This window comes from Bufo gargarizans, chromosome 2 (genome assembly GCF_014858855.1).
Source record: "Bufo gargarizans isolate SCDJY-AF-19 chromosome 2, ASM1485885v1, whole genome shotgun sequence".
In the NCBI taxonomy this organism is placed as follows: domain Eukaryota; kingdom Metazoa; phylum Chordata; class Amphibia; order Anura; family Bufonidae; genus Bufo; species Bufo gargarizans.
The window spans coordinates 273,329,122-273,450,172 of NC_058081.1; the positions used below are offsets into that span (position 1 = coordinate 273,329,122).

The following is a 121,051-nucleotide window of genomic DNA, read 5'->3' on the forward strand; positions in this document are numbered from 1 at the left end:
ACACTACACTAAATTTTGTAATGGTTGTGGTTTCCAAATTACGGTCACTATTTGGGGTTTTCTTTTTTATTTCACTTCAGAGCCTCAGCAGTTGTCAACCAGTGCTGTATAAATCACTAAATTAGGCCTCAAATGCCCATGGTCCTCTTTCTCTTCTGAACCATACAGTGTGCCTAAACAGCAGTTTACATAGGGGTTATTGTCATACTTGGGGAAAAATTCAGGGTGCTTTTTTTATATTACCACTTGTGAAAATGAAACTTTTGTGGCTGCAGCTACATATAATTGAAATATAACGCAATTTTTTATTTCATGTTCCAATCTGAAAAAATTCTATGAAACACCTGTGTGGTCAAGCCAATCACTTTACCTCTAGGTTAATTGCTTAAAGTGGTTATCCACCCCTATAATGACCCCACTAATGCCCGGCTCCTCGGCAACCACGTCGCTCCTTAAGCCCGCACAGCCACTGCTGCATCTCTGCTAGGGAGGCTTGTCCCCACCGCAGCCTGCTATTGGCTGCCTCCCAACCCCCAAATCCTACTACACCCCCTTTGGTTCTGTATGTTTTGGTCCACGCTACGGGAAGATGCAGCTTTCGCCGTGCAGGTGTCAGGAGCGACGCGGGGGGCGAGGTAAGTGTAACCTGTATGAGGGGACCAGGCATTAGTGGGGTCATTATAGGGGTTGGATAACCGCTTTAAAGGGTTTAGTTTCTAAAATGCTGTAACCTTTGAGGTTTTACACCGTACTGGTACCTCAGGTGTACTACAAATATGACATGGCCCTCACAACCATTCCAAAGAAATCTGCCCTCCAAAAGGCAAATGTTTACAACATATAGGGTGTTGCCATATTTATGATAAATGCTTAACAAATTGTGGGGTGCTTTTTCTCTTGTTACCTCTTGTGAAAATGCATTTGGGGTTAAAAAAATTGGGGAAAAAGCAACATTTGGTTGAAGAAACAAAATTTTTCATTTTCACAGCCAACTGTCTCTAAATTCTGTGAAACGTCTGTTCCTTGATGGGTGTAGTTTCCAAAATATTGTAGTACAGATGTAGCAGAGTTTACACGTATTTTATGAGATGTGTTATCTAAACTAAATGCGTTAAGCAAACACCTTCAATTGCTTTTCAATGGATTTTGTTTCAAGATAACGCGATGAGTTAAGAGTTTGTGTGTTAACCCTGCTACATCTGTATTTACTGTAGGCGTACTTCAGGGTCTCTTCAAGAAAGGGTTGTTGAGACATTTCTGCAGTGTCCTGAAAGCCGACTATAAAATGTTAATTCTGTTTAGTGTAATTAATGCATTTTCTATAATCATGTTACAAACTCACCTGTCCAGGCTCCAGCGGCGCGATCTCCAGCTTTGGGGCGCTGGCGCAGGGAGAGACGTGCTAAGCCACGCCCCACTAGTGACACTACAGCATCCTTAGCAGCAGGATGCAATGCTGTGTTTCTCCTCATGGCGGGCGTGTGCTGGAGATGATTAGCAGTGGGCTGATTGCTTGGCTGCTTTATTCCTGTGTGCTAGTGTTCTGACTAATGGAGTGTTGAGTCATGACCTACCGGGTTCTGATCCTAGAACTCTGTGCTCTATTTAAACCCTTTCATTGGCATACACCAGTGCCAGTGATACTCTCTGATTTGTTCCTGCTCTTATTGGCTTGCTCGCTCCTCGGACCTCAGCTTGTCTTCTGACCACTCTCTGTCTCTCGTTTGGTACTACATAGTCTTTGTTTCTTACCCATTTATGTACGACCTGGTTTTTGTGTTGTTTTGTCTCTTGGTGTTTGTGGTCTTGCTACCTAGGACTTGTACTGCAATTAAGTAGGGAAAACGGGCTGGTCAGGGCTCACTGTCCATGTCTGTCCCTACCTACAGGCGTTTCAACTCGGAAAGACTGTATGGAAAAAGATAGATACCTAGTTATGTAGTTAGGGGGAGCTAAGTGTAAGTGGCTAATCAGTCTGGAGTTTGCTCTCAGAAGTTCACTCTACTAGAACTAGTTCCCTGCCCTGTGCATCACAAAGCAGCAAATCCGCCAGCCCTTGAGGGAACAGAGTTGCTGAAGGCAGCAGAGTGTTTTGCCAGAGAAGGTGACACCCTACACTGAGGTTACAGACATCTCATCGTGTGGTGGGAGCAAGCTACAGGTCTCCCAACATAGCCAAAGAGCAGAAAGGTGCCCCTGTTCAGAGAATGTTTCCACTGTGGATACGTTAGAGCTGTTACATAGCCAAAGTGAGACAGGTCAGTTGCATCCAATGGTCTGTTTGTGTAAAGGATTGTAAAGATTACAAGAAAGGCACTCAGCTCTTCATCTTTCATACACATTGGCAATATATATATATATATATATATATATATATATATACACACAATATAAGAATTGCCTATACCAACTGTGGAAACTGCATTTGATGTACAGTGCCTGTGTGACTTATCCACTGACTGCTGCATTAGAGTACAGTGAAGTTGTTGCACCTAACCTGGTGTCCTCATTGCATCCTGCATCACTGCTACTACACTGCAAAGTGTTGGCATCACAACAACTGGGATTCTGCTTCACCTCAAAACTAACAACACCAAGAGCACTTCAACCGTCATCAGGCAGGAGGACCCAAAGGAAAGAAGAGGTGCGCCCTTCCCATCACTGCACAGCAGCCCAGCCAGCTATAGAACCGTGAGTACAACTACTACACCCATCTGGCCACAACAATCAAAACATTGTTCCTTTGATTCCCTATCAGAATGTCCACCCAATGTGTCCAGTGTTGGTAAGGAGAAGCTGCTTAAAGTGCGCTGATCCTGGCCTGGACAATAGACCTAGGAGTACTGAAAGATGTGGGTAGTCAGATTCCTCCTTTTATCTTTCAGAGCTCTTCTGGAAAATGAAAGGTGAAATCTGATTGGTTGCTATGGGTAACTAAGCCAGTTTTCCTCTATACCAGTTTTGATAAATCTACCCCTATAAATTCTGTGATGTAACAGTCTAAGTCAGTTTTTATTTGTGGGACAACCCCTTTAATAGTTGGAAACTGTAGCATATATTGTGAGGTCATGTTGAGGAATAGTATAATTTTAAAAGGCATTCATGTTTATGTACCATTGCTTATGAAAAGCAAGCAGTAGAGTTGTGGATGACTGTGATAGGTTACATCAAAGATATAATAATGTAAAGTTAACGGAAAAGCGCTAAGCTAAGTTGGTGACACTTTGAGGGAAGTGCATAGCGTAGAAATGATGCAGAATTGCTATATACAGCTCAAGAAAGACTGACCAGCTAATGATGTGTTTCCTGTTGCCTTAGTGAGTTCACCATTAAATGGCATAGCCATCTCTGAACAACATTTTTATATACAGACATAATCTACAGTATATAAAAAGGCTGTTTTTCCTATATTGATCTGAGGCTCCATTCCGAGTTATGATACTTTTCTTGACATGCAAATTAGGCTTTTGGTGCAATGAGGGCATCATCATTGCTCATGTTGCACCCAAGCTCCATTCCTTTTTGTGGCCTGTCCCTCTCTGGCTGCTTTGCCACTGGCCCTGTCAATCAAAGCATCGAGGGAAGTGCTAGCCACAGAAATGAGTGGAGCATGGGTGACTCCCTCATTGCAAGGTTTAATTTGTTTATTAAGAAAAAGTATCAAAATTTGGGAACACAGCCTCGTATCCACATAAAAAGAAAAAAAATTAACACCAGTAAAAAACCCTATAGTGTGCCTACTCTTGCCCTTCCTGAGAGCAAAACTGAAAAGGGCAATCCCACTGTTATCTTAGCTTTCCCTCTATTGCCATGATACCACTGGGGTCCAAGAAGGCAGGGGGTCGTCGGCTAAGAAATGTATCACAATTGTTCCACCAGTCGTGTCCCGACAGTGATATATACGTACTGTATTTTAGTCGGTCACTGGTGCATAGGTATGTAATATTCATAGGGAGAAATATATACATAGTCCAGCATAAAATCCTCATGTCTATAGACAGCTGTAGGGGGTTCATTTTTTCCCTTTTTAAGAATACCAATAAAGGTTAAGTTTTATGGGGAAATTTTAGTTTCTACTGTGACGCCACTAATTCTTTACCTCTGACATCCTGACTTTACTCACAGTTGATTGGTCAGATCTGTAGATTCGTATCCACATAAGAAAAACAGTATTAATCAGATGAACTATAGCTATGTGTCTATGCAACCAGTTGGATCGGAAGGTCGTTTGGATCAGGTGGTCGTTAGTGATATATTCCCTTTAAGTACTGTTGGGCTATGATCACATTACTGCTTTTTACATTATTTCTGCTGTTCTGCTCGTTCGTGGAAGCAGGACAATGAAAATAACAGAAGCACTGTTTGTCAATTGCGGCACTATTTTGTCCTGCATTTTTAATGGCATCTGCGACTGAGACCACTGTATTTCTGTGTTTTATTACATTTTGAAGCACATGTTGTAAATAAGTTGTTCAATTTATCTTTTTCATGCAAGTTTTTTATATTTTGGAGTTATCTAACATGTAACGTAAAGAACAGTATTTTGCTGTACAAGGTGCTGCAATATCCTCAGTAACATAAATCCTATTAAAGTTTTTTTCATCATCATCATTATTAATATTAAAACTCTATATTAATGTCCCAATGAGCAAATATACATGTCAAATATTGGGGTAAGAATTAAGAATCGCAAGTTGAGCAAACACGCCGATGGGAAATTTATAGTGCTGTTACACGCTATTGGAACAAATGAGGTTCTAAAATAAGCCCTTGTATAATAAACCTACGGAATTATTCTATGTACTTTGGAATTTTGGTAAATTACCTGCTAAGGGTCCATTCACACATCCTGTTTTTTTTCATCCTGAAAAACGGTCCGTTTTTTGCGGATCCGTTGTTCCTGAAAATGTTTCCGTATGTCATCCGTTTTTTGCGGATCCGCAAAAAACGGAAACATGTATACATTTCAATAATCAAATAAAGTTGTTTGGATTTCTTTGAAAAAAAAAAAAAAAAAAAAAAAAATTGTTATGTGTTTCCAGGAACGGAATCCGCAAAAAACGGATGACATACGGAATGACATCCGAATGTCATCCGTTTTTTGCGGATCCATTGACTTTGTATTGTACCAGGATCCGATTTTTCAGGACAAGAATAGGACATGTTTTATATTTAAACGGACATGCGGAACGGAACAACGGAAACGGACAGCACACATTGTGCTGTCCGATTTTTTCCAGGACCCATTGAAAATGAATGGGTCCAGATCTGGTCCTGATCTGTTCCTGAAAAAACTGAACAGATCAGGAAAGAAAAAACGGACGTGTGAATGGACCCTAAATCTAATTTATGAATTTCAGTTGTGGAATCTGATGCACACAAAAAGGCATTTTAAGAAAGTCTAATGCTGTTTCAATGTCAGCGTACCATCAGCCTCATAGCTTTGGTGAAACCTACCTTACAGAAGAAATACAAAGATGAGTACTTACTGTAGTTACTGAGTTTTTATGAGCTTAAAATATGAGAGGGGTTCATTCTCAACTCCTAAAACTAAATTCTAGTGTGTTAGATACAAGTATCTTGAAGCAGCACTGAGAATACAAGTGTCTTACCGCATTTACCCTTCACTGTATCTTTCACTGCCTTTACTGGTGTCTACTCCATGTACAATATATCTACCATAGAAGATGTAGCAGAATCTATAATGAATCTTAAGCTTTACTTGTCAGAGAACCATATACATCTTGAAAGTTACCAAATATGTGTTTACATTGTAGGGATGTTGAACCCAATGATTCATGTCTCACCTTACCTTCTATTTCTGTAACACCTATTATCTTATGTTCTTGACCTTAAAGGTGCCTTCCTTTTTACCCAAGTTCATCTTGGAAGTCATTTATTTTTCTTTGTTGGCTGTGCTTTTTGGTTGACTTTTGTCAAGTAAGACATTGCCAGTAAACCCTTTGAAGTTATTTGATTTTGAAATAACATTTCCCACAACATATTGGGAGATATCTTTTTTGGGGTCAATCTACTAACAGATCTAGATGTTGAGTCTTATGTATAATTTTCTGCATCCCATGTCTTAGTCTTATGTTAATGAGAGTACTTTGCATTAATTTCTGACCATGATGAATATCGAGGAGTATGGCGGATATGCGTAGCACAAGAAAATGATCTCAAAGTCCTAGCAATGTTACCAACGATCTTGAATTTAATTAGTCTGTACTTGGCTCTGCAGTCACATTTGCAGCATAAGAGGAGAGCACTATAATTGCTATTCGGTATCACAAGTTGTTTCTCAATTTTTCTGTGACTTTGACATTTGCAGGAATGTGAACAGTGAAACACAGCTTAGAATACATTTTCAGCTTTCAAAGGAGGAGGACACATGGATCATATTAATATAGTATTTTTATACACTTTTGTTTGACTGGATACTGTTTAGGTTTCAGGTTGCTGAGAGGTAACTTCAGAGTTTAATTGTCAATCAGAGGTGTTCTTTGTAGCCCTCCCTTCTCTTACCCCTCTAGTCTTTTGACATCATTCCATCCATCAGTGTTATGCACCCACCCATTCTGCAGGCAACGTCCATCAGCTCCAGAACGGTACTTCCACTGCTCAGGAGAGATGAAATAAGCTTACCTCTCGTTCTCTTCTCCACTAACCATTTAATTCAGAGACGGAGCTGAAGTCATTTGAGAATGTTCCAAGTCATTTTTTTTTTTTAAATTTCATATCACAGTAGCTGACCAGAGCCTGACAAAGAACTGTAGGCTTTCGGTACAATAGAAGGCTTATTTCACATATTTAATGGTGAAGTAGTAACCTTTTTAACCTTTTATTCTTCTCATCTCTCATGGGATTTTCTATGCTGATATTGATATGCAGTGAGGGATTTTTAATATGAGCACCTTGTTCGTGGACATCTGGTTTGTTGCTCCTGTCATCCTGCTGTTTGTGACACCTGAAGCAACTACTTCATGGTGGTAAGTCCTGAGTTCTCTTGTTACCTGAATCTTTCCAAAATATAGTGTTATGATAAAAAATTATATTCTATGGCTTATAACCTATAACATTTGAAAAATAAATTATATTGTACTATTTTGGAAAGTGTGACCCATTCATTAGTCCAGGTTGTCTGGGAACACATTGGTTAACTTTGTTTCATGGCAGCTGTATGTCTAATTTCTACCTTATGGTAATCCTTTTCATCTTTCGGTTAGGTGGTGGTAGTGGGGGGATTCTTGTAATATACTTGCAAGCTCTATAGCATATCATGATTTTAACCATTTTGTTAAATATTTTTGTACAGCTACATTACACATTACTTGTCCCTTTAAGCATGTACTTTGGCGTGTATACAACCCAAGCAGTATCATTTATCTGGCTCAGTAAAGTAGAATCTAGAAGATGCAGCAGAGCTCAGCATTTTAATGATGGTTTTGTGTAAGACAGATAGTGCTATAGTCATCTCTTACAGCTGACCGAATGTAGTGCCATCTAATGTCTGTACTTATGTTTTCCAATGCTAATGAAATAAACACTTCACAACTGGTTTTACAATCATGCTGTGGCTGATCAGCAGATATTATCCTAGGTACAGTATACCTAGATTGCTCCATATACTGAAAGGGTCAAACTGGTTTTAACAGTCACACATTACCAGAAAATTATGATTCATTTCCTAATTTGTTACCCAGCATGAACTGTTACCATTTTCCACTGCATAAACCTAATAGGCACACTCCCTCCCATTGAATGATTATAGATTATATATATATATATATATATATATACACACACACACACACACACACACACCATACAGGTCATTACATTTCCTTTCCCTTTCTACTAATTACCTACGAATGGGGTATATGGAATATTTTACTAGACATAGTTAATAAAAACTCTGGGTACTTTAACTATGTTTAGTCTGGATGCATATAAAATAATGAGACAGATAACAAAACATAAGATATGTAGGACCCCACCACTTTTAGATGAACTTGTAAGGGAATGTATTTGACTTTTAAGGTGCCTTTTCAAACTTTCTTAGCTAATAGGGAACATCTGGGCACAGATGATGTAATCTCCTATTTAAGATTTGTCTATAATAATATGCTTCTACAGTGGATACTGCATACAGATTTTTTTTATGTATTTAATTTTTTCGCTTACTTTTTCAGTTTTATTTCTTTGCCGTCTACCTTGAGTTTCTTTGCTGTCATTGGGAGTAACATCATATAATATCCCAGCCAATGAATTGCTAGTGACCTTACATGACTCTGTGTTTTTCAAGCCATGTTATTTGTACATAAAACTTAATTTTGTTGTGTATATATCGGTACATATTTTTAACTAAGGCACCATGTTTTTTTTTTTTCAAGAAAAATGCAAGTGCAATTAATAATTAAGAACAAATAATAAGAATGTTGGCCTTCTTCAGGCCTGGTGTTCATTTCTGAAGATGTCAATGCTGACAGAAGCTTGGACAGTGCACATAAGCTCAGGAACATAGCCTATACATAATACTGGCTGCCATAAACAGTGCGTATTATGCGAAATGTTCCTGCAAGGCAACTACAGGACCTTACAAATTCAACACTGGCTGACCTCCAGGTTAATGATTGAACTTGAAGGGGATGCCCAGTTTTTGGGGGGGGTTTTATAGCTGAAAAATAGGACTACTCTTGTCCATAGGCTTTATCTGGCAATTACCACTCGGCTACATTAACTTGATGAATTCATATTTTTAATTTAATTATGGTTAAGTTTATAGCATTTCCTCATGGGTCAGAACAGGTATTGCTCATGCTTTAAAATGTGCCTTGCCCATTATTAGAAAATGCTAGGATTACTGCTGTTTAGGAAAAGTGCATGTCGAGAAAAGCAAAGTTGTGATATTTTCCATGATACAATCTTTGTGTTAGCGCCATTCCTGACAAGTGCTGTGGACATGCATCTTATTGGAGGAAAGGCTTCACATTAATGTCTAGCTATATTCTTGTAGAGGCACTATCTTTACAATCCTACTTTAAAAGGAAACCGTTGTGGTCACTTGCAGTTGTCATATATAAAGTATTGGGACAATCATAAATGATATGATGTGCCTTCAGAGAACTGTACATACTGTAGTTTACTGGAAAATATAAAGTTGCAGTAGTTTAGAAGTAACTAAATTCATTAAATGCTGATTTATAAAATGCTACATACACACAACCAGCTCACTGATCTGTCCTGTACTATATAATTAACTTTATGTAGGAATATATTTTGTGGCTGTTGGTGGAAAATCAGACCGTTCAGTAGTCACTTGAATATCTGCTGACTTCTATAATAATCCTGTTTTCCATACACACAATCATAATGGTATCAAGTATATCCTTCAGTCATCCTACATTAGCATTGAAAGGTGCCTACGTTGGCCATAATTCGGTGGAAAAACTGGTATTTATGTTGTGGTTAAAAATGATATTGGACACCAGATTAGCAGGACACCTGTAGCAAATATCTGGAATCTGGTAGCAATACAGGGCCTATTTAGGTGCTTTATTTTTGTCCTACTTTTGAGAAATCGACTAGAGGAAATTCTACTAGAAACAACGATCATACAACACAACTCTCAATGTTGTAAATGCCGAGTGCGTATTCAGCGGGGCGACAACTTCCCTATCCATAACTACCTCTTGGGATTTTTAATACAATGAACAATTGCAACGTTTTGTGTTAATGCCCTTCATCAGGCATTAGAACAGGAGTTTTATTCCAACCTTTTCAAATATGGCCCTAAACTTGCCGGTATGGATGCTACAGCTTTACAAACACATTTTGTCAGATTGAAAGTACTTCTGTGAATCTGCTGAGGTTGAGAAGCAAAATTATCTTAACTTTATGAAAATATTTTTTACCCTTTCATCGTGAATCCTTGTTAATTGTGCATACATTCAATAAATGTAATTGTGCCACAGGTTACAGGCTACAACCCTAAAGATAAAAACTTGCTGATGTGCATAGTGCTTCAAATATGTAGCTTTATTCTGTGACCATTTCAGTGTGTTTGGTAACCAAGATGTCCATGCATGTGGGCAGACAGATTTGGCAGGCTGTATATGTCTTTATCCTATATGTTTGCACATTACCTTCTACAGCTGCTGCTGTATTTACTCTTTAGGGGTACGGACACACGTGGCAAGATAAATGCTGCAGGTCTGCTTTGGATTTCATCCTTTGCATTAGAGCAGTGTTTCCCAACCAGTGTGCCTCCAGCTGTTGCAAAACTACACCTCCTAGCATGCCCACACAGCCAAATGCTGTCCGGGCATGCTGGGAGTTGTAGTTTTGCAACAGCTGGAGGCACGCTGGTTGGGAAACACTGCATTAGAGGATGAAATCCACATTATGAGTTGACATGCTGTGGATTTGACCACATGTCAAGTTATGTGTGAACTTGATTGCGGACATTTTTGCAGCATGTGGTTGATTTTATTTATTTTTTTTAATCTCATTTAGTTTGCTGCTATAACTGCTGTGGATTTACCTCACGCAGCTTTGCTGCGGAATACCTGCAGCGTTTACTGTATCCTTAGAGTGGTATTAGTGGACTGATCTTCCGGCAGCACGAGCACCAATGGAAGACAACACAAGCACATCCCGAATTGCACATAGATATGTGCTGCTGATAATCTGGCATCTTTATTACTGATGAATATGCCGATCAGCTGATGAATGAGCGTTTGCTCATTCATCTGCAGAGCTGAGCGGCTGCTTAGTTATACGGGCCAGTTAGCAGGAATGATAATGTCTTCCTGATAACTGGCCCAAAATTATGCAGTGTAAGGGTCCATTCACACGTCTTTAATGTGTTTTGCGGCTCTGCAAAACACAGACACGGCAATGTGCGTTCTGCATTTTGCGGACTGCACATTGCTGGCACTAATAGAATAAGCCTATTCTTGTCCGCAAGGCAATGCGGACAAGAATAGGACATGTTCTATTTTGTTTCATGAGTTTGTAGCTTTCTTGAAATAGTTAAAAGAAATTGTGAAAGTTGGATTGTGACTGCTGCAGGGAACTGTGAGAGAGTTAAAAATGGCGCATCCTGCCATTGCCATTCATTGAGTAATTTAATGAATGGCTCAGGCAGGATGAGCAGCAGCGCCGGCCCTATGTCTCAGCAAGGAAGGAGAGCTGCAATTCTCTTAGGAGAAAGGACCTTTGAGGACATCATCACCATGTGACCAGTAACATATTGATATTACTGGTCACATGGCTATGAGGTAATCAAAGGTCCTTTCTCTTTATCAGGAGTGTTGCTGCAGGAGAAGTTTGCCATAATTGTGGAGCTTTTTTTGTGAAGATTACATCAAGAAAAGGTGACAGGGGCTGTTATGCTATTATACTGTAGGCTACTGTATAGTGGGGTGCTGTACTGCTGTATACTGTGGGGTGCTGTATACTGCGGGGTACTGTATACTGTGGGGTGCTGTGTACTGTATACTGTGGGGTGCTGTATATTGTGGAGTGCGATACTGCTCTGCTGTATACTGTGGGGTGCTGTATACTGAATACTGTGGGGTACTGTATACTGTAGAGTTCTGTATACTGTGGGATGCTTAACTGCTGCTCTACTGTATACTGTGGAGTGCTGTATACTGTGGGGTGCTGTATATTGTGGGATGCTATACTGCTCTAGCATATACCGTGGGGTGCTGTATACTGTGGGGTGCTATACTGCATACTATAGGGTGCTATACTGCATACTGTGGGGTGCTATACTGTATGCTATAAGATGCTATACCGCATACAGTGGGGTGTTATATTATGTATTGCATACTGTGGGGTACTATATACTGTGGGGTGCTATACTATATATTGCATACTGTGGGGTGCTGTATACTATTGGGTGCTATACTGCACACTGTGGTGTGCTGTATACTATAAGGTGCTATACTGGGCGATGTTATATACTGTATACTGTGGGGTATTACACTGTATACTGTGGAGTGTTGTACGCTATACACTGAGGGGCTGGGGGTGTTGTATGATAGACGTCAGTTCAACAAATCTGACCTAGATAAATGAAGGGTATTAGGTTCTCCAAATTTGCATTTATCCTATAATCTGTAATAATAATTCCACTCTATTGCATTAAAAGTCCTCTGACCACTAAACACCGGCGAGCTATCGTAGTGTATTATTCTGTGTTCACTCCTGCACCACTCGTCACCTCTATTGCTTCCTTTTCATTGATTAATCGCATTGATTATATGGTTTAGGGTCAGCACTGACAATAGCCTTCCTCTAAAATAGCTTCATACGCTGATCCCTGGCATACTCAGGGGTAATGGGCAATGACACTGTAAACGTGGCATAGTTTTCTTTAATGTTTACCAGAAAAAATAAATCTGCGCCTATCTCACTTGTATGCTCGCCACCGACCGCCTCTCACCTTCCAGGCGGGAAAACCTCCCATCTTCCTTGTAGTCTCTTGCTCCAGTGCTCCTGAGCAAGAAAACGATTGTGCTGTGCAGCCTGTGCCTTCTAGTGAAGTGAGCACCTCACCAGTGTTGTGTGTCTGCAGATACACTGCCGCCGAGCTGAGCCTGCAAAAAGTACTGTGGTGTGTGGCAGTTAGAAGTGGTGTAGTCACAGTGGCACTGTGGTGTGTGGCAGTTAGGAGTGGTGCAGACAGTCACAGTGGCACTGTGGTATGTGGCAGTTAGGAGTGTTGCAGACAGTCACAGTGGCACTGTGGTGTGTGGCAGTTAGGAGTGGTGCAGACAGTCACAGTGGCACTTTGGTGTGTGGCGGTTAGGAGTGGTGCAGACAGTCACAGTGGCACTGTGGCAGAACAGTGAGCAGGCAAGTGGCAGAAGACTAGACAGACTAGAGAGGTATTTTTTCATTTAAGGGCCTTGCTGCCTTGAATTTGCAATGGGGGGTAGGGGTGTTGAGGAGTCACAAGGCTGCTGCCAGCCAGTGCCAGGGCAGAAATTTACAAGGAGCCCAAATATGGATGGGAAAGGACCAGGCTTATTAACCTGTAGGATACCAGTGCCGTACCTGTACAGCGCTGCAGGAAGTGACTTGAGTCCCAGCACTGTACAGGTATGGCGGGCTGATCGGGCAGATGCAGGAGCTGTGCCCGTCTGATCAGCGGCACGGGTCTGGCTGTCACTGTCAGCTGTCAAAATATAACATGATTTGCCTGTAAAAAAAAATATATATAACAGCTGTGCAAAAACAGCCATTTTTCTTCACCTTCCCTCACAAAATGTGTAATACCAAGCTTACATTGTATTTTCATGGTGACAGATTCCCTTTAAATTCTTATTTACCAGCAATTTTCTCTTTACGAGCGATAAAAAATGTTATTTCAAACAAAATAAATATTTCAGTATATTTAAATGTAAAAATAAAGTTTCTTATGGTTTCGGCGGACGGAAGGGGGGTGCCAGAGAAAATACCCGCCCTGGGTGCCAAATACTCTAGGCACGCCACTGTATCTATACAGGGTCGGATTGGGGTTCCTTTGTATCACTAGAGGAAATTATTCTCTGGTGCTAACTCCCATATCATCAATAAAGGCTTTGAGTCAAAGAAATGCATTCTATTAACAATATATTGTCTCCAAAGACAGCGCCAAATGTTTTTTTTTTTTCTCCTGGGCCAGTCCGACACTGTTTTGCAGTTGATCATATGGCAAATGTGCTTTATGGAACTCAAAATGATTAGGGGAATTACTAAGACTATACCATGGCTACCATTTCAGTGAAATTTTTTTTTTTTAATAATTTGTGGTGTCTTGAGTGATTATAGATACTTGTGTTGGGATCTGAGCGTATGCAGTTGCCAATGACAATGTCTGGTCTCCACAGGTAAAACTCCAAACTTTGCTTTATTCAGCCCAATGACACAGTTCAGTAGTTGATTGTGGACACTAAAGCCTGAGATCTAACTGTAACAGCTGTTGCTGACCGCCGATGTTCCCCCTACTTACCGCCACGGTCCCGGGCTCCATGTTCACTGGTGATCAGCTGCCGGTTTTTCTACAATTCTCCGACGCAGTCCTGGGCTCTATCCTTGCAGGCATCATTTAAGGGCTGGCGTGTGTCACTTCCTGGGATCTATTGGTTTAGCACGTGACTGAGCTGACCAATCCTAGCCCTTTTGCACCTATGTAAGTGGTCCAGCCCACTTCACAGGTGCCTGAGCATCAAAGGTCCTTGTGTCCTGCAAAGGTTGCTGTTGTCTGTGCTGGTGTTCCTGTATACCTGACCTGTTCTTGTGTTTCTGGACTCTATCTGTTTTGATCCTTACCTGCACTGTCTCGACTCTCCTGTTGACCCGGATTACCAGACCTGTACCTGTGCCGCCTGCCCTGACCCATTGCTTGTTTGACCTCGCCTCTGCCTCATTATTTGGTCTCAAGTCTATGAGGTAGGGTATTAACAGTGAAAGTGGTTGCAAAATGATAAGTTGCAGGTAGTACAATGACTATCTTGATTGCAGGTATTTCAGTTCATATTTTTTTCTTCAGCCACTTAAGGGACATAAGAAGAGGACACTAGAGAGATTTTATATTATTACTGGGGGCACAACAGAGATATTTTTAATACTGGGGCACTATATTGGGTATTACTGGGAGCAAAATAGAGGGTATTATTATTAATATTGGGGCACAAAAGGGGGATTTTTTACTGTGGCACTATACGGGTATTATTATTGATGGGGACATTATAGGTAGCTTTATTACCACTGAGCGCCCTGTAGGGAGATTTATTACTACTAAGGGCACTTTAGGGTGCTTTATGAGTATGGGAGGGGGCTTTATTTCCAGGGGAGCATATTAATACTGGGGCTAGTATAGGGGCACTATTACTACTTGCGGCACTACAGGGGGTCTTACCAACGGGGGCACAATTTTTTCTGCAGTATAGTATTTGATGGCATTGGGAAGAACAGGAGGCACAGTATTGGGATAGCTGCAGGATGACACTGTTGGGGCACCAGGATGGTGAGTTTGTGATAAGTTGAGGTGAATGATGGAAAAGTAAGGAATCTAAAATGTCTGTGTAGCAAAGTGCAGAGACGAGATGTGGCTGAAAGAAGGTGGCTTGGACAAACTGGAGAAGATGCCAGTGGATGTAATAGGTATTTAATGTTGTATTCTGAATGCTTAGTACTGCTGAAAAATGAGGTAGGGCTGGCTTAGTACTGTGGCCTGCATCTCATCCCCTCCAGCATATCTATTAGAGACAACAGGGAGGGCAGAACGTGTCAGCTGATGCTGACAACCACCGTGGGGAAGCTTCTGGGCAGCTATTTTCTGCTTCTGGGACAGTATTTTGTACTGCACTGTAGTATATCGTTCTGCTGTAGCACTGTTTTGCACTACACTATAGTATTGCTGACCCTGCCTACTTGTGTTGGTCATGTCTACTTGAGTTGATCCCCATGTATGTCAGTTTGGACCTATCTACCACACAGGGCCACTTTTAGTTTTTTTTCCAGGACCATTTTAAAGGGGTTGTCCAAGATAATTAATCTCAGACTAGTCCTATAATTGTCCAAGATCATGGTATAGTCACCATACTCACCCCTTTCTCCATCAACATTTTCTGAGGCGTTGGTCCTACTGCCGCTGCTTGTTTACAAACTACAATGGGGATGTGCTGGTATATGGTATGTGGCTGCTTTAGCCAATCACCATTTGATCACTGAGAAGCCAATAAAGACAATAGAAAAGCAGGCGGCACTACTAGACCACTCCTTTGTGGTTACTCAGTCCTACAAACCCCGTAACACTGTGAACGTGGTGCACTGCCTTGAATAGTAGTAGTGATACTCGATGAACAAATTGCAGAAATACAGGCGGCATCACTAATGAAGAAGAATCTTCTTTTTCAACTACATCAATAAAGGTAAAATAAAGAAATAAAGAAGATTCTTCTCTAGTGGTGAGTGCCGCCTGTATTTCTGCAATTTGTTCATTAGATTGCTGAGGATAGTAATTGGCTGCAGAAGTCACATGACACATAATGGCACATCCACTTCCTTGCTGCAGTTTGTAAGAAGCAGCAGCAGGACCAGCCAGCACTGCAAAGAACCGCACTGGCAAAAAGCTTGAGTATGCCACAGTTATTTACATTATTGCAATTGTAGGGCTTGTCTGAGACCCTTTCAGTTTCCAATTTGTCCCTGGACCTCACTATTGCTCAAAGTCTGTGCCAAAATTTGCAAGAAAAAAAAAAAATTCAATATGGGATCAAATTTGTCTTCTGAAGCCAATAAAACGTTAAAATATAAGCACAAACTGATTGCCGCCAAACCAGAGATTTGTGCAAACATAAAGTTTTTGCAATTTAAAATCACTTTTGTCAAACTTGCCTCTCCGCTGAGCCTTACCAACAACTGAGAGTTCCGTTACAATTTGAGAAGCACTGCTTCAAGTCCTGTGATTTGTGAGGTTTAGCGTCCATGGATAAGAGTTGTTTTTACTGTTTTGTATTTCCCAAAGGTATTTAATCAGATTGAGAGCTGGGGAATTTGGAGGCCAAGTCAATATCATGAACTCTGTCATGTTCCTCAAACCATTTGTAACCTGTATTTGTGGTGTGGTAGGGTGCAGTAGGTACTGTGGAAGGGCTATAATGATTATCAGTAATTGAAAAATGTTGCACATGTGCATAACTAAAGTTGCACTTCTCTCTGTAGTCACATTGGACTTCTAACTCCCTTTTCTGGTTGGAGTCCTAACTCCTTCCCTGTTGTGGGAGCAGATTTCTCTCTGTGAAGCATGAACTGATATTGCATCTTACACTCAACTCCTGTGTGGGCCTGGCTGGCCTTTTCTAGGCTCCTGGATGTCTCTTTCATAATTCTCCTAGCATCCCACCATCATTCGTCTATGACACATTCTATGACAATATGTTGTAGGGATAGACAGACAGATCTCCTTAAGTAAAAAAAGAAAATCTACTAAGCAGTAGTGGCTGCCACTCCTACCTACAGTGGTAAATGGGCAGCAAAGAGGGCTATCTAAAGTCTAATGAGATCTTTGCAGCTATTGCTTTTGCTGCCAGCTGCAGCAATGCATACAATAGCAGACAATTGTTTGATAAGCATTTTATAATATGTAAGGGTATGTGGTTTTTTTAAAGAAAAAAAAGTTATTTGTTCCCCCATTTTTACCAGTGAACGCCACAAAAACCTTACTAATTGAACATACTAATATTGACACTACTCTGTATGAAGTCACCACCCCAAATCTACACCCCCTTTTATTTGTATATGCCTGCCCAGTGCTTTCTGTTGAAAAATAAAATAAACCTACTACCACCACTGCCTGCCAGAGAAGGACAGGGGTGTGATGAGCAGTATGGAGGAATGTTATTGCAAAAGATAATTTTTAGCTTTGCATGGTTCCCTGATGTAGAATCAAAATTACCATCATGGTGTTGCTATGCATCTTTTTCTAAAAATGATGTGGGAGGCCAGTGTTCCTCAACCCCAGTCCTCAAAGTCGGTCATGATTTGAGACTATCCCACTGAATGAATACCTGTGGTAAGCCCTGATGCATTGACAATAACTATATCAACTGCTCAATACTAAGAAAATCCTGAAAACATGAACAGCAGGTGGGCCCTGAGGACTGGAGTAATAGAGGAATACTATGGTAGGCCACACTGAGCAACAGCGTGTGATGTATATCTGTTTTACACACTTTGCAGGAAACACAGTTATAGTCTCCTAAAAGGAATGCACAATATTTGCATCCCATACAGAAAATTAGAAATAAGGTAAGGATAAATGTCCTCACACATACCATACTAAACATATACTGTAGATATTGTAGGAGGGTTCAAGGGATGATCGTGGATGATAGATATGTGTCACCGAGGTTCCTGGCCTCTGTGAAGTAAGAGCCGGTTTGATGTGTTAGCAGCAGTTGCTGTTTGACACGTTGCTATATAGTATGGCTGTAATAGCTGATCCGGGATGGCTCTTACTGGGAGTAGTCAAAGTGCTGGGTGAGTGACAACTCCCCACGTTCCAGGCCAGGTCTTGGTTTTCGGCTATAAAACTCAGGCAGCATGGTCAGGTGGTGTGGATTACTCCTCTGTGACAGTGGAGCTTTGTCAGTCTCTGTTTTGGGACCTGGGAGTGTGGGCCTGGATTAAGGCCTGCTACCTTGTTGGTGTGAAAGCAGGTGGATTCTGCTTTGTCCAAGGACTTCTTTTTGCTGCATATTGTGAATGAACACCAATATCACAAGGTGACTGTTTTCCTTGAAACTCACTTTTTGTTTTGTAATTTACTTAATGTGTGAATAAACACTGAACTGTTTAATTCAAAGACTTTGTTGTTGCCTCTATACTGCGTCCGCTAACCTACCTATCAGAGCGAATCCTGTGAGGTACAAGCCAATTTTCCCCACTTAAGGAGGAAAAAATTCCTTCCCGACTCCATTCAGGCAATCGGATAACTCCCTCGGTCAACGACCCCCCTCTAGTAGCTATAGCCTGTAATATTATTACACTCCAGAAATACATCCAGGCTCCTCATGAATTATTTTATTGTACTCACCATCATCACCTCCTCAGGCAGAGAGTTCCATAGTCTCACTGCTCTTACCGTAAAGAATCCTCTTCTATGTTTGTGTACAAACCTTCTTTCCTCCAGACGCAGAGGATGTCTCCTCGTCACAGTCACAGTCCTGGGGATAAATAGATGATAGGAGAGATCTCTGTACTGTCCCCTGATATATTTATACATAGTAGTTAGATATCCCCTCAGTCGTCTTTTTTTTCTAAAGTTAATAACCAGTGGCGTCTCTAGCTTTCAAATTTTGGGGGGGCACACTGGGGGCCAGGACAAAAGTAGGGGGGCGCAGCTATAACATGATACATTTACACAAGTACGCTTAGAAATGCTGCGATACTTTACCCAATACCTAAAACCGCAACAGGGAAGAAAAGTCCTGCTGTCTGTGGTTTAAAAATAAAATAAAAAATCACTCAGATTTCAACATGTCCTAGCTGCCTGTGGATGATACTTTTATAGGGAGGGGGTTCTGTGGATGACACTGCTATGGGGGGGATCTGTGGATGACACATACCGTATATAGCATCTTATGCTATATGTGTCATCCACAAATCCACCCCATGACAGTGTCATCCCCATTTCCCCCTCCATAGCAGTGTCATCCCCATTTCCCCCTCCATAACAGTGTTATCCACAGATCTCCCTCCCCGCTGCTCACAGGAGTGTACATTTGACATTTCTAAACTGAAATCCATATCCTGCAGTAACTTTAACTTTAAATCAGGATTAAGCGGCCGCTCATCTCTACTAGTACCTTAACCTTACACCACTGGGCTAGCTTCGGTAACAGGGCCAGGCTACAGCCTACAGGCACTGCCTGTTAGTTGTTACCGAGCGAGTGCTGATTTCTGCAGGTCAGAGCATACGGATTACAGTTTAGAAGAAATGTACACTCCTGTGAGCGGTCCAGACCAGTGGCGGATCTAGAGCCTGGTCTCGGGAGGGGCACTTCCAGATTATTTTCTGTCCGCCGCCACAGAACAAGGGTGCTTATAGAACAGACTACACAGTGTAGAAGTATACTGTACATTGTGTGGCACAGTGTAGAGGTATACTGTACATTGTGTGGCACAGTGTAGCGGTATACTGTACATTGTGTGGCACAGTGTAGAAGTATACTGTACATTGTACAAACGAAAAAACACAAAATGCAATCGCACACTGCAACCAGCACTCTGCCCTGCCTTTTATGCTGGATGTTGAATAAGGCATTGGTGTATATTTTGGCCAAAGCGTAATAAGCCACTCACCACGTCAAGGTCGCCTTCATGAGTGGTCCCTAACACTAGTTCCTACCTGTTATGGGCCATGACAGCCACACAAAGTCCAGGGAGCGCAGGTACAGCATGCACGCCAAGCACAATCTGCTTTTAACCCCGTCCGGTGCCATTACAGCTTTAATTGGATCCAGGGATGAAAGTACCAACATGCATGCTGAGCCCACTATATACTTCTCCTGGAGCCTAATGGCTACTGGTAGGTGCCATATAAGCAGACTCAGTTTTATACTGACTTTAAAACCAGCCTCCAGGGCATACTAGCTGGTCAGGTGTGCATGACTGCTTGGAGATCGCCACGCCTCCAATATATACTACAAAGAAAAAATATGGGGGATTCAGCCCGCACAACCTCTAGCAGGTGCCGATTGCTATGGCGAAATACAGATACAAACGAAAAAACACAAAATGCAATCGCAGTGCTGATTTCTGCAGGTCAGAGCATACGGATTACAGTTTAGAAGAAATGTACACTCCTGTGAGCGGTCCAGACCAGTGGCGGATCTAGAGCCTGGTCTCGGGAGGGGCACTTCCAGATTATTTTCTGTCCGCCGCCACAGAACAAGGGTGCTTATAGAACAGACTACACAGTGTAGAGGTATACTGTATATTGTGTGGCACAGTGTAGAGGTATACTGTACATTGTGTGGCACAGTGTAGAGGCATACTGAACATTGTGTGGCACAGTGTAGAGGTATACTGTACATTGGGTGGCACAGTGTAGAGGTATACTGTACATTGGGTGGCACAGTGTAGAGGTATACTATATATTGTGGGGCACAGTGTAAGCTATATGTGTATAACATAAACATATTTCACATGAAAACTTACAATTATTTGGCTTGGCCCTTGGGGATCTCGGACACCACTTTAACACTTTGGCCGGGGGCTCGGTGGAGCTGATGTTGTGTTTCATCCTAATGAGAAAGATTTCATAATAAGGATTTGGAGAAGGGGCAGAGGGGTCACAGAGCAGAGAGAGGCTGGTGCTGCTACTAGGGGGTCATACCATGGGGGAGTAATAAAGCCCAGTATAATGCCCCCCCAGTAGAAATAATTCTCCTTATAATGTGACAGTGCAAAAAATACCCCCTTGTAATGCCCCTAGTTAAGCTAAATGTCCCCCATAATGTGCCAGTATAAAATACCCCTATATAGTGCCCCCAGTAAATGCCCCCATAGTGCTCCTCTCCCCCCTTCCTCCTAGTGCCCCCTTAATGTACCAGTATAAAATGCCCCATATATCGTGCCCCAGTAGATGCCCTCAGTGTCCCCCATAATTTGCAAGTATAAAATACCCCTTCTTAGTGCCCCCCATAGATGACTCCATAGTACTCCTCTCCCCCCTTTCCCATAGTACCCGCCATGTGTCCCAGTATAAAATGCTACTGTACAGAACCCCCCATATAAATTACCCCTTTGTGGCCTCAGTAGATGGCCCTATAGTGCCCACCAATAATGTACCAGTAATAAATGCCCTCAATAACATGCCAGTAATAAGTGCCCCATCACGTGCCAGTAATAAGCCCCCATCACGTGCCAGTAACAAGCCCCCATCACGTGCCAGTAACAAGCCCCCCATCACGTGCCAGTAATAAGCCCCCCATCACGTGCCAGTAATAAGCCCCCATCACGTGCCAGTAATAAGCCCTCCATCACGTGCCAGTAATAAGCCCCCCATCACGTGCCAGTAATAAGCCTCCCCATCATGTGCCAGTAATAAGCCCCCCATCACGTGCCAGTAATAAGCCCCCCATCACGTGCCAGTAATAAGCCCCCCATCACGTGCCAGTAATAAGCCCCCCATCACGTGCCAGTAATAAGCCCCCCATCACGTGCCAGTAATAAGCCCCCCATCACGTGCCAGTAATAAGCCCCCCATCACGTGCCAGTAATAAGCCCCCCATCACGTGCCAGTAATAAGCCCCCCATCACGTGCCAGTAATAAGCCCCCCATCACGTGCCAGTAATAAGCCCCCCCATCACGTGCCAGTAATAAGCCCCCATCACGTGCCAGTAATAAGCCCCCCCATCACGTGCCAGTAATAAGCCCCCCCATCACGTGCCAGTAATAAGCCCCCATCACGTGCCAGTAATAAGCCCCCCCATCACGTGCCAGTAATAAGCCCCCCCATCACGTGCCAGTAATAAGCCCCCCATCACGTGCCAGTAATAAGCCCCCCATCACGTGCCAGTAATAAGCCCCCCATCACGTGCCAGTAATAAGCCCCCCCATCACGTGCCAGTAATAAGCCCCCCCATCACGTGCCAGTAATAAGCCCCCCATCACGTGCCAGTAATAAGCCCCCCATCACGTGCCAGTAATAAGCCCCCCATCACGTGCCAGTAATAAGCCCCCCATCACGTGCCAGTAATAAGCCCCCCCATCACGTGCCAGTAATAAGCCCCCCCATCAGGTGCCAGTAATAAGCCCCCATCATGTGCCAGTAATAAGCCCCCCATCATGTGCCAGTAATAAGCCCCCCATCATGTGCCAGTAATAATCCCCCCTATCATGTGCCAGTAATAAGCCCCCCTATCATGTGCCAGTAATAAGCCCCCCTATCATGTGCCAGTAATAAGCCCCCCTATCATGTGCCAGTAATAAGCCCCCCTATCATGTGCCAGTAATAAGCCCCCCTATCATGTGCCAGTAATAAGCCCCCCTATCATGTGCCAGTAATAAGCCCCCCTATCATGTGCCAGTAATAAGCCCCCCATCATGTGCCAGTAATAAGCCCCCCATCATGTGCCAGTAATAAGCCCCCCATCATGTGCCAGTAATAAGCCCCCCATCATGTGCCAGTAATAAGCCCCCCATCATGTGCCAGTAATAAGCCCCCCCCATCATGTGCCAGTAATAAGCCCCCCCATCATGTAACCGTAATAAGACCCCCAATGTGCCAGTAACAAGAGCCCCCCCTAATGTGCCTGTAAAACTATTGTAATAAAAATAAATAAACACTTATACTTACCCCCATGTCAGCGATGTGATGCAGGCCTCTTCCGGCCTGTGTCCCGTGCTGTATGGCTCAGGCGGCGCGATGACATCATCGCACCGCCTGCGCCAGCCTAGTGCCTGCAGCCTATCAGAGGAAGGGGAAGGGACACGCCTCTCCCTCCCCTGCACCGCCGCAGAACAGGCAGATGACTATGGAGATGAGCGCAATGGAAGCACTCATCTCCCTGTGCCCGACTGCGGCAGCTCACTTGGGGGGGCATTTTAGTTGGGGGGCACAGCGTGATGTAGGGGGGGCTGTGGCCCCCTCTGGCCCCCCCCCCCCCCCCGGCGACGCCACTGTTAATAACCCCAATGTTGATAATCTTTCTGGGTACTGTAGTTGCCCCATTCCAGTTATTACTTTAGTTGCCCTACTCTGGACCCTCTCCAGCTCTGCTATGTCTGACTAGTGGTTTGTAAAGTGGTAGGACTATGTTCTCATCTATGCTCCTTTTGATGCAACCCATTATCTTATTGGCCTTGGACAGTATACTGTCCTTTTCAGTGTTAATTACTTTACATAGCTTAGTGTCACCTGCAAAAATTTATATTTTACTGTGCAAGCCTTCTACTAGATCATTAATAAATATATTGAAGAGAATAGGGCCCAATACTGACCCCTGAGGTACTCTAGTGACAGTGACCCAATCTGAATGTGTACGGTTAATAACCACCCTCTGTTTTCTATCATTGAGACAGTTACTTACCCACATACAGACATTTTCTCCCAGCCCGAGCATTCTCATTTTATATACTAACCTTTTATGTGGTACAGTGTGAAATGCTTTGGAGAAGTCCAGATATACGACATCCATTGATTCACCACTGTCAAGTCTAGAACTTACCTCCTCATAGAAACTGATTAAATTAGTTTGACATGACCGATCCCTCATGATGCCATGCTGATATGATGTTATTTGCTTGTTTTCATTGAGATAGCATCTCTTAGAAAATCTTCAAACTGTTTACCCACAACAGATGTTAAACTTACCAGCCTATAGTTTCCAGGGTCTGTTTTTGCACCCTTTTTGAATATTGGCACCACATTTGCTATGCGCCAATCCTGTGGAACACTCCCTGTCAGTATAGAGTCTGTAAATATCAAAAATAAGAGTCTGGCTATGACATTACTTAATTATCTTAGGATACGGGGGTGTATGCCATCTGGTCCTGGCAATTTGTCTATTTTAATGTTTTTAAGTCGCAGTTGTACTTCTTCCTGGGTCAGACAGGGCACTTTTAATGGGAATTTACTTTTACATTCTGCATTTCATCTGACTCAGTGAATACAGTGGAGAAACAAAATATTTAATAGCTTTGCTTTCTCCTCATCGCTCTCTGCAACTTCCCCCTGCTCTGTAGAGGGCCGACACCTTCAAATTTATACTTTTTACCATTTATATAATTGAAGAACATTTTAGGCTTAGTTTTGCTCTCTTTGGCAATTAATCTCTCGGTCTATAGTTTTGCGTCTTTTATTTGTTTTTTACATATTCAATTTTTTTCCTTATAGTTTTTCAGTGCTTCCTCGCTATCCTCCTGTTTTAGTGATTTAAATGCTTTCTTTTTGTCATTTATTGCTATCTTTACAGTTCTATTTATCCACATTGGTTTCTTCTTGTTCCTTAACCCTTTATTCCTATAAGATATGTACCTCTCACAATTAGATTTTAGAATGCTTTTTAAAAAAAATCCCATTTTGTGGCAGTATATATTTTTATTTTTTTAGGACTTTATCCCAGTTAGTTACGCCTATGGCCTCTCTTATTTGGCTAAATTTTGCTTTTTTGAAGTTTGGAATTTTTGTTCCTCCTTGTAGAAACGCTCGTTTGAAGGATAATTGGAAGGTTATTACTTTATGTTCACTATTTCCCAGGTGTCCCCCAACCTGCACATCTGTTGTTCTGTCAGGTCTATTGGTTAATACTAAGTCCAGTATGGCCATCCCTCTAGTCAGGTTCTGAACCAGTTGGGAAAGGTAATTGTCTTTGGTTATTGCCAAGAACCTGTTTCCTTTATGAGATGTACAGCTTTCAATTTCCCAGTCTATATTTGGGTAGTTGAAGTCCCCCATAATAACCACCTCATTATGATTTGCCACCTCGTCTATCTCGTTTAGTAGTAAATTTTCTGTGGTTTATAATAAACTCATATTAGTAATTTATTATTATTTTTGACTCCATGCATTTCTACCCGCAGTGACTCCACATGTTCATGTCCCTCACTTATATCTTCTCGGACTGTGGGCTTTAGACATGACTTTACATAAAGGCAGACCCCACCCCCTCTCTGGTTTTGACAAACCTTTCTAAACAGATTGTAACCTTGTACATTAAATGCCCAGTCATAGTAATCATGTATTCCCATAGTCCTCCTCACACATCACAAATTCCAGTTCCCCAGTTTTATTAGTCAGGCTTCTGGCCTCCGGTCTCTATAACGTAATTACCCTCCCCCAGTCCCTAGTTTAAACACTCCTCCAACCTTCTAGCCATCTTTCTCCCCAACACAGCTCCCCCTTCCCCATTGAGGTGCAGCCCATCCCTATGATAGAGCCTCTAGCTGACAGAGAAGTCCCAGCTCAGTTCTCCATGAACCCAAACCCCTCCTTACTACACCAGTTCTTGAGCCACTTGTTAACCTCCCTAATCTCCCGCTGCCTTTCTTGTGTGGCTCGTGGTACAGGTAGTATTTCGGAAAACACTACCTTTGAGGTCCTTGCCCTAAGCTTTTGACCTTAATCCGTAAAATAATTTTAAGGACTCTACACCTTCCTCTAACTTTTTCATTGGTTCCGATATGGACCATGACTGCCGGATCTTCTCCAGCCCCTCCCAGTAATCTGTTAACCCGATCCGCGATGTGTCGAACTCTAGCACCAGGAAGACAACACACTGTTCGGCAATCACTGTCTTTGTGACAGATTGCCCTTTCTGTCTCCCACTACTAGCACCTGTCTGGCCTGCCCTGCTCTCCTGGTCCCCTGCTTACTGGAGCTGACATTCCCCTGACTGGCAGAGGAAGTGTCCGGCTGCAACAGTGCTGTCGCTGAACCGACATCCCCCTCATCTGCCAACTGTGCACACTTGTTGGGGTGTGACAGATCAGGGCTAGCCTCCTTGGCACTGTTCCCTCCACCCCACTTTCAGACTGTTACCCAGCTAGCTACCTCACTTTCCTCAGCCTCCTCGCTTTCCCCCTCCCCCTCATCTACCCCATAGAGTGCTTGGTCAGTGAGCAGCAAACTCTTCCAAATTAACGCCTGTGTTGATCATAATAACATCATAGGTAGCAATAAAATCGTAGATCGGGAATTCGGTTAGGATCTACCCATTGTTTTTATACATTTTCAAGGTGCTCAGTCATATCTAAACAAAATATTTATATTTTTTATAGATGGGCCCAGATTTACTATACAGATAGTGTAAGTTTAGACTGGCTGTCTAGTCTGGGGGCAAAATGGTGCATCTTAGAACCTGCCCCTTTTTCCCGCAAAGCTGTACACTTTTTCGCTAAGACGGGCACCCTTACCATGCATGTCGGTGTCGAAACCCTAGGTGCGCCAATTTAAGCCACTTTTTAGACAGATTTTTGACACATTAGTCAATCTGGGCCATGATGTTTTTCATGTTGATAAGCAGTAATCTGAGAGACTCTAGAAGTTCCGCATTTGTGGTCTCTATGAATTCCATATAAAATATATGAATTTCCGTTATTACCTCTGTTTGAAGCTTGAAAAACCAAACCATTGCATTGTGGCATTGGAGAACCTCCATTATAAATATAATTGCACAGTTTTGGATCTCTTTAAGTTGAGTGCTGTCCTCCCTCTATGAATCTGTATTTGGACATTATTTGAAACTGTCACAACTGTCTATTAATCCAAAAATACTGCGTGAAATGTTTCCACTATGTTACTGTTTATGTTAAAATATTACTGCAAAAACAAACTTTTCACACCAACCTGAGCCTCACAATAGACTGACGCTTTCTGATGCTTTAGATCACTATTAGAGCTCTTTCACACAAGAGTGTCTCTTGTGGGGATTATGCTCCGTGTGAGAGAGGGATTGTGTGGTCTGGACTACAGAAGCATACGCCATTATCATGATTGATAATGCTGTGTGCCTCTACCTGACCTTTCTGTAACAGAATAATACTGATATAAAGCTGTCAGTATGTTTCCGGTACCGAAAGGTCAGGCAGAGGCACACAGCATTATCAATCATGAAAATACCATGCGCTTCTGTAGTCCAGACCACACACAATTCCTCTCTCACACGGCGCATGATTCCTGCAAGGGACACGCTTGTGTGAAAGAGCCCTTAAGGAGTCATCTCATTATAGTCATAGGAAGGATTACGATGAATGGTAGCCCTCCTATCAGAAAGTTAGAGACAAACAACACAGGGTCACAAGCACTTTGCCACCCAAAACTGGAGTGAGTGGTGTTAAAATGCATAAAGTTGCAACACATAGGGGGAGATTTATCAATCAGATTTTTCAAAAGAGCTATGAAAGGTGGAATCTGATTGGTTGCTATGGGCAACTAAGCCAGTTCTACTTTACAACAGTTTGATAAATCTCCCCCATAGTCTTTAACATACTGTCAACATTTTTAACCAGTCCCCTCATTACAATTGTGACTTCTAAGCCAAAGCAACACTGCAATTTATGGCGTGTCATGTGTTGCTTCATCCAATGATTTGTAGGTCACAGTGAGACCTTATTTTGAGAGCAAGTATATCATACATACAAGGTTTTCCAAAACGTCATGCTCTACGTCTGTATTTTATTTGTATGTGCGATGAAACTTGCAGAATTATTAGCTACCCCCCAAAAAAACTAAAGTTTACACAATCATATAAAATGAATAGATACAATTTAATGATGTTCAATAATTTCAGGAGAAAGGACTTTTTAAATGTAGTTTTTGACGTAAGTTAACACATTAGTCAGAATTTGTACGATGTGTACCACTTTTGGAAAATATAAGTGGTCCTGCAAAAATAGGAAAGGAAGATTTGCTTGTTACGTATGTTAATATTGTGATCAAGACATGGAAAATTATATGTTCTGTTAAAATACCAAAAAAGGTTTGACACGAATGCCATGAAAATATGCTAGATCGAAAAGAAAAACTTACTATCAGCATCTACAAAGCAAAGTGGTGTGGCTGTTTTCAGCATGCACAAGAAAGTTCGTATCTCTGGTAACTTTCCGGCATAAGTGCACCCTCCGGGTCCCATTATGATCTATAGGCAATGCCGAATCCGCCAAATTCCAGAAGGCGGTTTTATGCCGGAACAGCCTGCCGGATCAGGTTACCGGAGATGTGAACTTAGCCAAAGAGATTCTTGAACAGTACACCAAGAAAAGTCTTGAAACTTCTGAACAAAATAAATAAGCAAGAATAAAGTTTATCATTACAACCATAAATGCAATGTGCATTTAAGATTTATGATTAGGGACATTTTTAAAGTCAGTTTTGCAGGAGTCTGAATTGCCATAATTTGGGCTAAATGTATCAAATATTGTACAATGTTTGATCAATTTAGTGGATCTTTAAGTCTATGACAGTATGTCTTGAGATGTTACTTCACTTTCTACACCACTCCTTTACTGGAGTAACATAGGGGAACATTTATTAAGACTGGCTTTTTAAAAAAGCCCAAAGTTGGTGGTGGATCCGCCAGAGTTATGAAGAGGCCCATCCAGTGCCACTTCTAAATATCAGACAGGTTCCTTGCTGTCTTACTTTTAGACCTTTTTTCTACACCTAAAACAGGCGTAGAAAATGGTAAATGAGACAGTGCTGGCCCGTCCCACGTCCACAATTTTAGACATGGCGTAAGTGGGGAGAAGTCGCATTTTGCAGAGCAACTAACTGTTGCGCCGCAATCTGCGTGTGAAATATGTCTAATTTAGGCGTATTTCAGTTTGATAAATGACCCTCATAGTAACTAAGTTTGACTCTGGTGTTCCAAAAACTCCTGTGAAATCCGAATTTAAGGCTATTTGATTCTGGGGTGAATTTCTCAAAATGCTGTCGACAATTTTAATAGCAGAAGACAGGAAAGATGAAGAAGTAGGATCACATGACTTCAGGTGGTATGTGCGTATATACACACACACAAACAGCAGCATTTGACACCAAGAACTGATTATTATTTTTTTATATCAAAATCTTACAGTGCAGTTTGTTTTTAAAGTGACAGTTTGTTACCACCTACAGCCATGCATTTACCCATAGCCATATAGGTCACTGTAAGATTTCTAATGCTGACTTGGCGTTAAAGACCATAAAATGAGTCCTAGAATGACTCCAGAATGTCATCCAAAGCTTTTCAGGGTACTTTTCAGCACTTTTGATTCAGGTCAGATTTATTCAGACCTGAATTTAATCATTTGACAGAATTGAATTTAAATCTAACTTGAAGGGGTTCTGCAGTTTGTTTAAACTGATGATCTATCCTCTGGACAGATCATAAGCATCTGACCAGCGGGGGTCCGACACCCGGGACCCCCGCCAATCAGCTGTTTGAGAAGGCCGTGGCCTTCTCACTGTTTACCGCCGGCCCAGTGACGTCACGACTAGTAACAACTTGCCTGGGTGCAGCTAAGCTCTGTTCACTTGAATGGAGCTTAGCCCCACCCAGGCCATTGATACTAGTCATGATGTCGACACAACCAAATGAAGAAATACCACAACTAGACCGCACCTCCGAAGATAAAAAATAATTTATTGAAACACACTAATTAAAAACATCAATTCATGGAATAATCCCCTAGTGGGTAAGATCATATGCGTAATGCATCCGGTATCACCACCAAGCAATAAATGTATGAAATGATCAAAGATATGACATGCAAATGCACAAAATACATCTAGTAGTATACTTATCAGAAAGACAGTGGTGGCACATGAGAAATAAGAACCCACACCGGGGGGGGAGACTCACGCGTATCGCTAGTGCATGTACTAGCTTCTTCAGAGGTCCATGTGAATGTGCATTTGCGTTTCGACATTTATATATCCTATTAAATCAATCACTTATCAATTACAGCTGTGGTCAAATACATAAAGCATCAGAAGAAGGGAGGGGATCGGGAGGGCGTACGTGGTTAATATCTGGATTCTCCCTGGTGCATGGTCTAAGTGCGACTGATGGCGCCGGTGGAAGCCGGCGTGTTGGAAAAACAAACGCGTATGCGCAAGATGGCGCCCGGGCGGAAGTTGACGCCACGATGCGTTCCAGAGGGTGGAAACACATCACGGCCCCACAAATGCCGCAGAGCGCCAATCCGCACAAGTGCATCCCTGAATAGATCGCCGAAACCCAGCAAAATAATATTAGTTCCGATATGAAGACAAGATATAGAGACAATACAAATCAAAATCCCATAGTTCCGCTATATTAACAAAATATGTAAATAATACTCAATATCGTGCCAAAACATGATTTAATACTCAGATAGTGACAACAGATATAAAATTAATAATCTAGACATTTGGGGCAAATCCATAGTCCTTTATAGAGTAGAAGATTACATAAGTAAAATGTGCAATTCATAAAAATAAAAAAATACAATACATGATTGAATACATAAATAAAAATAAAAAAAGGGGATGAAGCACTAACAGAAATTCACTATCATGATTACATCAATAAGACAAATCGTGAATTTATTCCCACCATTTTTATTATTGTCCCTTACTATTATCACTTTTGAGGCTTTTTATTGTGTGTCTATTTCTCATTCCTTCCTTAATACACCGTTCCTATTGTCTTATTACCTAGTTATTAGTCTGTTTATCATTATTAATAATTTTTAGTCATCTTATAATTTTTGAATTAATAAAAGGTACAAATATTGAATCCAGCACCAAGCATGACTATGACAGAAATTGAAAAAAGTTGCCACAAACCATATAATTTGTGAATTAATAGAAGGTACAAATATTCAATCCAGCACCAAGCTTTTTTGCAAAAAGTTGCAACGAACCAAGGGGATGACGGACCATGCACCAGGGAGTAAAGAGGGCCAGAAAGCAAGCATAGGATGGAAAGAGCAAGTCAGTACATATAGAAGGATCATATAAATAATATACAATGTATAAAAGAGACAAACATTACATCATCATAATATATAACAATGCATATTCATGGGACATCAAATGTACAAAGGAAGGTATAACAAACCATAAAATTGTGTATATATACAGTATAATATATACAGTATATGTAAATAAAAAATGTATAAATTGCTTAGTGCCATCCTGTGCAAAAAGTGAAAAGGTCCAATCAGACGTGTAGGTCCTCCAGCCATGTGTCACCAGGCTTTCAAACCTTACAGGGGCACAATAGAACATAAACTGTATTCCTGGAGCGACAGTTGACATAGTGTTTTAGTTCAATTCTACGATTGTCCCAATGGATAAAGTTGTCCGAGTTCAACATAAATTGACAGATATTACAATGGCCACAGGGATATGTGCCTTTCAAAATGCCACTACTCCCCGTGGTCCCTCCTGGGCGTTGGAAATTACTGCGCACTAATGTATCTTTTAAATTAGGGGCCCTCCGCGCTATGATCCTTGGTTCATTGTCGACATAGGCAAGTTTGCATCTGATGCAAGTAGGAACCAGTGGGTATTTAAGATTCTATAGAGGTCTGACCACTGGTTATTGTATGTAGTGATCACTCGTATTTTGTTATCCCGTGATTTTATCCTTGGTTTGAACAAGTCCTCACGGTTGGATTCCTTGGCTCTTTCAAAAGCCTAGGATATGACCTTTTTGGGGTACCCCCTCTCCTTTAGTCGTGATAACTTGAAATCAGCCAAATTAGTACAATTGCGTCGTAAACGCAGGAACTGGCCCCTATGTATACCTTTCTTCAAATGAGTCGGGTGGAAGCTTGCATAATAAAGTAGGTTATTGGTTGCAGTACTTTTTCGGAAAAGGGATGTCACAATTTGAGAGTCCTTCAACCCAATTCGGAGATCCAAAAAAATCAACCTCCAATTCAGAGATTTTATGTGTCAGGAATATATTAAGCGGGTTCTCATTAAGATGGCCAATAAATTGCTCACAGTACTCCCTTGATCCCAAAAGGGTGTGGTGGGCTGGATCGCCAGTGGCAGAGTTGGACAAAAAGGACTTAGCAGCAGCTATCCCATTGCTATGGGAGATGTTGGAATATAGTGACTCGACATCACATGTAACCATCAAGGTACCTGATGGCAGAACAATGTCCTTTAATTCCTCCAAAAATTGAAGTTCCTGCTTAGTGATAATCCTCATGTCAAAGGCCCTTTTTAGAAGCTGATCCAGTTTTTTCTTAAACGTAATGGTGGGATCTTTATCCGCTTCCTTGATTACAAAGGATTTATTTTGTTGTAGTTGTCGAATAATGTTGAACTCTGTCGCAGTCATATTTCTACCCCTAATGGTGTTTGTTAATTTCCAGACCTCTTGTAGGACTGCTGTGCCACTCTCATTTTCTCTCATGACTGCTGTGCCACTCTCATTTTCACTAGTCATGATGTCACTAGGCCTGCGGTAAACAGTGAGAAGGCCACGGCACTGCTGGAGCACCATTGCCTTCTCAAACAGCTGATCGGCGGGGGTCCCGGGTGTCGGACCTCTGCCGATCAGATGCTGATGATCTATTCAGAGGATAGATCATCAGTTTAAACAAACTGCAGAACCCCTTTAAAGAAATTTAGTCATCAGTCACAGTTTATATCAGCTAGTGCATGAGTTCCATTTTGATAAACAAGAGAGACAAAAAACACAGTCCCTATGTGCCTTATGAATAATACAGTTGTATGGTGCGTATTGTGCTTACCGGATGCTGTTGTGCGGAGTCACAACAGCTGTATATGCCTTAGCTGGTATCTATCCCATTGACCGGAGCTTAATTCTAATCGCAAGAATGTTACATATGTTGTATGTGTTTTTATGCCTACTCCCATCACGGACCCGGATTCATGACACACATAAGAACTGTGCCGCGAAATGCCTAAATATTGCCAAAGATATGAATTTTACCTTCGGACGGGCAGATGGGTCCCACACCTCACAGGATTGACGCACGCACGCTCGTGCAGGGAACGGGAGCTGATGTGAGCGCCTTCAGTGCTGCACAGAGTGGCTGTGTGCGCTGCGATACTGTGAGTCGGGACACCCTGCGGCGCTGGGACCTCACAGGATTGCCTGGCTCATGCAGGGAGCGTGAATTGACATGAGCTGCTTCGGTGCTACACAGAGTAACTGTGCGCAGTGATGCTGCTGGGAGGCCAGCGCTGTGGAGGAGAAATTAGTTTTAATAGATGGGTAGAGATAGGAGATGAAGCGCTCATTGCAGCGCCCCTGAAGCTTGGAATAAAACAAAATACCATGTATTCCTCGGTGTGCAACACTAAGCACATATGTTTCTCTCACCTCCCAATCAGTATAATAGAGGGTAATTGACGGGTTATGGTAATGAGGTCCACAGACAAGGAACCCCATTATGCTAAACACGCCCGCTCCTGCCTCTGAACCTCCCCCAGATTACCCGCCAAAACTGTCTTTTAAATTGTCTAGCAAAGAGCAAACTTGTATTCTGAAAATTGTCCTGACGAAGGGGGCGTTCCGCCCTTGAAACGTGTTGACTTGAATTCAATAAAAGAATATTATTAATCCCGAGGACTTATCCATATGACAGCAGCACCGAACAAGTGTTCTCACACTTTTTATGATTTTCTCTGCTGATGAGTACCATTTTGAACATAACGTTGCATACACAGAGCAGCAGTGCTGTTTAAATAAATGTGATTTTGTGAACTTGCAATTGAGCAGTAGCCTGAATCACAGGCACCCCACTACATGCAGTGACTACACATCGACTTTGTAGTAGAAGGGGATGTTTCTTTGGTTTTAAGAATTGGTAATAAAGAATTCAAGTTTTAATAATATATTGGTGTGAAGCAATTTGTCTTTGGGAATTTGTATATAGTGTATTGCCCTGCCCTGCCTAACTAATAAGTGATATTTTTGTACATTTAGCTAGGGAACCTGAGAAACAAGGTGCCCTCATGTATAGTTGCAACTTGCATTGGTATTGTAGATTAGAATAGGATGAAAACTGAAGGAACTTGTTGGCTGCCTGTTCTCATCACACCTGCTAAGATTATTTTTTTCCTGGGAGACAGAAAAAAAAGATGCCAACAAGCATGTGACAAGCCTGATCCAGTTTGCAAAAAGGTTGGATCATCCCACTGTATTCCCAGGGCCGGCGCCACCTATAAGGCGACCTAGGCCACTCTGCGGTTTTAAAAAAAAAAAGCAATGGTTAAGTGGCGGCCGGGCCAGTACTGCCGCAAGTTTATTTTTATTTTTTTAAGTACGGCGGTGGGCCCTCCCCCGCACCGGGCGACAGCCGCACTGCCCGGGCTGGCACCCCTTCTGTCAGTCCCCCTCTCTTCAGGCTGCGCCCAGGCGGTGCACAATCATAGATGCGCCAGCCCGGGCAGTGCGGCAGCCGTGCGGTGCGGGGGAGGGCCCGCCGCTGCACTAAAAAAAAAAAAAACTTGCGGCAGGACCGGCCCGGCCGCCACTTAACCAACGCTTTTTTTTAAACCGCACGGCGACCTAGGGACAAGGAGGGGGGGGGGGGAATGAGAGTGACAAGGGAGGGGGTGGAATCAGAGTGACAAAGGAGGGGGGGGGGATGAGAGTGACAAGGGAGGGGGGGGAATGAGTGACAAGGGGGGAATGAGAGTGACGAGGGAGGGGGGGAATGAGAGTGACAAGGGAGGGGGGGAAATGAGTGACAAGGGAGGGGGGGGATGAGTGACAAGGGGGTAATGAGAATGACAAGGGGGGGGAATAAGAGCGGGAGGGGAGACGAGAGTGACAAGGGAGGGATCGAAAAGGCGTATGCCCCCCAAAATAGTACCAATCAAACAGTCACCTCATCCCGCAAAACATGAGACCCTAACTAAGACAATCGGTTAAAAAATATAAAAACTATGACTCTCAGACTATGGAGACACTAAAACATCATTTTTTTGTTTAAAAAATGCCATTATTGTGTAAAACTTAAATAAAAAGGAAAAAGAATACATATTAGATATATATGTAAAGAATAAATCAAGGCAACTGGACGTACTGTAGATTTCTTGAAAATGTTTCACTCGTTCTTGCAACGAGCTTTCTCAATTCTGAGTGATTGTACAAAAATTCTGGGAATTCCCAGAATTTTTGTACAATCACTCAGAATTGAGAAAGCTCGTTGCAAGAACGAGTGAAACGTTTTCAAGAAATCTACAGTACGTCCAGTTGCCTTGATTTATTCTTCACAGATATATACCATGACCTGGATAAATGAAAACCTTCACAGACATATTAGGTATTGCCACATCCATAACGATCTGCAAAAACTGTGCTAAAACAAACCCATAAAGTGTAATAATGAATAATCAAAAAATCATATGTATCCAAAAGTGTCAACTTTTAAAAATGAGCCCCTGCAAAAGACTATCGGCAGAAAAATATAAAACTATGGCGTTCAGAAAATGGAGACACAAAAATATAAAAAAATTCAAAAATGCTTTATTATTTAAAACTGAAACAAAGAAAGAAAGTAGATATATTTGATATCATTGTGTCTGTAACAACCTTCTCTATAAAAAATACCACATGATCTACACCGTCAGATGAATGTTGTAAAAAATAAAAAGAGTGCCAAAACAGCCCTACCTTGCCTGAATTTTTTTTTTTTTTTTTTTTATATAGAGCAATTAAAAATCATATGTACCCCCAAAATAGTACCAATAAAACTGGCACCTTATCCCCTAGTTTCCAAAATGGGGTCACTTTTTGGGAGTTTATACTGTAAGGGTGCATCTGGGGGCTTTAGATGGGACATGGCATCTAAAAACCAGTTTAGGAAAATCTGCCTTCCAAAATCCATATAGCGCTCCTTTTCTTCTGCGCTTTGCCTTGTTTCCTTACATCAGTTTACAACCATGTGGTGTTTTTCTGTAAACCTCAGAATCAGGGTAATAAATATTAAGTTTTGTTTAGCTGTTAACCCTTGATGTGTTAAAGAAGAAAATGGATTAAAATGGAAAATCTTCCTTTAACCTGTTGGGGACACATGACGTACCGGTACGTCATGATGCCCTGATACTTAAGGACACATGATGTACCGGTACGTCATGTGTATTTGCGATCAGGGGTGATCGGAACAGAGTGCCTGCTGAAATAATTCAGCAGGCACTCTGTCACAGTGCCGAGGGGGTCCTGTGACCCCCCCCCCCCTTCCCGTATCGGCAAACGCTGCAAACCGCAGGTCAATTCAGACCTGCGGTTTTCTGCGTTTCCGGGTGGTTCGAGCGGTGACTGCAGTGGCCATCGGGTCCCCGTGCTGCTGTAATGGGAACCCGATGGCATGGAAGGCAGTCCGATGCCTTCCTTAGGTATCGGGTCTGCCTTCCGGTGAAGAGCCTGTGAGATTCAGCCCCCTGGATCTCACAGTCAGGAAGCTGTATGAGTAATACACACTATATTACTCATACAGTCAATGCATTCCAATACAGAAGTATTGGAATGCATTGTAAAGAGGATCAGACCCCAAAAGTTGATGTCCCAAAATCGGACAAAAAAGAAAGTGAAAAAAAGTAGAAAAAATTACGTTTTCCCCCCAAAAAAATAAAGTTTCAAGTAAAAAAACAAACTTCATTTTCCCCAAATAAAGTTAAAAAAATTGGTAAAAAATAGGGAGAAAAAAAAGGTATACGTATTAGGTAACGCCGTATCCGTATCGATCGACTCTATAAACATATCACATGACCTAACCCCTCAGATGAACACCTTAAAAAATAAAAACTGAGCTAAATAAACAATTTATTTGTCACCTTACATCACTAAAAGCACAACAGCAAGCGATCACTAAAATAGTACCAATCTGTCACCTCATCCCGCAAAATATGAGCCCCTACCTAAGACAATCGCCCAAAAATTTAAAAAAAAAACAATGGCTCAGAAAATGGAGACACTAAAACATCATTTTTTTTGTTTTAAGTAAATTAAAAAAAAGTATACATATTAGGTATCGCTGCATCCGTAATAACCTGCTCTATAAAAACCTCATCATATGACCTAACCCCTCAGGTGAATACCGTAAAATAAAGGTGTAAAAAAAAAACATATTTTGTCACCTTACATCACAAAAAGTGTAATAGCAAGCGATCAAAAAGTCATACGCACCCCAAAATAGTGCCAATCAAACCGTCATCTCCACCCGCAAAAATCATACCCTACCCAAGATAATCGCCCAAAAACTAGGGCTCTCAGACTATGGAGACACTAAAACATGATATTTTTTTGTTTCAAAAATGAAATCATTGTGTAAAACTTACATAAATAAATAAAAAAAAGTATACATATTAGGTATCGCCGCATCCCTAATAACCTGCTCTATAAAAATATCACATGAACTAACCAGTCAGGTGAATACCGTAAAAAAAAAACAAAAAAAAACAGCCATTTTTTTTGTCACCTTACATAACAAAAAGTGTAATAGCAAGCGATCAAAAAGGCATACGCACCCCAAAATAGTACCAATCAAACCGTCTTCTCATCCCGAAAAAAATGAGCTTTCAGAATGTGGAGACACAAAAGAATCATTCAAAAATTAAAAAATGATGCTTTGTTATGTCAAACTGAAACAACCAAAAAAGTAGTTAAATTTGGTATTGTCGCATCCGTGACAACCTGCTCTATAAAAATACAACATGATCTAACCTGTCAGATGAATGTTGTAAATAACAAACAAAAAAAAACGGTGCCAAAACAGCTATTTCTTGTTACCTTGCCTCACAAAAAGTGTAATATAGATCAACCAAAAATCATATGTACCCTAAAATAGTACCAACAAAACTGCCACCCTATCCCATAAAATGGGGTCACTTTTTTGGAGTTTCTACTCTAGGGGTGCATCAGGGGGGCTTCAAATGAGACATGGTGTCAAAATCTGCCTTCCAAAAACCATATGGCATCCCTTTCGTTCTACAGCAGTTTACGACCACATATGGGGTGTTTCTGTAAACTACAGAATCAGGGCCATAAATATTGAGTTTTGTTTGGCTGTTAACCCTTGCTTTGTAACTGGAAAAAAATTATTAAACTAGAAAATCTGCCTAAAAAGTGAAATTTTGAAATGTTATCTCTATTTTCGATTAATTCTTGTGGAACACCTAAAGGGTTAACAAAGTTTGGAAAATCAGTTTTGAATACCTTGAGGGGTGTAGTTTTTAAAATGGGGTCATTTTTGGGTGGTTTCTATTATGTAAGCCTCACAAAGTAACTTCAGACCTTAACTGGTCCTGAATAAGTGGGTTCCAGAAATTTTCAGAAATTTTTTTTTTTTTAGATTTGCTTCTAAACTTCTTAGCCTTGTAACATCCCCAAAAAATAAAATAACATTCCCAAAATGATCCAAACTTGAAGTAGACATATGGGGAATGTAAAATAATAACTATTTTTGGAGGTATTACTATGTATTATAGAAGTAGAGAAATTGAAACTTGGAAATTTGCAAATTTTCCCAAATTTTTGGCAAATTTGGTATTTTTTTATAAATTAAAAATAATTTTTTTACTCCATTTTACCATTGTCAAAGTATAATGTGTGTCGAAAAAACAGTCTCAGAATGGCCTGGATAAGTAAAAGCGTTTTAAAGTTATTTACACATAAAGTGACACTGGTCAGATTAGCAAAAAAAAGGCCTGGTCCTTAAGCTGAAAATGAGCCCGGTCCTTAAGGGGTTAATTCTTGTGGAACACCTAAAGAGTTAACAAAGTTTGTAAAATCTGTTTTGAGTAACTCGAGGGGTGTCGTTTCTACAATGGGGTCATTTATGGGGGTTTCCACTATGTAAGACCCACAAAGTAACTTCAGAACTGAACTGGTCCTTAAAAAAGTTGACTTAATATATATATATATGACTGTAAATTTTATGAAAAATTTCTAAAATTGCTTCAAAAATTCTAAACCTTCTAGCGTCCTAAAAAAATTAAATGATGCCCACATAAAGTAGATATATGGGGAATGTTAATAATGAATATTTTATGAGGCATCGCTATCTGTCTTAAAAGCAGAGAGATTCAAATTTAGAAAACGGTGAATGTTTTCAAATTTTCATTAACTTTTGGATTTTTTATAAATAAAAGCAAAACATATTGACTCAAATTTACCATTAACATGAAGTACAATGTGTCACGAGAAAGCAATTTTTAAATGGCTTGGATAAGTAAAAGTGTTCCAAAGTTATTACCACATAAAGTGACACGTCAGATTTTCAAAATAGGCCTGATCAGAAAGGGGGTAAAAGGCCCAGTCTGGAAGTGGTTAATACACCACAAAAATGTCTATAAAACAATGTAAGTTCACCGCTGAACGGCTAATAAGACATACTTTTTTTTCTTATTTATACACCACAAAAATGCGTATCAAGAAATGCACGTTCACCTCAAAACGGCTAAAAAGACGTACAGTACTTATTTTTCTTAATATTACACCACAAAAATGTGTATAAAGAAATGCATGTTCACTGCAAAACGGCTAATAAGACGTAGGTTTTTCTCTTAATACACCACTAAAATGTCTATAAAACAATGTACTTTCACTGCAAAACGTCTAGTAAGACGTACTTTTTTTCTTATTAATACACCAGAAAAATATCTGTAAAACAATGTACGTTCACCGCTGAACGGCTAATTTTCTCCTCCTTTTAATACACACAAAAATGGCTGTAAATTCACTGCAGAATGGCTAATAAGACGTACGTATAGGTCCTGTTAGTACACCCCGTAAATGGTTGTATCACACAGCACTTGCACCCCAATAACAAGCAAAGTTTGCTGCAATTACTGAGCGATCATATAGTGCAAACCTAAAAACAGCAGTATAAGGCCTCATGCACACGACCGTTGTTTTATTCCGTGTCCGTTGTTGCTTTTTTCGTGATTTTCTGCTGACCCATTGACTTCTGCACCGTTTGTCATCCGCGTCCGTGATCCGCGGTTCCAGTCCATCAAAAAAATATAACCTGTCCTATTATTTTTGCGGAAAACTGTTCGCAGACCCATTCAAGTCAATGAGACCGCTAAAAAACACAGAGGCACACAAGCTCATCCGTGTCCGTTTTTTTCCCATCATTTGCATGGCAAACTTGACTTTTTTTTGCTTTCCTTTATGTCTGGTGATCCTCCAAAAATAAAGGAAGACACACGGAAACGGATCACGGAGCAACAGAACCCCATTTTGCGAAATAGAACACAACAACGGTCGTGTGCATGAGGCCTTAGGCCTCATTCACACATACGTGGATTTTCACTGACCACGGTCCGTGAAAACCGGTCCTGCTGAGTCCACGAGTGCACGGCGTCATTGGTTGCTATGACGCCGTGCGCTTCGTGTCGCCACTGTACAGTAATATACTCGTATAGATCACACAAGTGTATTACTGTACAGTGGCGGCAGCACAAAGCGCACAGCGTCATTGGTTGCTATCACGCCGTGCACTCAGCAGGATGGGTTTTCACGGACTGTGGTCCATAAAAATCAACGTATGTGTGAATGAGGCCTAACAGCAATTTCGGTCCCCAATTAGTGCCGCGAAGTGTAATAGAATCGCTCCTATTACTCAGGCTGTACACTCCCCTATTGTACCCTGTTCTCCTTTTATAGTGTAGATAATGCCTCCCTATCCTTTCCCTACACCTTGAATGATCTTTCCCTGAACTTGTAAATAGATTTTTCAGCACAATAAAGTCTTTCCTAACACTGTCCTTAGCGCCTGTCACAACGTCTCTCCCTGCACTAAGTACACTGGAAAATGGCTATTTATAGGGGTGTGACATCACAGGGGCTGGCTGCTGATTGGCTGCATGCATGGCATTGTGGGTGTTCCCTCGTTCCCAGAGTTCTTTGCTCTATATCCTAATATGTGCAGCAGCCATTTTAGGAAAAAATGCGATTCGTTACCACGTTGCGTTTACAAACTATGGTGCAAAAAAATGTACGCACTTTGATTTTCTGAGCACCTTTCATGTTTCCTGAGGTTCTACAATGCCCAGATAGTAGAAACACCCCACAAATGACCTCATTTCGGAAAGTAGACACCTAAGGTATTCGCTGATGGGCATAGTGAGTTCATGGAAGTTTTTATTTTTTGTCACAAGTTAGCGGAAATTGAATTTGTATTTTTTTTCTTACAAAGTCTCATAATCCACTAACTTGTGACAACAAATTAAATTTTACATGAACTCACCATACCCCTCACGGAATACCTTGGGGTGTCTTCTTTCCAAAATGGAGTCACTTGTGGGGTATTTATACTGCCCTTGCATTTTAGGGGCCCTAAAGTGTGAGAAGTAGTTTGGAATCCAAATGCGTAAAAATGCCCTGTGAAATCCTAAAGGTACTCATTGGATTTTGGGCCCCTTTGCGCACCTAGGCTGCAAAAAAGTGTCACACATGTGGTATCGCTGTACTCAGGAGAAGTAGGGTAATGTGTTTTGGGGTGTATTTTTACATATACCCATACTGTGTGTGAGAAATATCTCTGTAAATGACAACTTTAAAAAAAAAAATTATACAAAGTTGTCAATTTACAGAGATATTTCTCTCACCCAGCATGGGTATATGTAAAAATGCACCCCAAACCATATTGCCCTACTTCTCCTGAGTACGGCGATACCACATGTGTGACACTTTTTTGCAGCCTAGGTGCGCAAAGGGGCCCAAATTCCAATGAGTACCTTTTAGGATTTCACAGGGCATTTTTAGGCATTTGGATTTCAAATTACTTCTCACGCTTTAGGGCCCTTAAAATGCCATGGCAGTATAAATACCCCACAAGTGACCCCATTTTGGAAAGAAGACACCCCAAGGTATTCCGTGAGGGGCATGGCGAGTTCATAGAAGGTTTTTTTTTTTTTTTGGCACAAGTTAGCGGAAAATGATTTATTTATTTTTCTTACAAAGTCTCATATTCCACTAACTTGTGACAAAAAATTAAATTTTACATGAACTCGCCATGCCCCTCACGGAATACCTTGGGGTGTCTTCTTTGCCAAATTGGGTCACATGTGGGGTATTTATACTGAAAGGTACAAAGGTAAGGCGGCTCTCTGAGACTCAAAAAATGGAATAAGGTGCGTACCCAGAGCGTACCCAATGCTTGTAATGAGGGAATAAAAGTGAAGGTAGAGGGATGGCACTCAAAACATAGGTAGTGTATGGAAAAAGATATGTATTAAGGGATGACTTGGTGAGCCTAATCGTATTAAAACTATGTTAAGTTAATTAAGAAGTTTAGCTAAAATGGTGTTGCTTCAAAAAAAATTGTAAAAGAATGTAGAGGATAAGAGACAAACTTATAAAAGTATCCAGTATGAATATCAATATAAAATAGACATAATGGTAAATAGTAAAATAGTAAATAGTATAATAGTAAAATACAGGTGAGTCTTGTAAAATCCTGCTGGAAAAAAGAGGCAAGTCTATAAACCTGTTGGTAAAAAGTCCAGTCACATAGTATGATGTCCGGAAATTGGGTGCGGTATCCAGAAATAGGGTGAGAAGTTAATACCTTCTTTGGGGAGTGATGCTCTAAACCCAAAGTTATAAATTGAATGTGGGGTAAGTATCTTCTTTTATAAAGAATACTCACATCCGATTGTGGTTAGATAATTTTTCACGGTCCAACAATAGTAAGTTGTGGTATAGAAGACTGATGTGTAAGCAGGTACATTACCCTCCTGGTGGCCGATGGTAGGCTGGTGAGCGGCTCCTGATGGGAGGACGGCGTCCACGTGTGCTGTTCCCGCCCGCGGGGCTGTACGCTCTGGCTGTTTGTTGCTGCTGCTGCCGTCACTTCCGGTGACGTCACCCGCTCTTGTCAGCTATCTCGCTCGATCCTGTGTCTGCTTTCCACGTGGAGGTGGATGGCGGGAAAAACACTGCAGCTTTTCAGAAGGGAAGAAGTTAGCTCCGGAGCTTCTTTATAGTTATAGGATCCTTTTGTTTGTTGTTGGCTAGTTTGAGTATGGATAACTCAATACCCCATACGCGTTTCAGAGCGTACTGCTCCTTCTTCAGTGGGAATGAGTAGCTTGTTTTCTTTTGTCAATATATATGGACCTGATTTAGATCCAATTAGTGTTTATGGGAGTGGTCATGGATTTTTTTCTTTGGTGTTTGCTAACTTGTGTACTGGACCTTCAAAGGCAGGAATGGGATCCATATGTAGTATATGAGGCATATGGATAGATAACATGTCACAATAAACAAAATATACAACATGTCTGTCACATTTGCAAAAGAAAAAGATAAAATTGAATAGATGAATATAAAATAGAATAGATAAATCTGTACCAAATATCTAGAGAACAAATGTAATGTAAATGGTAGTCTAAGAGCAATAAAAAATTATGGTCTAAGAGCAATAAATATAATGGGGATAGGGTATAAAAATAGCAATAGAATTAAAATGATATCATGTCCACAGCTGTCGATTAGGTGCTAGAAATATTTAACAAAAACTGAAGTGATATACTGGGTATGCGTCCTTTCACACAATCAAACAAATGTAAGTGGGGATAGGACGCTATAACAAAATAACGAATACTTTATTATATTATTTTGTGAAAAAATAGGGGTGTCAACCCGTCACTGCGGAATGCAGCAACTAACTTACACTAATTTGTGGGACCACCTATACCAACCACAAAGCAATGCAGCCAATATGGAGCACAGGGTCGATCTCACAAACTAAACCCACCAACACTTAGGGGGCTCAGAACACCACAAGGTCCTGTATATGTGACCTGGGTGAAGGTACTATCTAGGGGGATATCTGGTACCGTTAGGACACCAGGTATCACTCCTAATAGTGAGTGTCGGCGCGCAGACACTCACTGCACTAACATAGTACAGGTGCAGGACTATGGCAGGGCAACAACCTTGGCTCCAATTGATGTATCTGGAGCAAGGATTACCCTGACATTTCCCTTGATGCTCAACGCGTTTCCATGCATTCAACATTTCATCAGGAGCAATGTGCACCATCAATTACACAGCCCAAGGCCTCTGACTTCGATATTAGGCCGAGGCTATGAACAGTAAGCAGCAGTAGGGTGACCTGCCCGACACCGAATTCCTCTAGTGTGAGGTACGGCATTGTCACTGGTAATCTACTTTCCTGATTCAGGAGGTGGGTAATCTAAAATATAACGTTTAATGATAATGCAGATAAAACAAAGAAAATTCCTAGATAAAGTGTGCAATTACAAACCTTGGGATAGAGAATGTTGATAAACCCTAGGAATCACCTAGGTGTCTATCCCAAATGAAAAATACAAAGATACACTATAATAGTGCGCAGCGCACCAGTAACCAATTGTCCTACCGGTACCGCGAGACAGGATGCGGATCGTTCACCACCGACAGTACTCCGATCAAGGCTTCTCCATATATGTAGACAGATGAAAAAGTGATGTCAGGCAGTGATGCACATATGTGCAGGGTCCCTGTAAAGGCCCTATGGCTGACTGACAATAATTACCCTAATGCTAGATGTAGGTAGCAGCCTGACCACAGGGCACTCGTCCTTACAAGGACGACCCCGTCCGGAACCTGTCCCTTTAAAAGAATGCTTTATGTCCCTAAAGGATCTAGAAAGAACTCCCTACACACATGTTTCACTGCCTGAAAAAATATAAAAGCAGTTCATCAGGGGAGATGAGGGAAAAAGTGCTAGGGATAGGTGTTAGATAAGCCCTTAATCCCTAGAGACCAGCACGACTAGATACGTCGGCCAGTGATGAAGGTATAGCCAGATGGTGGACACCTCCTAGGGCGGTCTCTATAGATGGAGAGACTCTGTAACATGCAGTTACAAGATACAGAGAAAACTGCACCTGGGACGCCAACCTGACTGGCGTTCCCACCATATTTAAATAATCACCTGGCTGCCGCCTCCGCCGCCCACAGTGTGAGAAGGCCAATGGGCGCATCCGCGCCGCGCATGCGCCCATTGCAGAAACAGGAGCTTGGTCTAAAGCGCACGGAAGTGCCCTGGATGCCGGCTCCTTCCTGCGCATGCGCGGCATCGTTTGATCTCGCGATGCCGCGGCTGCTGGCTGATTTGACAGCGGCACTAAAGGCAAAAATGATACTCCTATTAGGTGGCAAGGCGGCGCTATTAGGTGGCAAGGCGATCGGAACTCACCTTACCACCGCAGCATGTTGGCCCACAATCGGACCATCAGTAGATACAGTATTTAGGCTACTTGTCTAATATAGACCAAGATTAAATGTCTGGACACTGACAGAAACTGATACAGTGGTGTTTTAACTATTAAGTATGCGGCTGACACAGGTAAATAGAAAGAGTCACCCCGACTGTGTTTTGAAAAAGGCTGCCTGACATCACTTTTTCATCTGTCTACATAAATGGAGAAGCCTTGATCGGAGTACTGTCGGTGGTGAACGATCCGCATCCTGTCTCGCGGTACCGGTAGGACAATTGATTACTGGTGCCACTGCGCACTATTATAGTGTATCTTTGTATTTTTCATTTGGGATAGACACCTAGGTGATTCCTAGGGTTTATCAACATTCTCTATCCCAAGGTTTGTAATTGCACACTTTAGCTAGGAATTTTCTTTGTTTTATCTGCATTATCATTAAACGTTATATTTTAGATTACCCACCTCCTGAATCAGGAAAGTAGATTACCAGTGACAATGCCGTACCTCACACTAGAGGAATTCGGTGTCGGGCAGGTCACCCTACTGCTGCTTACTGTTCATAGCCTCGGCCTTTAAAATGCTTTAGGGCCCTTAAAATGCCATGGCAGTATAAATACCCCACAAGTGACCCCATTTTGGAAAGAAGACACCCCAAGGTATTCCGTGAGGGGCATGGCGAGTTCATAGAAGTTTTTTTTTTTTTTGGCACGTTAGCACGTTTTTGGCAAGTTAGCGGAAAATGATTTATTTATTTTTCTTACAAAGTCTCATATTCCACTAACTTGTGACAAAAAATTAAATTTTACATGAACTCGCCATGCCCCTCACGGAATACCTTGGGGTGTCTTCTTTGCCAAATTGGGTCACATGTGGGGTAAGTTAGCGGAAAATGATTTATTTATTTTTCTTACAAAGTCTCATATTCCACTAACTTGTGACAAAAAATTACTCTTGGTAATCCGGAGCGCAGATCTTACACTGGTTTGACCTCCCTAATCAGTACTCATAGTTTATTAATCTACTTTCCTGCCTAAGCTGACCACCTTTAGGTTGAGGCGCAATGTGCTGGTGTGCATACAAATCGGCACTGTAGCGGCCATTACAGCGCCGATTTGTATGCACACCAGCACGCTACTGCTGCTTACTGCGATACCACATGTGTGACACTTTTTTGCAGCCAAGATGCGCAAAGGGGCCCAAATTTCAATGAGTGCCTTTAAGATTCCACAGGGCATTTTTACGCATTTGGATTCCGTGAGGGGTATGGTGAGTTCATGTAAGATTTTATTTTTTGTCACAAGTTAGTGGAATATGAGACTTTGTAAAAAAAAAAAAAAAAAAAAAAAAAAAACAATTTCCGCTAACTTGTGCCCCAAAAAAAAATAATCTTCTATGAACTCGCCATGCCCCTCAAAAGTGATCTTTATAGCGCCGCAGCGCTATGATCAGAAAAAAAAAAATTCTGTCACTACGGTGGGGCGGACTGAACGCAAGTGTGCGCACAAGATCAGGCCTGATCGGGTGAACACTGCGCTTTTTGTAGAGCCTATAGAACATGTCCTATTCTTGTCTGCAATTGCGGACAAGAAAAGGCATTTTCTATATAGTTCTGGCAATGTGCGAATCCGCAAAATGCAGAAAGCACATTGCCGGTGTCCATGTTTTACGGATCCGCAAAACACATACGGACGTCTGAATGGAGCCTTACAGGGGGGTGATCAATGACAGGGGGGTGATCAATGACAGGGGGGTGATCAGGGAGTCTATATGGGGTGATCAGGGGTTAATAAGGGGTTAATAAGTGACAGGGGGGTATAGTGTAGTGTGGTGATTGGCGCTACTTACAGAGCTGCCTGTGCCCTCTGGTGGTCGATCCAAGCAAAAGGGACCACCAGAGGACCAGGTAGCAGGTATATTAGACGCTGTTAACAAAACAGCGTCTAATATACCTTTTTGGGGTTAAAAAAAATCGCATCTACAGCCTGCCAGCGAATGATCGCTGCTGGCAGGCTGTAGATCAACTTCTTAGCTGCGCGTCGCTGTGAACGCGCGCACGTTCACACGGAATCTCGGCTCTCGCGAGATGATGCATCGATGCGTCCAGGAGGAATAACCCGGCCTCCCGCAGGACACATCCCTGCGTTAGGCGGTCGGGAGGAGGTTAAAGTGAATGTGGCCCGCCACAAACTTGCGTTTCGCAAACATTTGATCGCGTTTGCGAACCTTCTCAGTCGATGTTCGTCCATCACTAGTGACAAATACTTCCAATTAATCTGCCGAAACAGCACTAAAAAACAATTAAGTCCAAATGTTATTTTCAATAAACTGCTGCAGGCTTAACATAAGGTCCCTTTACACTGGACAATATTACAGCAGATTGACGGGAAGGAAGAGTTCCTTCCCAACAATCTGCTGATCGCTAGCGATCTCCTCCACAGTATGGGGAGGAGCGAACGCTAATGACATCACTCTTCCCGATAAGGACTCACTGTTTGCTGGCAGGAGATCATGTATTACACAGTACAATCTGCTGCTGGTAAACGATCATTTTTTGCGTGCGCACAAACTATCCAATTACCCGATGAACAAGTGTTTTGCTCGTTCATTGCGTAATCAGCGGCACATTTACAGTGCCCGATCAGCGCTAACGAGCATTACTATGAACGCTTGTTGTTAGCTGTAATCTGTACGATAGTCGCCCCATGTAACATAGTAACATAGTATATAAGGCTGAAAAAAGACATTTGTCCATCCAGTTCGGACTGTTATCCTGTAAGTTGATCCAGAGGAAGACAAAAAAAAAACTGTGAGGTAGAAGCAAATTTTCCCCACTTAAGGGGGGAAAAATTCCTTCCCGACTCCAGTAAGGCAATCAGAATAACTCCCTGGATCAACAACCCCTATCTAGTAGCTATAGCCTGTAATATTATTACACTCCAGAAATACATCCAAGCCCCTCTTGAATTCCTTTATTGTACTCACCATCACCACCTCCTCAGGCAGAGAGCTCCATAGTCTCACTGCTCTTACCGTAAAGAATCCTCTTCTATGTTCTTGAGCAAACCTTCTTTCCTCCAGACGCAGAGGGTGTCCTCTCGTCACAGTCCTGGGGATAAATAGATGATGGGGGAGATCTCTGTACTGCCCCTGATATATTTATACATATTAATTAGATCTCCTCTCAGTCGTCTTTTTTCTAAAGTGAATAACCCTAATGTTGATAATCTTTCAGGGTACTGTAATTGCCCCATTCCAGTTATTACTTTAGTTGCCCTCCTCTGAACCCTCTCCAGCTCTGCTATGCCTGCCTTTTTCACAGGAGCCCAGAACTGTACACGGTACTCCATGTGTGGTCTGACTAGCGATTTGTAAAGTGGTAGAACTATGTTCTCATCACGGGCATCTATGCCCCTTTTGATGCAACCCATTATCTTATTGGCCTTGGCAGCAGGTGCCTGACACTGTTTTTTACTGCTTAGTTTGCTGTTTATTAAAATTCCTAAGTCCTTTTCCATGTCAGTGTTACCGAGTGTTTTACCATTTAGTATGTACGGGTGATTTGCCTTATTCCTTCTCATTAGCATAACCTTACATTTGTCAGTGTTGAACCTCATCTGCCACTTATCTGCCCAAGCCTCCAATCTATCCAGATCTATCTGTAGCTGTAGTGTTCTCTTCAGTGTTAATTACTTTACACAATTTAGTGTCCTCTGCAAAATGTATATTTTACAGTGCAAGCCTTCTACTAGATCATTAATAAATATATTGAAGAGAATATGGCCCAATACTGACCCCTGAGGTTCTCCGCTAGTGACAGTGACCCAATCTGAGTGTGTACCATTAATAACCACCCTCTGTTTTCTATCACTGAGCCAGTTACTTACCCACATACAGATGTTTTCTCCCAGTCCGAGCATTCTCATTTTATATACTAACCTTTTATGTGGTACAGTGTCAAATGCTTTGGAGAAGTTCAGCTATACGACATCCATTGATTCGCCGTTGTCAAGTCTAGAACTTACCTCCTCATAGAAACTGATTAAATTAGTTTGACATGACTAATCCTTCATGAAGCCATGCTGATATGATGTTATTTACTTGTTTTCATTGAGATCCTCCAAGATAGCATCTCTTAGAAAACCTTCAAACAGTTTATCCACAACAGATGTTAAACTTTTCACCCTATAGTTTCCGGGGTCTGTTCTTGCACCCTTTTTAAATATTGGCACCACATTTGCTATGTGCCAATCCTGTGGAAAACTCCCTGTCAGTATAGAGTCTGTAAATATCAGAAATAAGGGTCTGGCTATGATGTTACTTGATTATCTTAGGATACGGGGGTGTATGCAATCTGGTCCTGGCGATTTGTCTATTTTAATCTTTTTAAGTCGCTGTTGTACCTCTTCCTGGGTCAGACAGGGCACTTTGGGGAATTTACTTTTACATTCTGCATTTCATCTGACCACTTATTTTCCTCAGTGAATATAGTGGAGAAAAAAATATTTAATAGCTTTGCTTTCTCCTCGTCTCTTTCTGCAACTCCCCCTCATTGCTCTGTAGAGGGCTGACACCTTCAGATTTATACTATCTGCCATTTATATAATTGAAGAACATTTTAGGGTTAGTTTTGCTCTCTTTGGCAATTAATCTCTTGGTCTCTAGTTTGGCACCTTTTTATTAGCTTTTTACATATTCTATTTTTTTCCTTATAGTTTTTTAGTGCTTCCTCGCTACCCTCCTGTTTTAGTGATTTAAATGCCTTTAGTCATTTATTGCCTTCTTTACAGTTCTATTTATCCACATTGGGTTCTTGTTCCTTAACCTTTTATTCCCATAAGATATGTACCTCTAACAATTAGATTTTAGGATGCTTTTTAAAATATCCCATTTTCTGTCTGTATTTTTATTTTTGAGGACTTTGTCCCAGTTAGGTCTATGGACTCTCTTAGTTGGTTAAAGTTAGCTTTTTTGAAGTTTTGGTATTTTTGTTCCTCCTTGTAGAAACGCTTGTTTAAAGGATAATTGGAAGGTTATTACTTTATGGTCACTATTTCCCAGGTGTCCCCCAACCTGCACATCTGTTGTTCTGTCAGGTCTATTGGTTAATACGAAGTCCAGTATGGCCATCCCTCTAGTCGAGTTCTGAACCAGTTGGGAAAGGTAATTGTCTTTGGTTATTGCCAAGAACCTGTTTCCTTTATGAGATGTACAGCTTTGTTTCCCAGTCTGTATCTGGGTAGTTGGAGTCCGCCATAATAACCACCTCATTATGATTTGCCGCCTCGTCTATCTCGTTTAGTAGTATATTTTCTGTGGACTCTTGTATATTAGGTGGTTTATAATAAACTCCTATTAGTAATTAATTATATTTTTTGCCTCCATGAATTTCTACCAACAGTGACTCCTCATGTTCCTCACTTATATCTTCTCGGACTGTGGGCTTTAGACAGAACTTTACATAAAGGCAGACCCCTCTCTGGTTTTGACGATCCTTTCTAAACAGGCTGTAACCTTGTACATTAACTGCCCAGCCATGTCTCAGTTATTCCCACTATGTCATAGTCCTCCTCACACATCCCTAATTCCAGTTCCCCAGTTTTATTAGTCAGGCTTCTGGCATTAGTATACATACAATTAATAGGTTTTTGTATATTTTTTACCCTACACCTTTCTTTCTGAACTGTTCTAGTCCATCCTTCCATTCCTCCCCCAGTCCCACTACCTTGCCCCGGTCTCTATCTGCACTATCTTTCCATCCTATAACGTAATTACCCTCCCCAGTCCCTAGTTTAAACACTCCTCCAACCTTCTAGCCATCTTTCCCCCTAACACAGCTGCCCCTTCCCCATTGAGGTGCAGCCCATCCCTACGATAGAGCCTGTAGCTGACAGAGAAGTCGGCCCAGTTCTCCAGGAACCCAAAACCCCCTATACCAGTTCTTGAGCCACTTGTTAACCTCCCATATCTCCCTGTGCCTTTCTTCTGTGGCTCGTGGTACAGGCAGTATTTCGGAAAACATTACCTTTGAGGTGCTTGCCCTAAGCTTTTGACCTAAATCCCGAAAATAATTTTTAAGGACTCTACACCTTTCTTTAACTTTGTCATTGGTTCCGACCTAGACCATGAACGCTGGGTCTTCTTCAGCCCCTCCTAGGGCCCTATACTTTAATATTTATATTGCCTATGATGTTGAATAAATTATGAACTTGAGCTGTGCATCAATTCGTCATTGGAAGTAGCAGTGATTTAGTGGACAGAGGATGAGAAGGCTGTCTGGGTTCAAATATAGCATAGGGCTTTTAGGAAATGGGTGGTCATTGAAGGAATCTTCTTGAGAGTTTGGAGTGCTAGGCAATACTGGGTACAACTTAGGTTATCAGATGTAAAACTTTTACCTTTCATCATGTTAACTCCAACTTCCAAAGTTCTCAACCGGTATTCAGTCACTGACAAATTTATGGATTATTTTGGTTAATGCTTCTTTGAGGAGTAAGTATTACTTATGTTTGTTATAAATGTTTTAGCTTTACAACAGACTGAGTGCTATTCTTGATATTTTTTCCAAAATGTCATACATAAGAGTATTCTAGTTATTGCAAGTTATTCGCCATCGACAGGATAGGCATGAACTATAAGAACTCCACCTCCATCTACTAGAACTATTGGAACCCCACCAATCATGAGAATGATGACCCTGTACCTCTTGGTCTTGGAGACCACTGAAACTAATAGAGCAGTAGGTCGAGAATGCACACTTTATACCAAAGTTCCAGAGACGGCCAAGTACATTGCTCGGCTATTTCCAGAACTCCTGTAAAGGTTAATGGAATGGCCGTGCACTTGCTTGACCTGTCGCTCTGTATATTTTGCAGGGCCCCCAAGAGGTTCCGGGTCCCCATCCTTGTGATCGATTGGGTCCCACTGATTCAATAGTTATTACAAGGTTCCCCCTATCCACAGGATAAGGGCATAACTTGTAATAACTGGAATTCTCTATAAATAATTGCTAACCAAAATATATGTCAATTTTTAAGGAGTAGTCTGAAAGTTAAAGGGAACCGAAACAAAAAGATAAAATATAGGAGAAAAAATTAAAACATCCCCATAAATGAGGAAGTAGGGACTGTAAGGAAAATAGAATTAGGGGGGCATCATTATCCCATGACATTGACCGTTTGCACCAAATTAGTTAATGCTTTGTTGAGCAGTCATGGGAAATTAGAGTACCTTATACCTAATTGGTGGAATTTTCATAGAATTAAACAATTCTAGTTATTCTTAAGAATGTGTAAGGCTTTATTAACACATCAGTGATTGTAAGCACGAACCAGGTGCAAGTAAAATCATATGAGATGGTAACCTTTACGTTACACTTTATTGCCCCTTCCTGGTTTTTGCCTCAGTCACTGATGGAAATCCCTGAACAAACACTGATGTGTGAATAAGGCTTTAGAGGTGCATTATTCCAGCTCTGAAAATTGCTATGATTAGCCTTAGTTTACTCCTGAAAAAAAGCCAAATGGATAGTACATAAAAAGTGATGTGCTGTGTGGACACAAGTACCCTCAGAGATGATAGGAAAGGTGATCTTTTGGTAAAGTCTTTTTGCATACCATAAATGTAAGAATTTTTCAAAAAAAATAGAACCTTTGGGGGAGATGAATTTTTCAATATCTTAATTTCTTAATATGTCTTTGTTGCCCATAGCAGCACGTCTTTCAATGTAAATATGTGGTAGTAGAGATTCTAACTAAGATACTCGAAGGAAATCTGTCAGTAGGTTTGACAATGCTAAACTCCTGACAGTTCCAGGTAGGGACTGGGGAAAGCAGTACTATCATACCTTTTGTTGACTTCCATATTTTGTTCCTAACCTGCACTGGAGGCAGAGCATCACTGTGAAATGCTCTCCGCATTGAGCTGGTTACCACCCACTTCCTTATGCTCTGAGTAACAGCTGTAGCGGTTGTCTTGTTGGATGCTACAGCTATCATTCTGAGCAGAAGGAAGGGGCTGTGAAGATCTTCCCAACCCTTATCTAGTGCTGTCAGCAGTTAGCATAGGCAAAACTGCAGACTGATTCCCTTTAACCACTTCAGCCCCGCTAGCTGAAACCCCCTTCATGACCAGGCCACTTTTTACACTTCGGCACTACACTACTTTCATCGTTTATCGCTCGGTCATGCAACTTACCACCCAAATGAATTTTACCTCCTTTTCTTCTCACTAATAGAGCTTTCATTTGGTGGTATTTTATTGCTGCTGACATTTTAACTTTTTTTGTTATTAATCAAAATGTAACGATTTTTTTGCAAAAAAATGACATTTTTCACTTTCAGCTGTAAAATTTTGCAAAAAAAACGACATCCATATATAAATTTTTCGCCAAATTTATTGTTCTACATGTCTTTGATAAAAAAAAAATGTTTGGGCAAAAAAAAAAAATGGTTTGGGTAAAAGTTATAGCATTTACAAACTATGGTACAAAAATGTGAATTTCCGCTTTTTGAAACAGCTCTGACTTTCTGAGCACCTGTCATGATTCCTGAGGTTCTACAATGCCCAAACAGTAGAAAACCCCCACAAATGACCCCATTTCGGAAAGTAGACACCCTAAGGTATTCGCTGATGGGCATAGTGAGTTCATAGAACTTTTTATTTTTTGTCACAAGTTAGCGGAAAATGATGATGATTTTTATTTTTTTTATTTTTCTTACAAAGTCTCATATTCCACTAACTTGCGACAAAAAATAAAAAATTCTAGGAACTCGCCATGCCCCTCACGGAATACCTTGGGGTGTCTTCTTTCCAAAATGGGGTCACTTGTGGCGTAGTTATACTGCCCTGGCAATGTAGGGGCCCAAATGTGTGAGAAGAACTTTGCAATCAAAATGTGTAAGAAATGACCGGTGAAATCCGAAAGGTGCACTTTGGAATATGCGCCCCTTTGCCCACCTTGGCTGCAAAAAAGTGTCACACATCTGGTATCGCCGTACTCAGGAGAAGTTGGGTAATGTGTTTTGGGGTGCCATTTTACATATAACCATGCTGGGTGAGAGAAATATCTTGGCAAAAGACAACTTTTCCTATTTTTTTATACAAAGTTGGCATTTGACCAAGATATTTCTCTCACCCAGTATGGGTATATGTAAAATGACACCCCAAAACACATTCCCCAACTTCTCCTGAGTACGGCGATACCACATGTGTGACACTTTTTTGCAGCCTAGATGCGCAAAGGGGCCCAAATTCCTTTTAGGAGGGCATTTTTAGACATTTGGATCCCAGACTTCTTCTCACACTTTCGGGCCCCTAAAAAGCCAGGGCAGTATAAATACCCCACATGTGACCCCACTTTGGAAAGAAGACACCCCAAGGTATTCAATGAGGGGCCTGGCGAGTTCCTAGAAATTTTTTATTTTTTGCATAAGTTAGCGGAAATTCGATTTTTTTTGGTTTTTTTTCTCACAAAGTCTCACTTTCCGCTAACTTAGGACAAAAATTTCAATCTTTCATGGACTCAATATGCCCCTCAGCAAATACCTTGGGGTGTCTTCTTTCCGAAATGGGGTCACATGTGGAGTATTTATACTGCCCTGGCTTTTTAGGGGCCCTAAAGCGTGAGAAGAAGTCTGGAATATAAATGTCTAAAAATGTTTACGCATTTGGATTCGGTGAGGGGTATGGTGAGTTCATGGGAGATTTTATTTTTTGACACAAGTTAGTAGAATATGAGACTTAGTAAGAAAAAACAAAAAAAAAAAAAAAAATTTCCGCTAACTTGTGCCAAAAAAAATGTCTGAATGGAGCCTTACAGGGGGGGGTGATCAATGACAGGGGGGTAATCACCCATATAGACTCCCGGATCACCCCCCTGTCATTGATCACCCCCCTGGTAAGGCTCCATTCAGACGTCCGTATAATTTTTACGGATCCATGGATCGGATCCGCAAAACACATGCGGACGTCTGAATGGAGCCTTACAGGGGGGTTATCAATGACAGGGGGTGATCAGGGTGATCAGGGTGATCACCCCCCTGTCACTGATCACCCCCCCTGTAAGGCTCCATTCAGACATCCGCATGATTTTTTACGGATCCATGGATCGGATCCACAAAAAACATGCGGACGTCTGAATGGAGCCTTACAGGGGGGTTATCAATGACAGGGGGTGATCAGGGTAATCAGGGTGATCACCCCCCTGTCACTGATCACCCCCCCGTAAGGCTCCATTCAGACATCCGCATGATTTTTTACGGATACATGGATACATGGATCGGATCCACAAAAAACATGCGGACGTCTGAATGGAGCCTTACAGGGGGGTTATCAATGACAGGGGGTGATCAGGGTGATCACCTCCCTGTCACTGATCACCCCCCCTGTAAGGCTCCATTCAGACATCCGCATGATTTTTTACGGATACATGGATACATGGATCGGATCCACAAAAAACATGCGGACGTCTGAATGGAGCCTTACAGGGGGGTGATCAATGACAGGGGGGTGATCAGGGAGTGTATATGGGTGATCACCCGCCTGTCATTGATCACCCCCTGTAAGGCTCCATTCAGACGTCCGCATGTGTTTTGCGGATCCGATCCATGTATCCATGGATCCGTAAAAATCATGCGGACGTCTGAATGGAGCCTTACAGGGGGGTGATCAATGACAGGGGGTGATCAGGGAGTGTATATGGGTGATCACCCCCCTGTAAGGCTCCATTCAGACGTCCGCATATGTTTTGCGGATCCGATCCATGTATCCATGGATCCGTAAAAATCATGCGGACGTCTGAATGGAGCCTTACAGGGGGGTGATCAATGACAGGGGGGTGATCAATGACAGGGGGTGATCAGGGAGTGTATATGGGTGATCACCCGCCTGTCATTGATCACCCCCCTGTAAGGCTCCATTTAGACGTCCGTATGCATTTTGCGGATCCGATCCATGTATCCGTGGATCCGTAAAAATCATACGGACGTCTGAACGGAGCCTGACACGGGGGTGATCAATGACAGGGCGGTGATCAATGACAGGGGGGTGATCATGGGTGATCAGGGGTTTATAAGGGGTTAATAAGTGACGGGGGGGGGTGTAGTGTAGTGTAGTGTAGTGTGGTGTTTGGTGCGACTGTACTGACCTACCTGAGTCCTCTGGTGGTCGATCCTAACAAAAGGGACCACCAGAGGACCAGGTAGGAGGTATATTAGACGCTGTTATGAAAACAGCGTCTAATATACCTGTTAGGGGTTAAAAAATTCGGATCTCCAGCCTGCCAGCGAACGATCGCCGCTGGCATGCTGGAGATCCACTCGCTTACCTTCCGTTCCTGTGAGCGCGCGCGCCTGTGTGCGCGTGTTCACAGGAAATCTCGCGTCTCGCGAGATGACGCATATATGCGTGACTGTGCGCCAGCCTGCCACCTCCGGAACGCACATGTGCGTTAGGCGGTCCGGAGGTGGTTAAAGTAGAACATTTTGTTTTATACATCACTCAGTGTGAAAGTTTAACCGGACAATTATTTGCACTTTTAATTAGTTTTTTCCTTTTTTGGGCAGGTACATGGGTGCTGTTGGTTCCTCTTCTACGTCATCACGAGTAATGTGCAATAACATACCTGGTTTGGTAACTCGTCAGAGGCAATTGTGTCAGCGCTATCCAGAAATCATGCATGTTATTGGTCTAGGGGTGAGTGAGTGGACAGCAGAGTGTCAGCATCAGTTTAGACATCATCGATGGAATTGCAACACTCATGAACGAGATCAAAGCTTATTTGGAAAATTTATTTTACGAAGTAAGTTTGATGCTATGGAATTTGTGTAGAATTTGCACTTTAATGATGAACCAAGAATACAAATGTGTGCACACACAAAAACCTATGGTGACATGAAGGGAAAATTTAACTCTTTCTGCTGGTTTCCCTCACAAATTACATCTGACCATTGAACGTGTTTTTCTACATAGGACAACCTCTTAAATTTTAGAAACAACACCTAATGGTGGCATAGTGCAGTATATTAGCTCTGTTCTTACACATGAAGGTAAGTGCAACTGCTAACTACTTCTCCATTGTGACTGGCATATTTTGTTATAAATGTTGCTTAAATTGGTACTGCACTTTGGAAAAACATCTCATATGTCAGTGACATATCAAAAGTTTTGATCGGTGGGGTCTCAAAAGTCTATAGATCCTTCTCTATTCCATCTCGCAGTGAGGAGAGAGGATACGGTATGTGAGTGCTTCTATCGCCGTGTTCTAGCAATCGGCGGGAGTCTTAGCCATTGGACCCCACTGATCAAAACTTTTTATATGTTACAGACGTATCAAATGTTTTCACAAAAAGCAGTGCCACTTTTTACAGCAAAACGCTGCCCAAACAACAAAATGTGTTAATGAATATTTCTCTTCTGGTAGTCTGCACAGCATTTTGACATTTAAGAGTAACTTAGTCAATTGATTTGACTGACATCTCTCTCACCTGACAGAAAATGCATCTGTCTAGGTTTTACTTGCAATCCCCATTATTACTTGAATTTTACTATGTAAATTGAAACTGAAAGACCATTATTTAGCTACGATGAGAACAAAAAAGAACACATTTTCCATAAAGGGGTTGTCTCAACATGGACAATGGGGGCATATCGCTAGGATATGCCCCCATTGTCTTATAGGTGCGATCCCGCAAGTGAAGGAAGGCGCACTGCGCATGCGCAGCCTCCCTAGATTCATTTTCTATGAGGTCGGTTATTTCCGTCAGCCCCATAGAAATGAATGGGAGTGGGGGCCTGCGCATGCGCGGTACGCTCCCATTCACTTCTATGGGGAGCCAGCTTAGTGGTGGCCGGACCGGAGTCCTCCAGACATGACCTTGCGGGGCTCTGTTCTCGATATAGGTGCAGATCCCAGCACCTATAAGACAATGAGGGCATATCCTAGCAATATGCTCCCATTGTCCATGATGAGACAACCCCTTTAAAATGTATTCAGTCATAACAAAATATTTGTGTTTGTGGATGGACAACACAGACCAATCAGATATTAATATTGGTCTGATACCTGTGGGTTTACATCAAGCCATGTACAATGACCCGTTCACTTTTTTTCAAATTTTATGTTGCAGCCTTGTGCTAAAATAAAAAAAATAAAAAACAAGTTTTGCCCCATAAATCTGCACTCAATACCTCATAATAAGAAAATGAAAACAGAATTTTATATATTCTTTACAAATTTATTAAAAAGGAAAAACTTAAATTAGTATTTAGACCCTTTGCTATGACATCATAAAATCTAGGTCTGGGGCCTTCCATTTCTCTTGATCATCTTTGAGATCTTTGATTGGAGTCCATCTGTCGTAAATTCAGTTGATTGGACAATATTTGGAAACACAAACCCCTGTCTATATAGGGCAGTGATGGCTAACCTTGGCACTCCAGCTGTAGTAAAACTACAACTCTCAAGATGCTGCCCTTGCTTGGCTGCTCTCAGAACTCTATAGAAATATGGAGCATGCTGGGAGTCGTAGTTTCACCACAGCTGGAGTGCCAAGGTTAGCCATCACTGATATAGGGTCTCAAAGCTGCATATCATAGCAAAAACCAAGCCGTAAGGAGGAAAGAACTGCCTGTAAAGCTCAAAGACAGAATTGTGTGGAGGCACAGATCTGGAGACTGGTACAAAAAAAAATTCTGTTACACTGAAATCTCCCAAGAGTACAGAGGCCTCCATAATTCTTAAATGCAAGACATGTACAAGAACCAGAACTCTTTCTACAGCTGGCTGCCCCACATAATTGCATAGTCACAGGAAAGTGCTTTGTTAAAATAGGTGACAAAGAACCGATTGGCTGAGCATCAAAGATCCTGCGTGCAGATGGGAAAAAAATCCAGAAGGTTAAGCATCACCACTGCAGCTCTCCACCAATGTGGAGCTTTATGGCACAGTGGCCAGAAATTGCTCTCTCCTCAGTAAAAGACACATGAAAGCCCACCTGTAGTTTGCAAAAAATACCTAAAGGACTCTCAGGCTGTGAGAAACAAGATTCCCAAGTCTTGACAAGATTAACTTTTTGTCATTAATTCTAAGCATCATATTTGGAGGAAATCAGGCACTGCTTACCTGCCCATCCATAGATTGAAGCATGGTGGTGGCAGCATCATGCTGAGGGGGTTCTTTTCAGTGGCTAGAACAGGGTGACTGGTCATGGTTGAGGGAAAGTTGAATAGAGAAAAGTACAGAGATATCCTTAAAGGGGTTATCTAAAGTTGTTAACCCCCCCCCCCCCCCCCCCACACACACACACACACACACAATGCCTAGGCCACTCTTACAGACAATACCTGGTCCCCCACGCCTGTGTCCTCCCGATCCTTCGTTGGAGGTTGCTGCATCTTTCCATTACGCAGATCACAACATCTGTCGATGGAGGTGCAGCGAATAGCAGGCCACAATGGTGACCTGCCCCCTTGCATCATATGTGACGTCACGCGTGACGCAAGGGGAGTGGGTCAATGCCCACAGCTCTGCTCTCCTCTGGACCTCAGACTGGGCTGAAGGTTGACTTTTCAACAAGACAATGACCCTAAGCACACAGCCAAGACAACACATGAGTGGCTTAGGGACAACCAGCCAGAGCCCTGACTTGAACCCAATTCAACATCTCTGGAAAGACCTTAAAGTGGCTGTCCACCTACAATCCCCATCCAACCTGGCAGAGCTTTGAGAGGATCTGCAGAGAAGAATGGCAGACATATTCAAGAAGATTAGAGGCTGTACTCGCTGTCAAAAATGCTTCAACTCAGTACTGAGTATGTAACATTGGCCGCTGTGCGCCGCTGTTCCCCTGCTTACCGCCACTGTTCTGGGCGCAGTGTTCAGCGGTGATCTGCGGCTGGTGCTTCCGATTTCACTGCTGCAGTCCTGGGCTCTGTCTGTGTGGGTGCTGTTGTTCTGGATCTGCTCCACAGTTTGCTCTCAGCCCTGGCCACAGCATGCTTGCTGTTTGTTCCTGCTGCACTTCCTTAAGGGCCAGCACTTGTCACTTCCTGTGCTTTGTGGCTTAGGTCATGTGACCTTGCTGACCTATCCTAGCCCTCCTGTGCATATATAAGTAACTCAGCCCCCTTCCCAGATGCCTCAGTTTCAAGGTCCTTGTGCTCTGCTAAGGCTCCTGATAACCCCTTGTGTTCCTGACTCGTATTTGTGTTATTGGATTCTGCTACCCGTCTGATCCCTGCCTGCTAGCCTTGACTCTCCTGTTGCCGACCCGGATTGCCAGACCTGTACCTGTGCTACCTGCCCTGACCTTTCGCCTCTCTGACTACGCCTCTGCCTCATCCTTCGGTCCTGCACTGTTGCTGCTGTTAACGTCTCCGCCTTCCTGACTGCCTGTACTTCTGGTACCTTTCCCTGGTACCTCCTGGTCCGCCTGGACCAGCTGACTAGTGTGGCTATTCTCCTCAAGAAGTAGCGACCTGGTGTTCCCCTCGGGAAAGTCTATTCCCACCATCAGTGTGATCAATTGAGGAGTTCACTTAGACAACACCCTTAGAGGAGGTAGGACACGTGGCACAGTAGGTTCACACCCACTGCTCGTGACAGAGTAAAGGGTCTGAACACTTTAGTTTTTCCTTTTCAAAAAATTTGTAGTTTTCCAAGATTCTGCTTTTACTTTGTTATTATGAAGTATTGAGTGAAGAATGACGGGGAAAACTAGAATTTTTTTTTACTTTAGCACAAGGCCGCAACAGAACAAAATTAAAAAAAAGTGAAAGGGTCTGAAGACTTTCTAAATGCATTGTATATATGCCTCTGTGACTGATTGGATTAAAACACAAAGGTAAGATATTCCTGTATTGAGGTAGGGATGCCCTCATGTTAGTCCATATGCATTTCCAAGGAACTTGGAAAGCTGTATCTTCCTTATAGGGTAAGTTCAGATATTGTAGATTTTTGGTGTGGAATCTGCATTCTGCACCAAAAATTTGCAGCGCTTTTCCTTAAAATATGCAAGGATAGGGTTCTCAACACCTCATCTAAACAGAAAAAAACAGTCCACAGTTCAGGGCATGATGTTGATTTTCATATCTGAAGCACCCTCGTTATGTCATGGAATAGTCACAGAGTTCCACCTTTTACAGTGCAAATGATAATATCTTTATGCAACACATGTATTTTGACACACATTCAATGTGGAAAATGTGACACAGAAAGACAACTCGGCAACCTGTGAACCCATTCTGAGAGTTTCAAGTCACTTTAAAGGGGTATTCATATCTGGACATTTATGACATATCGATAAGATATACCGTAAATAACCAATAGTTGTAGCTCCCACCTCTAGGACCCAGTCATATATCAAGAACGGGCCCTGAAGTGAATGGAGAGCAAGTTACTCATGTGAGGCCACCCTTCCATTAACTTCTAGGCAACTTCCTAAAAATAACTGAGTTGTCTCAACTATATTCGGAAGTCCCATAATGATGAATTGAGAAGTGGCTGCATGTGTGGCTTGCTCTCCATTCACTGCTATGTGACTTCTGAAAATAGCTAATCATACTCGTTTGGCTATTTTTGGAAGTCCCATAGAAGTGAATTAGGATAACCTCATGCTTGCATGGTGAGCTGCCCATTCACAACATGGTCTCGTTCTTGAGATAGGAGCGGCCCCAAAGGTGAGACCCACACCTATCTGACATTTATGGGATACCTTATTTTTCATAAATGTCCAGATGGGACAACCCCTTTAATGGCTTGCTCAGGTTCAGTACTCATTTAGAAGTTCAAAATATAACATACTTTTGTTTAATATTCAATCGGTATCCTTTTGGCTTCTGTAACTATTGTCTAAATGTTTCATTTTGTGCAATATTTTCCACTTGCAAATCTATATTGGGAGTTAGTTTTTATTCATTTAAGTCAGTGGGCATGGCCCTAGCCCAATAGTGTTGTTAGAGATTAAAATACTTTATTTGTTCACAGAAATGGATTTTTGAAAATCCACAAGTCACGTAACACATCATTTGTCTAGGTTGTGCTTTGCTCTCATGTTTCCTATATTCAATATGTATTACAGTTTTGGGTAATATATATTGTGCATGCAAAATGTATCCTTTCAGTCCTTTTCCCCACTCAACTGCTTTCTGGAGTGACTTTCATTTTACTTGGCACATAGGAAGCCAAGACAAAGGTCCTCAAATCTTAAATTATGTACATTATATACCATGTTTAAATAACCTATGTGGAAAACATGTTTGATCACAATATTTCCCCCCCCCCCCCCCCCCAAAAAAAAAAAAAAAAAAAAAAAAAAAAAAAAGAATTGGGTATCCTATTTGTTAATGTAGTTGTGTGTTACGTCTCTCCCATCTTCATATTGAGTTAAGGACACATAAGGCTAATGACTGTAAATGACTGGCCACAAAATTGTAAATTTTGGGAGAAAAAGTAATAAATGCTTGTGTGTTTGTTGGACCATGTGGCCAGAACTGAGGGGGTTTGTCTCTTGGCTAATGTAAATTGAGAGATGTGATAAATAAGCCTTGTTTGTACAAGGTTAAAATAATGGGCAAATGTACCTCTGCTCATTCCCCCCAAAATCCACCATCACATACAGTTAGGAGAATTAAGGAGCACAATTACAAGGTACAATTTACTATGCAAGGTACATTGAAGGGATGCATAAAACAGGTTTGAAGCAACAAAGTAGTATTCATGTTTTTGAGGACCAGTGAAGGCTGATGGATAAATCCATTGCTCTGCTTACCCTCAAGGCATCAGAAGACTTGTACGTGTTATGCATCCTGGTATTTTCTCCCTTCTATTTTATAACTGTTTTGCCTTGTTGTATGTCATAATATTTTGTCGATCTGTAGGAAAAAAAAGAAATGGATTGCACATTCAGATATAATGTATTCATCTATTGCTTCTCAGCATCATTTATAAACTGTACACAAGGCACTTTGTATATGTTTTGATCAAAATACATAGGCCTACTCACCACATCAAGATGGCCTCTTTTGCGTGTTTCCCACTATGACGGCTGCCGCCACAAGACAGCACCTGCTGTTGGCAAGACTCATGAGCCCAACACCACTCCTGCTATCAGGTTGGCCCCCTTAGTGCTGGGCCTCACCAACACATAAGCACAGTAATAAGCCCTACCATGCAACACTACCCCAAGTGAACAGATCTGAAAAGCTCACCTTTCCATATGGGCTCAGAAACCAGACCAAGTAGATCTGGTTTCTGGTTTGCAGTCTTATTAGAACTGGCTCTAATAAGTGGAGTCCTCATACTATAAAAAAAAAAAAATGAAACTACAGAACTGAAAATAGGCTAATCTTGGATTGTGAGGCCACATATTATGCACTGATCTATTGCTTCTCAGCATAAATTATAAACATGTACACGAGGCAGTTTGTATACGTTTTGATCAAAATGCATAGGCGCACTCACCACATCAAAGTGGCCTATTTGAATATTTCATCACTTTATTGTCTTTTTATATTTTGTAATCACTGTGACTTTTTGTATTAAAAAGAACCTGTCAGCCTGAAATGCAGGGAAATCTGCAGGCAGCAAGTCCTAGAGCAGAAGGAGCTGAGCAGATTGATATATCGCTTTGTGGGAGAAGATTTAATAGAACTTTGAATGGTGTCACTGTGCGGTTCACTGTGACAGTTTTGTCCGTGTAGGCTGGCTGTATGCTCTCCAGTGTACTGGCTGCAGGTCGATACCTGTGTATGCTGGTTGCTTGGGGCTGGTTGCTGGCTGCGGTGTCTTGTGTGAACTATGCCTGTGTTTGTGAGTACTCCCCATGTCTGCATCTCTGTGCAGTTTCTATCTCTGCTGGCTGCAGGCTCCCTTATGTACTGGCTGCAGGCCGATACCTGTGTATGCTGGTTGCTTGGGGCTCCGTGCTGGCTGCTGTGTCTTGTGTGAACTATGCCCGTGTTTGTGAGTACTCCCCATGTCTGCATCTCTGTGCAGTTCCTATCTCTGCTGGCTGCAGGCTCCCTTATGTACTGGCTGCAGGCCGATACCTGTGTATGCTGGTTGCTTGGGACTGCATGCTGGCTGCGGTGTAGTGTGTGAACTGTGGCCTCTGTGGATTTCTGTGTCTACATATCTGTGGTTCCTGTCTCTGGTGCCGTGCAGGCTAGCTGCATACGCTTTGTGTACTGGCTGTGGGTGTTCTCATGCTTGCTGGTTCTGGCCTTAAGTGTGAACAGGGAATGAGTTTGGATATACTTGTGATTGCATGTTCTGTGGTTCTGGTACTCCTGTTCTGATGGGGTTAATGTACCCTGATCTGTTCCTGGGTGTGGCCTATCAGGTGCCCTTCTTATCGCAGCTATATCCATCTGTGAGCTGTGGAGCTAGTAGTCAGTCTATCTTATGTCTTGCTAGGTGTAGCACCTTGCTGCTCACCCAGGAGGTCAGTCGGTATTGTGCCTTACTGGGTGTAGCCCCTTGCTGCTGACCTAGGGGTTTTTGCCATCTGCCATTGTTTGTGGTGTCATCTGGTAAGCTTTAGTGGTGTCGTTGTTGCTTTGTCTAATCTTCTGTACCTTTCCTGTGATGTTGTTGTTATCCTTGTCCATGCCTTGCCTGTTTTTCTGTACCTGTTCTCTGCCTGGATCCACTCTTTCATGTCTAGCCTAACAGTGCCCTAACTGCGTCTGATAGCCTGGCAGTGATAAACTGCTTCTGATCCTGTGCTATGCCCAGCCTGTCAGTGCCTACTGCTTCTGATCTAGTCTGTCCTGTAGTGCCTTACTTCTTCTGTCCCTGTGTTTGTGCTGCCTTCGTGAGAGGGTTCCTGGGTTCTCTGGAGGGAGGATCTCTAGTCTGTATGCAGCTCTGCTTGTGACCGCTATGTTTCCATTCCACATGGGGTCCAGGCATCTGCTTCTGTGCTGGTTCCCGTTTGTCTTGTCATGTTATCCATGTCCTGTGTTTGATTGGGTTCCAGTTCTATTGTCTGTTCCGCTGGTGCTTGCACCAGTGTGTTACCTTGCAGGTAGGGGCCACGTGTACCTTCTTGGAGGTGCGACCAGTGAGCCCTCAGCCCAGTACTACCCCACCACCAGGGGCTCTGTGAAGAAAGGGGCTCACTGGCTCTCCGCCCTCTGGGTTTTGCCTCTGGTCTGCCAGTGCACTTGGTTCTGTTAGGTCTACCACTATTGCCTAACCTGTATATATTGTACTGTCATGTTTTTTTATTACATGTGTAATAAAGTACTATGTTGGTCCCTGGTCTGTTTCTGCCTGTGTACTGTTTGCAAGATGTCCCGGAGGTCTGCCTTGGGCCTCTGGCAAGTGAGAAATGTATTCATTTTAAACTCTTTCTTAATTCAGTAGCCAAGTAGACCTGTCTTATCAGTGACTGACAGCAATCTATGCACACACACACACACACACACAGGGAATGTGAGCCATCACTGATAAGATCACCAACTGAGCTTATAACAGCAGAGATATAAATGTATAAACTACAAGTTTAGCTGATTTTTTTTCCACAAAACTATATCTCAATATGTTTTGATCCTCTTGCTTTATAACACACTGCCTTCAGATTTCATTGCATTTCATGGAGACAGGTTCTCTATAAAGCTTTAAACTTTAATGCTTAGTCCTTTGCTCTCAGCCCTGGCCACAGCATACTTACTGTTTGTTCCTGCTGCACTTCCTTAAGGGCCAGCGCTTGTCACTTCCTGGGCTTTATGGGTTTTGTCATGTGACCTCGCTGACCTCCTGTGCATACATAAGTGGCTCAGCCCTCTTTCCAGATGCCTCAGTGTCAAGGTCCTTGTGTCCTGCTAAGATTCCTGTTTTCAGCTTGTATTCTTGTCTTCCTGACTTGTACCTGTATTCCTGGACTCTGCTACCTGTTGTATTCCTGCCTGCTTGCCTTGACTCTCCTGTTGCCGACTTGGATTGCCTGACCTGTACCTGTGCTGCCTGCCCTGACCTTTTGCCTGTCTGACTACGCCTCTGCCTCCGCCTCTGCCTCATCCTTCGGTCCTGCATCTCTGGTACCTTTCTCAGGTACCTCCTGGTCTGCCTGGACCAGCTGCCTCGTGTGCCTATTCTCCTCAAGGGGTAGTGACCTGGTGTTCCCCTCAGGAAAGTCTATCTCCACCATCTGGGGTTCTGTGAAAATCCAGGGGTTCACTTAGACAACGCCCTTAGAGGAGGTAGGACACGTGGCACAGTGGGTTCACACCCGCTGGTTCGTGACACTGAAGTGAAAAGTAAAAGCAAGACTGTGTGAGTGGAGATAGACCAATCTCTACATCACTTGCTGGGATGTGCATATATGACACTGTCATTTTCAGCAGGATCAGTTGACAGTCTAATGTGTATGGGGAGCTCCTGACTATCCCACATCAGATGACCTTAAGGGAGAGCATAATGGCTGCTTTGAATTTCAATGCCTGATCCTTTAGTTCTCCTTACAGATAAGCCACTGCCAGTGTTATCTGGCAACATCTTGCTCTCCTGTCCTCACAGGAAACACATACATGTTTGGCGATGTAGGGGAGAGTCATGACAGATGGCTGTTGGTCAGTCTGGTGTTTGGTTGACAGTTTTTGTAGGTGTACGGGCACCTTTTGGAGATGATAGAAGATGAAGGAGATGACAAAAAGTAATACGAGATCTAATTGCTCTTTGTTTTATTCAATATTATGTATCAAGACAAGTGAATAATGATGCCATAGCTCTGTGAAAGCGAGTAAACCATTTTCTTTTTTTATTTATGATTTTTAGGCAACCGAGAGTCAGCCTTTGTTTATGCAATGTCTTCTGCTGGAGTGGTGTTTGCTATTACGAGGGCTTGCAGTCAAGGAGAACTGAAGTCTTGCACCTGTGATCCAAAAAAAAAAGGTTCTTTTAAGGACAGCAGAGGAAGCTTTGACTGGGGTGGCTGCAGTGATAACATAGACTATGGTATCAAATTTGCTAGAGCATTTGTGGATGCAAGAGAGAAGAAAGGAAAAGATGCAAGAGCCCTAATGAATCTTCACAACAACAGAGTTGGAAGAAAAGTAATCAAATCATGTTTTTGTATTCCTTCTAAGATTATTAACATTCTCTTCATCAATTATATTACTGTATGTCTACATAATGCTGTCTGGAGATTGATTTACCTGTAACATCATTGATCACCTTATACATTATTATCAATTAACTGTTGCGCCAGAGATTGAGATAGGTGATATTATTTGACACAAATGAATAAAGTAACTGTATGCAGTTTGCAACTAACTCCAATAGCATACAAATTGTGAGGCATCTCATCAGGATCTGAATAATCTTATATTCTGTCTCCCCATACAGGCTGTAAAGAGGTTTATGACACAGGAATGCAAGTGCCATGGAGTCAGTGGGTCTTGTACTTTAAGGACATGCTGGCTGACAATGGGGGACTTTCGTAAATCTGGAGACTTATTGAGAAAAAAATACAATGGGGCCATACAAGTTGTTATGAATCAAGATGGTACTGGTTTTACAGTGGCAAATAAAAGGTTTAACAAACCAACTTCCAATGACCTGGTGTACTTTGAGAACTCACCTGACTACTGTATCAGGGACAAAGATGTTGGTAAGTTTTGCAGTTATTAAAATATCACAGAAATCACAATGACATGTATATTTTTGGAGCATTATAGGCAAAAATCTTACTGTTTACAAATTAGATTAATATCACGCATAACTGGAGGCGCTAAAACTAATCTACTTTATTAATACTAGTTAAAATCAGGGGATTGTGTCAACACACATACATAAAAGTACACAAACAGTGTTGCCTAATATGTCAACTGGATTTGATGTTTAACCAAGTCGCATAAATATTGCAACAATTGGTGCAACAAAAGAAATCACTGGTTAGTAGGTGTTTGCCTAGCGAATTGCTCCTGATGAGTCCACAGTGATGAAACGCGTCGAGCCCTAGACGCTGCATGTGGGAGCTGTAGTTAGTGGTGAGTGGGAGGTGTAGGAGTCTGGGAACCTTTTGAATTGTTGAGAAACAATCACCAATTCATTACAGTATATAATAAGAGTCAGATCCTGTTAGCTGGTACGACTCCAGCATACGTGAGACACTGACCATATTATCATTTTTACAACATCTCCGAACCAGTGATTTCTTTTGTTGCACCAATTGTTGCAATGTTTATGCAACTTGGTTAAACATCAAATCCAGTCGACATATTAGGCAGCACTGTTTGTTTGTGCACTTTTATGTATGTGTGTTGACGCAATTCCCTGATTTTAACTAGTATTAATAAAGTATATTAGTTTTAACGCCTCCAATTAGCCGTGATTAGTTATAGTTGAGACGTTTACCTGATTTATTCTTAGAGCAGTGATTTTTTTTTCTTTCTACAAATTGGATTACCCAGTACTGTGCTGTACTGGTATCTTTTCTGGAGAGAAGCAGCCTGTTCGAATTGCTGGGAGTCAGACCCCCAGAGATCTGAAACTGATTACCTATTCTAAGGATAGGGCATCAATGGAATAGTCCCAAAAAAAACTTAGTGCTAAGGTTATGTTGCATGACTTTAAACTCTTGCTGACTGCCCATTGACTACATCTATGCAGACGACATATAAGCACAGCTGGGCACCGATTGTGCAGCTGCAGGAGCAGGGAGCGCACTGTCAGTGACAGCAGGGCTCCACATACAGATGGCAGGGATGGTTTTTTATTCAATGAGCACTGCATTTAGAGATCAGGAAGTGATGCTGCTTCCTGCTCCCGTCCAAACGGTCTTGTGATCACCAGGGTGGGGGAGTCTGTGGAAGCTGCTAGTTGTTAGTAGCCCCTGATCAGCTTGGCAGTGATGCTGGTGAGGCTGTACAGCCCTGTACAACCTCTCTGGGGACTGCATTCCCTCTGTAAGTTGGTCTTCTATGTCAGTCCCAGTTACAGGAAAAATCACCAAGAAATTAAAAAAAATGTAGTTTTAGATGTCCTCCAGTGATTTTGTATGACCTTATAGGGGCACAAAGTGTAAAATAAAAATAAATAAATAAACAAACAAGACAACACAGACAAAACAAAAGAATACAGACAAAATAAATGTTATATATATATATATATATATATATATATATATATGAGAGAGAGAGAGAGAGAATGTAATAAAAAAAAAACACACTGCTTCTAGCTCCACCTGTATCGATCATAACCCATACAGTACATCCCATATATCAAAGCAAACATCATAGGAAGGGGACATAACAACAAGTCGCGTTATGACAAAAAAAAATGAAGAAAAAACCCACAGACTTTATTTTCCCCCTTTTTTCCCTGGTTGTAAAAATTAAAAACAAAAAATAGTATAATAAAAATTATGTAAAAATAAAGTCCTATGTGTCACTGAAAAAAAGGCGCAAAAAGGATTTACATTAAAAAAAGTTACAGCTTTCAAAGACTCATGTACTAAAAATCGGGATATGTGTCTGGTCAGGGAGCGGGGTAAATGACCCAGTCTTGAACTGGTTAAAAAAATGCAGTTTAAAATGAACAAGCAGATTACATCATCTTCTAGAAAACTAAATAGATAGCACCATGAAGTGCAGCACAGAATAAAATTGTAAATTCACATTAAGTGGATATTACTATTCACCATGAGATGCTCTGACGTAATGCCTGTTACTCAGTGGATCTAATTTTAATGAACCGCTCAAATACACAAAATCATTTTTTTTTCTGTTCAGATGATGTGACGTATTTCTCGGCACTAATGGAGATAGCTGCTTCCATTGTTAGATAACACTGTGGTGACTTCACTCAGAATACACGTCTTTCTGTATATAAGGCCTTGGAATGTATTGATCACGATGTCAGATTTACATGGAATGAGCTGATGTAAAGAGTGCACTTAAGGAATGAAATAAGCAAAGATGCACTTAACCTGATTTTATAATGTTCCTCTCAAACTGTGCTATTTTCTCTGAATTTCAATTCTATGTCTGGTATTAACTGTTCACTTAAGGTCACATTGAAAGAAATGACGTATTGTGAAGATTTAAATGAATTGCCTGATTTTAACTTTGTGGTTCGAATACATTATAATGTTTCCATTTTACATTTGTATGCAGCAGTGGTCATCTTGTGTTGTCATCTCCGTCTGAGATCTTAGTCCCCTGATAAGGAGATTTATTGTAGAAATTTCTGCAACTGAATGTCCCTTCCATGCCTATGAATGAGGTTGTTTCTGCAGCAAGCACATTAACTTCTACATGCCTCATTTAGATGCAGTTGCAACATTTTTTGCAACAAATATGCCGTGTGTGAATATACCCTAAGAGTGCTAGCTAACTGTGCCGATGTTATGAGCAATCGGTGAGCTAGTTGGAATGAACAATCATTTCACTTCAACCTACATTAATTTTGCTCACTGATTAAGGGTCCATTCACACGTCCGTGTGTGTTTTGCGGATCCGCAAAGCACAGACACTGGCAATGTGCGTTCTGCATTTTGCAGACGGCACATCGCCGGCACTAATAGAATATGCCTATTCTTGTTGCGGACAAGAATAGGGCATGTTCTATCTTTTCAGGAACGGAAATGCGGACCCGGAAGTGTGGGTCCGCATTCCCGGATCCAGGCCGCACATCGTGCAGCCCCATAGAAATGAGTGGGTCCACAATTCTGTTCTGCAAAATGCGGAACAGAATTGCGGATGGGTTAATGGACCCTAAGGCCTCTTTCACACAAGCGTCGTGTGTGAGGGCCAGATAGGATGCGAGTGCATCGCAGGAAAATCGTGCGTGTTTTTTTTTTTGCCTGCGAGTGGGGTGAGTTTTGTATTCGATTAAGTTGCGTTCTTCAGTTTTTTTCTGTGCGAGTGCAATGCATTTTGCACGCTCGTGAGAAAAAACTGAATGTGGTACCCAGACCCAAACCCGGACTTCACTGAAGTTAGGTAAGTTAGGTATTCTGTAGATTTTAATATTTTCCCTTATAACATGGTTATAAGGGAAAATAATAGCATTCTTAATACAGAATGCTAAGTAATTTGGATGGAGGGGTTAAAAAAAATATATTAACTTACCTCATCCACTTGTTCGCGCAGCCCAGCTTGTCTTCTTTCCTCTTCTTTGAGGACCTGGGAGAAAAAGTTAATATTTTTAATTTTAATTTTTTGACCCCTCCATCCCGAATGTACTTAGCATTCTGTATTAAGAATGCTATTATTTTCCCCTATAACCATGTTATAAGGGAAAATAATGAAGATCGGGTCCCCATCCCGATCTTTATCTAGCAACGATGCGTGAAAATCTCACCGCATCCGCACTTGCTTGCGGATGCTTGCGATTTTCACACAGCCCCATTCACTTCTATGGGGCCTGTGTTGCGTAAAAAAAAGCACAATATAGAGCTTGCTGCGATTTTCACTCAACGCACAAGTGATGCGTGAAAATCACAGCTCATGTGCATATCCCCATTGAAGTGAATAGGTCAGGATTTAGTGCGGTGAGGTGAATGCATTGCACCTGCGCAGAATTCTCGCCCGTGTGAAAGGGGCCTAAGCTTGAGTTTAGTAATGACTGCAACACTCTACCCTGTAGAGTTGTATTAACATGTAACATTACTATAAAACATATATTTATATATATACAGTACAGACCAAAAGTTTGGACACACCTTCTCATTCAAAGCGTTTTCTTTATTTTCATGACTATGAAAATTGTAGATTCACACTGAAGGCATCAAAACTATGAATTAACATATGTGGAATTATAGACATAACAAAAAAGTGTGAAACAACTGAAGATATGTCATATTCTAGGTTCTTCAAAGTAGCCACCTTTTGCTTTGATTACTGCTTTGCACACTCTTGGCATTCTCTTGATGAGCTTCAAGAGGTAGTCACCTGAAATGGTTTTCACTTCACAGGTGTGCCCTGTCAGGTTTAATAAGTGGGATTTCTTGCCTTATAAATGGGGTTGGGACCATCAGTTGCGTTGTGGAGAAGTCAGGTGGATACACAGCTGATAGTCCTACTGAATAGATTGTTAGAATTTGTATTATGGCAAGAAAAAAGCAGCTAAGTAAAGAAAAACGAGAGGCCATCATTACTTTAAGAAATGAAGGTCAGTCAGTCTGAAAAATTGGGAAAACTTTGAAAGTGTCCCCAAGTGCAGTCACAAAAAGCATCAAGCGTAACAAAGAAACTGGCTCACATGCGGACCGCCCCAGGAAAGGAAGACCAAGAGTCACCTCTGCTGCGGAGGATAAGTTCATCCGAGTCACCAGCCTCAGAAATCGCAGGTTAACAGCAGCTCAGATTAGAAACCAGGTCAATGCCACACAGAGTTCTAGCAGCAGACCCATCTCTAGAACAACTGTTAAGAGGAGACTGTGTGAATCAGGCCTTCATGGCAGAATATCTGCTAGGAAACCACTGCTAAGGACAGGCAACAAGCAGAAGAGACTTGTTTGGGCTAAAGAACACAAGGAATGGACATTAGACCAGTGGAAATCTGTGCTTTGGTCTGATGAGTCTAAATTTGAGATCTTTGGTTCCAACCACCGTGTCTTTGTGCGACGCAGAAAAGGTGAACGGATGGACTCTACATGCCTGGTTCCCACCGTGAAGCATGGAGGAGGAGGTGTGATGGTGTGGGGGTGCTTTGCTGGTGACACTGTTGGGGATTTATTCAAAATTGAAGGCATACTGAACCAGCATGGCTACCACAGCATCTTGCAGCGGCATGCTATTCCATCCCGTTTGCGTTTTTAGTTGGACCATCATTTATTTTTCAACAGGACAATGACCCCAAACACACCTCCAGGCTGTTTAAGGGCTATTTGACCATGAAGGAGAGTGATTGGGGGATGTGCCAGATGACCTGGCCTCCACAGTCACCGGACCTGAACCCAATTGAGATGGTTTGGGGTGAGCTGGACCGCAGAGTGAAGGCAAAAGGGCCAACAAGTGCTAAGCATCTCTGGGAACTCCTTCAAGACTGTTGGAACACCATTTCAGGTGACTACCTCTTGAAGCTCATCAAGAGAATGCCAAGAGTGTGCAAAGCAGTAATCAAAGCAAAAGGTGGCTACTTTGAAGAACCTAGAATATGACATATTTTCAGTTGTTTCACACATTTTTGTTATGCATATAATTCCACATGTGTTAATTCATAGTTTTGATGCCTTCAGTGTGAATCTACAATTTTCATAGTCATGAAAATAAAGAAAACTCTTTGAATGAGAAGGTGTGTCCAAACTTTTGGTCTGTACTGTGTATATGTGTATATATATATATATATATATATATATATATATATATATATATATATATATATATTAGGGTGTTTCATTTCGTAATTGAAAAAAATGTAATGTTGGATTTTTGCAGACTTTGCTTACACCCTCAGTCTCCGTGATGTAAAATAGATATATATGCCAAATTTCAAGAAGATTGGATAATATTTAGAGGTTGCACACTTTGATCAGTTTTGTAAAAGTAGGCAAAAAATAAGATTTTTCAATGTTAATTACTTTTATTGGGAAAACTAGAAATCACAAACTTAAAATAATATTAAAACTAGACACTAAGTTCAATACGTAGTATGATAGGCAAAACATGTATTATATTAATCAACTTTGAACGATGCAATCCCTTCTTTTGTTAGCTTGGTGACGACTTTTCTGTGATGCTCGACTACCCTCAACAAGAATAGTTTTTGTTGTTCGTCCCTGACCAATTCGTTAAACTTTTTTATCAGGGCAATTCCTCTTTCTGCGGTATCATTGACCACCTTAAGAGCATTCACATGGCTTCTTAGAGAATCACTGCAGTATTCTGTCACGTCGTGGATCCCAAACAATTCAAAGAACGTCTTTGTTTTATTAGTAACAAAGTGGCTCAGGTCTTTTCCTTCAAAAACTAGGTTTTTACCCTCTAATTGTTTCATTTCCTTTTTCTTTGCAGGTTTGGTTTCTAAATTTTTAGTCATATTTTCCTTAACGGCCTGAGTAATACGTTTGTCCAAAAAAGCCAATCCTACGTTTGTTTCTGATAGATACCAAAGGTGTCTCTTAGCAACTGTAAGAGCACTTTTTTGATGTCTGCATCTGGGTAAGTGCTCAGAAGCTGTAGCAAATCCAAATCATTCTTTGAACCCCATCGACTTACAAGTGCCTTGTGCAAAAAGCGAACATATATGGGGCTGACAAAATGTGCAACCCGTTTCATTCCTTTCAATTCTCGTTGAGGAATATTCAACTGTTTAGTGAACAATTTTAAGTGCATATATTGCCTTTGCCATCCACCTTGCTTGATGCAGAGCCCCTGGGATCCTGAAACTGAAGCCAACCTAGGTACAGGAGTGAGAGTAGTAATAAAAGTAATCAATGTGTGCAACCCCTAAATATTATCCAATCTTCTTGAAATTTGGGATATGTCTTTTACATCACTGAGACTTGAGGCGTAAGCAAAGTCATATGAAAATCACATCTTTTGAAAAGTGAAACACCCTAATAATAACATAGCTTGACTAGTGACATAGGTAGAGATGGGTGTGGAAACCACATCCATGCCATACCAGATGATCAAAGATCATGTGACTATTGTGTTTTCACTATATACAGATGTAGCAGGGTTAACACTCAAACTCTTAACTCAAATTTCTTAAATCATCGCGTTATCTTGAAACAAAAGCCATTGAAAAGCAATTGAAGGTGTTCGCTTAGTTTAGATAACACCTCTCCGAAATCTCAGAAAGCACGAGTTTTAACTCTACTACATCGGTACACAGCACATTACTTTGTGGGCACAATACATCGATAATGTACTGATTTTTTTGGGCGGCACTGGATCTTTCTTTTTGGATTTTGTCGAGTTGCTCAATTTCAGTCAAATTGATCTAATATATACTTGAGAGATTAATGAGGAGTCTAAACTTACCATCTGGAAGGATGCAATTAAAGAAATATTAACCAAGATCTATTGTAAAAAAAAATGGCTGCTAATATAATTTCTTGAATTGGGAAAACTATCACCCAATTCCATTGAGACAAGGTATTCTAATCGTCCAATACCTATGTGCACAGTGCAACTGTTCTACAGATTCCGACTTTTTGGCAGAGAGTCAGGATAAGTTTAGGTATTTCAGAGAATAGGTCTATATCCAAAAAGCCCTTAAAAAAGCTTTCTATGGATCATGTGGTCTGACACCTACATGATGCAACTGACTATACATCAGCCATAACAATTAAACCTAAAAGGAGAAATGAATAACATTGATTATCTTGTTACCTGTCAAGGGCTGGGATATACTGTATTAGGCAATGCGTCAACAGTCAGTTCTTTAAAGGGGCAAGTTTAAAGAGGTGTCTCAACTCAGCAAATAGCATTTATTACATAGATTAAGTTAATACAGGGAACTTACTAATGTATTGTTGTTATCCATATTGCTTTCTTTGCTGGGTGGATTCATTTTTCCATCATATTATATACACTGCTCGTTTCCATGGTTACAACCACCCTGCAATCCATCGGTGGCCATGCTTGCACACTATAGGAAAAGGCACTAGCCCATGCTTCCGGCTACCAGAGAGGTCGACACTTTTTCCTATGGTGTGCTAGCACGACCACCACTGATGGATTATAGGGTGGTTGTAACCATGGAAATGAGCAGTGCATAATGTGATGGAAAAATTAATAAAGCCAGCAAAGGAGGAGGCAATATGGACAATCACAATACATTAGTAAGTGCATTGCACTAACTTTCTCAGGTTAAATGCGACTTACTGAAGTGAGACACCTCCTTTGAGGATCTGAGCAGCTATGCCAAGGCCAAACTGTGATGGCTAGATGAATGCGTCAGAGCATCTCCAAAACAGCAGATCTTGTGTAGTGTTCCACGTATGCAGTGGTTAGTACCTACCAAAGATGGTCCAAGGAAGAACAACCAATAAATTGGCAACAGGTTAATGGGTGCTGCAGTATCACTGGTGTGTTTTTGGAAAAAAGACTAGTCTGTCTGGTCTGATCCCACAAAAGAGCTACTATAGCACAAGTTGCTGAGTTAATGCTGGCTATGATACAAAAGTATCAGAACAAACAGCCCATCGCAGCATTGTCTTAAAATTTTATGTACATCATGTGTCCAGACAGGTGCACGTATATTGCACAGGATGCACTATGAAATGAAGGCAGTGTCATGCTCTGGGCAATGTTCTACTGGAAAAACGTGGGTCTTTGCTTTCACTTGGATATTACATTTAAACGTACCACCTACCCCTTCATGCAAATGGTATTCTCTTAAGGCAGTGGACTCTCTCAGCAGGAAATGTGGTCTGCCACACTGTGGGAAGTGCTTAAATACAAGTCCTTTTTTAGAGGCCCCAACTCAAACCTTTAAAGATTTAAAGGGGTTGTCCAGCCACCAAATTAAAAAGAGAAAACGCATAATGCTATTTAATGAAAAAAAAAGTGACTCTCACTTTACCAATCCATGCCACTCCCATTTGAAACATCCTTGGTCCCCTCAGTTGTCTTTTTCTCCGTTTTTCGTGTTCTAGTGATGATGTGTTGACATAACTTGTGACCATGTCAAGTATTGGATGAAACATTCAGATGTATAGCTATGTCATTGCTGTAGCAGGAATAACAGTGATTGGCAGGTGACCTAGTAAGGTTTGGCACTGGAGCAGCAAGGGATAGGTAAGGTATTACTTCTTTTATAGCATTCTGAAAAACATGTTGATTACTACTAATGTCTTGGTGCCAAATACCACTGTACTCCTTTTCTCTAGTCCAGGACTCAATGAGGTGTATACATTAATCAAACCCTCATCTCATTTACAGTATATTATTTAACAGGCTGTGCAGGTACAATTGTTGTTTGCCAGTCTTTCTGTCCCTTATTAATAGGTATAATGTGCAGTACTTGGGTGTTGGTGTGTTAGTCATGTTTGCAATAAAACATAAGTTTCTGCAGTCCATGCCTACTTGACAGCTCAGTGTTACTATGTTACTGTGGCTGTTGGTGAGCTGTTTATGGAAAGTGCTGGTAGCTTGCAACTTCCAGAGATGAATAAGACTCGAGGAAAATAATTCAATGACTAACCCACCTTCTCCTCCCATCATGAAGGATAAGTGAAGCGGTGGTTAGCTGGGGCAGTTACTGCATGCTCTTCCTACGAGCCCAGATATGGTGTGTGCTATAGCACCATTCTACACTCACTCCCTCCTCAAATGTTGCCTGATAGTAAGCTGCAATTTTTTGCAAACTTTTCTACCCCAGAAAGCTGGCATACAGTGCATTTGAAGTCTACAGACCCTTTCACTATTTTCACATTTGGTTATTTTGCAGCCTTGTGCTAAAATAAAAATAAAAAAAATCATATTTTCCCCTTAATAAAAAAAAAAAAAAAAAAAAAGATACTGGGTTGGGATGGACCAATGTGGATCTACCCCAAATAATAGGCTTGTAGGCACAAAACACAACCGTTGTAGAAGCAGGTGGCTGGGCGGAGCTATTGGACAGTCTGGAAGTGCTTGTGAAAGCAGCCTTCATAGACCTGTCTGTGTTTGGCTGCTGTGAGGATGCCGTATGTGACATATATGATGTCACATACAGTATGCTCACAGCAACCAAACACAGATAGGTGTATAAAGGATTCTTTCACAAGCGCTTCTAGAGCATCCAATAGCTCCTGACAGCCACTTGTGACACCTACAACTGTCATCTATTCTTTAAAAAAATCTAAGACTTGAAAAAGGGGTCCCAGAACTCTGAAATTCATTGTCCACTTGAAATACCAATAAAGTAGCTCTGCTTCTTTAGCAGTTGTGTTTCGACCCTGCAAGTCTATTATTTGGGGTAGATCCACATTGGTCAATAAATCCCTATCCTTTATCTTTGAAGACCTCCTTTATCTGCTTCACAAGAATTAAAGGAAAATGGAGACAAAATTTCTAAGTTTAACTTGCATATTTTACATTTTAATCTATTTTTAGATTACTAAAGCAGCAAGGGTTAACAACCAAACAAACCTCAATATTTATTACCATGATTCTGTGGTTTACAGAAACACTCCATATGTGGTCGTAAACTGCTGTATGGGCACACAGAAAGGCTCAGAAGGAAAAAAGAGCCAAATGGTTTTTGGGTGTTGTGTTACTTTTGAAGGCATACTAAGGTACCCCTACAGTAGAATTTCCCAAAAAAGGGACCCCCTTTTGGAAACGTCACCTTTAAAGGGAACCTGTCATCGGGATTTTGTGTATAGAGCTGAGGATATGGGTTGCTAGATGGACATGGGTTGCTAGATGGCCACTAGCAGATCCGCAATACCCAGTCCCCATAGCTCTGTGGGCTTTGTGTAAAAAAAACCGATTTGATACATATGCAAATTAACATAAAAGAGTCATATCTTACTTGTGTGACCAGAGAAGAGTCATATTTTCAAGCTCTGACTCATCTCAGGTTAATTTGCATATGTATCAAATCGTTTTTTTACACAGAGCACACAGAGCTATGGGGACTGGGCATTGCGGATGTGCTAGCGGCCATCTAGCAACCCATGTCCTCAGCTCTATACCCAAAATCCCGGTGACAGGTTCCCTTTAAGGAATTTTTGTGAGGGTTGTACGCACCACTTTGACCCAACAGGCTTTTAATAGAATTTAGAAATACTTGGCTGTAAAAATTTACATTTTCATTTCTTTCAATAACATGTTTCCATAAGTTCCCTATTTTTCATTTTCACAAGGAATAATAGGAGAAAAAGCACCACAAATTTTGTTAAGCATTTCTTCCTGAGTACAGCAACACTATATGTAGTTGTAAATTGTTGTTTGGGCACATGGCAGGGATCAGAAAAGAAGAAGCACCATATTATTTTTGGAGGGCAGATTTTGGTGGAATGGCTTACAGACAGCATGTTGTTATTGATGAGCATACATTTTATTTTTCTCAAATTCGTTCTATTTTGGGGTACTTATGACATTTTGATCACTGTTTATTTCACTTTCTGGGAAGCAGGATGAATAAAAGGAGGCAACTCTGCTATTGCTTTTTGGGTTTTGTTATTGTGGTGAACACCATGCAGGAAAAATGACACAGGAATACCAATTTTATATATTTTTTTTCATGTTTTACCACTTTTACATAAAACATCCTATTTTTGTGTCACCATTTTCTGAGTCATATTTTATTTTAATTTTTTCTGCCGATCATCTTGTGTGGGGGCTAATTTTTTGACAGCATTTACCTGAAGGAGTAGACCATTAGATATTTTTATAGAGCAGGTCAGCACAGATACAGTGATACCTAATATGTCTATTTTTTTTCTTTTTGTTTGCAATCTTGCATGATAAAAGCAATATTTTTATTTATTCTGAGAGCCATATATATTTTTTTTCTGTCAATCGTTTAGTGTGGGGGCTCATTTTTTGGGGGAATAAGTTGATGTTTTTATTGGTACCATTTTGGGATACAAATGAAAACATTTTGACTCGCTATTACACTTTTTAAAAAACACTTTTCTTAACTTTTTATTTTTTCCCACCGTGGGACATAGGGGTGGGCGGTATAGGCGATATAGGCGATATGCGATATGAATTTGGGCCACGATATGGATTTTCGCTATATTGCCGGACCGCGATATGATCATTTTCTCCTGAGCCGGCACAGCGGAGGGAGGAGGAGGAGGGAGTCCCTCCCTCCCCACTGTGCGCGGCTGTCGCTGAAAACCAATGAGGATAGAGTAGGAGGAGGAGGGGAGGGACTGTGGCCACTGCGCTACCAATGAATGTGCCGGCCATATCCCACAGGGTCCCCCTCCTCCCTCCCATCATTGGTGGCAGTTTGCCGTTCCGATCGGAGCCCCAGCAGTGTAATGCTGGGGCTCCGATCGGTTACCATGGCAGCCAGGAGTCACGCTGCTGAAGTCCTGGCTGCCATGGTATGTTAGTGAGCAGAGAGCAGCACATTATACTCACGTGCGCTGTGGCCGCCGGTCGCTCCTTCTTCTGTCTGTGCGGCGGATAGCTAATGCTTACAGCATTAGCAATGCGCCGCACAGACCTATGAGAAGGAGCGACCGGCGGCCACAGCGCACGTGAGTATAATGCGCTGCTCTCTGCTCACTAACATACCATGGCAGCCAGGACTTCAGCAGCGTGACTCCTGGCTGCCATGGTAACCGATCGGAGCCCCAGCATTACACTGCTGGGGCTCCGATCGGAACGGCAAACTGCCACCAATGATGGGGGGGAGGAGGGGGACCCTGTGGCCACTGCCACCAATGATTAATGCGTTGCGTTACCAGAGGGGACATATCAGAGGCAGGGGGAGAAGATCAGAGGCTGGGGAAGGGGGACATATCAGAGGCTGGGGAAGGGGGACATATCAGAGGCTGGGGAAGGGGGACATATCAGAGGCTGGGGAAGGGGGACATATCAGAGGCTGGGGAAGGGGGACATATCAGAGGCTGGGGAAGGGGGGCAGATCAGAGGCTAGGGAAGGGGGGCAGATCAGAGGCTGGGGAAGGGGGCAGATCAGAGGCTGGGGAAGGGGGCAGATCAGAGGCTGGGGAAGGGGGGCAGATCAGAGGCTGGGGAGAAGATCAGAGGCTGGGGAAGGGGGGCAGATCAGAGGCTGGGGAGAAGATCAGAGGCTGGGGAGAAGATCAGAGGCTGGGGAGAAGATCAGAGGCTGGGGGGGAAGATCAGAGGCTGGGGGGGCAGATCAGAGGCTGGGGGGGAAGATCAGAGGCTGGGGGGCAGATCAGAGGCTGGGGGGGCAGATCAGAGGCTGGGGGGGCAGATCAGAGGCTGGGGGGGGCAGATCAGAGGCTGGGGGAGCACATGAGAGGCTGGCGCCATGGTCAGCTCCCTGCTGTTGTGTGTACTATGCACAGGGCAGCAGGGAGAGTGTAAAGTTCTATTCACCCTAATAGAGCTCTATTAGGGTGAATATGACAAGGGTTCTAGCCCTTAATGAGGCCAATAGTTAATAAATAAAAAGTTAAAAAAAAATATTTAAACACCCCCCCCCCCCAATATAGAAAACAATATATCGCAATATATATCGCATATCGCACATGCTTAAAATTATATCGCAATATAGATTTTAGGCCATATCGCCCACCCCTAGTGGGACATTAACTTTTGGGGGTCTGATACCCTCTACAATGCATTACAATACATAGTGTATTGTAATTTATTGACTGTTGGTGTATTACCAGCGTATACAGCAGGGATTTGGCTGTCAGAAACAGCCAGACCCCTGCTGCTGATTGAGCGAGCACAGTTCCTGGAACCGCCTAATCAGCGGCCCATACCTGTTCGCCGGCTGATGGGAAGTCGCATCCCACTGCACCGTACATGTGCAGCGGATGTCTGGAAGGTGTTAAAAATGCACTCTGTTTGCAGGGTTTGCTGTGGTTTTGTGATGTGTTTCTTTGTATTTTTTTTCTAGGTTAATAATGTAACATACATGTACGGATGTAGCCGGGTTAACACACGTGCTTTATGAGACATGTTATCTAAACTAAATGCAATAAGCAATTGCTTTTCAATGGCTTTTGTTTCAAGATAACGCGATGAGTTAAGAAATTAGAGTTACGAGTGTGTGTGTTACCCCTGCTACATCTGTAATTCACTGGTATACACTGCACAGCCAATAACCACACCATAAAACCACAGCATTCACGTTAAAATTGATTGCATTTTCAACACCGTTTTTTACTGCATGGTCAAAATGACTTTATGTAGCTACTGTATACCCTCAAGTCAATAGGCAGCTTTAGCTGAATTAATAGGGGGCGTGAACACTAAACGTGCCAGTGGCAGCATAAGCTATAAATACAGCCCTGGAGATGACACGTCACCAATGCAGCATTGCTGTGTACTAGAAATGTGAGTAAATTATTATGTGTTATTTTAATCCATGTCCAATTTTTTAAAAGCTTGGAATTTTTTTAATAAATTGCTTTTACAAATGTTTTTCTGCTGCCAAAAAAGTTTTGTTTCTTCCTATTTGTCCAATGTTACTTTCAAGTGTTCGAACAATAAATGCTTTAATACTGGTAAATTTAAAAAGGCTAAATCAATATTTTGTTGAGCTGCACGTTTTCCAAAGTCAGTTGAGCATGAATTACTTTGGGTAGCATACTTTTTTTGTGATATTTATACAGATATGTCGATTAGTGGGAAACAGGGTGTGGGCTTTTGAGAATAATATGTACATTTTTTTTATGAACTGTAAAGTATTAGGTGCCAAGTCCTTCTGTTAAATCTTTTAAATACATTCTTCTGCTTTCCCTCCCACAATTTTGGACAGGATATAGCTGTTAATTGTCTGAGTACATCACACTGTATGGTGGTCCTATTTCAGCAGCAAGATGATTGTGTTAAACCGCCCATGATACTTTGTAATTTGTACCGCTGGGGCCTCTGCATAAGACTGGATAAATAAAAAATATACCAGTTAATTGTTCAGGATGGAATACATAGTTTAGTATACATATAAAAAACCTTCTGAGGATTAGGCTTGTATTTAAAGTCTGTCTAGAGGGAAAAGATAACCCATTTGGTAAACCACTTAAGTCACTTCATTATCATGGAAAAATGGTTTTGTGGTGTGCCAATAAATATAGGTCAGTATCCTATAATTTACAGTATTTATTGATTTCATGTTTTTTTTTATTGCTTTGTTCTGCCTTATTAATTTGGAACTTGCTGCAGGGCATTCTTCTCGACCTTTGAAAATGAATCCTAGGACAAATTGATTATTATCACTGAAAATTTCCATGCCGTTCTGTAAAACTTATGTCCAAGAAACTTGGATACAAAGGAAAGCAATAATTTAATGAAATACTCTTACCAACCCTACGTCATTACTTTATGTTTTAAGTAGTAGTATCACATGACAAAATGATAGGCAGTTTTAATTATTCATTGTTTTCTATGAGTTATCTGGTTTCATAATGAATTACTTTTTATCTGCCCCAGACACTACATATTTTTACCCATATACTTGTTTTTCATGTCAACACTTTCCTTCCCTTGATTTTTGCATCATTTATCTAGACATTTGCTCTGTAATGTTTCTCGGGGCTTGCTCTGTCTTCCACACCATTCCCTTTGCAGTATAGACAGTATAGATAGTCCATGTTAGCTAGTTGGAACAAGCCCTGTAAAACATTACTTGGAAAGCCATGCTGGGTTTGCTTTGGTAAAGTTGATGAAAACAGGAAGTTCTGCATGTAAACATCCTGCCAAGATGTTAAGCTGAGAAAAGGGGAGGGAAGGTTCAGATATGAAAAATGGAGCAAAAATATGCAGTGTTTGGGATACTCTAGACAGGTAAAAAAAAAACATAAAATCAGAGCAATTGACTAAACACGTTAATAGAAGAATCTTTTTAGACATGTGAATTTAAGATTTTGAAATGATTGTCATCTTGCCTAACGTTAATTTGCTTAGAGTAGGAGATAAAGAAAATAGTTATAGGTTCTGGTTGTCAGTGATAACTTTTAAACATAAACTTTAAACATAAGATTGATGCAGAGCCGAGAAAATGGCCATATTCTCACAGCATAGGTTTACCATAGGCAAATCTACCTTGGATATTTTAGAAACTTTGAGACTAAACTAGAAGCTCCATTATTAGAATGAGGCTATGACTGGACACACATGTACACCTATACACCACATATAGAATTGCTGGTTTAATGAGTTCATGTGAGCATTGAATTGTTGGTTTGACTGTGCATAGTTAAGTACTTTAGGATTATTCTGGTTGTTTCAAGGCGACCCATATTCCTCTGAATGGCAAGTCATGCATACACACTGCTGCTTCTGCCACTCCATTTATTTCTAGAGGAGTTCCAGATATAGACAACTACAGCACCTGACTATTTCTAGAACTCCCATAGAGATGAATTTCGGGGGGCTCCAAAGAGTACAGGATCCCTGTTCTGGTTATTGGTGGGGGGACCTACCTCTAGATCTAATAGTTAACCCCTATCCTGGGTTTCATTTTACAGTGTTCACCGTGGACTACCATTTTTTATTAATTTAGAATTTTACAAGAACCAACAAAAACCAAAGACCAAGAAATGGCTTGGGCCTATAAAAATTTATAGCATAATATAGAATCAGATTTTTTATAGAAAAAATCTGATTGAAATATAAAATTGCTCCTGGGAGAAAAAGCCTGTAGATCCTTACTAAGGTGGTAATCATTGATAGATGAGCCTCTAACTCCAAGGAATGTCAAACAAAGGAAATCCTAGATAATCATCGTAGAGATACCAAAACGTTAAGAGGGAGAGGGAGGGTGTGTCAGAAAGGTTGACTAGTGGAAGCAGATGGGGGCACTTACAAAAGTGATACCAAATTTATATAGTTTTTCTTTGTTTTAATACTTTAAAAAACTTTGAAAAAAAATATTTACATCGCCATATTCTGACACCCATAACTTTTATATTTCTTTTCTATGGAACTCTGTAGGGGGTCTTATTTTGCAGGCCAATATGTAGTTTATGTATAGATATCATTTTGAGGTATGTGGGACGTTTTGATTAATTTTTTTAATTACATTTTTTGGGGAGGGAAAGCAGACATTATTTCTATTTTCTTTGTGTTACACTGTTCAACTAATGGGATAAATGCGCTTAGATTTTAATAGTTTGGGCATATTCAGAAATACCAATTATGTTTATTTTTTATTGTTTATTTTTTTATTTGTAAAAGGGGTGATTTGAATCTTTAATTCTTTTTGGGGGTTTTCTAATGTTTATTTTATTTTTATTTTTTCCCAACTTTTTTTTTTTCATTTTATAATTTTTTTTATTCCTTCCAGGTGATTTATAGACTGGTATGGTTTACCTTAAGGCCCCTTTCACACGAGCGTATCCGGATTAGATCCGGATGCGTCCTGGTGCATTGCGGCAAACCTGCGCGAGTAGGTACACAATAGCAGTCAGTTTTGACTGCGATTGCGTTCCGATGTTTCGTTTTTATCGCGCAATGTGTTTTGCACGCGCGTGATAAAAAACTTGACAGAAGTTCAGGTTTGGGTTAGTTGTAGTGTAGATGGTATTATTTTCCATTATAACATGGTTATAAGGGAAAATAATAGCATTCTGAATACAGAATGCATAGTACAATAGGGTTGGAGGGCTTAAAAAATAAAATAAAAAATTAAACTCGCCTTAATCCACTTGTTCGCGCAGCCGGCATCTCTTCTGTCTTCTTTTGTGAGGAACAGGACTTTTGATGACATCACTACGCTCATCACATGGTCCGTCACATGATCCATCACCATGGTGATGGATCGTGTGACGGAGCCAGCCACTTTTTATAAAAAAATTATTGGGTAGTTGAAGTGAAAGTATTTTAATAGTATGTGCATTTTCACACGCGGCAATGCCCATGATGTTTTTTTATTTTTTATTGCTTAAGTATTTTTATTTTAAGGAAAGGGGGGTGATTGAAACTTTTTTTATTTTTTTATATTTGCAACTTTTTAAAACTTTTTTAAATCTTTTCTTAAGTCACCTTGGGTGACAATAACTAATCATTAGATTGCCTATTGTGCTCATTGATGTCTATATAGACACCATTGAAAACTTCATTTGCACTATTCCAATACAATGCTGCCACCTAGTGGCCCGTGGTATAGACCAATATCAATATTGGTATAGTCATCTTGAGGCTGCAGCCTATTAGATCAATGTAACAGGTTCCCCGATCTCAGCCGGGGAACACTGTTACTGGAGCGGAAGTGCGCGACTTCCTTTTCCGGACTACGCAGATGCCATGGTCACCTTTGACCACAGCACCTGAAAGGGAAAATGTATGAGATCAGCTTTATGGCTGATCGCATACATGTGCCGCGGGTCTCTGCTATGGCATGTTTGGGGAACGGACTTCCGCCGTACATGTACCACGGAGGTCCTTAAAGGGTTAAGTTATACATGCAAAGCCTATACAGTTATAATATTAATGCCTTATATATGAGTTATTCCAATGGACATGTTCAGACCTGTTCGGACACACTCAGGCTGATGTCAGCAGTAAGTATATAAGGCAAGCTGGACAGATTTTGATAAAGTGATCTGTTATAGTGCTATCAGTTTTGAAACTTAAGATGGATAAACGCAAATGTGTTAACGATCCAGACAATTTCTGCTACCCTGTCTCCCCGAAAATTAGACAGTGTCTTATATAAATTTTTGCTCCCAAAGATTTGCTAGGTCTTATTTTCAGGGATGTCTTATTTTTCCATGAAGAATGGCACAGGGGTATCAGGGTGGGGAAGGGATAATTTAATATGGCACAGGGGTGTCAGGGTGGGGAGGGGGATCACTTTAAATGACACAGGGGGATCAGTAGGGGGAATCAAGATGGCACAGAAGAATCAGAGGGGGGGATTACCGTGACATTTTAGTACCCACTTCTGATCCTCCTGTGTAATTTTGATTCCCCGCTCTGATCCCCCTGTGTCATTTTAAATGATCCCCCTCCCCTGTTCCAGTGGATTACCGTATTTAGTCTACCCCCCCACCTTCACCAGACATCCCCCACCTTCCATCAGATATTCCCCCCCCCCACCTGTCACCCCTGTGTGTCAGGTCCGTCAGAGCAGAGCGAGCAGCGGGCAGAAAAAGGCAGCAGCTTGTCCTTGTCCTGGCGGCGTCACGGGCTCTCTGATTTAAAGAGACCTCGCACCGCCTGCGCTGCGACCAATCAGTGAGCTGCGTGGCGGCGCCCCGTAGGGTCCAGAGGAGTCAGACGTCTTACGGTACCGTAGCTTCTGGGGTGGCTTTATTATCGGGGATGCCTTGTTTTCAGGGGATGTCTTATTATCGGGGAGGTCTTATTTTCGGGGGGATGCCTTATATTACAGCAAGAGGCAAAACTAGAAGTAGGTCTTATTTTCGGGGGATGTCTTATTTTCGGGGAAACACGGTACATATGTGGCAAATACACTACTTATGACCAGCGCAAGAATCTGACAGAGCGAGTGCGTCTTGCAGCTTGGGATGCATTTGTGCTAGTAGTGCAGAACTTCCTTGGGAACAGACAAGCTGCAAACTATGCTGAATTAGCAGACAACATGTTTACAGCATTTGAACAACTTGGCTGCCGAATGTCATTTAAAATGCATTTCTTACATTCCCATCTTGACTTTTTCCCCACCCAATTTGGGACACGTAAGTGATGAACATGGAGAGCGGTTCCATAAAGAAATTTCTACAATGAAGAACAGGTATCAAGGCCGCTGGAATCCCAACATGATGGGGGACTACTGCTGGTTTTTGCAATGGAAAAATATGACCATTCACAAATGCAAAAGCAGATGCCCAGTACTTTTAACAGTACTGGGCCTTGTTCAAGTAAGACTTTTAAACTGAAAAACAAGACTTTTTGAAATGTTGTTATTCCATTACATTTTCATACACTGTTTACTATGCAAACTTTGATGTAGATCAGGGAATTTTGGAGTAAAACTCGTTCTGTTCAAAATTATTCAATGCTTTCCAAGTGCTTAATTCACTTAGGAATACTTATGCATAGTAAAATTTCATGATGTGTTACAACAATTCTGACTTCGGATTAGTAAGGGTACTTTCACACTAAATACCTATAGGACCAGACTAGGGCAAGGTTAATTACACTTTATTTACAGATGCCTAAACAGGCAAAAAAAACCATCTTGGCCCAAGTACTTTCACACTAGCGTTATTTTTCTTTGCCATTGAGTTCCGTCCTAGGGTCTCAATACCGGAAAAGAACTGATCAGTGTTATCCTAATGGATTCTGAATGGAGAGCAATCTGTTCAGGATGTCTGCAGTTCAGTCTTTTTGACATTTCAGGAAACTGCCTGCCGGAATTCTCTGCCGCAAGTGTGAAAGTACCGTAATCCGCACGCTCGATTTAGTATAGGACAAATGTTTTTTGCCCAGTAGCAATTGAAATTATTTTTTTGTTGTTGCGTGTTGCTATTATTAATTTGGGATAAATCACCATATGGGATAAATGGTTTTATATTTTAATAGTTTAAGCATTTTGAATGCGGCAATACTAATTATGTATTATTTTTTTTTGTTTTACTTTTATATGTGAAATGGGTAAAAGGGACGATTTTAATCTTTTATTTCCTTTTTTTTATATATTTTTTTTATATTTCCGCCTATGGCGCTGTGTAAGGACTCTGTATTTGCAGGACAACATGTAGTTTTTATATTGATATCGTTCTGCTTTATAGGTTTAGAGTTAGGTTCCCATCTGTATTGAGGTCACCTTGCTATTGGTGGATGGGCACAGATTTTGCTAAGCTCCTTAGATATGGTATTAGTTCATACAGAATAATGCCTTGTTTCTCCTCTAACTGCAAATTAAGCAACTTTCTAAATACTCATAAATTTCCTACCATTTTGCTACAGTAAGGTTTGTGTAACTCCTTCAAATAGTTGGCTGCTTCTGACATACTGTAGATCTGTCACTACACTGGCTAATGTTTGATATAGCAGTAGGGAGGGAGAGGAGGTTATACACGGTGGATAACATTGTGGAGCTAAAGGAAAGCATTTGGGTTTTCAGATATGGGAAATTACCACAGACTGTAGATAAAGATAAAATAACAGGGGAGGAGAAGCTGTGTACAAATGAGAGAAAGTAGAGCACCCTGGCAAATTTTGCAGAAGGTGGGAGAATCGCACACTTCTTTGTATCAGTGTCTATCAGCACAAAGCAGAAGCAATTCTGCATGGGTTGCAGGAGAAATCAGTCCAGGAATGAAACTGTGGTAATAGATGAGAGCAACAGGGGCGTTGCTAGGTTAAAACATTCGGGGCCTGGGCCCCTAATGTTTTGTCCCAGGCCCGAATTTCCTGCCTGCCTGGTAGATACAACTGTAGTGCCGTCCTCAGGACGACAATATAATTGAATCTAATGCACTGGAAGAGCTGAAGGACCTGTGGCCATGTGACCAGTAAAACAGGCAGTGGTTGAGAAGGACCTGTGATGATGTCACCATCATCTAACCAGTGCAGGAGAGAACGGCAGTGAAGAGGATAAGTCCTGGGTGAAGACGCTATGGTGATGTCTGCTACATGAGGAGAGGTAAGTGAAGGGAGAGGCAGAGCAATGCTGGGAGTTGTGGTTATTTAACTGGGACTGTATGTTAGGGCTGAAGGGAGTGATGTTATTTACATGGGACTGTGTGTTGGAGGGGGTTGTGGGAGGGAGAAATTTTACTTACATGGGACTAAATGTTGAAGGGGGGTGGGGCAGGGTGATATTTAAATAGGACTGTATGTTGGAGGGGGCTGGGGGGGAGGCAGTGATGTTATTTACATGGGACTGAATGTTACAGGGGTCTGAGGGCGGGAGTGATGTTATTTACATGGGACTGTATGTTGAATGTGGGTGGGGGGGAATGATGTTACATGGGATTGCATGTTGGAGGTGGCTTGGGAGGGGGCGACTTAGAGAACTGGGCCATATTCATTGGGGCTTGGGCCCCAGATTTTTTGATACCCTAGCAATGCCCCTGGAGAGCAACATTCTGGACTTGTGGACCTTGCATCCATTTTGTAACGTATTGAAGCCTAAAACTTATAGCAGCATTTTAACTCTAGGTAACCATTTACTGTACATGCGTAAAATTTGATTCGCTTCACGTACAGTACAGACCAAAAGTTTGGACACACCTTCTCATTCAAAGAGTTTTCTTTATTTTTATGACTATGAAGGCATCAAAACTATGAATTAACACATGTGGAATTATATACATAACAAACAAATGTGAAACAACTGAAAATATGTGATATTCTAGGTTCTTCAAAGTAGCCACCTTTTGCTTTGATTACTGCTTTGCACGCTCTTGGCATTCTCTTGATGAGCTTCAAGAGGTAGCCACCTGAAATGGTCTTCCAACAGTCTTGAAGGAGTTCCCAGAGATGCTTAGCACTTGTTGGCCCTTTTGCCTTCACTCTGCGGTCCAGCTCACCCCAAACCATCTCGATTGGATTCAGGTCCGGTGACTGTGGAGGCCAGGTCATCTGGCGCAGCACCCCATCACTCTCCTTCATGGTCAAATAGCCCTTACTTTCAAAGTTTTCCCAATTTTTCGGCTGACTGACTGACCTTCATTTCTTAACCATCTCCCGTCTCGCTAACGCCGATCGGAGTCAATGCTGCGGCTCTGCCAGGTCACACTAACGCCGATCGGCGTCATCTCGCGAGACGCGAGATTTCCTGTGAACGCGCGCACACAGGAGCGCGAGTTCACAGGAACCGGAGGTAAAAGAGCTGATCTACAGCCTACCAGCGGCGATCGTTCGCTGGCAGGCTGTAGATGCGATTTTTTTTTTTAACCCCTAACAGGTATTTTAGACGCTGTTTTGATAACAGCGTCTAATATACCTGCTACCTGGTCCTCTGGTGGTCCCTTTTGCTTGGATCGACCACCAGAGGACACAGGCAGCTCTGTAATAAGTAGCACCAAACACCACTACACTACACCCCCCCGTCACTTATTAACCCCTTATTAACCCCTGATCACCCCATATTAGACTCCCTGATCACCCCCCTGTCATTGATCACCCCCCTGTAAGGCTCCATTCAGACGTCCGTATGTGTTTTGCGGATCCGATCCATGAATCCGCGGATCCGCAAAACACATACGGACGTCTGAATGGAGCCTTACAGGGGGGTGATCAATGACATATAGCCCATATAGACTCCCTGATCACCCCCCTGTCATTGATCACCCCCCTGTAAGGCTGGCTCCATTCAAAGGTCAGTATGTGTTTTGCGGATCCACGGATCGGATCCGCAAAACACATACGGACGTCTGAATGGAGCCTTACAGGGGGGTGATCAATGACAGGGGGGTAATCAGGGAGTCTATATGGGGTGATCACCCCCCTGTCATTGATCACCCTCCTGTAAGGCTCCATTCAGATGTCCGTATGTGTTTTGCGGATCCGATCTATGGATCCGCAAAAAACATACGGACCTTTGAATGGAGCCTTACAGGGGGGTGATCAATGACAGGGTGGTGATCACCCTATATAGACTCCCGGATCACCCCCCTGTCATTGATCACCCCCCTGTAAGGCTCCATTCAGACATTTTTTTGGCACAAGTTAGCGGAAATTGATTTTATTTATTTATTTTTTCTTACAAAGTCTCATATTCCACTAACTTGTGACAAAAAAATAAAATCTCACATAAACTCACCATACCCCTCACGGAATCAAAATGCATAAAATTTTTTAGACATTTATATTCCAGACTTCTTCTCACGCTTTAGGGCCCCTAAAATGCCAGGGCAGTATAAATACCCCACATGTGACCCCATTTTGGAAAGAAGACACCCCAAGGTATTTTGTGAGGGGCATGGCAAGTTCATGTAAAATTTTATTTTTTGTCACAAGTTAGCGGAAAAGAGAGACTTTGTTAGAAAAAAAAAAAAAAAAAAAAAGCAATTTCCGCAAACTTGTGCCAAAAAAACTTCTATGAACTCGCCATGCCCCTCATGGAATACCTTGGGGTGTCTTCTTTCCAAAATGGGGTCACATGTGGGGTATTTATACTACCCTGGCATTTTAGGGGCCCTAAAGCGTGAGAAGAAGTCTGGAATCCAAATGCCCTCCTAAAAGATACTCATTGGTATTTGGGCCCCTTTGCGCACCTAGGCTGCAAATAAGTGTCACACGTGGTATCGCCGTACTCAGGAGAAGTTGGGCAATGTGTTTTGGGGTGTCTTTTTACACATGCCCATGCTGGGTGAGAGAAATATCTCTCTAAAGATAACTTTTCCCATTTTTTTTATACAAAGTTGTCATTTGACAGAGATATTTATCTCACCGAGCATGGGCATGTGTAAAAAGACACCCCAAAACACATTGCCCAACTTCTCCTGAGTACGGCGATACCATATGTGTGACACTTATTTGCAGCCTAGGTGGGCAAAGGGGCCCACATTCCAAAGAGCACCTTTAGGATTTCACAGGGCATTTTTTACACATTTTTGATTTCAAACTACTTCTCACGCATTAGGGCCCCTAAAATGCCATGGCAGTATAACTACCCCCACAAGTGACCCCATTTTGGTAAGAAGACACCCCGAGGTATTTTGTGATGGGCATAGTGAGTTCATGGAAGTTTTTATTTTTTTGTCACAAGTTAGTGGAATATGAGACTTTGTAAGGAAAAAAATATTAATAAAAAAATCATCATTTTCCGCTAACTTGTGACAAAAAATAAAAAGTTCTATGAACTCACTATGCCCATCAGCGAATACCTTAGGGTGTCTACTTTCCGAAATGGGGTCATTTGTGGGGGTTTTCTACTGTCTGGGCATTGTAGAACCTCAGGAAACATGACAGGTGCTCTGAAAGTCAGAGCTGCTTAAAAAAGCGGAAATTCACATTTTTGTACCATAGTTTGTAAATGCTATAACTTTTACCCAAACCATTTTTTTTTTTTTATCCAAACATTTTTTTTAAATCAAAGACATGTAGAACAATACATTTAGAGAAAAATGTATATAGAAATGTAGGGGGGTTTTTTTTGAAAAATTTTACAACTGAAAGTGAAAAATGACATTTTTTTGCAAAAATTTTGGTAAATTTCGATTAATAACAAAAAAAGTTAAAATGTCAGCAGCAATGAAATACCACCAAATGAAACCTCTATTAGTGAGAAGAAAAGGAGGTAAAATTCATTTGGGTGGTAAGTTGCATGACTGAGCAATAAACCCTTAAAGCTGTGAAGTGCCGATTTGTAAAAAAGGGCCTGGTCACTAGGGGGTATAAACCTGTGGTCCTTAAGTGGTTAAAGTAATGATGGCCACTCGTTTTTCTTTACTTAGCTGCTTTTTTCTTGCCATAATACAAATTCTAACAGTCTATTCAGTAGGACTATCAGCTGTGTATCCACCTGACTTCTCCTCAACGCAACTGATGGTCCCAACCCCATTTATAAGGCAAGAAATCCCACTTATTAAACCTGACAGGGCACGCCTGTAAAATGAAAACCATTTCAGGTGACTACCTCTTGAAGCTCATCAAGAGAATGCCAAGAGTGTGCAAAGCAGTAATCAAAGCAAAAGGTGGCTACTTTGAAGAACCTAGAATATGACATATTTTCAGTTGTTTCACACTTGTTTGTTATCTATATAATTCCACATGTGTTAATTCATAGTTTTGATGCCTTCAGTGTGAATCTACAATTTTCATAGTCATGAAAATAAAGAAAACTCTTTGAATGAGAAGGTGTGTCCAAACTTTTGGTCTGTACTGTATATCAGTTGTGTCCGGCCAGCTATTTTAGGTTGGGAGCCAGACACAAAAAAAAATTGAGTGGTGTTAAACAGGCAAGAAGTGCTCAAACTCATATGCAGTTGTACATGTATATACAGGGGAGCCAGACACAACTGATATATCTGCACAGCAGTTCAGTACACAGATCTGCCATCTATACACTGATAGTGCCGGACAGAAAAACTCAGCATGCAGCATTCTTTTGTCTGGCGCTATTTGGCATCCGGCATCACAACCGATGTGCCAAATGTATGAGAATGATCCCATCGGAAACTATGGTATCCGTTCTAGCTTCTGTTCCCCTCTGGCATTTTCTGCTTCATGCTAGAGGGGAAATAAACTGGATCGCTTGACATATGTGAAAGGGGCCTTATTTTTTTACATGACAAATATGTTTGTTTCCATGAGGAATAACAAAGGAAATCAATGCTCCAGAATTGAGATTTCACAGTGAATACAAGTATTTACGAAAGCAGGCATGTGGACTTTTCTATATTTTTTTTTAAATATCAAAATAAAGATTTGATTAAAGAGATAGCAGGTCTTAAGCACATTCTTAATCACCATAACTTTAATAATTCTTATAATTTACAAACCGGAAAATTGTCACGTGAGGTATTATAAAAAATATTGTTCCTACGTACAATATAAAAACATGTATTTTTGTAAATTTGATTGTGGGAAAATATTCTTAAAATATCTTTTTTTCCCCCCTTTTATATATTGCATATAAGAAGTGTGACCTTCATGCTTTCTTTGACTTTGTTCTCATTTCGTGAATGCCAAATTTTCTTATATCTGCTTTCAGTTTTCAGTGTTTTCCAATTAACGCTGATAAAAGCCATATGAGAAGATGAAAAGCGGCTATGAAATATTTTCTTTTACAAAAGTACACTTGTTATAGGGCTAAACGTTTAAACGCCCAGTAGAAATGAGAAATCATTATTTTTAAAAATTGACTAATATTTTTCCAGTTCCCAATAGTTGAACATTTACTGGAGGACACTCCCAGTTCTCCAAAGCATTGCATTACTATTGTATTTGAATGCAGTATTTCTTTCCAGACAGGTCTCCTTCTCATTTCCTGTGTATTCAGCAGGGTCAGTTTAAAATAATACACTCAATGAAAAATGTATTTTCTATTTAAAAGCAAAAGAATTGAGCTGACCAGAATCTCCAGCTATTGCATTCATTTGTGAGTATCCATGTGTGCTCTCACTGAAGTATATAACAGCAGTTTAAATTCATGTTTCACCGAAAAGCTATGATTTATTTCATGGAATTCTTATTGTCATCAACCAAAAGATTGTGGCTGAACACATTACAATACAGGTTAGCTGTTCTGTAACAACCAATGTTTTATTATTTAAATTATTTCAAATAAAAAAAAAAAATGTTTAAAGGGGTTGTCTGGGCTTTTTCTATTGATGACCTATCCTCAGGATGAGTCATCAATATAAGATAGGCGGGGGTCAGAGACCCGTACCATCTCTCTTCCTGTTCACCACTGCCATCTATGGCAAAGACCATAGACCGCAGCAGCAAACAGGAAGAGAAAAGGGAGATGGCACTTGTGCAGTGCGAGCGCTGTCTCCTCGTACAGTTGATTGGTGGGGATGCTGGGTTTCAGACCCCCACCGATCTGATATTGATGACCTATCCTGAGGATAGATAATCAATAGAAAAAGCCTGGACAACTGGGTTCCTTACAAAAAGGGCATGCTCACCTGGTACTGATCATTGTCCCACAAGCCAACTTTCAGATTTTGGCAAGTATGGATTTATATTATGTTTAAACTATAGTCTGTAGAAAGAATTTATGTATACTGCACAGTTTTCTATGAAGTTTTAATTAGATTCCGCCTTTCATTTTCCAAAGGATCTGTCCAAAATGAAAGGTGGAATCTGATTGGTTTCTATGAACAACTAAGCCAGTTCTACTTTACACCAGTTTGTTAAATGACCCCCGATATTCATATGAAAGGCGGACGATGTAATGTATGGATAGACCTGTAAAGACTTACTCTTTGTGAGAGACTCTTTGTTTTGATTCAAAAGGAGTCCTGAGTGAGAGGACTTCTATATACCCTAATAGGTTGTGCAGGTTGTTCAAAGATCGACCTTCTCTCTTGTCATAGCAAGCCTATTATATAAGAATAATGTAGCAGATCATATGCTTTTATTTATTTGATCTTACAGTATGTTTCTTCTATAAATGCCAAGTTTAAATTTTATTCTTAAACCGTTAAGACCAAAACTTTTAAACTTTTCTTGGGATCAGTCCAGTTATATAATGTAGTGACTTTTCAATTACATTCTTCAGGTGGTGTGTTGTGAATGTTTTCATAAAATGAATAAATGGAGATCGTAGAGCTAATGTACTGTAGATCGTACAGGAATCAGTGTTTTATCTGCAGCTGTTTATTTCTATGACCGATCCTGCTAGGGCCCTTTTATTTTTTTCATGCTATTATGCTGCAGCTTTGCTTTGTCTGTCTCTACTCATAACCACCATTTTACAAATGTTTTAAGAAAGTTACATTTTTACTGTTAAAAAAATGAGTTTGCAGGTCCATTTTGGCACATTTACAGAGGTGGACATAGGGAGGCTGTTCAATAGAAACGGCAGGTGGTGCTATACTTACATTATTCCTGGACCATCTGGGGATAAGCTTTTCTAAATTAGTATAAATAAATAAAAATGTTTATAATAATTGACTGGATTTAACTACTGTATAAACCATATTTTTGTGAGACAACCCCTTTAAGTAAGTTGCTATAACAATTTTTTTTTTTTCGTGATTCATTCTTGTATCATCTGTAGAATTTCCCCAATAAAAATAGTTTCAGAAAAATTGATAAAATCACCTACAGTAATATCATTATGCATCCTATTAGAACTGCCTCTTAAAAAGATAAATGATCCCTTTGTGCGTACTGCATATTCATACACCATACACCTTTAAAGAATAATGAGGCTAGTATGTGTGTCTTCCATAGTCCATGAAATATAATTTTTTTCCCTCAAGGTAGTCTGCAAATTTTCCTGCTAAACACCCCGTCAGCTTTTCCTTGTCTGTGGGTGATTTCTTTGTTTCTCATTTTACCTTAAAAATAAAACTGTTCTGCAAACAATTAACTTGTAACATGTGTTTTTACAAGAAAGTTCTTTGGACATACGGAATACTATACCCATTTCAGAACAAGCTGTTTTGTTCTGGCGTTCCTGTTGTTGGACACCATAGAATTGGCTGTATTATTGTATTGGACTGGGTTCAGTGAGTGGATGTTGACCAACCTCTCCAGTTTTGCATGAAGTTCTGTCACTGTAGGCACACAATTCTCCATGTTTTACTCACTAGGGTTACTAGTAAAGCTAAGCAGAATTCTGTTGTTCTGTAGATGGGTGAATTTATTACAGAGTGTATGTCACGTAGAAGACAATGGCAGCCAAAATGTTTCATTCTCTCACAGCTCTGTAATAGGACATTTTTCAAAGTAAGTTTTGCTGATCTCTAAATTATAAGTAGAAATAGCACCATCTGGCTACTAGACAAGGCTCTAGGCTGCAGGCCTTAATGGAGTTGTCTGATGACCTACCCTCAGGATAGGTCATCAGTAGGGATGAGTGAATCGACCTCCGATAAAACATCCAAAGTCAATTTGCATAAAACTGTTTCAATACTGTACGGAGCACTCGCTTAGTATTAGAATGTATTGGCTCCTATGAGCCGAAGTTATTACTTCGCAAATCGCGTGACTTTGAGTAATAACTTCATAAATTGATTTGTACTGTAAAAAAACATTTCCCGAACTCTGGTTTGGCTCCAAGGTACCACTAGTAATAACTTTGGCTCATAGGAGACAATACATTCTAATACTGTACGGAGCTCCGTACAGTATTGAAACACATTTTTATGCAAATCGACTTCGGATGTTTCATCCGAAGTCAATTCGCTCATCCCTAGTCATTGGCATCTGATTGATTGGTGGGGATCTGACTACCAGCACCCCCACTGATTATCTGTGTTTGAAGAGGGCGTGTTGCTCCGGCTAGTACTGCAGCCTCTTCCCAGGCCAGGGACATCACATTCATCGGTCACGTGGCCTAAGCACAGCCTAGATCCATTAAAGTGAATAGTGCTGAGCTGCAATAAGCACAGCAGTAATGTTCTGTATTTGATGACACTGTGCTTGGTGTGCTGCAAGGAGACTGCGATCTCTTCAAACAGCTGATCGTTGGGGGTTTAAGGTGTCTGAACTGTCGATCTGATATTGATCACCTACCCGGCGTATGAGTAATCAATATCAGAATCTTGGAAAAACCCTACTTACAGCAGAGCATGTAACCTCATCCTAGCATAAGTTGACAGATGGTGACTGGAAGTCCAGTGAAGACAGATTGGAAGCCCAGAGAGATGGCAAGCAGGTGAGTATAGATTTCTTCACAGGTACTGTTGGGGTGCGCTGCACCCAAAAAAGTTATCAGTACAAGTCACGTGTGGATTTTTTATGGTGCTCGAAGGCTAGATTTACATATTTATGTTCTAGATGTATTATATGTCCATATTGTTCATATGCTTCATGATCTATGATGCTGTGAGTTTTGGTCAGTTGAAACCATGGCTGGACTGTGGCACATGCAAGTAACATGGATATATAATACATCCAGGGCGTGGACATGTGAATCCTGGGACAATGAACACATAATTCAGCTGCAACTTATGTGCAACATTCAGATAATTGGAATTCAGAATATCAGAGTTACAATTAATGGAATGACATGTTGGCCAAAGCAATCCTAATTTTGTGGACATCGGTTCTTTATAATTTGGTCATAAAATAATAAAACAAGATGGTGCAAACACTTCCAGTATGACGTATACAACCATTTCTGGGCACTCCTTAGAAAAACTTATTTACTGATTAATATACTGAAAATGTTTGAGAACCACTGGGCAATATCGATTTATCTAGTAGCATAAATCATACCATTCCTCCTGTTCTGTATAATCTTCTGAAAATATGGACACTATTTCACTATAGACAGAAATGGTGGCCAAAAAAAAGCTCATCATAATCACTGTAATAGATAATCTGACATTCTGTTATATCTTGTAACCTCCCTACAGAGATCCATCAGCCACTTTAAGCGTACGCTTCCGATGGTTGCATCTGACAGGTTGAGCAAGTGACAAGATGACGTTAGTGTTCCTGTCTCATTATATGCAGGGACTTGTTGGGATACTGATGCAATAGCGAGGTGTGAAGGCGGCAGTTGTACCATGTTTTTCCTTCAAGTAATATTCTGTTTCCATGGGGTTAGTGGAAGTAGTAGCAATCCCACACAAATAGCTCCACTCAGACTTTCATGATATCCTCCATAAGGTGCAGCAAGTGTATTTTTTTAATGTGGGTATGTACATATTAGTGTGTTTATATGTGCATATGTGGATGCCCGAGGGTCTGAACAAGTGAGTGAGAATACTCCCCTTGCCTTGATGTCTTGAGTAATGAGCACTTTGTACGGGGTATCCTACTAAGGAAGCCATAACCATACTTTTGGTTATGCACTGTTTGTCTGGATGTTGGGATGTTATTTGGCGCATTGTACTGCACTGCTGTGCTATTCTTTGTGATTATACGTACTGTGCCACTCATTTAGACACTTTGGAATTATTGTTAGGCACTATTATTTGCACAGGTTGGGTCTTATTTGTGAAAACTAGTGCAGGCAAAAAGTTTTCTAGTGTTAAAAGTTAGAAAATGTAAAGCTGTGGTTGCATTGGACAACTTCTTATTTGCAGTAATATTATAAATGAGGTCCTGTATTAATATTATATGTCCTTTGATTTTGGCACAGTGTGGCAACATCACGTTAGGCCTTATTCACACGTCAGTATTTTGGTCAGTGATTTTCATCAGTGATTGTGAGTCAAAACCATGATTGGAGCCTCCTTAGACATAAGGTATAAGGGAAAGATCTGCACCTGTTCTGTGTTTGGAGCAGAACCTGATTTTGGTTCACAATCACTGACCGATTACTGACATGTGAATAAGGCCTTACTTTATGTTCAGGAAATCGTACTAGGATAAAAAGTAATGATCATGTTGTGGCAGTATTAACATATAATAAAAGGAGTACAAGGCCTCTTGCACACAAACGTGCACTGTTTTGCAGTCCACAAATTGCGGATCCACAAAACACGGATGCCGAGGTTTATTCCACAATTACTACACTACACAATTCCTTATTACCCAATACTGTAGGTCATAGGCAGTGTTTTGCTAGTTAACTTACTCACCTTCTGGTTTGTGACCAAAATGAGCTGCTACACTTGCTGGAGCATTAAATATGATATGTTAGGTGCCACTGATACACATCTTGCAGTAGAGGTGCAATTCATAGTGGTATTGGGCCACTTTCCACATTTTTTAGAACCAGTTGTAAGAAATGTCTATGCAACTTCTATACAAAACCACCTGCAGAGTCCTTCATCATTGTGGCCCAGATTTCCTGATCCTGTAGATGGTGGAAGCTTAGCGACGCTGTCTAGACCAGCAGCAGATTTATCACGGGGGCTCAGGCTGGATGATAGATGTGGTGCGGGGACAGACGCTTCTCTCGGACTCTATAATAACGATGATGATGTTATGTTAGAAAGAAGAAAGTGTGATGAATAGTGGCATCTTGTATAATGTGGCAGCCAATAGCCTGGGCTATATCATGGCTAGTATTGGCAGTATGGCTGCCATAAATGGTTATGGAATGAGGTGTGACTATACAGCAGAAAACTAAATGAGAATTTATTTAGTGACTTGTGCTAGTTTTCTGCTGTAAAATAAAGTTGCAACTTTTGACATACATCAGATTTGCACAAAAATCCCCCCCCTCCCCCCCCCCCCCCCAGCTTTACGCCACTCTCGCCATGTTTCTAAAAAGTGGGTAGGATTTAGCAGGAGGGGTGAGGCCTCCCTTGGCTTGAGGGATTTACCATAATATACCAGATACTGGCATAAATTATAGTGCAAAACTATGCCAGCTATCTGGCGTGCACCATTTAGTGCATCTTATTCCAGGGCACTTTTGTTTAAGGCCAGTCTTAGTAAATTCCCCTCCAAAATCTCTTCAAGAAAGTGTTCCTTATAATCTACTAACGTTTCCACGCAGAATAGTAACTGAAGTTCACAGGGCCCTCACAGTTGGCAGTAGTTTTAACTTAAAGTATTTGGTAGCAAATAGTAGATAGTAGTACGTGTGACACAGTGAGATGTTTGGTCTTGGAAAACAGGTATTTTCCTCCCAGCATGTGCTGCTGGGCTGATTTACAGCCAGGTGAGGTCAAATACCGGACTGGATTTAAAATGCCGGTCCAGGTTTTGGCAGCACCTGGCTGTCCTTAAATAGGCAGCTGGGCTCAGAAGCCATGTCTCTGTGTTGGGATCTGGGAGCCTTGTGTCTTTATGAAAGCTTGCTACCTGTTTGCCGTGAAAACAGGTTGGTGCTGCTATCAGCAAGGACTCTTTGAGGTAGAATTGCCACATGGTGCAAATTACCACCAACACCGCAAGGTGACTTCTTGTTTGAATATGACTGCTTGTTTTGTCATTTGCCTAAAGTGTGAATAAAACACTGAACTGTTTGATCCAAAGAACTTGTTGTTGCCTCTATACTGCGTCCGCTAATCCGGTCTACCAGAGTGAGTCCTCACATATGGTATTACAGAACATTCTTGCAGTTAGTAGCCACATTATCCATATAGTTGCCCATTGGTAAAAGGTACCAGATAGTAGCAGCATATACCAATGCTACATGCTAGAATGTATTCACAAGGAAGCACCATTTGGTGATGCGGCGCTGGACGGTGGCCGCCGCTGCTTCTGTGCCGTGCTGGTGGAGTGATGGGATCCGAGGCCTAGGTGGCTCTGCCTCACGGTGGGGCCGCATTGTGGCTGTTGGATCCCATTGCCTGCTGGTGCGGTGTGGAGGTGCGGTGGTCGCCGCACGGCACTGCGCTAGGGATAGAGTAGGTTCCCACTTAACAAGAGGCAACCTTGTCGCGGTAAGTGGGCCTATGCTCTTTGATCAAACTGTATACTAATGCCTCTTCATAGTGCACAGCAAATGTTTGATACTTGTGCTGTATAGCCATGTTTTATCAAACGAAATGCTGCAATAAGCCTCTAGGTGCTATGGGGGCGTCATTAGCACCTAGAGGCTCCGTCTACCTTCAGAAACTGCCGCCGCCCAGCGCGTCCCTCCAGCCCGCCCATCTCCTCCTGAATGCGATCCTCCTTGTGAGCGCCTGTATTCGGCGCATGCGCAGTGAATGTCTGACAGCTTCCCTGCTCAGACATCTCCACTGCGCCTGTTCCTCGGAGCACTATGGCGTCATCGCTCAGGCGCAGTGGAGATGTCTGAGCAAGGAAGCGGTCAGACATTCACTGCGCATGCGCAGAATACATACGCTCACAAGGAGGATCGCATTCAGGAGGAGATGGGCAGGCTGGAGGGACGCGCTCGGCGGCGGCAGTTTCTGAAGGTAGACGGAACCTCTAGGTGCTAATGACGCCCCCATAGCACCTAGAGGCTCATTAGCATATTAATACAAGTTCTTTTTTTTAGCAAAACGGCTGCCCCAAAAGCAATTATATTAGGATGGTTGGGCAGAGCAGACACTAGCGGATTGCTAGTGTCTGACAGCTAAATATGTGACACCGAAGTGGTAGAAACCCTTTAATGCACCTTTAAACAAGGGCTGTTGCTGGTATGGGGTTTGGCTGGTTAGCTGGGGTCACAATATGCTGGCATACCCACTTCTCCAACCCCAGCGCTCTCCTGCCCTACAGGTGGCACTGGAATAATAAAGGCTTCCATCTTATTCATGTCGAGTTACATATCTTAGTTTACAGCTGATGTAGGAATAAATAAATAAAACTGAAGCAGACTATGTCTCCCTGCACTCTCCTCTCTTATATTCTTCTATTAATCATTTTCAGGAACACTGTCCCTAGCGCATGAGCGCTTGCCACCTCTCTCCCTATGCTGAGCTCACAGGACAATGGCGGGGACCTCGTGGGACGAGGGTTTTATAGGGCTGTGACATCACAGGGGATGGCTATCTTCAGATTGGCTGGCCGCACGGTATTATGGGTGATTTTGTGTTCCTGGGCTTGTCTCCTCCACACTTAGTTTTGCTTTGTAATACGTGCAGTCACCATTTTCACTTCGCTCAACACTAAGGCTCCATTCACACGTCCGCAATTATCCTTCCGCAATTTTGCAGAACGGGTGCGGATACATTCATTTCAACGGGGGAGTAATTGCTGTCCGGATCAGCATTTCCGTGATGCGGTTCCGAAAAATGAAGCATGTCCTACTTTTGGCCGCAAATTGCGGTCCGCAGCCCCATTGTACTCAATGGGTCCGCAAAAAAGCGGATGACATGCGGAAAGACACCAAATGTCTTCCGCATGTCATCCGCATATCATCCGTATTGTGGTATGGTACCCTAGCAGCATGTATTCCTCCTTCCTTTTTTATTTCTGCGGAAACACGGAACGGATGTGGATGCACTTTTGTAATAAACTGAAGGTTTTTATGGAAACACGGATCCGCAAAAAAACTGACCGTAAGGATAATTGCGGACGTGTCAATGGAGCCTTATAGATAGTATTTTTTAATTTGGGCACATTATCATAAAACTCATCACTGAAATATCAGGTAGGCAGCAACCTATTGACAACTCAAAATCTAGTGTATGTTCCATGGCTGGGCAAGGGTTGTTACAATCCCGGCTGCTCATTAAATCTGCAAATACCTTTAGACTCAGGTAATCCTGAATTATGCTTCCAAAGCTTGAAAATCTTTCGCTTTTTCTCACATTTTAAAAACTTTATAATGTTACTTATTCTAATGGCACATAGTTTATTAACTCAGCAGAATCCCCAGATAGATCTAAAATGTCACCTTTTGAGACACCTTTCATAAACTGCTGTAATATTTTTCAAATTGAAAGCTCTTAACACTTGTGCAATTTTTCCAATATAAATCATTTTGCAATATTCATCAGGTGTTGAATTTAAAGCAAATGTAATGATGTGAATGAAGAACGTTTTACGGACACAGACCTCATCCCCAATGCTCCGTCTTGCCAACATTTTCATATCCTTCAATTGCTCACAGAGTTTAAGATGAAATCTTCCATCATTTTACCTTTTTAGAACGATGAGTCATTTTATGACCAAGTCTGTTTATAGTAATTGATGTCTAGCAGATTGCTTCACCACAGAACGTCCTTCCCCAGAGAAAAGTAGGAGGGAGGGCAGCCATACCAGTTTTGTATCGAGCACTGAATAACACACAACATAAAAGTGTCAACAATTCTTATTGGCTAGTAGACCTCATCAAGGGTATCCTTCACAAATGTGGTTCCTGCAGTGATGTGATGCGTAATGTTGACTGTATGTGCTTTATAAGTGCTTAGTTCTTAACCAGTATTAAGGGTCCAGGTGACAGGTGCTCCGTACCTGTAGGGTTTTCTGAGCACAGGCTTCCATAGATATGAAGTATGGACTGTTACTTTACGGCTCTTATGGCAATGATTTTGACTGGCAGTTTACAGCATTCTGCCAAGACTATGAATGGAGGCTTTTAATTTTCTGTGACATCGCAAGCTGCGTACATGCTTATTAAAATCAATATTTTAGCATTATTTAGGTTTTTATTTTGATTTATTTCATGATTTAAAGCTGTGAATCATTGCAAGAGGCGCACTTGGCACGTTCTGCTACCTTTCAGCAGCTCAATAATATAAGGTAGCATCTGGTCTGACAACCCAGCATTTAAGTGGAGCCATTATCAAAGTTGCCAAACAATTTTCAGTGTAAAACCAGTTACAATGTAAGACAGAAGATAAGTCAAACATATAAGTAACTATACGATATTGACACCAGAATATTCAGCAAATGTGATTCTACAAAACCATGACCATACATCTCCAGTGCTAGATGTGGCACTACAGCTAAAATAGTACATGGACCCTACAGTCAGAGAAGTACCACATGGTAGTGTATATTATATTAGGATATTGTCATCCAGTGATCTGACACTACTGGACATGTGTTTATGACATTTGGGAAATGTTTAGTCAATTAAAAAGAAATGTTAGGTTTGTGCTCCGCATTCGGTGGCTCGGTTACGGTTTCCACTGCCCATTCTGGGATTTTTGACAGGTAGAATATTGCAGTCTGCAAATCATTTGGGTCCGTGGTGGTTCACGGTTTAAAAACTGATCTGTCATTGCTCTGTTAAAATGCAGGTCATGATACAAATTATATTTAAGCCTGTGTAAAAAAAGAATGGGCCAAATGAACTTGTAAAAGTGATTATCCGACTATTATTTACAATTCTGGTACCAGTAAAGTAAATGATTCAGTGCTTTAATTAGTAAAGCGTACCTCCGATTAGAACTACTTTCCCGAAATCAGTAGCACAAATGAAGATAGGAAACTAATATTTCTTAGTATTGGAAAATGCCTCCTTCTCCTCTTATTGGGCTTCTGTCCTTTTCCCTACCTCCTACTCCAGAGGTCAACAACCTTCCGCACTCCAGCTCTTCTAAAACTACAATTCTCCATTGCTCCATTGATTTCTTTGAGCGTTCTGAGAAGAGCTGAGCAAATATGCATGCTGGGAGTTGTAGTTTCACAACAGCTGGAGAGCCGGAGGTTGCCTACCCCTGTCCTAATCTGTTTACTCACTGTGAATTCACTGATTAAATCCACTGCCTGAATGGAGACCGTGTTTCAGCGTGAGAAATCAGGTTACAGCCACCCATAGAAGTCTAGGGAGTGGGGAGGAGGAGGCAAGAGAATTAGGTTAGCTGCTATGATGTCTCCCATATATAACACACGCACAGAGGAGAACATGCTCCCTTATCTCTCTGTAGCATACCCTCAGAAGTAGCAGCAACATGGAGGACATTATATAGTAGTACAGGGATCTGCAACTTCTGGTACTTCAGCTGTTCTGAAACTACAACTCCCAGAATGCCCTATTCACTTCTCTGGGAGTTATATGGACAGCCAAGCAAGTTTGCATGCCGGGAGTTGCAATTTTCACTGTAGTAGTACTAGAGCTGGCAGCAGCATCCCTGGGTACGTTACTCTGCAGCTACTGACCGCTCTACTGCCCTTATCTGTTACTGAAAAGTAGTTTCTTCTGGGAATTCTACAAGTGAGTTCAGAGCGAGTGAATAGTTTAGAAGGCGAGGGAGAAAGGAGCTTCATAAGCGGAGATGGAGGCTTTATTCTCTGATAACATATAGTACAAAGATTCTTTCCTTTGCTTGCCCTTTTGATATATGGAAAGTTGTTTATAATCGGCGGTACACTATAATCCGTGTACCTCCTGTTTTATGTTGGCAGTAATATTTTTAAAAGGAAAGTATATGCAAATATATAATACGGACTCAATACCAATGCTGAACTGAGCACAAAATTGAGTACAGCTATATAATGTAGATGTTGTTACAATTTAGGCATGCTGCATAGATGGACTCTGCTATATAGATGTCCGAGTGTTGGCACCCACACATAAAGATGTCACCTGCAGAATGAATAGTTACTGGGGGAAAAATGAAAATGCGGGAGAATTCTGGAACAAACTGCACCACATAACTGCCGTACAATCAGCTCTGTCTTTGTACAACATTTATTAAGTGTTTTAGACACTTTTCGAGCCTTTTCTCAATTCATATGACAAAGAGGCATGGCTTAGTGGCAAAGGAGCCTGCAGTAAAAAAGGGGCTTGGTTTAAGATGCGCCAATTCTAGAAAGCCAGCTAATAGGGGATGTAAAGTTAGATTACAGAGTCTAAAGGGGCAAAAGATTTATCATCCAGCATCAGACACTGAGATAATCCTGGCACATTATTACACTACCGAAGTTTACCCTATGTAAGGCCTTTTTCAGATGAGCAATAAAGAACACGAATTAGGAATAACACTCAGCATCTCCTAGCAACCTCAGTAAAAAACAGACATTCCTTCAGTGTGGTCCATTTTATTCATTGACCCATTGACTTGAATGGACCAGTCCTGCATAGAAAAACGCCTGGAGATAGGACATGTTGGGATTATTCCTAAATGAATGAATGGCCATTGAAAAACAATGATATGCTTGAAATGAATGGGTCAGTGTTTAGTTCAGCTGCTATCCTTTGTAAGAACTACTGCATCCGGAAGGAAACATCACTAATGTGAAATTAGCCTTAAAGGGGTTCATTGCTTTTGTTATATTGATCACCTATTCTAAGAATAGATTATCAATATCAGATTGGTGGGGGCCTGACTGCTGTCACACCCTCCCCGATAAGCTGTATGAAGAGAATGCAGTGCTCATACAAGAGCTGTCTCTTCATTGTTTACTAGTGATGAGCAGCAGGGGCAAAATTCAAATTCGCAATATTTTTGGTAGAATATTTGTCATATAGTCGAGAATTCGCGTATATGTTCTTGATTGCGAAAATCGCCAATGTAATATGCGCGTAATGTGCTCACAATACAGGCATGGGTCACTATAGCTACATTTTTCAAGCTGCTAGAAGGTTCCTGAGACTGGAGAAAATGGTTGGCACGGCAGAACATTACAATAGCTTTATATGTAGATAGAGTACTCCAATATATTCGTGACTACGAAATCGGCACTGATGATGCAAATATTTTGGCGCAATACATGCAACTTCACATTTTAACAGGTCTGACTAGATATTAGTATTGTGAACTTGTGACATCACAGCACTATGTATGTATGGACAGCAGAACCTATCAGCTACACTATATCACTATCTAACCTACAGTGACTATCTCCCACTAACTGTCTGTATTATATATATATAAGCTAACTATGTACTGTAATGACACAGGAAAGCACAGAGCACAGCAATGACACTGCTCTCTCTCAGATCTGCAAAATACTACATACAAGGGCTGCTGGGGAGGTTCTTATATAGTAAGGGGTAGGCAACTTTCCTATTGGTTGCTAGGGATGTTGCTGAGCTCTGACAAAGACATTGAAGACTTCTCATTGGCCCACAAGCAAGAAGGGAGCTTACTGATGAAAAACAATCTAGAATATTCAAAATTACGAATAAATATCACTATTTATAATTCTCGAATATTCGCACCCAACACTATTGTTTACCCGCTCGCTGTCAATAGCACAGCGGCGGTAAATTCAGCTCCTCTGTCCCCATTCACTTCAATGGGACAGTTCCATCATATTCATACGCCAGTCTAATTTGTGCTGGAGTTACATGTGGACAAAATTGTTGGTACCCTTCCGTTAAAGAAAGCAAAACTCACAATGGTCACTGAAATAACTCGGAAATAACAAAAGTAAAAATAAATAAAAGATTTGAATTGTGGTTCAAAAACTGTAGGATGTTTTATATCAAGATCTCAAGCTCACTTCATTTTTAGATGCAAAAGAACAATAAAAATTGAAGGTTGAAAAGGTGAATGGCTAAATAGCAGTGTCACACAGTCACGTCTAAATAATACCACTATATAGCGAACATTAATAGTGGTGTACAATGATTTACATGGCTACTGCACTGCAGACCACCTCTGATTTTAATTAGTGAAAGTATGAAGCTGTGTCCTGATCTCCCTACATTTATTGGAGGCCAGTTGGCACCAGGAGAGGAATAGAGTGGGCTCAGCATGCATGTGGAACCTGCATCCCCTAAACATAGCAGAGGTCAGTGTGTCACCAAAAAGGTATCATATTATGTGGGCTCGGCATGCATGTGGAACCTGCATCCTCTGAATTTAATGGAGGCTGCTATGGCAATCAGTGAATGCAGTATTTAGCGTTAGGTTCCCGTCTTAAAGAGATCGCCTTGATGCCGGCAGACGGGCACAAATAATTTTGTGCAAAAGTATTTGCCAAGAATTTCACATTTACAACATAGCATTAGTATTTTATATAGTGAGTATGACATTATTATACGTACTTAGTTTATTCTTTCTGGTTGCAGAGTGCTGTTGCATTTTGTTTGTCCATTACTACTGTACTGCAGATACTATGGAAGCCTGAATTAGGATGCCCATTGCCCTGCACATGATGAGGACTGGCTAGTGGAGGTCCCAAGCCGATTGCTTCCTTGGTCCTTCCTGTAATCCAACCAAGAGCAGTCAAACATTTCTACTAGAATAAAAAGTAATTTTGATATATATTAAATACAATGGTGACTTTGATAACATAAAGCGCAGTAAACAGCAGCCTTGTCCTGGACTGTGCTATATATCTGCTGATTTTCCTGCTAGTCTGGCCTTGGTTTTGCAAGGTAATACATTCCTTATGTTATGTAACAAATGAAGTTAGTAATCCATTTTATATGTTCCATTTTACAATGGCGTGTAAATCTGACAAGTGAACGTTCTTTTATCACCTTCAAGAAGGAATGGGATTAAGCATTGTGTTGGCCATAATCAGAACTGAGAGAAGCACATGTTCTTGATTTACTGCTGATGGATGAATGATACCTGGTTGATATCTGCAAAGAGCAAGGTATCAAGTATCAGCATCTTCTCAGGCAATTGTTACAATGCTCAGAAAGGCTCACTAGGAAATATGTGATCAATTATACCTATGGTAGATGGCTATAGGAAACTTACCAGAATGATGGAATTTCAGTGTGCTGGTGAGGTAAAGAAAGTTTATGTCTGGAAGCGTGTGTACACATGTCCTTGATACACATAGATGTCTACGTCCATTGTTAGGAGTAGGTATCCAAGGGGATTAAGTAGCAGGGAGGTAAAATAACCGAACGGTTACTGGGAAGTTATTTACACTTCTATTATGGCGGATCAAAACGGAATGCCTCTTAAAGGCTTCAGTTTTTCGTTCTGTCCTATAATTTCGTTATATTCCTTTACAAACAGAACCTACAATGGAATGCTTTAACACAATCACAGGTAGGTGATTATTTTATAAAAGGCACAAAAGGCAAAACTTTGACAGCCCTTGCTGGATACACCAGAAAAGTGTTGTCTTGAATTCCCTTCGATTTTAAATCCTCCCTCTCCAACACATAAATCAGAAAGACATGCCTTTTGCCTGGCAGTGCCTAATGCTTCTGATTGTAGTCTGTCCCATGTCCTGCCTACCAGTGCCTACTGCTTCTGATCCTTGTCTGTTCTTGTCTGCCTGTAGTTCCTTTCTTGTGTTTGTCCTGCCTTCGTGAGAGGGTCCCTGGGTTCTCCGGAGGGAGAATCTCTAGTCTGTTTGCAGCTCTGCCTGAGAACGCCATGCTTCCATTCCGCATGGGGTCCAGGCATCTGCTTCTGCACTGGTTCACGTTTGTCTTGTTGTCTGTTCCATGTCCTACAGTATGTTTGTTTGGGTTCCAGTTTTGTTGTCTTTCAGCTGGTGGTTTTACCAGTGTGGTTCTCTGCAGGTAGGGGCCAAGTGTACCGGGACCTTCCTGGAAGTGCGACCAGTGAGCCCTCAGCCCAGTTCATCCCTACCACCAGCGGCTCTGTGAAGAACGGGGCTCACTGGCTCTCCGCTCCTTGAGTTAGCCTTTGGTCTGCCGGTGCACATGGTTCTGTGGTAGTGCTACCACTATTGCCTAACCTGCTTCCTGTCATGTGCTTTTATTACACTTGTAATAAAGTTCTCTGTGGGTCCTTGGTCTGTTTCTGCCTGTGTCCTGTTTGCATGGCGTCCCGGAGGTCTGCCTTCGGCCTCCGGCCTCCAGCACTTGACTCAGGGACTCAGTATAAATTATGACAAACCTCTTATTAAAATAGATTAGTCACACATAGGCAGTGGCTGGTGCAGAGAGAGCAAAGGCAGGCTGAGAAGCTGGCTTCTGCATCTTACAGTAAGCCACATTCAGTGTTTAACAGAATGCTCCAGATTCTCCTTAGCAACCCTTACAATCCTGCTTATTTTTCTTAAATCTTAATTTTCTCTTATCTTGGACGACATTTTGGGGCTTTAGAACCTATTACTCAGGTTACAATAGTTTCAACATACAATGGTCCTCCTGGAACCAATTAATATTGTAACTTGAGGGACCACTGTATTAGAAAACTGATTAAGAAAATATTATCAGATGCTCCAGCATTTTTAAAGTGCACTGGAGGTGTCTCTCCTCCTATACAGTCAGGTCCATAAATATTGGGACATCAACACAACTCTAACATTTTCGGCTCTGTACACCACCACAATTGATTTGAAATGAAACAAACAAGATGTGCTTTAACTGCAGACTGTCAACTTTAATTTGAGGGTATTTACATCCAAATCAGGTGAACGGTGTAGGAATTACAACAGTTTGCATATGTGCCTCCCACTTGTTAAGTGACCAAAAGTAATGGGACAATTGGCTTCTCAGCTGTTCCATGACCAGGTGTGTGTTATTCCCTCATTATCCCAATTACAATGAGCAGCTAAAAGGTCCAGAGTTCATTTCAAGTGTGCTATTTGCATTTGGAATCTGTTGCTGTCAACTCTCAAGATGAGATCCAAAGAGCTGTCACTATCGGTGAAGCAAGCCGTCATTAGGCTGAAAAAAAAAAAAAAAAAAACATCAGAGAGATAGAAAAAACATTAGGCGTGGCCAAAACAACTGTTTGGAACATTCTTAAAAAGAAGGAACGCACCGGTGAGCTCAGCAACACCAAAAGACCCGGAAGACCACGGAAAACATCTGTGGTGGATGACCAAAGAAGTCTTTCCCTGGTGAAGAAAACGCCCTTCACAACGGTTGGCCAGATCAAGAACACTCTCCAGAAGGTAGGTGTATGTGTGTCAAAGTCAACAATTAAGAAAAGACTTCACCAGAGTGAATACACAGGGTTCACCACAAGATGTAAACCATTGGTGAGCCTCAAAAACAGGAAGGCCAGATTAGAGTTTGCCAAATGACATCTAAAAAAGCATTCACAGTTCTGGAACAACATCCCATGGACAGATAAGACCAAGATCAACTTGTACCAGAGTGATGGTAAGAGAAAAATATGGAAAAGGAAAGGAACTGCTCATGATCCTAAGCATACCCCCTCATCAGTGAAGCATGGCGGTGGTAGTGTTATAGCGTGGGCATGTATAGCTGTCAATGGAACTGGTTCTCTTGTATTTATTGATGATGTGACTGCTGAGAAAAACAGCAGGATGAATTCTGAAGTGTTTTGGGCAATATTATCTGCTCATATTCAGCCAAATGCTTCAGAACTCATTGGATGGAGCTTCACAGCGCAAATGGACAATGACCCAAAGCATACTGCAAAATCAACCAAAGAGGGTTTTAAGGGAAATAAGTGGAATGTTATGCAATAGCCAAGTAAATCACCTGACCTGAATCCAATTGAGCATGCATTTCACTTGCTGAAGACAAAACTGAAGGGAGAATGCCCCAAGAACAAGCATAAACTGAAGACAGTTGCAGTAGAGGCCTGGCAGAGCATCACCAGTGAAACCCAGCGTCTGGTGATGTCTATGCGTTCCAGAATTCGGGCTGTAATTGACTGCAAAGGATTTGCAACCAAGTATTAAAAAGTGAAAGTTTGATTTATGATTATTATTATGTCCCATTACTTTTGGTCCCTTACCAAGTGGGAGGCACATATGCGAACTGTTTTAATTCATACACCGTTCACCTGATTTGGATGTAAATACCCTCAAAATAAAGCTGACAGTCTGCAGTTAAAGAACATTTTGTTCGTTTCATTTCAAATCCATTGTGGTGGTGTATAGAGCCAAAAATGTTTGAATTGTGTCGATGTCCCAATATTTATGGACCTGACTGTATGTGGTCGCTGATGGTGGTTGCGAAGGTGCAGGGCGGGAGAGGCAAACCCGGGCATGCGCCTTCGACAGGGAATTGGCCAGCACGTAACATGGGGAAGAGGAGGCAGTGGTGTGACCCGCAGACACAGATTGTGGACCCGGGTGTTCGTCCCACTTATTATGGTGCTTGGATGCCATGCTGGTGGTGATGAGGCAGATCATGCTAGTGGTGGTGAGGTTGCTAGTGTTCACGCCCCGGCTCATTTTCGTATAGCATAGGTTGCAAACTTATATTCTTTTGTCGTTCGCACTTCAAAAAAGCGCCAGACTGCGGAACATCTACCCCTTGGCAAGGGAGATTTCTGCAAGGGGGTGCTCCGTGGAACAGTTGCGGGCCTGTTTGGTGTGGCCCGCATTCTCTCTTTTGCCACCCCACTGCCTCTTTCAGCCTGTTGCGGTGCTGAAGATTCCTCCCCCTCTGTACTGCTCTCCTCGTTCGGCTTGCCACCTTCCCAGGTTGGGTCAGTGACCTCATCGTCCACCACCTCCTCTTCCACTTCCTCACTCTGATCATCCTCCTGATTTATTGACCTAACCACAACCTCAGTGATTGCCAACTGTATCTCATCCTCTTCATCAACCTCTTGAGACAGTAATTGTGGCTGACTCATTGGCAACTGTGTCTCATCATCATCCACCTCATTAAACTCTAATTGCCGATCACCACTGCCATGTTCTTGTGACTGTGAATGCTCAAAAGGTTGGGATTCAGGGCACAAGATCTCATGTCCCTCTTCAAGTGTGCTTGGCAAGAGGGCCAAATCACGTAATGAAAAGCTGAAAAGAGCTCCTCGGAATATCTGAGTGTGGGATCACTTGTTTGGCCACATTGTAAATGGTGGGATGAAGGAGGATCAGGGTAATGATTGTGTGGAACAGACTCCTGGCTACTGAGACTAGACTTGGTGGAAGACAGGGTAGTGCTTAACCGACTGGAAGCATTATCTGCTACAATCCAACCGACCACCTGCTCGCACTGAGCTGACTTCAAGAGTGGTGTCCTGCACTGCCCTGAAAACTGGGACATGAAGCTAGGTATCTTGGATGATTGTTTTTCTTATGCTCTGGCGGCAGGCACAGTTTCTCTGCGCCCAGGGCCACGGCCTCTGCATGCACCATCAGCATCACGGCCACTTCCCCGTCCCCTACTGCTCGCCTTCTTCATTTGAAATATGATCTATTCTTGAAAGTATGTCACACGTACAGTAGCGTAGGATTTGGAAGTGTATGTGCAAAAAATTTACAACAGTATTTGTGATGAGGAAACGTTCAGGACAGGTACCACAGGTAATGTCACAGTTCACTGTGTCTACAGAAAAACTGCACTGGATGTCGCTGATATTTTAGGGATGCGCACACTTTAAACAGGAGATGTGGTGCGGATTATTTAACTGTCTGCAGCGGCCTATTACACGGTATTTAGAGCAGGATGCGCTAAAAATATATATTGCTGAAGTCACACACAATAGTCCTTAAAAGAACTTTTGGGTCTCTGAAAAAATTTGTTTTTATAAAAATCTTCCTTTTATACTCCCTACACTGTCTGAACCTTCCTATGCACAGCTCTCTCTAACACTGAGCAATTAAGCGCAGGTAGCGGTACAAAAATATATTGCTGCTGTCACACACAATAGTCCTTACAAATAATTTTGGGTCTCTGAAATGTTTTTGTACACTTATAATATTCAATTACACTCCCTACACTCTCTGTCCCTTCCTATCCTCAGCTTTCCTTGACTTAGAATGAACCGAACACTTGTCATCAGGTGCTATATAGCACCCAATGACGTGTTCCGGCCAACCAATCACTGTAATGCCAGTAGCCAACATAGCTACTGGCATTACAGTGAGGGCAGTACTTACCTGCACGTTTATTGGCTGCTTAGTAGCCGCGAAACGTGTGGGGAACAGACTCGAGCATTGCACTTGGGCGCATGTGGTACTCGGCCAAGTACCGCCATGTGCCGAGCATAGCGATGCTCGAGCCGAACTGGTATTCGGCTGAGCATACTCGCTCAACACTACTGCCATATAAATTGGTGGACTTGGAAGCCTTTAGAAAACTTGTGGCCATTGGCACACCGCAATAGAAGGTCTCCGGAAGGAAATATTTCTCCCAGAAGGGCATCCCTGAACTATATGGCCACGTTAAATATCTCTTGGTAATATATCTCTGGCACACAGTGTCTGTGCCAAGATACATCTGACCACAGACCCTTGGTCTAGCAAACACTGACAGGGAAGGTACATAACCTTTACTGCCCACTGGGTGAACCTTTTGACGGCTATTAAGCATGTAACCCGTGGCACCCGTGTGGATCTGGTGTTACCGCCACGGATTGCATGCAGGCCTGCCTCTTCTTCTCCTCCTCCATCCTCCGTCTCCTCCTCGGCTGACTCCTCCTTATCCACTGCTACCGCCTCTTCTGCTGCACCCCCCCCCCCCAAGCTCCTCAGAACCTATTCGACGTGCCAGGTGAGACGTTACCATTCTGTGCTGCGGCTGTTGTGCCTGGAAGCCAAGAGCCACATCGGTCCTGCACTGCTTTTAGCTCTGCGGTCACAGGCCGATCAGTGGCTAACCTCTCAAAATTTGACATCTGGTAAAGTGGTGTGTAACAACAGTGCCAATCTGCTGAGCACGCTCAAACAGGGCAAAATGGCACACGTCCCGAACTTAGTCGTGCAGTGATTTATTGCCAAATACCCCGAGGTCCAGGATGTCTTGCGGCAGGCCAGGAAAATCTCTGGCCATTTTAGAAGATCTTACACAGCCATGGCTAGCCTTGCTGACGTTCAGACGTCTGATTTGTGACTGCCCGACGCTCTGAAACTCCCTCTTGTATATGCTTCATAGGCTGCTCCAGCAGAAATGTGCCGTTAATGACTACCTGTACGAACTCTGCGGCAGGACAGGTTCTGGGGAGCTTGGTTTCTTTTCACCGTGCCAGTGGCAGCTCATGCGCGACGCATGGAGACTTCTGCGGCCATTTGATGAGATCACCAAACTGGTCAATCGCAGCCAGGGCGCCATCAGTGACATCGTACCTTACACCTTCTTTCTGGAGCATGCATTGTGTCGTGTCATTGATCAAGCCGTCGAGGAGCAGGAGCTGGAAGTGGAGGAAGTCGCAATGCTGAATGAATTCCCAGGGGGGATACTCCATCTGAGACAAGTCAGCAGGAGTCTGAAGAGGAGTCAGAAGAGGATGGTGGCTGGGGGGAGGAGGAGGAGCAAGAAGAGCAGGCTTTAAACTTTTCGGGGATCCCTGGTGTCAGTGGCTGGGGGGAGGAGACCGAGGACGACATTCTCCTGGGCGATGAGCAGGAGCCAGGGCGCTCCACCGCATCCAATTTAGTGCAAATTGGGGCCTTCATGCTCCAGTGTTTGAAGAGGGAACCCCGTATAAAAAGCATAAAGGTTAAGGACCTGTATTGGGTGGCAACGTACTTAGACCCCCGGTACAAACACAAAATGGCGGATATGTTACCAACATCACAGAGGGCTGTCAGAATGCAGCATTTCCAGGCCTTGCTGCGAGAGATGCTGCATTCTGCTGTTGCGGGCACTGGCAGAGGAATTTCCACCCACAGCAAAACAGGTGTGGGTACCAATGATACCACGCCTGCAAAACGAGGGCGGTTTGAAGATGTGTTGGTCACTTCGGATATGAGATCATTCTTGCAGCCAACCCATCGACAGCTGCCCTCCGGTTCCAGCCTTGGGGAACGCCTAGACCGACAGGTGTCTGACCACATCGGGTTAACGGCCGATGTGAACGTTCTGAGAAGCGAGGAACCCCTTGACTACTGGGTTTGCAGGCTTGACCTGTGGCCAGAACTGGCACAATTTTCCATGGAACTCTTGGCTTGCCCCTTGTCGAGTGTCCTGTACGAAAGGAGGTTCAGCGCAGCAGGGGGGAATGTGAGCGATAAGCGCACTTGCCTAGCTCACGACAGTGTGGACGACCTCATATTTTTAAAAATTAATGAGACATGGATCTCGGAGGAATTCAACACCTGTGATGACCACATGTAATTGAATTTCCTCATGCCAGCCCACACATATTCGCCACCACCCAGAACAAAGAAAGGTCCTTGCCTTATATATATACAGTGGCATAAAAGGCCTTTTATGTCAGGTGAATGCCTAATTTTTGGGGCCTGTACTGGCCGACAGTTACCTATTTATCCTGTGACTGTCTAATGTACCTCCAGCCACAGAATCCAAAGTTCTTTGCTGTCAAGTGAATGCCTATTGCCTAATTTTTGGGGCCTGTACTGGCAGACAGTTACATTTATCTCTAGCCACATAATCACACCCCTGTCTCACTCCTCTGCCTCCTATTATGGTGGCGTATGAACCGCATTCACCATAAGGACCTTTTAATGTCACAGTGTCATGTGACTGTGCCCCTCACTGTGCCCCCTTATACCTTGCATTGTGCCCTCTTACCACTCCTTGTGCAGTGCCCCTACTCATTCCCTGTACTGTGCCCTCTTATACGGTCACGGTATGGCATTGTTATCCTATCACTATACAGAGGTGTTATCCGGTCAATGTATGGCAGTGGTACCCATTAACTGGATGGCCATAACTCTATCCCTTTCCCTGCCCACACCATCCTTTTTTAGACCTGGCATGAGCGGGGAAAATATACAGATTTTGGTGCTAAGGACCTTTGCGCCACAATCTGTGTCAGAAATACGTATTTCTATATAATAAATGACCACCTAATTGTATTATGATTGGGTAGTAGGGCAAATAACTTTATATTATATAGATTTTAGTGTATTATATTGTACCCTGTATTTCCCAGTAGAAAATGATCCTTGGGAAGCACAGTCCTCATCCCTGACCATCAGGACCAGGTAGCGCTCTGTCAGTACATGGCAGCCTCCCCTCTCCGCCACGCTGCTCCGCTGTGTACTGGTGCTTATTCAGACACCAGGGCTGGGTTCACATCCTATTTTTGCCATCCATTTAATGCATACAAAAAATGTATGCGTTAACAGATGCCTCAAACTGATGCTGTACAGTGGCGTCCGTTCACTATACAGACCATGGAAGAAAACATTTTTACGTTAACATATGCATTTTTCTATGGACTCTGCAGGATACAAAAACGTGGAGTGCTGCACATTTGTATACATCAAACAGATAGGAAATAAAAAATTTCTAGGCTCCAGGAGGGCACATTTTTGAGAGTTTGCCTTTAAGACGCATAAAAATGGCCCCTGATTTAAAATCCATATTTTTCATGGGAATTTTTGCCAATGATCCCCCTCTGGTATATCACTGTCCATGTTGTGGGACTATTTGTGTACTTCTAGTGTTTGCTGGCTACAAATATGACCTGAAGGTTTTTCAGGTTCGCCTGCTATTAAAGTAAATGGGGCCCGCCACGAACGCGCAGTTTGTGAATCGTTCCGGCCGATGTTCTTCCATCACTACTGGTTGGGTCACAGCTTGCAGCCTTACCTTAATGCAGTTTTTCAAAAAATTAAGTTACTTTATCGGAATACCCCTTTAATAAATTTCCTCCATAGTGCTTTAAGAAAACCCTGCAGCTTTAATTTGTGGCTAGTACATGCTTTATAACATATGTTTCCTTTGACTTAGGTTCATTTGGAACGGCTGGCAGAGTCTGTAACCAGTCTTCACGTGGCATGGACAGCTGTGAGGTTATGTGTTGTGGAAGAGGATACGACACTGCCCGCATTACCAAAATGGTTAAGTGTGAGTGCAAGTTTCATTGGTGCTGCGCGGTGCGATGCAAAGACTGTCTAGAAACGGTGGATGTGCACACATGTAAAGCAGCCAAAGATGCTGGGTGGAACTAGAAAACTTAAGGTTACGTCCTCCAACATTACTGACGACGTTGTGTACCAGCAAGCAAACCTTCATGACAAGCTGTGTGGATCAAAAGGGTGCTCTATGCTTTGTTAAATTATATTAAGTTATGTTGTAAATGCAGTATTGTGCCTGTATTCATGGAGATATATATTTGTGCTGTGCAGATATTTGAGGTGTATTATTTACAGGAAAACTAAGGGTGTTGAATGTTTTATCTATTTTCTGTGTGCTGGCATAAAGCACAGTATATGGTATTAATTTACAACGTGACAGTATGCATCATAGTCTCACATTTCAGGCCGCAGAGAAGACTGTTATCCAAGTGTCCGCTTTGTATTCTGTTTGCAGTATGGGGAATGTTCATACACTGTCTGACATGAAGATATGTAAATCACTACGACATGATTCAATTAGCTAAGTTATGGAATCTCCAACTCCTCCAGCACATGAAAAATGAGACATTTGAAGTGTGTAATTGTACCGAAATAAAAAAAATTCTAAATAAATCTGAAGTAAAATGATTTCTTCCCTGTGTATGAAACAATGTCAGTATGCAGCAGCAGCAGACAGCTCTTGTGTGCCGTTTCATTTAGTTTCTCTGTGGCAAGCTATTTCTTTTGCTTTCAATAGTTTTATTTTAAAATGGATTGTTCAGTCTCTCTGTATAATGAAAAGTTATATAACTCTCAAATATACTTTGTCCTATGCTGATTATACTGTCTGAAAGCAAAAAAAAAGTGTTTGGTCTAGGAAACAGACGGTCTGATGGTTGCATTTCCCAGCCAAAACGCTGCTCCTGTGACCTGAACTCACAGCATCATAATGACTTATAATGCTGTGTGATCCTGCCTGCCCAAAGGTCTGCTGTAATGTACTCGCATCATGCCATGAGTACAGTACATTTGACCCACAATCAGGAAGGAAATTACAGCATTAGCAATCATTATGATGCCTAGAGAAGCAGTTTTCAGGCTAGTAAATGCAGCCATCATATGGAGCCTGTTGCCTGGAACAAACATTCTTGTGTAAAATTAGACTTAGGCCTCATGCACATGGCTGTTGTGCGGCCGTTCCGTGCATTGGGGACCGCAATTTACGGTCCCCAAAGCACGGGCAACGTGCGTGCGGTGCCCGGGAAGGATCGAGACCCATTCAACTTGAATGGGTCTGTGATCTGTCCGCACCGCAAAAAAATAGAACATGTCCAATTACTTGCGGTGCGGAGGCACGGAGAGAAACCCCACGGAAGCACTCCGTAGTGGTTCCGTGCCTCCGTTCCGCACAGCAGCTCCGGTTTGCGGACCTATTCAAGTGAATGGGCCCGCATCTGTGATGCGGTTAGCACACGGCTGGTGCCCGCATATTGCGTACCCGCTGTCTGCGGGCCACAATACGGCTACGGCCGTGTGCATGAGCCCTTAAACTGAGCCAGATTTATCACCGTGACTGATGCTGAAGAATAAATCTGACGCACAATTAGGCTGTCCAAGTTTACATGCATTTTTGGCACATGGCAGTGTCCCTTATCAGGCAAGTTGCAAAAAGGTTTCTGAAGAGGTCTAAAATGTTTTGAATGCACACCAGTTTTCTACCACATTTTTGTTAGTAAATCTCACCCTTCGATTTCTTATTCAAGATCACTGCTGTAAGAGAATCTTGGTGCCAGAAAGCTTGTACCAAAATTCTTTCCAGTACAGCAATCCCAGATGAAATAATGGAGGTAATTTACAGAGTTCGGTTCCAAGGTTTTTTACAGTAATAATTAATTCCCGAAGTTATTATACAAAGTCTTGCGAGACTTTAAGAAATAACTTCAGCTCATCGGAGCCCATACATTCCAATACTGTATGGAGAAGGATCTCCGTAGAGTATTAGAATTAATTTTTAAGCGAATCAACTTTGGATGTACCATCTGAAGTCTATTCGCTCATCTATAGAGGTAAACATTGTTGGAGCTACTCTCAAGAATCCCTGTGTGAAGGGGAAAAGTAATACCCGTTCTTGTATACACAAAGGATATTGATAAAGTTTCCTCTGCCATTAGACAAGCACTAGTTTTGTTTGGGCCAGCTTGAATACTACAGAAGAGTAATGGCAGAGCAGGGGTTTGGTTAACAGTCGCTGTATTGTAGAATTATAGGCTCCATTCCTGGCCGCCGTTGCTCCACATGACCATCGTTCTGAATAGTGATTGACACTGCATCTTTAGGGTGGATTGAGAGTCAGACCTACTATTCATTGCCAGGAGATGGACATTGAGGCTCCCATAGGAATGACTATAGCAGGGATGGCCAACCTGCGGCTCTCCATCTGTTGCAAAACTACAACACCCAGCATGCCCAGACTGCCTACAGCTGTGATGGCTAACCTCAGCACTCCAGCTGTGGTAAAACTACATTTCTTGGCTGTTCTCAGAACTCCATAGAAGTTAATGGAACATCCTGGGATTCGTAGTTTCACCACAGCTGGGGTGCAGGAGGTTAGCCATCACCGGCCTACAGCAAGGCATGGTGGGAATTGTAGTCTTACAACAGCTGGAGAGCCGCAGGTTGGGCATCTCTGGACTATAGCATCTAAACATGTTGTGTGAATTGATTAGTCAGAGCTGGGGTCATCTAGGTGGTAACAGTGAGCAGAAACAGAGCCTATAGTTCTAGGATACAGTGGCCAGTAAGCAAAATTATTACTGTTTCATTTGTCTTATGTGGTATTCAAATAAAACTAACAAAGATTCCAGAGTGCTTCTTTAATAACCACTGAGCTGATAACCTTATCTACATAAGCTATTCAGGTT

The 121,051-nt window shown here is 41.9% G+C and overlaps 1 protein-coding gene across 1 annotated transcript; it reads left to right on the forward strand.

The window, feature by feature from the left end:
• Positions 1–6,906: 6,906 nt before the first annotated feature.
• Positions 6,907–118,244, forward strand: WNT2 (Wnt family member 2). Its single transcript, XM_044277194.1, has 5 exons — positions 6,907–6,989; positions 56,768–57,003; positions 66,982–67,259; positions 67,552–67,816; positions 118,024–118,244. Exons 1-5 carry the CDS (start codon positions 6,907–6,909, stop codon positions 118,242–118,244), a joined length of 1,083 nt encoding a protein of 360 aa, XP_044133129.1.
• Positions 118,245–121,051: the final 2,807 nt, after the last annotated feature.

Bases quoted from the DNA above. Each gene is read 5' to 3' on its own strand.
- WNT2 (XM_044277194.1), top strand. From the start codon at position 6,907: ATGAGCACCTTGTTCGTGGACATCTGGTTTGTTGCTCCTGTCATCCTG. The intron at 57,004-66,981 runs GTAAGTTTGATG...TATGATTTTTAG, and splicing joins TGGAAAATTTATTTTACGAA to GCAACCGAGAGTCAGCCTTT. The intron at 67,817-118,023 runs GTAAGTTTTGCA...CCTTTGACTTAG, and splicing joins TATCAGGGACAAAGATGTTG to GTTCATTTGGAACGGCTGGC.